General features: G+C 39.5%; 3 protein-coding genes across 4 annotated transcripts; 1 reads left to right on the top strand and 2 right to left on the bottom strand.

The window, feature by feature from the left end:
- Positions 1-62,220: 62,220 nt before the first annotated feature.
- On the bottom strand, positions 62,221-72,622 carry apbb1 (amyloid beta (A4) precursor protein-binding, family B, member 1 (Fe65)). Of its 2 annotated transcripts, none has more exons than XM_063492839.1 (14): positions 72,472-72,622; positions 71,233-71,883; positions 70,465-70,670; positions 70,320-70,379; positions 69,435-69,514; positions 69,293-69,359; positions 68,891-69,037; positions 68,465-68,592; positions 66,296-66,410; positions 66,084-66,168; positions 65,919-65,999; positions 65,689-65,804; positions 64,836-65,012; positions 62,221-64,668 (listed from the first exon to the last, which is right to left on the bottom strand). In XM_063492839.1, exons 2-14 carry the CDS (start codon positions 71,861-71,863, stop codon positions 64,513-64,515), a joined length of 2,049 nt encoding a protein of 682 aa, XP_063348909.1. In that variant the 5' UTR covers positions 71,864-71,883; positions 72,472-72,622; the 3' UTR covers positions 62,221-64,512. The 2 variants fall into 2 exon arrangements, with proteins under 2 accessions (XP_063348909.1, XP_063348910.1); XM_063492840.1 differs by having other exon boundaries at positions 71,233-71,880.
- A 1,813-nt stretch (positions 72,623-74,435) lies between these two features.
- On the bottom strand, positions 74,436-90,027 carry LOC134641524 (integrin-linked protein kinase). The gene is made up of 13 exons (XM_063493992.1): positions 89,922-90,027; positions 88,689-88,953; positions 81,067-81,232; positions 79,225-79,320; positions 79,039-79,135; positions 78,853-78,936; positions 78,541-78,626; positions 78,339-78,448; positions 77,988-78,115; positions 77,660-77,781; positions 77,479-77,578; positions 75,982-76,112; positions 74,436-75,862 (listed from the first exon to the last, which is right to left on the bottom strand). Exons 2-13 carry the CDS (start codon positions 88,775-88,777, stop codon positions 75,713-75,715), a joined length of 1,359 nt encoding a protein of 452 aa, XP_063350062.1. The 5' UTR covers positions 88,778-88,953; positions 89,922-90,027; the 3' UTR covers positions 74,436-75,712.
- Positions 90,028-91,602: 1,575 nt separating this feature from the next.
- On the top strand, positions 91,603-97,567 carry rrp8 (ribosomal RNA processing 8). The gene is made up of 8 exons (XM_063493323.1): positions 91,603-91,769; positions 91,888-92,005; positions 92,137-92,392; positions 93,851-94,661; positions 96,384-96,513; positions 96,601-96,707; positions 96,792-96,888; positions 97,228-97,567. The coding sequence occupies exons 2-8, from the start codon at positions 91,901-91,903 to the stop codon at positions 97,339-97,341; spliced, it is 1,620 nt and encodes a 539-aa protein (XP_063349393.1). The 5' UTR covers positions 91,603-91,769; positions 91,888-91,900; the 3' UTR covers positions 97,342-97,567.
- The last annotated feature ends 46,612 nt before the right edge of the window (positions 97,568-144,179 follow it).

Genomic DNA, 144,179 nt, shown 5'->3' with positions numbered 1-144,179 from the left:
AAGTTGTCATATATTATTTGCACAAACGTGGGGGATGAAATTGCAGTTTGATTAACAATTTCAGTGAGTTACTGTCAGCTTTTGGATTAGACTTTAATAGTTGAAGTTAGAATAAGTAAAGATATAAGAGTAATTGTGATTCAAGCATTTAGACAGACTAATTTTCATAACTGAAAAGCCATCCATTTTCTTCTGCTTTTCCAATTCAGGGTCAAGGGGAAGCCTATCCCAGCTGGTATAGGGCAAGAGGGTATAACCAATTAGCCTAATTAGGTGCATGTCTTTGGATTGTGGGAGGAAGCAGGAATACCCACACAGACACAGAAAAATGGCCCCACCCAGATTTTGGATTCAAACCCAGGAACTTTTTTGCTGTGATGCTAACCACCACACCACCATGCTGTCCTTAACTGAGGATTTGTATCAAAAAACAAACCCTTGAATCATTCAGTGTGAGCATACATATTTATATAACTTGTGTACAATTATTGCCAGTGGTATATAAGGGCTGAGATGTGAGGGTGTGATCTGACAGATTGACCTTTGTCAGAAAAGTGGCAGCTGCCACTCTGTCTAACCGTCATCAACAGCCTGACCTTCACCATATGTCAGCTGCTTTACCAACAGTCCACTGTTTCCAGGTCTTTTCATTTTAAGGTGTGCCCTCAAAAATGTAAGAATACATGCAAATTTCAGTTTTGTTTCCCATTTCTGTGACTTTTTAAAAAACTACAAATCCCTGTAAAACGTGATTGCTTTGTTTTCGTCCCTTTTCGGGTCCAGTGTTCTTGGAGATGCCGGTGAATTGTCAGTTGGCCTAATTAAAGCGATTTCATGGTTCCCACACTTTGGGGGATTTTAATCTGAAATGCTCCAGCGTGCTTATGCAAACGTTCAAAATTAAAAGCATATCCCTTAAAATTAGCTTCATTCTATTTCTCTCCCCCAAGTTTGAAAGCCTTGCCTTAGGTAAACTGATGGGCCACCCTCTAGTGGAGCTGAACGTTAGCATTTATTCTTCATAATCACATTCAGTTAAAACCTAATTGGCAGAGGCAAGGAGGCATAAATTGAAGGACAACAAAAGCTACAACAAATATAAATTAAACCAATGCTGCCTAAATTGGTTGGCGGTATCAGAAACACATTTAAAAGAAGAAAGTACAGAAAACGCGTTTAAAATCAGCAATAAACAACTAGGCAAAGAGAAAATACTCTCTAATGTGTCCCTCCTTTAAGTTATGTGGAATAGTATACTATATGCCAAGATGAGAAGCAGCTCCCATGAAGCATTGCACTTCAGGCTCCTTTCCTCCCATCGCAATTAGAGAGAAGCACATCAGTTAACCTGCATACATATTCATGTCCCATCATGAGGCAGATCCATGACTGGGTGCAGCTCTGCAGTCAGAGCTTCTCCATTGGAGAGCAGCGGGGCCTCACACCCTGCAGCCAACAGCCAAACTGAAGAGAAACAGAGTGTAGGAGGTGCTTGAGGCTAAGACTCATTTAAGACATCCCAGCCGTCTGACGGATGTCACCCCTCTCTCCATCCAACACCACTAAGGCCCTTTTTAATGAAACCGGACTGCTTGCTCTGCTCAGCAAGCCCTTTGATATTGTCCACGGGAGCCTTATACAATAGCTTGATGTTAATTGTGACTAATAAATCCAGCCTACCTCCTTCTCCTCCTCCTCCTCCTACTAGATCAGCCATCTCACACCCAGTGCCTGGACTGCCTTGGATTTCTGCCAGGGAACAGAGACGCAGCAGTGTAATGAAAAAGCGCAGTGGCGGGCACACACACACACTGACACATTCATGTTAATTATTTGTTTAATAAATATGCAATAACTACAACTCCTGGGGCAATAACAGCTCAGTGCTGCATGTCTCCACAAGGAAGTGGGATTCAGTGATGCATTCCATGAAACTTCTGCAGCAGTTATAGTCTCACATTGACTGGATGGTCACATTTTTACAGACTCTTTTTCTATATTGTTCTGTGGGCTAGCCTAATCCTGATTATCCCCAAATAGCACTGGAGACAAGTCACACACCCCCGCTCCTCAAATAGCTTCATTTTTTTATCGCCAAAGACTTTAATCATCCACCACAGCTCAGATCAAGGATTTTACAAGGGTGATTATGAAAGTTAGTGAGCAAAAGCAAACCAGAGATGACAGAGATAAACTTTATCCATGATCCTCTATTACAGGCGTACAAGACTATTGAGCTCATTTTCTGTTCTGTTGGAGGATGACACTGCAACTCATGTACAAACACAAGTGAATGACTTTGTGGAACAATGTGACACTATCCATTATTACAGTTGTTCTTCAGTGTTTGTAGTTTAAATGTAGAATGTGCACAAGTATTGCTGGATCGTTGGGTACTGATATTGGCTAATGCAAGCGATTTAAATGGACACGAATTTGGAAGCCGCACAACACGGCCAGTAAAAGTCATTGCATTGTGCTGTGCACAGGCATCGAAAAGCATATGACGGCTCTAGGATGTATCCAGATATTCATGTCAATCTCTTCCTACACTTTCAGCGGTCATGGGTGTAGAAACGGATAAGGATGTTGAGTAGCTCATTCCTTGAATAAGTACTTAGAGAGTTTGGGTTTTTTTCCCCTTAATAAATAGGAGGCGATAGTTACTTCCTCCTGATTTCTCCAGAAATTACTGAAACACTTTCTTACCACTTCCTAAAAATACAAAAAAGTGTGTGTGCTTGTGTGATGTTTCCTTGCCCTTTTTTGTGTCCCTGGTGTATTGGTATTGCAAAGAAATTTCTAGTTACCAAGATTTAGGCATCAAAGGCATAGTTGTAAGTAGCAGGAGTACATGTATCTTTCAGTTAAATAAAATGCTTTGTCACAGCTATTATATTTTTCCAAAGCCTTCTGTAGGAACAAAAGTCTTTCAGGTATCACCCCGTGGTGAATGCAGGTTTAAAGCATATCTACCTTGGCTTTACTTTTCAGACCAGGAAGCTACATCCATCTTTTATACCGTCTTCTCCAAAACTCACCAAAGAACAGTTGCTCTTATTATGCCATTTCAGAGTCAGCTTGGAGAATGCATTCATAGCCAGCAGTTGGTGCGTAGTGTTCTCACAACAAACTGTAGGGCATTCTGCATCTGCAGGGAGACTTAACCCTCTGATCACAGAATTTATATAACTCTAATCCAAGCCGATTTTGTCATAGATGCAGACAGTGCAGTAGTGATGTACAAGCCCTGAAACTAATAAAGACTTTTTTGAATTGATGTATTTTCACATTTTAAATACCATGATAATTTGTTTTTTCATTATGCTCATTTAAGCACAAATTAAAAATTAATTCAATACCTGCTTGCTGTAAATGGTTCACAGGTAAAAGCTACTCCACTGGTTTATTTTGGATTTGGTCCCGACTCCAAGACTCACTATGAAGAACTAAGCAGATGAGACATTATGCAAACTAAATCATTTCAAGTGTACAGAAACCTTAACCTCGCCGCATACTACAGGCTCACTGAGGTTGTGGAGGCTCACTCCTCCTTCTGCTCACAAGTTCATGAGCAGATAGAAAGGTTGCGCCTTTCAAATGTCAATACTGCATCTGAATTCGGTTTCTTGACTCACAGGTCACATACTAATACACTGCAACACAGCTCTGAGCATGTTTGAAATACACTCTGTATAGACTCCACCATCTAACTTCTTTTTTTCCACAATCCCTGAATTATATTCAGCCTCACAGTCCCCCATGTTCAAATGGGAACCCTGTGGGTTTGTATTTTCTGCTGTCAGACGCCGCCTAAGGTGACTGTTTGCCCTCTGTCTTAGAAGATCCTACACCATAAACCTTCATCCAGTTCTTTGTCACAGCATGATCGAAGACAATATTTGGGATCTCTCACTCATTCTTCTCTCGATTGTATTTTTTTTTTTCTTTTGGCTGTCCACCTCTGTCCAATAACTCCCTATTTTTTGTGAAGTTCAAACAACCTGAGACTGAGTGCCTGGAGCGCTGAGTCATCTGGAGTCAGGCCAGAGAGAAGCTGAAAGACAGAGAGAAAGGCGGAGGAGACTGAAAGGCAGAGAGATAAAGATTCAGAGAGGTAGTCAGATGAGAAAAAGAGAGATTTCTGGTCCATTCCTGTTCAGATGAGTGACTGGGTCTGAACCAACTCATTTCCGTCTTTGTCTGTTACAGTTTTGCAGTGCCTCCTAGTGCAGAAAAAGAAAAAAGTTAGTTACAACAACTTCAAAAAGAAGTTAAGCTTGTGTTTAACTTAGTATACAGCCTGTAACACTACAGCTAATCATGAGATTTGCTGTGTATTAAGCTTCGTGGGAATGGTCTGAGTATTGGTCTTTCCTTTTTTTCAGAGTAGTCTCAAAGCACATTACCTGTGTTCAGGCTTTAATTCAATACAACAGTCTTGCTATAACAACATCTACTATATGTCTACAAGCTCTTCCATTTTTATTTTTGCACGTGTTTAAATTCAGTCAGGTTATTGTCGCTCAGCTCATAGCTAAAGGTGGCATTTACTGGACTGCATTACAGCTGGAGGCCAATAAATTTCCAATATAATATAATGTGAAATAATATAACATAATAGCTCAGTCAAAAGAATCAACAGGCATATAAAAGTGGTACAACAGCTGATCGCATGGCAAACTCTTTTGGTTATATAGCTTTATAAGTAAACTCTGATGGGCCATGTATACACTCGCATGTATGCATTTGTCAGTTAGATTGAATGGATTAATTACTTTGTGTCTGAGTAATCACTCCATAAATTGTTCCTTTAACCCTGGCACCGAATGAGTCGAGTTTTCAGATTCTCAGATCGTCTGAGCAACACAAGAAACAGCAAGATTATATGAAAGAGATACCAACAACCTGTGAGAAAAAAAAGAAACAAGAGTTTTTGCGAGACCCCCAAATATTTTCCTCATACATGCTGTGACAGAAAGCTGCATGAGGGTCAGCAGTGAAGCAGCTTCTAAGGCAGAGGGTGAACAGAAACTCACAGCAACCTTGGGCAGCATCTGACACAAGAAAACACAAACCACAGGACATCTGTTTGAAGCTGGAGGAAAGTCAGGACAAATACCAATCTCCAAGAAACCAAGAACTGGAGCTCATTATTTTGGACTGTGTTTGGTTTCGCTGTGGGAAGAGTTGCAATCTGAGCTCAAATTTTAGAGGAAATGTCAGTATATTACCAGGTGTCACACTGATTAGGTGGAACTGTCAGCTAATTTTGAAACATCACAAAGTTAGTGGTTTTGAAAGGCATTTATAGTCTAATTATCTTCTCTATTTATTTCCCTTCCCTGTCACCAGTACAAAAGAAAAATATCTGAGTTTAGATATAGTATTATTAGATTTCTCTAAAATGTTTAGAAATGCAAACTAGACCAAAATGGATCCAAAGAAAGCCTTTACACTGGCAATTTGGCTAAAACAGAAGGCTGCATTTCGAGAGCCTTTGCTTCTGCAAGCCTTTCTAAAAATCTTTCTTTAAGGAAATAATATGAAAATCAAATTTTACTGGAATTTTTCCTGCTAATAACAACTTACTGTTAGAAAGATTTTGTTTCAAATTGGTAGAGTTTATCCATCCACAATCTCTACTCTGCCTGCAGTGGCAGTGCTAGGCTCTTCAGCTTTTGCCTGGGCTTAATTGCTGATTGCCTACACCCGATCAGGTGCAGATAAAGGCATGCCTGAAATGAGCTTGGAGGGGAGACACCTCTTCTCTTCAGACCTTTTCGCGCTTGGCTGTCATTAGCTGAGATTATAAAGTAATTTCAAATAAAAATAACATTTCACTTTGTGGTGCAGTCTCTGAGTCGTGACAATATACTGTATAAAAAAAGATGACTGTAGTGACTATGACATCACCCATTTGATTCTGGAAGCTGCATCAACAATCAGGCTTGCCAGTGCAACTGCTCGGTGCAGTTCACTCACTAATAGACATGCCTACTAATTACTGCTAAGTAATAGGAGAAACGAAATAAAGTTGGAGCACACAATTCTTGGATGGCCATATTATTTTTCAGATACTTCCATTAGAAATGCCCCAAATACAGCACAAATGCAAATAAGAAGTCCAGTACAACGACTCACTAAGTAGTGTCTCCAAGTATAATCAGCCGCAGCCTATACCTTTGGTCTAAAATTCGAATGGTTAAGTTATAAAAACCAAAAAAAACAAACAAAAATAATCAAGCCCTGTATTTGTTTTGAAGGCTGAACTGAGCTACAGAGGCCAAAACGCTACAAGGCTCCAAATATGAGAAATTCATTGCTGAAATTGGATATGTTAACATGGGAGTCTGTGGGGATCAACCCAGTTTTGGAGCAAGCTTCAAGTTGCCATTGGAGAAACTGCAGTTTTTGGCACTTCCATGTTTGCTTTGGAGCCCTGGAGGTTGCCACTTGTGCAATCTGTGGTTATATCTGCTCCTAACAAAGTCTCCATGTTGGTATTTTCACAGACATGCATATTTATCAGGCAAGTAGATGGTTGGAATTGTGGAACCGTCGGCTAATTTTGAATCTGACAAAGTCAGTGGCTTTAAAAAGCATTTATTTTTGTTAATTATCTGTCATTAGTAAAAAAAAGTAAAACACATAGACGAGGTTCGATATTATATTTCTATAAAAAGCTTACAAAAGCAATACTGTAACAAAAGGACATTAGTCATTGTGTGCAAGATGCATAAAAGACCAAGTCTATTCATTTAGTACATTGAGTTATTTAATTAACATTGTGATTGTCTATTATTGTAAATACAATTTGCAGGGGACGAACAAAAACAACGTATCCTCCATAAAAATTAGCACTGCATAATTTTAATTAAGGCGCAGCAATTATTTCATTTGTTTGACTGGCAGACTCTCATTAAACAGCACTTAGGACCAACCATTTCATCTGCAAGGCAAGAATACTTCTCTCTGTCTTTCCGTCCCTCCCCACACACAGCAGTTCTGGTTCTCTCTCATTCCCGTAAGTGATCACAGCATGCAGTCATTCACTGACACGAGGCACAGAGCCAGTCTCACTGACAAACTGCACCGCAACCTTTTACCTCTGTATGTAATTAGGACTCTGGACATGCAACACATTCACTTAGCCTAATTAAAGAATGACAAAGACATATTGTACCACTTTTCAGCGGACATCTCGTTAGCTACCAGTATATTCGAAGATATTTTCCCACTGATATTATAAAGCGAGTTCAAGTGTAAAAGTAGCTGTTTTTCTTTGCTCCATTGTTACATTCCTCAGACTTGTAGCGTCAGCTAATCCTCCTCAGTGTCTCAGACGCTGTCAGCACAAGAATGAACTAGGAGGCATTTCTGTCTGCTCCAAAAGCTGGATTACAGAAACAAGAAGATTACCCGTCCAACAACTTGAACAAGCAAAAAAGCAAAAAACAAAAAAAAACAAAGCTATCACAATGCTTCACAGTGTGTAGTGATTAACTCTATTCTCTGCTCGCATGTATTAATATAGTCTTGTGGCTGACAAGCTCAAAGAATCCCTGCGGTGCAAATTAAATGTAACGCTAGGAATGCTGTTGCGGTTTGCTTCCCTAAAAACCTCTGGACAATCATTTGTTTTTCATCTGCTTTTACCATCTCTGAATCATTGAGCGGTGTTAAACAAACAGGGTGGCGGTGGCGGCAAAGGATTGAACACACGGAGGTTGCTCTCCTGTCTGGATGAAGTCCTCCTAAGTGGTGAGAATGATCAGCTGCTGTTTTTTATTCCTCCAGCCACTCATAAATCCAATAATTACATTATGGTTCTTGAGGGAAGAGAAAAGTTTTCCCATTAACTAGTGCTCATTAACCCACTTCCAAAATGTACAAATGACTAACTTGAGGGAGTTGCGCAGTAATTTCCTTATCACATATTCAAATGCAATATTCACCAAAATCTTGATTCACATGCAGAACACGTGATCCTGCTCACCGTGAGCAGTAAGTGATCATTTTGTTATCAATATTTTATGATGTACATTAATTAACCTTGAACTGTCTGCAAACGGCAGACAAACACTCCCCAGTGACTGTGTCAGAAAAGCAAAGCCAAGTCCAACATACACTATCCTGCTGTGACTGACAGCATTTTAAGAGCTGCTTTTGAGAGAGAGATCCTTTTATTCTGCAGAAAAGCCAAACATCACTCACTTAAAGATGTGTGCAGTCTGTAATCCAGGCTTCAGAGGCTCTTACCAAACCACTGGCAGTGATTTGCAGTCAGGCTCAAAGATCTGTCATGTAATAATAATGATTAGTGCTCGGTGGCAGTATTTGTTTGCTTTCTATGTTATGATTTTGTTCACAGGATATGGCTTTTAGGCTATCTTTCTAAGTAAAAGCTTGTGCATATTGAAAAACCCAATATTAAAATGGGATCTGGATGTAAATTCCTGAGGCAAACAGGGTTGCGTTACTTAATCATTCATCCTCTTCATCTGAAAGACATTCCTAAGGAAGGCTAGAGGGTATGAGGTGGATGACGTGGTCGCTTGTAGGTATAACTCCTCAATTTCAAAGATAAATATCAAGCCGGGACAAAGCCCCCGTCTCTGCCCTACCATCACAGGACTGTCAGAAATGACAGAAGGAATACTTTGGTCCTGTATGACATGAGACGAGGACAGGACAGGTGGGTATCTCTGATCACATCACACTGCTGATTACTGAGGAAGGCAGAGGGATAAGAGCAAAGCCAAGGGTCCTATTGATCACACAGATGCATTATGGGATGGTAAGAGCAAACAGGGACAGTAAAGTGCCTTTATCTGACATTAAATGTGTGCAGGACAGCCTTGTCATATGCACTGCCTGAAGGCTGCACCAGGGAAACCACAATGACTCAAGTCTCACCAAAGATAAAATACTGTCATGTTCAATCAGCGTTAAATCAGTCTTCTGATTTTATTTCAGCATTAATTTCCTAGCATAATAAAAACACTGACCTTCCTCTCATTTCAGTAAAATATACAACTGAAAAGTACAATTTAAGATCAAGATCTTTCCCACATCTGTTGGCAAATAGTCAACTGGAATCAGATGCTGGCTCACTAGCTTGAGAGATCTGGCTAGCGTTTTGGTGTTGCCTGTTTTGTCTTTCCTGAAATAACTACAACCTGTTGACTGGTTCAGAACTTTTGCAAGCCACAAATATTAGATCAGTAAATAGGACTTGGATCATCATCTCACTTGTGCCAGGATGAATGTCTGCATTATCACTCTTAATGGGTCAATATTTTTTTATTAGTCCTTTATTTATCCAGGCAAAAGATGTCATTGAGATTAAAAATCTCATTTCCAAGAGAGACCTGGCAATAATCCTCTTCTGGAGGTTAAGAACAAGGTGCCCATCACTGTCAAACCAAATATGCATTATCTAACATTACTTTTTGTATTTTAACATTATTTTAGTATTTTTGGTTAAGCTAACCAAGTTAAAACAAAAATAAAAGGCAGTGTAAAAAGGCCGTGTTTTTCCCTCTACGTCTGGATGGTTTGGCAACCTTTAATATCTAAGAGCCATTTCTGAGCAATCTTTGGGCCTCAAAAACTTTATTATAATCAAGGTGGCGCAATACTTAAATCTATAACCATATATAACTATTCAGTGCAATAGCTGTGAACTATTCATGATTATCTGGTACTTTTCATTACAATGATACCATCCTTCTGTTCTTGTGCATGTATGAAATCAGAGAACTACAACACTGCCCAAAAGCCATCCTACCAAGTAAATGGTAGGATGACTGTGGGAAGCAAATATACATTGCAAGATGCTGATAACAAATGTTATTTCTCCTCTTAGCATTAGTGGTAATAGTGCCATGACAAAGTTTTTGCCTCCTTCTTGATTTTTTTGTTTTTTGACTCATAGATGGATTTCTTGGTGTTTTGGATTTTTGTCCATGTGTAAATGACCTTCACTCAGTGAACTGATGGCCAGACATTTTTGCTACTTTTTCATATAATGCCAAGTAGATTTAGATAACTTGAGTAAATTTAAGGGCTATCTTTAATTTAATATTAGACATAATTATCTTATGTCTAATATACAGCTTTTCTCATTACCAACCCTGAGTGACGACTCCACCGTTTTCCAGCTGAAAACCATGGCTTCAGATTTGGAGATTCTCATTCTCATTCTTCACACTCAGCTGCAAACCACCCAGGTGCAAGCTGGAGGTCACCACCTTATGAAGCCAAGAGAACCACAACATTTGCTAAAACCAGAAATGAGATCCTGAGACCATTCACATCCACCACTTAACTGTGCCTGCAAATTTTGGCCATAAAAATTATCAACAAAGTAAATGACAACAGGTAAAACTGGGGAACCAAAACCCACCATGAATGACTTATTGCTGGTAATGTGAACTCAGCTCTCTACAGTTGTATAGAAACCAGAAACAATGTAGAACGCAGTCTGACTCACGCTGTGCTCATGGCATACTGGCTGTGACAAGAGGAGAAGATAGTTGCTACCTTGTCTGTTTTTTGGGACCAAAGCTAACGCCTTTATCAAGTAAATTTTCCAGCTGAATGTTGGACAGTCGCTGCTTGGATTAGGCTTACAATGTAGCAGTATTTCTCCTCTTCATGCGTGAAGTGACCAGGACATGCCCAGCTTTTTCAGGTAGATGTAGATACCATAACTTCCAGTCTGGGAAGTTCCCCATCCAGATGATGAACACACCTATGGAGTATTACTTCTTTAAAATAGCTGAGGCTGATACTGTATTAGGATAATTAGGTAGTGCTTTATAATTTCACAATCCATGGTGAACATCAACTGAATTAATAGTTTTGGAATTAAATGCTTTCAACTGGTGGTCCCCTGAAACATGAAATATTTGTATTTTTAAAAATAACTAGTCAAAGCTAAAAGTAAACTAAACAATAATGAGACACCAATAAGAGGTAATTGACTAAAATTGTTCTAAACAATTAGAATTTTTTCTCACTGAAGAAAAAAAACTGGCAGATATGAAAAAAATAAATAAATCTCTGGGATTTAATCAGACCCCAGTGAGTAGGGTGAAGGTTAAAGGAACATTTTTGAAGTGGTTGAAAAAAACACAATTATCATGTACTCTGCTGAAAATCATGTGAGAAAGTGTGGATGGAAAAAAAAAATTAACTTTGAAAGTAGGATACTATCAAACCCACCTATGCTTAGGCAAATTAATCAAAACTGACTTGATAATAAATAGAACAAAGAAGCCTAATAGCTTAAAAAAAACTGCTCCAGGTCAGCAGAATTCACAGGGAAACCAAACAAATCTGTCCACAAACTCTTAAATTCTCTATTTTCCATCTTAACATTTGTTTTTTGAAGGACTGGGAATCCATAGCAAGGGGAATTGAGACTAGTCATTTACATATTTTTTAAGTTCAGTGAACAGGTTACACTTTTTTACAATTAATACAAATTTACATAGAAAAATACAGAATCAATAAAAATGCAAAAACAATTAAAACCACTACCTTTTTCCATATTTAAATTTATGTTTATTTGTTTATTTTTTTCTCAGAGCCACAAGGAAACCAAAGTTGATGGACAAAAGAACAATATGCAACTCCAGAATGTGGGTTTGAGACCCACGATTTAGGTAGTAAATGTGCTTTGTTTAATTTTTAGGGAATGATCCTGTTAGACTGCATTAGAGTGCCGTACAATTGGCTAAACAGGTATAGTTATTAAACAGAATTTCTTCCGTTTGTTAGTACAGAACTTCATCTGTTTGCCATTACAGTATATTACAGTCGAGGTTTCTTTAATGATGTAAGGTATGTTGAGAAGTAGCCCCATACCTTGGAGACACAGTTGTCCTAATTAATCTTCAGGGCACATTTTTGTCAAAATTTACTTTTTCGATTGTTTGTATATTTATTTTATTCAGAAGAGCAAACATAAAATGCTTTCGAGTCGAGCTTTAACCTCTTCGGACTTTAAAGGTGTGTCTTTGTCTACAAAGTAACTACAGTTCTGTCAGTTTGCGAGTGTTTTTTATTCCTCCTCCACATTCTATCAGATCATTTTGAAACTTAAAAAAATATGCAGTTGCGTCATCTCAAAATAATATAATGCATCAAGTCAGATGTGAATAATGACTCTGTATTTTTTATGATCTCTAAAGCAAAAAACAAACAACAAAAGCACCCCAACAGCTTGATTTATGTGGTCACAAAACTCCAGTTTCAGTGAATCAGCAAAGATCTGGAGAGAAGAACCGAGTGGCTACTTTTTAGTACATCCGACTGAACAACTACCCAGCATTCTGGCTAAACAAACTTGGGGAAAATAGCTTTGTGTTGCCTTCTGTATAATCAGCCATCAATTCCACACTTGTATCTAAGATTAAGTTGACAGAGGAAAAAAAAACATTTGGCTAATTTTTTGTTTTTTTAGATTCTGTCAGATGATTTGTAAGTATAAAAAAGAAATATTGCTGCTTCTTCTCAATATGAGGACCTAATGCATCAAGTAAGATGTAGTGAAAAGGAAAGCAGAAACAGAACAAAAAAGCACCCCGATAGCTTGATTAATGTGGTCACAAAACTTTAGTTTCAGAGTCAGCTTCAGTCTGGGGAGAAAAACAATGTAATTTTTGGGGTGCAGAAAAAAATAATAAAACACCAGCTAAGGGAAGTGATATTTGTTAAAGCCCTGAACCCTTTCCAACAGAACTGGATTCATGTGACCTTTTCTAGTCAGGGAATGGTTTACCAGTCATTCCCACGGATTAAGCACAAAATCATTAAAATGGCCGTGCTAGCAGGCAGACCGGACACATCAGAATGAGAGCCAAATGTTATAGCACCTTATGGAGTGTGAAAGGTTAACTGGGAAAGGAGAGCAGACATAGAGGAACTCAAGCCTGAAAGCAAAGGACTGGGAAATGTATTCAGTGTTATCACACTTCTATTATTACATTTTTTTAGACTTAAATTGTGACGCTAATGTGTGTTCCACATTAGTGATTCAAACAGTATAGAACAGCCTCCAGATTCGACTTTGCTTATTACTTATACCTTTATGTTGATTAATCATAATTATTTAGAAGCACATAAACACATTTCCATTTCACAGGCATAACATCCCACTAAATCTTCTGCCATCTTCACCTGACTCCTCCGCAGACGTGTGGTCTTGAATTGCATTCAGAATGTGAAGAAGACAGGGACCGGGTCCAGATGGTGGCTCCATTAGTCAGAGCAGACGAACCACCCTGCCAATGCAAATGCCTGTGTCCAATAATTGATATGGATGATTGTAAACTCCATTTGCAAGGATAAGAATTAGGAATTCTCCTAATTGTCAGTAAAAGATGCAAACTGGCTCCACATCAGTTTGAGCATTGCCCTTTTGGAGATCCAAAAGACCCACTTAACTGAAGAAAGTGTACTGATGTGGACAGCACACAGCATCACTATTTTTCAAATAGAATGACTGACAAAGAGCACAAACCTCAGCTGTATCCTAGTGTTAAGCAGAGATCTTCGATTAGAGCAGAAAAATCATTAACCCTCCACTTATCTACTGCAGAAATATTTCACAGAAAGATGTGCGAGTGCAATGAAAAAGGTCCAAAGCATATTGAGTACAACTTTTTATTGCTGAGTTGGAGCTGAGTGACCGTATACATATATGTTATAAGATATTGCTCCATTATGATGCTTGTGCAGGCATTATAGTGAAATTCATAAACAGGCACACTTAGCCCACTGTATACAAATACATAAACTTCTTAACAGACCAAATTTAAGCTGATGACTCATGCAACTACAACCAAAAGGGCTCTCACTATGTGCAGTTAGTATTTTAAAGATGACATTTCGTGGTTCCACACTGTGGTGGCGGTGGTGGGGGTTCGAACCTTCTGGTCGCCTGGGGACTTTCTGGATTTTGTTTTGGCCTCCTATGTCTGCTTGGGTTTCCTTCCACAGTATAAAACATACATTTTAGGTCAACTGGTGATTCTAACTCTTGCAAGCGTAAATGGTTGTCTGATTGTGCTGTGATAGGTGTGCCACGCCTCTCCCCAAATATTACCTGGAATACGCTTTCATATAAAAGAGGACATTTGGCACATTATTTGACTCTTCTGCCGAGCAAAATGGATCAGTTCATCGTCTACTCCAGTCAGAATCATTATCAGAAAAATGGCCAAGCAGAAAAAAAATATTATCTTTGGTTATAGCCTATTTTACCGCTCAGTACACTGTGTGCAGCTGTACATTAGAGGTCTGAAACTTCTGATACATTTATTAAATTATTCACTGTGTTCATGTCTGACATTTCCATAAGATTAAAAAGGAGTGTTGTTGTAACACTTGTTTGTGTAATCACGTTACATGTGTTAGTAATGCAGTTATGTAACACATTACTGCAGTAAATTCAGAAATCACATTATAGTAATCTATGATGTTACTCGGACTACAAAGGTTCGCTAATCATCTGCTCTACAGTCAGCTAATTTCGGGTTGTGTGCGCAGAAGAAGAAAATAGTGGAGCAGTCGGCAAGTTTAGAAGATAGGCAATATGGACATGACTTTTATTGCAAGAAAGGACAAGAACATGATGGTAAACTACAAACTACATTCAGGACAGAAACAGCTGCATTATACTGTTAACACAACAGCAGCTCTTTGCAGACTGCACAGACGGCATGCTAACACAAAGCTAGCAAAGTGCTGAGTGTAATGCTGCATGATGAGCCAGAGACTGTTCTTCAACCGATATAGTGATGGGCCTGTAGCTTTGTATCTTCCATTTCTACCTGTGCTTCATCCTAAAGTAGAATCACTGTGACGTTTACATGTAAGTCTCCTTGGACCATTTTTCAGCTGCTTTGTGTTGTTGTCATGCTCTGACTGGTCTCCACAGGTGACCACTCAGAGCAGGATGACTGTGATGATAAATTCATTTCAGAAATTTTTACATTGCCACTTTTACATCGCCAATACATGTCAATTTTAGTAACACATACAGTTTACATAGTTTTAATTTTACAGCCCAGCTTCATTTGGTGATGTCATCAAAGTATTAGTTGATAAGGCGCATATATCAAAAGTTTTCTGACACTCAATGGACACTTTGATAATTTGAGCTTTGTGGCATGGTGTCCCAGAAAATGGGGACACTGTCATAAAGGGATGCATATATTAGCAACAATACTCAGGCAGGCTGTGGATTTAAAGTATGCTTAGCTGGTATTGGTATACTTTTAGAATAATCAGAATCAGAAGTAAATTTTCAGCTGCTGTAAACAGCTCTGTTTTTTTGTTCAAACACCAATTCTCTGCTAAAAAAGTACAGTCTGATTATGTGCATAAAACACATCACATGACTAACAAATCAGCTTTTGATCTTCTCATAACACATATGGTCATTGGCTATCAATGTGAAGCTTCAGCATAAGGTCCAAAATATAATTTTCATTCCTAACATGCAGCCTGAAGATTGCTCATCACACTTGGATGCAAAAACCAGCCAGACACAATTATGCAGGCTTAGTGATGGTATTCAAAACATAATTTAAAATCAATGTTTAATACATCTGCCAAATACACTGATGAAATACTTAGCTTATTTATTCTTCTTCCTCTGACAGATGCTTGCCAGCTTTAACCGGCCATCTTCATATGTACTGCACATTTTTATGCAAAGTTTTCAACCTTTGGTATGCCAGTTTATATTCTACTGTTTGTGGTATGCTCCATCTGTTTACAATTATTGCTGTATTGGATCTGTGATGGTTTGTTGTCTTTTGTTTGTTAAATTGTCAGTTATTTCCCTTCATGCCTTCAGCTGATTGTTTGCATAATCATCTCTTTGCTGGTTGTAATTGATGGATGAATGAATTGAGCAGCTGTAAATTAGATTCACATACACATTTTCAGTGAGCTGTATGTAAGATTTCATAAATAGCATCACAAATTGGGCCTAAAAGATAAAACACTCTGGAAATTCTGAAATCGATCAAGACATTTTCATGCTTGTTGGAATAAGCTAGTTTAAACTTTTGCTTTTTCCCAAAGTTTTTAATCTTGGGTCAAATGGTTGTTTTATGAAGCATAAAAATAAGCCGTTTATTCAAGCTAAATGAGTTGCTTTTCCATAAGTTCTTATCATTTGGCATGTTTGTGGCTCCGTTAGCAGTGAAAATCCAGTGATCCTGCATATTGCTGATGTATTGAGGACAAGGGGCTATTAATCCTAACTGAACCTGTCGAGATAAAGCAGAGCTCTGGGGGATTGTGCAGTTTGCTCCTAAAACTAGAAATTTATTGTTATAGCAATGACTGCTCCCCATGAATCTATCTCCACATTACTTTGAAAGCCAGTTTATGCAGTTGTGCCAACTTTGCAGTCAGTGCACTAAAAGCTAGGACAGTAAAAATACATTTTATCTCCTTAAGTCTCTGAGCAAATATTGAATGCCAAGATAACATTGTCTCCAAAGGTCAGATTCATGATGAGAGATTGTGACACATACATTATGAAGGTCTTTAGTACAATTTGGGGATAAATCACTGCAGTAGCACATGGGGGAATTAGGACAACAATATTTAATCATTATTGATAAGAATCTATCTGCAGTAGTATGAAGAACTGAAAATATTACAGCAAAACACCAAACCCCATTGGATACCATCACCCCATTCAAACAGCTGAAACTAATTTATGTAAAATCAACTTTGTTTGAAAAAAATTTTGTGTACCTCTTCTGAATGACAGCTCTAGTGTTCACCGATAGTTGACACTTTTAGATTGTATTATAATAATTATAACAATAACATACATATAAAATTAATTTTAAAAGTCTTGTGAGGACTGGGCTGATATGTTGGCTGCAAAGAGTGTTTGTGAGTCATCTTACTGCTATGTTTTGTGTAGACAAGACACTGCTGCATCATAAGTTGCAATAATGTAACTGAGAGGAAGTAAGGGATTCACTTATATTATTTGGGAGTACTGGTCTTACCTTTGCAATATTTCTCATCTGCACAAAGCAATACTGGACATGCTGGTGGAAACCGATGTCGAAAATAATGTCCTGGTTTCTACAAGGACTGCTTTTGTCATGATTCACTGTGTGGCAGGTGTACAAACTTGGATGCCAAAATGCAGGGAAACAGAACATATAAACTGGGAACTAGGAAACTAACTTGGAAATGGAAACCTAATAGATTAAAGACTAAGAAACTACAAAATTTCCAGGAGGAACCCACCCGAGGGATTAATAAAGTTTTATCTAAATTACACTTACACAGGCGCACGGGGGGGAAAAAAAAAACACAGCAGAGTGACGGTACAACACGTCATAGGGCATTGAAAACACAGGCCTTAAATACACACTAGAATAATCAGGGAATGGGAGACAGGAGGGAAACACAGCTGGGAGAACTCAAACTTAACGAGACAAGGGAAGCAAAACTAGACACACTGACATGAGACACAGACTTTCAAAGTAACACAGGAAACACGGGAGGCACAGACCTGACACTAAACTAAACCTACACTAACACGAGGGTAACAATAATAATAATAATAATAATAATAATAATAATAATAATAAATAGAACAGCACAACTAAGGAATCGGAACCTAAACCATAATACAGAATAATACAAAAACACAAGAAACAGAAGATGCTGGGTCAAAATGACCCAGAACCATGACAGCTTTGCCTCAATTGTCCAAGGTGGGGAAGGATGCTATTACAAATATGATTAGGACCAATAAAAATGACCTAATTTTTTTTTTTTATGATTCATTTGTTAAAAACTAGACGTAATCCAGTCCCTAATGGCAGTAAAGGACGAAAGCGGGAAATCTAGATTTTTGTGTTTTTCTGGAATAAACAAGATCTAAAACTGCCAATTGTTGACATAACAATGGTAAGACCCCTTTGCATAATAAGGGATTACATCTAGAACCCAACCAACATATCAGCATGGCTAATATATTGGCCAGTATTTGCAGATATATCTATATCGGGATTTATAATGGCCGATAACAGAATTTAAAAAGTAAAGAAGAGATGGAAGAAACACCCATTTACTTGCGACAGTAATTACATGGTCAAGTGGCAATAGATAGCTAAACAAAAAGGTCCAAAGACTGAGCCCTTTGAGACCCCACATATCATAAGGGCAGGTCATGAGGTAAAATTGTGCACAGGGACTATGCTCTAATAAGTAGGATGAGAACCATCTGAGTGCCTGTCTGCTAAGGCCAGCTTCATTTCTAAGTCTTTTGAGGAGAATGGTATGGCAGTAAAATAATCAGAATAGGCTCTCATTAAAATGTAGCCATACATATGTAGCCAATAGCCATAACTAAAGAAGTTTCTTTACTAATTTTTTATTCTACAGCCAGACTGAAATGTATCAAAGGTTGTTGGTTCACCTCTAAAAAGCTGCCTACTGACCACTCCTTCAACAATTAGTTTTTTAGTTTTGAAGTAGTTATGAAGTTTTGTTTTGTCTGAATGTGACTGGTTCAAACAAAACAGAACCTCAAACGTTTAAAATAGTCTTTGACATGGTCAGATAAAACAGACTCCTTTAAAATTCTAATGATCTATGAGGTTAAATGAATAGAACGCTGGTTTACATAAATTTATAATATCTAAATGGGACACAGTGTAATGGGGTAAATGCATCTAACTGCCTGGTGAAGCGAGAGATAGAAATGAACAAATGGTAAGTGGTACTGTATATATTTGAAATCTTCAAATATATACAGTACCACAACATCATACCCCAAAGGTAAAACTGCTTCTTTTCTATAGTTACTGTATTTGGTACAGATAAATCTGGGTTAAGGAATCCTGTAGAGATCTAAAGCCCTGTATCTCATAAACAACCAGTGTCATAATATGCAGAGTGCAGACCCATAGGCAGACTTCTGAAATCAAGTTCTTGAACAGAAAACAAATTATTCATGAGGTGGTCCAGGTATGCCAAGAGCTAACAAATGGAGATAAAGAAAATCTGGACTATAAACTAAAGATTCTAATCAATGAAACTCGAGGAGCAAAACTAAATAAATCATATAGAATAAACAGGAATGGAAAAAAAACCCCTCAAAATTCTGGGTTTAATTCCACTGGATCAGTGGAAGCATTTAATGCATTTAATGCAGAGGGGGGGGGGGGGGAAGTCTGACTGCATTTTAACAGTAAGAGAGATCACAAGAGTTTAATTTAAGAGATAACTAGTATTGATACCTTGAAGTGACTGTTGCGCAAAGTGTTAGAGATTCCCTGGAAACACTCAGAGATTTTAACTGATGAAGGAGACGGCAAGCCATTACCTTTTAACCCAACAAGTTAAGGCAAGATTACCTCCCCCATCAACTTCAAGTGAGACTGTCCAGGCTCCACATTTTACTACTTGACTGACAGCACGAGCTGAAGCCGACTGGACACTAACCTTTCTGACTGTTAGCTAAACCCACTATAACCACACATCCTTTCAGGAACAAGTGTCACAACTGAGCAACCATTTTGAAATGCCTCCAAGCACTTATTTTGAAGTATTGTCAGTATTAAACCTTAATTTTAATGCTCTCTGTGGCATATAAACTGCATGTATAGAATCACCAGTCAAATAAAAATGACTTTAAAAGTCTGCAGACTTTGCTCAAAAATAAGGAAAAGGTTTTTAAAAGCTTTTCCCCCTGGAAGTTGTACTTCTACCACAATCTTTAATGTTGAAGAATTGTCCCATAGATTTCAATTCAAGATTTTCTGAGTGCAATTTCTATCTTATAATGGGTCTACAGCAACGAAGGAGGGAAGCTGAAGCTATTACGCTCATTTCCAGCTCCATATTTCTATTCTTAGAGTCTGCTAAAGTAGCTTTGCATGTTTGCATAATTCACATTTAATATGAGTTTGTTTCTCAGCAGGGTTAACACAGAGAAAGATACTCAGATACCTACATTCAATTTAGAATAACCAATTAGCTGTATATGCATGCAGACTGTGGGAAGGCACGGATGCACTCAAAGAAAACCAATGCAGGTAAGTACATGCAAACTCCACACAGAAGGGTCCAGCTGGGAGCCATGTTGGAAACCAGACACGACCATCATCCCTGAAAGATGATGAGTTAATTAAAAATGGACAAAGAAGAGAACTGGACCCACAGTCTCAGTTAAAGGTTCACTATTTGTTTTTCTCTGTTAAACTGCTAAGAAAAAGCCAATAAAATATAGCACCTTTTCTCAGAGTTCACATCTTGTGTCAGTGTTAAACCACCTGAACATGAATTCAGGAGTCTGGTCCTGGAAAAGGATTAATCCAATTTGCCCTTTTCAAGACAGTAGCGAGCAATCCTGCAGCATGACCCCAGCTTACAAAAAGATCCCCATATGTTTGTTAGCGTGGATACCAGGGCACATGTATTAGATCCTCTTCCTGCTGTAAACATTCAGTGTTGTGCAACATGTAGTATGCCATGATGTAGGTTGACTTTGCTATTTATACTGGAACGCAGATTCAGTCTGGTGTAATATAATAATACAATTTTGTTTACATGATTATCTTTCAAACTTTTTCTTGATTCTTAAACCTATTTACGATCAGTGTGGTGAATTATTTTGTACCTCTGAGGCTGATCCTTCTTTGTACTGCACATCTCTGTCTGAATCCGTGCTCCTTGTCCCCGATACCTCTCACAGTCAATGACTCCATCAAAGGACTGACAAAATCCAGACAGGCCCCTCTCCATCACTCGCTGCTCCAATGAAATGAGCTCTGGATCTGTTTGTTCAAGGCGAAGGGGCCTCATGGGCTCTGATGGGACACAACAGTCAGCCTGTCCCCAGGAACAAATGGCTCACAACACACCTCATTTTCTTGTCTTTTTTAGTGTTATTGAGATTTCTTACACAGAAGGCAGCTATCAGTCATTGTCGATGCTGCACACATTTTCTTTAGACATGTCAGTATCACAGTCCAAAGTAGTTGTCAGTCCAGTGATTCTCAGTATTTTAATGATAAGTGAAGAGTGTCCTCGGAGGGAAAGCAATGCAAGTTGTCTTCAAGGGATCCCAAAAACAGCATGTTTACAATCAACTGACATAGTGCTGACGTCATGAAAGTAGAACTGTTAGACAAAAGACTGCTGTGTTCACATTTTTTACTGTCATCACCTTTTGGATTTTATAGTATTGACCACTATTTTTCCATAAATTTTACGGAGTTAGAATGTTTCTAATTTTGCAATGGAATAAATGAGCGTCACTCATAGTGACAAAACCATGCAGCCATAACGTGACTTCCCTCAGCTTTATGGAGCTTTTTAGCAGCTTCCAGCTCACAGTTCTACCTTTCCAACCCAAAGCTTTGATGTTTTAATGCACTTTCATTTTTCTTTTCTGCATTGTTTTCAGCAACAAACTGGTATCGTGTGTCACTAACATAACAATTTTCAGACACTTTTTATTTGTGGCAGTTCAGTCTGTTTTCCCCACTAACACTTTGACTTCAGGAATTGACATGGAACCACTGACCTTCTGATTAGTAGGTGACCTGCTCTGCTTCCTGAACCACAGCTGCCCTATTTTATGCCATGTAAGGGCAGCATAGCCTTGACCCCGACCCCAGCACAAAACATGCCTGAAGCAACTCCCTATAAACATGCAGTGCAGTGGTGTTCATGACGTTAAAGTCACGTAAAGCCCTCAGGAGTTGAAAAAAACAAAAAAGGCAAGCAAAAACTAGATTTACCTTCATGATGTGGACACCAGCAGTACTTCAAATGAATATTAATGAATCTCCATATCAACTGAGTGTGTAATTAAGCATATATTTTCTAATTAGTTACTAAATTATTAAGGCTGTTGTTGTGTTGCATTAGTAGCTCAATTTTTATTTACTGCAAGTATTTTCAGGTCCATCCTTAAAATAATATCACCTTTATGTTTCCATTATCAAACTGTTTTGGTGCTCATGCCTAACAATCCTTAACCTTAATCATAGCAACAATTTGTAATCATTTCTGAAGACCAATCATGACATCCTACCATTAGAGGTATCAGTTCAGCAAACTTTTGTAGGACTTGCTGGACTTCTGGTAAATGTCACCGAACTAAATGGGCACTCTCCTTCATTTAGAAGAGCTTATCATTTGTCCAATGCCATCATGTTTTCATCTTCTTATTGCAAAGATGTACGCTTACATAAGTTATTGATGCTCTCCAAATAAATGCCGAAGAGCCTTCAGTCTCAGCATGTCATCCTCCTACTGTGAGCTCTCAAACATCTATACACCAACTCAGTAAAGATTTTTCCCTGGTCTGAACCACTTACATTATTCTGTTTGTTTGGCATATTGTGTGCATGGTTGAGCAGTCAGCCTGAAAAAAAGGGGAAAAGAAAGAAAAAACAGCTCCTGCTGTGGTCCAGATAATGGATTATCAACATTTCCCCAGAAAGACAGTTATTTCTCACTCGAACAGAATTACCTATAGAGACTCCAATTTGTGGAAGAGGCTGCAACAAAACAAAGTGACTTCAAAAATACTGATAGTGTATTTACCTGCGCGCCGCCGTTTCTCTTGCATTTCATTTCTCTTGGTGAAAATGTAAAATCCACTAATGTTTACTTACCCAATTACAATAGCCACAACTCCAAGCAATCACACTTAAACTGGAAAGTGTGATGCTAATTGCCATTTAAAAGGCTCCCTTTACCTGCTAAATTGCTCGATTGCTTATATTCTCTTTAACAAGATTGGTACTTTGGAGAAGGAGAAATGACTTGACCAGAGATGCTGTTGAAAGAGAAAAGGGCACAATTAGTTTCCCAATCAATTTGCAAATAAGGGGGGAAAAGAGAGATCGATACTCTGATTATGCGGACGTCATATGCTTACACTGAGATCAAAGCACCAGTGACCTTAGCAGAAGCAAATGGAGATGCATCTATACGTGATCCATAACGTAAATGTGGAGAGGAGAGGTAGATGGTGAGCAGACACATATATAAAGGGATACATTACAGAACGACATGTAAATGGAGACGTGTTATCTTCACCCAAGAGCCTTTGAAATGATGTTGGCTTTTATTATCTCATTTGTAATCAATAATGTGAAAATTCTCTGTGGAAGTACTTAGAGGTGTCCTTCGGGAGTTTCTGTGTTTGAAAAGCAAACAGGGAAAAAAAGAGTAGTCAGGTTTTATCTGAACGGCTCTGAGCTAATAGCAGCATCAGAGGAGGCTGGGCAGCTGAAAACGCAAGTGAACCTGAAATATATTTTCTGCACCATCAGATTGGATTCAGACTATTAGTGAAAGTTACACAAGTCAAACATTTACACTTAGAGTCGCAAAAAAAGAGTAACCGGTCAAAGGCAGAAATAGACATTAAATGATTTGAGTTTAAAGTGCCAGTTTACCCCAAAGTCAAGTATGTTTTTCTTCTCCACTGTGGAGCTATATATATATCCAAGTGGACTGATCTGGTGTTAATTGTCGAATTGAAAAAACTCGGCAGCTATGTCTTTTTTTCTACAAATCGTGGCCCTGTTACTGGAAAAATAAAAAAATAAAAATCTACAATCTTTGCTGTGAGCAGGAACTATTTTCTTTCAGCCAAACTGCTTCTACCATCCAAAGGAAGCATGCATTAAGGTTTACATCCTGTTACACTGTCACAAGCACAAGCCTGTTGTCACAGTTAGATGCACACTTGCTTTTCTACAGTGATACGGTCGGCAAGTGGAGTTTGAGTGGAGTATTGTTTTCCATGCTTTGAGTACTACAAGTTGGGTATATTTAGTTCCATTATATTCAAGACATGGTAGACGCTTGTTCAGCTGATATCCCCAAAGTTTGGAAACAAAAACAACCTAGACTGATAGATAACACAACGGGCTAAAGGAAGACAATGTAAATTTCATTTTGGAGTGAAGAAACTTCTGGTCTGTTTTTGAGGTCAAAAGCCTGAGACGGAGCCCAAAGATTTCGTGCTTTTAAAATGCTAAGCAAGTAAACACATAACATGCACAAAAAAATGTGAAAACTGAGTGAAAACTAGTTTTAATCAATCAGAGCATTCTGAATGCACCATTTAAAATCAAGCGACTTTTATTGGTATGAATCCTGTTCTGTGTCTGAATGGAAGACATTGTTCTGTACCTTAACAGAGAATAAGAAGCAGCAGACAGATAAGTAAGCGAGATGAAAGAACAGTGCACCTGGTCGGTCCACGCTCAAACATCTTTGATCCGGTGAGGCAAACATCAAAGACTCTGTTGGGGGCTTTGTGTGGAGTCCAGCCTATGAAGCATTCACCACTTTAAGTGCCAACCTAGCGTAAAGTGCAACTCAACGAGACGAGAGGCTTAAGAATGATTTTTCACTGTCTGAAATTACAACAATTGTGCAATCTCCAAAGCAAAAGTAGGCCTGATGTGATCAATCCACAGATAATAGGAGTGAAATTTCAGTGCAATCACTGTCAGAGGAAACATTTGTAGGAACATAAAAAAAGCATCAAGGGTGTATGATGGGTTTACAGTTTGCTGAAGCCCTGTATAAACTAAAAATGGACTGTTAGATAAGAATGCACGCATAGACATTTTCTCACACTGTAAATAAGCTCCAGCTTTTATCAGCTTTTATTGTTTATGGCTAAATGAGTAACATTCAGAGGAAAGGCTCATCCAGTATCTATTATAATAATGAGTCTCTTATCTACTTCCTCAGTACTTTTTGTGCACTTGAGCAAAGAGAACCCTCTATGTTCTAATACCAAAACAAACCACTTGAAAACTAGTTGAAAATTTAGCAAGTTAACGTAATATTAATTAAACATATATTAAGCGATATTCCTTAATATGGCAGTATGGTCAGGTTAGAACTATTTTCACAATATGTTTCACTACTTATTACTAAATTATTTGATATATTTTGGAAAACACATTAATGGAACAAAACCTTTTTTCTCCAGAAAGGAGTCTGGACCCTTCGAGCCATGTCTCTGTGTTTAAAGCCCTCCATAAGGACTTTATCAGCATTCACATATTTGAGTGGCAAAATACTGGACAAGACAAAAAGTTTTACTGCTGGGCAATGTTAGTCAACTTGCTGGGCTACAGCTGTGTTGGGTAATGGGACTGAAAGAGACTATCAACCGGTACGAGATAGCAAAGCTTTTAGGTTTTTCCAGTGGCTGATTCAAACAAAGAGCAAGGTGCCACATGATAAGGAGCATCTTTTCAATTACTACTCAGTGCTGGAGAGAGCAACAACATGCCAGAGCTAAGGGTTTCAGATAAGTCTCAAAAGACAGGTTCAAAATAGCTTGTGTTGAGTAGATGGGTGCCAATTCAAAAAATGAACAGATATAAGCACCGATCGCCTTGGACACCAAACAGCTCTCACAAAAGGGTTTAATTAGTTGTGTATTGTTTTGATTAAAAAGTGCCTGAGGAAATTTTTAATGAAAGTGGGACCTGCTATCGCATATTTTAGTATTCACATAGGAGGGCAGGAAAACAGCTAAAACTATATAAAAGCAGGCATATATTAAAAAGATACATGATATGAAATGGGGAGATGAGGAAGAAAAGAAAGTTTCCAAATGCAGTCCTGTGAAAAATTAATCCTGCTTCCAGCGGGATTAAGAGGGTAAGCAGAAGCTAGGTGCTGATAATTGGATGTATTTGAGTAATTGATCAACAGGTGTGAGCACTTGTATAAAAGCAGAAGTTTTTGACAGCTCGCTGGTCAGACAACCCGACTGAAATGCTGGACAGGGCCTTAAGAGAGCTGTGCATAAACAAATAACCACAAACATCAATGAACTGAAGCAATGTTGTAAAGATGAGTGGGCCAATGTTCCTCCACCATAATATAAGAGACTGATAAAATCATACAGACAAAGATTACTTCTAGCAGTTATTGCTGCTAAAAATGCTTCTATAAGCTACTTAATCATGGTGCACGCTTAGATTTTCACAGGACAGCACAAAGTCCTCTGAAAACCTTCAGTTTCACGTCGCTGTTTGAAATGTATGAAGCTGCAGGCAGGTGTAGTCAGGCTGTTGCTAGGTGTAAGCGCTTCCAATTAATTGTAGATTAATATGCTTTTATAATATGCTTCTTTTTTGTCTCACATGTTCAACTTTGGACTAATCATGAAGAGGTGAAGGAATAAAACTTTCTCTTTAATATAATATAATAATAACAGCATATTTTTTAAGCTGAAGAAAGACCGTGCAGCTTCACTTGCGAATCTCCTCAAGTCTGATTAAGACAGCTGTTAGAAAAAAACAAACAAAAAAATAAACCTTGAGAACTTTGATGGAAGAATAAAAATATAAACCGATTAGAATAAAAATTCACATCAGTACAAACCATGAAATAACTTGCCAGGAACAGCAGTGATACAACAAGCAGGTAAATGTCCAGGGCAAGAAAAATGTTCGTGTGCTCTTTAAAACTATGAAACAAGCCTCAGCCTGACGAGGTGAATAAGCAATACCTTGTTTACTTTCCCCTCTAATTCCCTCCACAGAGGGAACCTTTTAATAACAATATGTAAAAAACAAAGCTGGAGAAAAACTGTGCAACTTTTTTCAGGTGCCAATCTCATCAAGCCTGATTAAGACCAGAAAAAAAGCACAAAAACCTTGAGAACTTTGATGAAAACATAAGGGTATACATGCATCAGTACAAACCATGAAATAACCCATCAGGAGCAGCAGGTAACGCAGAGGGCAAGAAAAATGTCAGTCTGAAATGTCGACTCTTTAAAACTATAAAACAGGACATGCGTTAAAAAATGACTGGCTCTGTTTCCCAGTGCAGTTTATTTCAGAGAAACAGATGTACCTGTAGCAGCTTGAGCCTTTTTATTGTGCAGTGAGCAGCTGCCCATATGAGAGACAGATGTAGTTTATCAAAAAAAACATGGTGAATCAGAACAGACTGGAAAGATGTTTTAGCAGAGATGTTCATATTTTTTAAGCTAATTTTTCTAAGTTTAACATTCACGTCTGCAAATTTGTTATCCTAAAATTAAATCCATACAAATAGATGAGAATAGAGCCGTTTTCTTGTGCATTTTCCAACAACTGCATCTATTTACGGCATTATCGTGACCACTGAGCAGATAATGAGGTACCTGAAGTTTATCTCACTTGTTCTTTTTTAATTTACTCACATGGTTTTGTTCAATTTGTTTGTAATTTTTCATTGTTTTCCCACCACTGTGATTTAATTAGCTGTAGGATAACAATAGGCTGGTTTATTCGGGGCATGGCTGGTATACTAGCAGTGTTGGGGGAGAAGTTTGACTAGATGTAATTAAAGTAGTAAATATGCATTGAATTCTACATTACTCTCGTAGCTGTTCAACGAAATTCAAATTTAAATTGTGTTAATATTTTAGTAATTTTTTTTTTGTCTTGTTGACCCTGGAAGCATTGTTAATTAGTGTTACACATGCAATTACTGCCTACAAGAAAGGAAAACACGCTTTCGCTTTTAATCAGATTGATTCAGCTAATTATAAAGACAGATTCATATTGTATGTACATAGTGCAAATGAGAAACCATGTCCTTAAGTGGTGAAGATAGAGATCCTATTCAGGCATATTGTATAAAAGTACAATCAATACTGTGGTCCTAAAACTGCAAGACATTGATCGGACAAAGGCACAGAAGGCCTTTTTTTTACTTAGTAGTCTGACAAGAGTTGAAACAATCCTCTTTTTTTAAAATAAATGAATAAATAAATCTGATCTAATCCGCAGACTAGAAATTAGTGCTTTAAATATACAATTCCCCACAATATTAGAATTCCACACTGCCCTATATAATAATTTCAGCACTCTGTGGATCCAAGGAAGTGTAGTGCTTTGTGCCTGAAGCTGTTCGGATGAGCAGCCTGGGGAAGCTATAGGGATGCACCCAATAAAGGTTAGACTTTTTCTGCCAATAGAAAAATACCAGTAATGTTTCTGTCTCCTGATTGGATGATATGCTTAGTAGCATACAATAGCTTACACAATTGTTTTCTTGCTTTGCATAGCTATGAAATGAACAGAGACAATTGTACCTCACAAAATTAGTTTGGTAATTGTGATTTTGTGGCAGCAGAGTGGAGAAAGAGGCGTAAGGGACAGACTTTATTATGAGTTCATCCTGTGAGTTGAACAGAATAAACCACAGTAAAATAGGATGCTTTTACATCTTTGTCTATTCGCCTTATTTTATTTATTTATTTTTTATTATGGATTATGTACAAAAAGCAAGCATTATTTCAAAGAAAGGAGGAACTATCATGTGTGGCAAGAACCCAGCCATTGTTATTCTACATTCACAATGTCTGTCAGCCTCTGTCCTACTCCACATATTTTTTGACTAGCTATGGACTCCTAAAATTTCTCTTGTGACCACTTTTGTCAGGTCATTTATATTCAGCACCTAACATCAAGGGCTCATGGGATAAGGTGTTCTTTAAAGGCCACTGTGAATTGAATGAAAGGATGGATTTTCAGCTATCAGTGATCATAAATGTCTCTTTCACTTTTGCTTTATGAACCTTTGCTTACAATCAAAGTGTTAATCTTAGATTAGAAGTTATGAGCCATTTTCTGAATAAGCCCATATACAGTGCTCTGCAAAAGTCTTCAGCCATCTGTAATTTATGTTTTGCTTTTGAAGAGCCAGACTTTCTCTTAATGCTCAAGCGGTGCTGAGCAATAGTTATCAAGGCTTTCCGAAGGTCCTTCATAGTTTTTCTTTGGACTTCTTTTGTTTACTCATTATTGGTCCAGTCCTTGCTCCTGACCTTTTTTGTAACCACTTAACACTGAATCATTCAAGCATAAAAAAACAGTGTTGTGTCTATGTATAACAGACATTTTAGAAAAAAAATTTTTTTAAACTTTTAAAATGTAGCCACTTGTGTCTTTGTTACTAGCATCCAACCACCATTTGGAAAGAATCTGATTGGCACAGCTTCATTTTTTAAGCAGGACACTGATCCCAAACTCCCTGCCAAAGCGTCAGTCATGGATTGGCCTCCCCCAGAGCCTGGACCTTAATATTACTGAAGAAGTGTGGGATCATCATGACAGAGAATGGAACGACAGGAAACCAAAGCCTAAAGAACTAAATAGGCGTGGCTCAAATCTTTTGTACAGTACTACTGATAATCAGTGTATCAATGGTAAATAATTTGTGATGTCGAAATTTAGTGATACTTGGAAAACCTGGATAATAACAAAACAAAAAATATGTTATTTTTTTGAGAGTCTATTCCTGTTGGGAAAACAGCAACACAAAGCGTTTTGTTTTTGTTTTTTTAATCTACTGTTTGTTTTTTTGGGCAGATAGTATTTTCTTTCCACATAGACAAATCCCCAGGTCAGATTAGTAATCCATCCCATCAGTGATGTAAATCAGAGGTGGGCGGACAGTCGGCTTATTGTTCCTCCTGAGGATGCACCACTGATGGGCTGCTTATTGAGCTGCAAAGTAAAAAGGGCTGACGACTGTCTCCAGTATAATTGGACAAATGCATCAATTACATCAATAGCAAATTACAACATTCGTAATTGATCCCTGGACAACTCCAGTATAGATCACTGGACTGCTCGATAGCTATACCACGATATTCATGTTGCACTGAGCATATTCAGGAACTAATTAAATCTCAGAGGAGTGGATCGATGTTTGAAGAAGCATGGGAGAAATATTGATTGTACAACAGAGATCACTTATACCAGTGATTTAAAGTGCATGACAAGTTACAAAGGATTTCTTATGATTCATTTGTTATAAGATTTTAAATTATGATTTTTAGATAGATATCTTTTTTCAAGTATTGAGAAGTTCATGCGCAATTGACTTTGGCCCATTTGCTGTCTCACTTGCTTTTACAGCTCACACATATTGTGAAAACAAATTTTCTCTTGAATGAATATAAAATATATCCTGTAGACCATCTATTGCATCCTTATTGTACAACCTGCATTAACTACAAGATTGCATTTAGATAGTGAGCTGGTGCTAAGCACAGTACTCAGGCATTTCAAGAGTCTTCACAGCACTTGCAAAACGAAGGTGACTATCAGCATGAGATTTCACTTGATGAATCAATACCCCAGACAGCAGGATAAATGCTAATGTCTGGATGCAAGGACACGGTATTACTGTCTGAAATGCTCAGTAGTTATGAGGGTGTGTGTGAAGCTCTGGTTCCACTTCCTTTTATCATAATAAAAGTGTTTTTTGTTGCATCTAAAGAAGGACTTTAGATGCAACTCATCTTACTCATCTTACTGCAGCGTATACAGTACAGCAAGCTATTCATACTTGAAAAACAATACCCAATATTAGGCTTTACTGTAAAATGCATTTTGTTAACCAGAAAAACTAAATCAACTGATTTATTTTTCCCCCAAGAAAGGCAGAAAGCAGTAAAGAAGACAATAAACCAAATGTTCTTCAGGATGGCTGAGAAGCAAATTTTAAAAAATCGTAATGCCCTAATTTGCTGCCATTGTCAGCAACGGTTTTTAAATAACTGACAAAAATGCAAGATAATCTAAAATATGTGGAATCTGTTTGTATACTGTTTACAAAAAGCAAATGGGAACACATTAGTGCAGCTCACAGAAATTAAATAAATTCTGTTTGTATTTTTCTTTGATTAATATTTAAGTTTATCCATCAATCCATCAATCTTGTAAAATAATTGGCAAATGAATGTATTTTAGTTGTGTTAATTGGTATTTGTTATTGGGTTGTTTTTCTCCATCATGACTAATTTAGTTATGTGAGTCTGAATAACTGAATACAAGATGAAATTAAATGGCCTAATAAAAGGATAATTTAAAGGCATTTTCACCCAAAGAACTACTGCTCACTAGATATTTTTTTGTTTCATTCTCTGGAAACCCTAGAGAGTAGGACTGGGCGATATGACCCAAAATTCATATCTCGATATTCTTTAGCTGGATGGCGATATACGATATATATATCGATATTTTTTAAAGCCATAAAGTAAGAACAAAAAGAGAGCTGTGTCCCAAATCTCACATAGGCACTTTTATTAACATACAGCGTAGATGTACAAGAAAAAATTACTCAGAAATAAATTATCAGCATTTATTAAATAATAGTGCTCCATAAATAAAATAAAACAATGTTGTTTTTGTGCATAACAAAAAGCTCACAATTGTGCAGTCAAAATGTAAACTAACAGACGCTGAGTATAATAACAAAGACAGATTTCGCAGCTGCTCTGTTCCCAAGTTCTACTGCGTGACTGACAACCTGGAGTTTGAAATCCTCTTTGTAACCATGTCTCTTAAAAGGGTGCCATTTGTGGTCCTTATACGCACACAGTACGGTAATGTTACGTTGAAGCAGAGCACGTATCACTCCGCGAGGCTCCTCGGTAGCCGTAATGCTCCAACAATCCATCAAGCAGTGCAGCTTCTTAGCTTACCAAAGTCGTACCAAAACCTTTTTTGAAAGGTTTCTGAGCGCTGTGTACCACATAAAATCGGTTCGCGTTCAGTAAGCACAACCAGAATACATACATAAAGGCACACTGTCGATTTTTGAGAAAATGAAAGGATTTTAGGTGTCAACGCGTTGACGCCGTCCAGCCCCACGCACGGGCGATCCGCGGTAACTCGTTAACAGAGATTTGCCCCGTTAATGCAGTTATGGCGTTAAAGTCACGCTGACAGCACTAAAATAGTAATCTCCAAATGTTTTCTTTTTACCGACCAGCTCCTCTTTGATAGCTGCCGTGTCCGTCCTGTCGCTGCCTGCAGGTGAAGCGATGGGGGAGGGGGAGTTGTGTTCAGTGAAGGAGAGAGGCAAGGCAGAGTAACGCAGCGTAGAGACAAAAGTGAACGAAAGAGAGGCAAACTTGCGGCTCCACCAGTATAATTATAACGTAACATAGACTATATCGATATAAACGATATTGTCACATCTCATATCTCCTATAAAAATATATCGATATATTTAAAAACTCGATATATCGCCCAGCCCTACTAGAGAGGGATGTACAGGGAAATCAAAGCAGATCATTACAATGAGAGGTGGTTTCAAGCAGATTCTGAAATGCTCTGCTAATGCTAATCTGGCACCAACAACATTGTTCTGCTCAAAGTCACTTAGACTGCCTTTCTTCCCCATTCTGATGCTCAGGTTAAACTTCAGCAGGTGGTCCTAACCATGTCTACGTGGATTGAGTTGCTGCCATGTGAGTGTCTGACTAGATATTTTCATTAATGAGCAGTTGAGCAGGTTTACACGTGTCCAGTGAGCATATATTTTATATCAGAATGGTTACAGGTTTAGATAACAAATGAAGTGTCAGCTAAATGGTCATAATCACTTTGTTTAGTAATCATAACAATAAAAAAATGTGAAAATGTGTTATACTCGTATATTGCTTTGCAAGTGGGTACTGCCAAATATCTTATAGTGAATCAATCAGTTTTACATTATGTTAACAGTAAGCTTCCAGTTGGCAATGCAGTTCCAACAAAACATTTATGTGAATTATGTGATTTCTAAAAAGAGAGAGCAGCGTCTGCCAGTTTAACATTTCTCACATAACTTTTTATTTATATTTTTATAGATTAGCTCATGTGTAGAATAAATAGAGAAAATACATTTTCAACTTTTATTTTGTCTTATAAGACTCACTTGTCTAATACTGTCATTTATGTTTTATTAGATAAATAGAATAACTCGTGAGTAATATATATAAAGCATCAACTATCAAAGAAAATGGGAACAATTTGTAGTTGGCTCTATTTCTTTTCTTTATAAGCATACAAATATGGGCTAGTCAAAAAGTCTCATTCTATTACCACATATTAAACAAATAGTTTGCCTTTTCCGAGAGTGGGTGGGTGTGTGCATGGGTGTGTGTGTGTGGTGGTGGTGGTGGTGGTGTGGGGGGTCATGATAGTTCATCTCGCATAGAAAAAGGTTAAAATGCATTTGCAGCTGAAATATTGGTTGTGTCATTTAAAACTGGCCTTCTCTTCCATTCTCCTCTCTGTCGATGACCTTTTTCTACTGTCCATGTCTCAGCGCCAGAGAAGAGAGAGAATTTTGGCCACACTCCATCTCTTCCCAAATGAGGCCAACTGAGGAAGTGAATCACTGTTTTTCCCCTAGTCATAGGAAACAGCTGTCATGCCGTCGTCTGGGCTGCTTTAATGCCAGAGCCGACTGGGAGAGTCAGCAGGGAGGAGAGAGCTCCCACTCCATATCCGCTCACACTAAACCCATCACCTGAGTGAATTCAACTTGCCATGCCTCCCAGCTACACTCAAAGCACAGGGATATAAACAAAGAACCAGCTATGCTACAGCAGAGTAGCTCTCTGGCACTGCTGCAGTATTTCAGAGTACTGGTTCTAATTAACTTAGCATCACTTTTATACGTCCTTGGATGATTTTAAATGTCATTCAAGCAAATGTTGAAGGTTATGGTTGCAGGTGAATGATCTGATATGATTAAATGCTGCCAGTCAAGCTATTCATATAAATGCAAAGACAGGAGGGGCGGATGATATTGAAGTAATATCAGGGAGGGAATGAAATGCTTCAAAATAAAAAATGAGAAGTTGAAAGGGGAGGTTTCCATACAAACCTTTAGCATGTGTTTCATTAGCAGAACGCGACCTTATCTCCCAGGACCAAACCTTATCTCTCACAGATACCACCAGCATGCATAATAGGAGTAGGCCCTTTGTGCCAAATGCTGTGGGGCAGAGCCCACATCGCTCTCTTGGTACAGACTTACCCTCCTTTTTCTCTTTCAAGCCACAGCTGTACACACATGCATACAGACACTCAGGGATGCAGAAAAGCACACACAGAAATACACTCACCTCCCCTGTGTTCATCGCCTTCTTCATGTTGCTTCCCCCCACCCAGAAGCTGCCTTTGTATGAGTCAGGAGGTGATGTCCAAGATTATAACCGGACTCCTGCACCAGAGACGCAATGAGGTTTTATTTTACTAGGAAGCAATAACAGATAACAGCCAAATCTCTCTGTCACTCATGAAAATGTATGCATGTACCCAACCTGCTTTGATAGTTTTGATTAGAAGAAAAGGAGCGTGCACGTGCGTGCATATACATGTCCCTGAGCTCAGTCTCTGTATGTACAGTATGTGTGTGAGCGCACATGTGTATGTGTGCAGAATTCACGATGAGCATCTGTGCACAGCTCAGAGACGAGTGCAGGCTACCTGCTCCATATTCATGTGTTTCCCCATATGTGACCCAGCTCTGTAAACAAAGAATATTAAACACGGATACTCAGAGGCAGCCTAATGAACACATACACATATTACTCACAGTGTAATGAATCGATAGAACTTCCTCTTTCATCAAATATTTATTGTAGTAATATTCCTGAGCCCTTCAACCTGAAACAACAGTGCTGTTTGGAGTTTAACAGCAGACCTTTGTGGCCTCAGAGCTAGGCTAAAAACAGCAACTTGTTACAAGAAAAATATAAATCCTCACCTTAATTAAATCCATCACTCATCCCCAGCCAGATGGTCAAATCACTACAAAAGTAACACTTAGACAAAGTACCTTTTAACATTTGTTATAAAGATTTTTCCAATATTATTTAAATATAGATACTGTAGATTTCGCCTATAAAACCTGCTTCCCATAATGGATAAAATAGAGTGTCATCATCTCCAAATCGCCTGTGACAACAGCATACAGTGTCAGTAATCTTTAGAGCATGTTTAAAGAGTCACCTTCTGACTTCTGTGTACTGGAGTCGAGGACATCAGCAGAGCATGACGGCATTGTGGGATAACCACTGCTGCAAAGGCTGTGAAGTAATAGAAAAGCGTGTTGGCCCCCTGAGACACTCGGTCTCTTTTTCTGGCGCTGAAGCAAACCAGCTGACAGGTTCTTATAGCTGACTGAAAACCTCTTGAAACTCTGAAACCTGAAACACCTTGGAAAAAAAAAAATGACAGATCACAGCTGTGTCAGACTCCACGCCTCTCATCACCCATCTGCTGGAACAGGTTTTTCAAAGCTCTCCACTCAGATTTGGTTCCTCAATGCAAAGTCCACCAAACATATTCTATTTCATTTATTTGAGCCTTAATTGTATAAATCACTTCTGAAAAGCTAGACTTGACCATCTATGAGCTCCTACCCTCATCTTATTTTTTAGTAATTACGCTTCTATTAATTAATTAAACATTTTTGCACGTAAACAAAGTGCAGTGGTGCCCACTTGTTTTGTCTCAGCAGGAGGACAAATAGCTATTGGGCTCCCTCTATTGGCCTTTATGCGTCCTTTTTATGCATCCATCTACATTCTGTCCAGCTGCAGGTTCAGAGGCAATACATGTTTGAGCTCCCTGTAAGGAAACACTGGGAAGTTGTTTTCATATCTGTATCTCACATATATGTGGCCTAACCTACACATTACTACTCTATTACTTAATTTAAAATTTAATCCCTGAAATTTAAAGTGAGTTTAAAAAAAAGTGGTAGTCATGGTTTCCTAGAGCTCTACATAAACAATAAAATACCCAAATGTATTAATTATACAGTCATACTGAAACAAACACACAAAAAAACGGACAAATGAAAATCGGGCTAAAAAGCTGTCACTTTACAAGCGTCGGTTAAACTGCTTATATGATTTATATACCTCAAAGCCATGCAAGGTGTGACCTTGTCAGTCTTATAAACTAATGTTTGGTTGACTGGAGCAGCTCTTTGCACTGGCCTGAAAACATGCACTGCATTTGGCTGATTATTATTGCTTGAGCAACCACCTGCACTGACCACAGCGTCTGAGTCTAATTAGATAACACTATATTCCCCACAATGTCCCAAGCCATTATTGTTGCAAAGGAGCCAACTTCTGAAACCAACTCTCATTGTAATGAATTATTCATTGACTAAAGCAGCAAAGCCCCAATCATCCATCAACATCAGGGGAAAATACATAAACAAAATCACTCACATAAAGTCAGCTTTAAGTCTTAGTTTGGGCATTTAGTGTGTAGCCACAGGATATTTATTATTCCAGCTTCGAAGAGGTTGTGAAGCAACTGATATGGATTTAGCCAATTTACCTGGGGCTCGAGTAACTTAATTTATTTTCTGGACAAGTGCAGGAATCGTAACAAAGTGGCAGCATTGAATGGGGCTTTTATTGGATGTCACTTATAAAATCTGTCAAGGCAGAAAGATTGTGCAATTGCTGCATCAGCAGAATCTAACTTTCTAAGTAGGAAAGTGAAGGAGAGGTTCACCTAATAATAACACTGTATGAAACTATTCTTGTGCTGCATGTCCAGCCTACGGAAGCCATGAGAGAGACACATGATTATTTTTCTCATTCTCTGTCTTTGACCCCAGATACATCCCCATGAAGCAAAAAGTGAAGCAAAAGTGTGGCAGTCTCCACTCTCTCAAGCTGTCACTTCACATAAGGTTATTTGTGTTCCCCAAAGACCCAAAGGAAAAATTCAAGCAGCTCCTTTGCAAGTTGATACAAAATCTATGGAGTCCAGATTATGAGTAGACTGGACATCAAGCTGAGTATTTGATATTTATGACTGGTTATGTGGTCATTCTCAATCCAGGACTGGAATATCTTTTTTCTCTCTATCGCTCAAGTACAAGCAATGCCTGCATGAGTGAACTGATCCTTTGTGCCTACATATGCAGAGCAGGCTATCTGACTGCTCTGTCAATAGCAGACTCGCTGCACTGAAGGTGTCACTAACATTTCAGATAGGACATGTGTTACCCCTCGACATCCGTCCTCTGCAATATTTATTAAAAATTATGAGAAAGGAGGCAAGAAATAAATTGCTGTCTGAAAGGTTACATTTAGCATGAGGAGCTAGACAGAGAAAGACATGCAGACTGCAAACTCTGAAAATGGATATGACACATTTGTAACCAAATAAGAAAATAATAATATCCATACCGGTGCACAAGCTTTCATGCTTTCTCGCAGTATATATATCTCATATATTTGCAAAGGATTTACGAGAGCAGTGTACTGATCATTGTAAGCCAACATTTTCAAGGTGTGAACTTTTTTTAAATTAGAAAATGCAACATTTTTTTTCCATGTGGTAATGAAGACACATCTTATTTTAAAAAACAAAAAATCAGTTTATCATTGTATATGTCAAATATTGCATATGTATAAAATGCCAAAAACAACTTGTAAAAATGTCATATTAAAACACATATGCCTGAATTATCTTATTATGCATCAGAGATAGTGTTAGCTGTGAGTTAATTATTTTACTATACTCTGAGCACTGAGCAAAGCTCCTTGGGAACCTTTTGCTCAACTAGCCTCATTTATAAGCAGCTCAAACCTGGCTCATTTATCTGCTGAAATTATTCAATGGTGCATGCCTCATTAATACAAAAAAAGGAGGAAAAAAAGCAGCACACCACTCAACAATCTTTCCAGCACTACTGTTCTGTGTATTATCCTGCCAAGCAGTTCATTTTATTACCAATGGTAGCAATGTCTGGTCTAGTTGCCGCCATTTGGTCTATATGCTGCTACGTGTTTACTTGTTTACAGGTTGTATGATCAATAAGAACAAAATGCTCACCAAAAACAAAAAAGGAAATTATGTGCAGCCTTATAGCTGCACTAGACAGAAATCAATGACAGGAGTAAAACAAAAATGTGCAGTGTTCCTCCTGCAGCTCTCTTCTTTCCAATCCATGCACACACCTAAAAATAGTTCATACTGAGATTTGGTTTCACGCAAGATTTCAAACTGCTCGCCCAGGTTACTTACAAATCGCACCAGATCTCTTACTTCCTGAATGAACCTCTTTACTCCAAATTGGGCATTTAAATATCATTTCAATTTTCGACAAAGATGGCACACGTAAACATAAAATACAGCTTCTAAATGAAAATCTTTATGATTATGGAGAAAACAACTTCAAACCTACATGCGTCTGCATGAAAAAGTGATTGCCCCCTAAACCTAACTGGTTGGGCCACCCTTAGAAGCAACAACTGCAATCAAGCATTTGTGATAACTGGTAATGAGTATTTATAGCAGTATTTTTACAGCCCACTCATCTTTGCAGAACTGCTGTAATTTGGCCACACTGGAGGGTTTTTTAGGTCATGCCACAGCATCTCAATTGGATTGATGGGAGTACTTTGACTGGGACACTCCAAAGTCTTCATTTTGTTTTTCTTAAACCATTTGGAGGTGGACTTGCTGATGTTGTGGATTATTGGCCTGCAGCAGAACCCAAGTGCGCTTCAGTTTGAGGTCATGAACAGATTCCTTCAGGATGTTTTGGTAGACAGCAGAATTCCTGTTTCCATTTACCACAGCAAGTCTTCAAGGTCCTGAGGCAGCAAAACAGCCCCAGATCATCACAGTACCACCACCATATTTTACTGTTGGTGTGATTTTCCTTTTCTGAAATGCTGTGTTACTTTTACACCAGATGTAATGGGACACACACCTTTCAAAGAGTTCAACTTTTGTCTTGTTAGTCCAGAGTATTTTCCCAGTAAATCTTCGGGATTGTCAAGATGTTTTCTGGCAAAACTGAGACGAACATTTGAGTTCCCTTTGGTCAGCAGTGGTTTATGTCTTGGAAGTCTGCCTTGCAGGCCATTTTTGCCCAGTCTCTTTCTCATGGTAGAGTCATGAACACTGACCTTCCCTGAGGCACGTGGGGCCTTTTTTAAATTCTTTGGCTGTTGTTCTGGGGTCTTTTGTGATCTCTTGGATGAGTCATCACTGGGTTCTTGAGGTAATTTTGGTCCGCCAGCCTCGCCTGGTAAAGTTCACCATTGTTCAATGTTTTCAACATTTGTGAATAATACCTCTCAGTTTGGTTCACTGGAGTCCCACAGCTTTAGAAATGGTTCTATAACCTTTTCTAGACTGAGACACTTACTTTGTTTCTCATTTGTTACTGAATTTCCTTAGAACGCAGCATGTCTGGCTTTTGAGAATCTTTTGGTCTACTCCACTTTGTCAGTTAGGTCCTGTTTACGTGATTTCTTGATTGAGACCAGGTTTGCCATTAATCAGGCCTGGGTGTGGCTAGAGAAATTAAACTCAGCTTTCCAAAGGTGTGATACAACCAGAGATGGGCAGTAACGCGAGTAAAGTAAGGGATTACTATTGCAAAAAAGGTAATTAGATTACTGTTACTTTCCCGTAAGCACGCTGCGTTACTGCGTTACTAAAACCCTGATTTTTTTTTGCGAGAGTGTCTCATGACAATGACGTAAGTGAGTGCGACGTTCGTGGCAACAGCTGTGTGCAGATCAAAAATGGATAATAACGAGTACGGGAGAGAGTATGGCCGTGCAGCGTTTAACCCTGGAGAACCCATGGGGTCAGAGCGGACCCCATGGGTTCTCCAGGGTTAAAGCGTGGAAGTACTGACCTTACTTTGAGTTTGATTCCGTAAAAAGTGACAAAAACATTAGCGTCCGCTGTTCACTGCGTGGGAAGAAAACATCTTTTTACAGCGAAAAACCCCTAAACGTCCGAGCAAGCACCAAATACGCTGCCGCTGGAATGTGAAATTCACAGAGAAACTGCCGTATCCTTCCACTGACCGCTGCGGGACACCTGCACCAGGGCAAACCTCCGCCTGCCCCACTCCTGCTATACAGGCGAAAATAGAGCAACAGGACCGCTGAGTCTTTGATTCTATTTATTTTCTGCTCTGTTTTACGTGCATCTATTTGAAAGAGTGAGTGTAAACACAAAAAACTATTTTATTTTATATGCTGGAATGTGCAGAAAATAGGTTTAAATGTTAAACAAATTTCTTCCAGTCACAGAATGTTGCATATAATTTAATGTTTACTTGCATAAAGTTAAAAGATTAAAAATAATAAAACAAGTTTTAAAAAGAGACTTTTTCATTTGATTACATTTTATATGATGGATTATGCAGAAAAAGTAGAATTGGGCTGAAAGATCTATTGCTTTATTACTTATTTAGGGGATAAATCATGTTTTTAAAAGTAACTAAGTAACTAAATACTTTTGAAAATAAGTAATCAGTAAAGTAACGGGATTACTTTTTTCGGGAAGTAATCAGTAATTAGTTACTGATTACTTTTTTCAAGTAACTTGACCAACACTGGATACAACACAGTTAATTTATGTTACAACGTGGGTGGGGCAATCACTTTTTCACATGTGGCCATGTAAGTTTGGATTTTTTTCCCCCTTAATAATAAACACCTGTATTTAAAAACTGCATTTTGTGTTTACTTGTGTTATCTTTGTCTAATACTAAAATTTGCTTGATTATCTCAAACATTTAAGTGTGACACAAATACAAAAAAATAGGAAATCAAGAAGGGGACAACACCGTATCTTAGCCACTCTTAGCTTGACACTTAGCATGACTACTGCTGCCCAAGAAGTTAGCTAGCTAAACAGTATTGATTCAGCTTACTTCCATGTCACCCCATAATATTAGCAAATTTATATCTATCTATAAACAGATTAAAAGGGACTGCTATACCACCTTGTGTTACACAGTGACAAGCAAGGGAATCTTAACTTTTACGTTACGCAGCCAAATATTAGATTCAACTTTCAAGACTGTTTATTGTCATCTTTATTGACATCGCTATTTTATTATTTACACGCTGTGTGTATGCATATGTAATGTATATACCTAAGGGTTGGAGTTGTATGGAACTGAACTGTAGAAAAATGCACTTTACATGAGTTAATTACATATAAACAAAATTATAAAATGTACATAAGGAGGTATGTCCCGAGGGATAGGATGTGAAATTGGTCAGAAGAACAGCCACTGCTTGATTGACCACTGTCAGACTAAACCTTTTAGGTAACAAAATCCTCTCTTTTACTATTCGTAATGCACTTCTAACAAACATCTCAGTGCTTTACTTCTATGTAAAAGGTATGATGTCAGAGTTCCTTGTGAAGAAAGTATTTTGAATTCAGGTTTGAATTTTATTTTATTTTTTTCAAAGTTGAAATTTTACACTATTTTTAGAACAGCTGACAAGTGCACTGGTTCCCCAGCCATCATTGTAAAAAAAAAAGTGTTATATGTAAGAAGCATAGCAAAGGTAGAAAGCTTTCGACTTCTTAGAACTGCTTGGGTTTATGCATAATCTATAATACTCACCTGATCGTGCCTGAAAAGACCTGTGATCGGCCAAAGTCTCCCATTACGGATTAGATTTTATCCACCTAAAAGAAGGTGCAGGAGTCTAGTTCACTCTCAGACCACTTAAATTATAATATGCTAAAAGGTCATTATATATTTTGTGTGTTTCCTACCCCAGCTTTAGGTCTATAAAGTGATAAAATAACTCATCTAATTTAGTCTGAATGCCAGGAAGAATGCCAGGATAGAATAGACAACTGTGTCCAACTTATCGGTCTGACCTTTCCTGCCAGGATGAGGAGTGCCTTTTAAAAGAAATGGAGAGGCAGGAGCTGATGGAGCAATGTCTTTAATGAGGTATGCTGGGGCTGTTGTCTCACCATTTAATTAGACAATTATGCACCCTCCTACGGAAGAGGGAGCATTCAGGGTCACAGGGGAGGGGTAGGCGATGCCACAATGCCACCCTGTCACATACAAAAGTAAGGAGGCTAAATCACAGGTTAGTCCCTCTGGGGCAAGCACAGACCCTGCTCCCCTTTTGGGAGCCATTATAGGCGCATCCTATTTAAATTCATTCCAACTGTCTTCGTCAGTATTCATTCTGTTTTTGATTAGGCAGGTAATTACCATTCCACGAAGACACTGTCACCAGCGTCAACATTGCTACAGTCTGATGGTATTAAAGGACCTTTCATCAAGATTTTAACTCTACAGCAGTCATTAATGACAAGAAACCTGTACCTTAAAGGACGACCGCTCAGCCATTTCCAAAGAAAGATTTTTGCAAGTAGGATATTTGTAGCTGCTGTGAGCTTTCATTCCACCAGTGCCTCATTTTGCACCAGAGAATTATAATTACAGATTCACTACCATCTGGTCTCCATGCTTGTCACTGCCCATTCTTCACCATTGCCAAAGCAGGCTCCAGTTTTCATCCATGGTGAATTGCTTTAACCTCATGTGTGTTGTCCCAGTGGATGTGTCAGTACACCACACGCTCAGGCGCACAAAACCAAAAGTGCATGGTAGGTTTAAGACACACAAGTGAGGTTAAGGTTTAGGTGGCAGAGATCCACATCTAGAGGCCATAACTCACACAGATGAATGGTTGGAAATTTCTGCTGCTGATGAGACAAAATTCATTTTGGTGATGTATGGAGTGCTTTTTGGAGCGATATTATTTGAACATAAGTCAGCAAAACTGAAAGCAGCACGGGTTCGTTCATTTCTTTGTTCTCTACAGACAAGGTGAGAGCAGAGATCAGGTGATCATCGGTATGCCGCAGCTGCATTACAACAGTGATATACTGAAAGGAGGGGTTTCACATCTTTTGAAATTAAAGCAAAAAGAAAGAAAAACATATTTTTTCAGCTGCTGTGAAGTGCAGGTGAAGTTTAGCCTATAAAAAGCTTGACTCTGTCCACATTTTAAAAATACTCCTACTGGTACTTCTAAATCCCACTGAATTGTTTGTTTAATTTGAAGAAAAACAAAACTCTTTACATGGAGTTATGTTCTACACCATTTCTTGGCCAAGAGCAGCAACTCCCTGAAGCCTCAATAAGGGCTGTTTGAACAAACCTTAGCTTGATATTTTTCCATTTCCAGTCTGTCTGCTAAGCTTACCATTTGCTGGCTGCAGCTTTGTACTCAGCACACAGATGTGAGTGTAAATCTATTTTCATTCAGGTCTCATATGTGCATGTCTTACTAAAAACTTTTACTCTGAGGACTTCATAGCAGTTTGAAACTAATTATACTGCATGCCATCACTTTGATAACTACAAAGATAGCATTACAGAGATAAAAATCACAGGAAGAGAGTTTAGAGTCATTATGCACATAAGTGCAAAGTCAATGTGGGAATCTGTTGCATCTTCATGTACTTTCTTGCATGTGTAGTTTCACAGCTGCAGCTTCCCAGCTGACCATAAATCATCATCAACCTCCAATTGTCTCTGCACATATATTCATAAGAGATTCAGCAAATGAGCAGCATTTCCCAGGAAAGTGGTCACCCTGCAGAGAGCCTGACTGAACATCATTTCTCACTGCTACGAGTGTAGTTAGAGAATAACAGAGGAAGGAAAAAAACACACACACAATATCCCAGCATGAAAAGCACTCACTCTGCGATGACTGGAAGCTGCTCTTTAAGACAATATATCCATCATTACCACTGGTTCAGCCTCAAGAAGACTGATGTATAATCTCACTGCGGCCTATCCACAAGTGAGCAGCGACTGCCTGCACGGCTAGGCTCTTTTGAGTTAAAACATATGCTACTGTAGGGAATTTGCTCTATGTGCCACAGCATGAGCCAACTCGCACTGTAGACACATATTTAGATAGAAACAGTGCTGTTGGTGTCAGCTAAAGTATTATTGGTGGCAAAATATACGAGACTGCAAATCAGTGCACCCACACACCAGCCTTCCATTTCCATTACTACAACAGCAAACAGTGATCAATAATAATCAAATCAGGAAAATGCTTTAACTGTAAAAGGTGGTGATTAATTTTGAAGGTGGTTCTTGCCAATTGTTCCTTTTGCACTTTAGAGAACTTCTTGTAGAAGAATAAATATTTTGTCTAGAGGCAGTAATATTGTTTTATGCTTAACCTTCTAATGTTTGCTAAAAATTTTAACTCATGGTGTAATTAACACAATTCTAAAAGGCAGACTTCAACCATATAGGTGAAACCTCAGCTGAAAGAATAATACAATCTCTTAAGTCTGAAGAAGAGAAGCTTTTAATGTCCCTTAATCCTTCACCTGTTGTGAGGACTGAATGCAGCATTCATGTGTGTATACATATACCATTACCTTTAATTAAACATTGAAATAAATGTATTTTATTCTGATGTTATTGATTTTTGGGGTTTCTCTGTATTATTGTAGGTTCTTTACGGAACAATATAAAGAGCCGTGAGGCAACTGAGGCAATGTTTGTTGTGAAAATATCTTAAATTCACTTCACTGCAAATAACACCAATTTCTGATGCAAATCCCCAGATGGGAAAATGAAACTCAGGGGAAGCAACCAGGTGTGAGGGTTGTAAACAGGTACAATAGACACTCGGGAGGGGGGGGTGTCTCCCTTTCTATACAGGAAGAGAAAAAAATTCCAATCAACACCAAACCACTCTTCCATGACAGCATCCCCTGGGATTTGGTCACTATTAAGCTCCCAAAGGATAGAAACTGACTGTAGACATGAAAACCTCCTATTAGATGTTGTTTTTATGGCACGTTTTTGTTATATGTCTTTTCCCTTGTATTATTATTGTATTATTTATGTTCAAGTGAATTACTTTGCTGCATTTTTGTCGTTATTTTCTAACATGAATTTAAAATTGGAACAGCAAAGTGAAGTGGAAGTTCAGAAGGTGAAACATCATTTCCCATCAGGTTTGGCTGTGTTATAAAAGGCTCTTCTGGTGACAGATTTGCAATAATTCAAACAAGATTCAGCTTGAGTGTGATAACACATTATGGCAACGTCTTCCACAGTTTTTATATGTTCACCATGGGGTGCATATGTGTTCCAGGACAGACTGCACCAAATGACACAGTTATTTGTCATCCATAAAATGACAGAATGCACTAGCTTCACATTTCAACCTGTTATCAACAGGTGTGAACCTTGGCATTTGACTAGAATTTTAAATAGAGTTATGTGGGTGTTGATCATCACCCAGTGTAAAGTTTAACATGCCAAGGGCTTTGTGGGGGATAGAAAATGTTCAATTTTTTGGATGAGCTTTAAAGGAGCTATTTCTTCAAAAAAAAAAAAAAGAAGAAGAACGAGAAGAAGAGTGCAGGGCCATTTAATATGTGCACCCACTCTGTAAACACAGTTCAACGGTTTCCTCTATAAACACCCAGTTCTATGTCAGTTAAAACAAGGGGGGTGGGGGGGTACAACAGAGCCAAGTTTTTTCCCAGGTTGGCATTGGTGTCAGTTCAATAGGTCTATATATAGTCTACTCTTAGACAGCACAGTGCTGGATTTCCTCTGACGTACAACGCAAAGATTCATGTCCCACAGGCTTTGTGTTGGATATTTCCTGTAATTTTATCATTTGCTATGTTATTCAGAGCATTTATATGAGATACACACGTACCATTCACCTGCAGTTCATTCTGCTGCAGGATAAAACTAAATATTATGGATCCCAATGTGCTCGAATTAATCATGAATAAAAGCAGGAGTCCACTGGATGGCTGTGCAGAAATTAATAATCAATATTCAAGCCAAACCTTTTGTTGCAAGCAAAATGTGGCACTCATGAATATCAATAAAAGGCAGACATGATAAAAACACTAATTTGTTTATCTCTCAGTGGTGCACTGCAATAAAAAGGCCTTTCATAATAATTCATGAGGGGTTTTGTGTAATCCATTTTGAGCAAAACACCATATGCCTATGTGTGCACACATTTGGAGGGCAGGAAGGCCTGCGTTTCTGTGTCAGACTCGATGGATTTGAGTCAATTTCTTCTCTGCTCACGGCTCAAGGTCACGGTTCTCTGTGACTCTGCACGGCCTCGCGATTCTTGCTGCACACTGTGTTCTCACTGAAGGCCGTGCTGTCTCAGCTTTCTGTCCCACAATCTGCAAATGCTGCCCTTGCCCTCCCGACCTCCCAGAGCTCAACCTGTCAACCCACACACCCTCATAACCCGTGCACCGTGGAGGGAGCTGAGATGGAGAAGATAAAAAAAATGGAAGAAAAGCAGAGAAAGATTACGAAAAAAGAGAGACAGAGGCAGGGAATGGGCTGTGGAGCAAAAGATAGAAAACAATTTCGAGCGGTAAGAATAGAAAAAGCCAAAGTGCTCAAGATCAAAAGGCCTCTTCCTCTAATTTGCACCATATTCATCACCTCAGAGGGCAGACACTCTCATATCGCTTTCCATTCACTTCCTCACCCTTGGCTGCAGGTCAGAGAAAAAGGCAATTTCCCCCCAGCCTGTGTACAAGCTTCTCCATTCCTCATGGATAAACTCGACTTTTGAAATGCGTAATAGTGAGGGCATTCATCACCAAGCCAGGTCTCCCTCGTCCTCCACCTCCTCCTCCTTCTCCTCTGCAGGAAAAGCTGGAAGAAGCAGACATGTCTGATTAATAACTTTCTCCTTGTGCAGTTAAAGACGGCTCGGCAGGGCCGCTGTCAGTCAAGAGGGGCAGTGTTGGGCGTACTGCCCACCTAATTCGCTTACTGAGCACTGGGCAGCATGCCCGCCTACTGAAGACGCAGAGCAGACTGTCCCAGGCTGTCAGACTTTTATCTGGAAGATCCACCATGCTGGGCCTGCCAATGAAGACACCGGGAGTCTGTTACAAATCCACTCTGAACACTCCCACACATCTTCAGCTGGGAAAGAGAAGAAATTAGGGCAAATAAAAGTCAACAGAGCCAGGCAATACAGGCCTGGGTTTTCAAACAGATGTCTGTGCATAAGGACACAGTAACATTTATGAAGGAAAATTGCCATGAGGTGAGCGCTGTTTCACTTTATTTTCCTGTTAATAAAAGAAAATATGCTGTTAAAATTACTCAGTAGCATTCCTGTCAAAGTGGCAAAAAAAGCAAAACATAGACATGTATGTGTGAACATGCATGCAGCCATTCTTCTCCCCTATTGCATCAAATTTCCATCTCTTGCTCACATGCCATACTCCTCCCTTAAACATCACTTCCACTTCAGAGAGGCAGAAGAGTGAGAGAGAGCTGGAAGTAGATGGATGATGATTATTCAGACACACTCTCTTCTCTTTCACCTCTCTCCATTGATCCCATCCCATCAGAGAGGCTATAAATATTAATAAGTAGGCTTTGTTTTAGCAACCTGTGTGAAGATCAGAGCACAGAACAATAGAAGTATCTGGACATGTTTTTTTTTTCTTTCTTTTTTTTTTTCAGACAGGCAGTCAACCTGCAGAGAGTCCATGGGGGAGGGGAGCCTGAGGGGAGCCCAGCCCAGCGCCTCAGGCTCAGTGTGTTCATGTCAAGGTCGGCTCAAGGGGAGCTGATAATGTGGAAGACCGGAATCCTCTTCAAAATTAGCCTTTACACAGGCTGATCCAAACATGCCAACAAAACACGTGTAATAGATACAAAACATTTATGGAGAGTAGTTTTGTCAGATTTGTAAGTATTTTTCAGAAAACTACAAAAGCATTTCTAACACTGACAAAGAGGTTTTATTTTTTCCTGCACAGGAGAAAAGCCAAAGACAGAAAGACAGAAAAAATACCTGCCGTGGATTTAGACTCTTTTTTTTTCTAAATCTGTTTAACATATTATTATTTGTTTTGGGTTTTTTTTTTTTTGGCTTCTTGTTTTTGTAATCAAATACAAAATATATTTTGGTTTATCAAAGGGTCAGAAAACAGAAATATTTACAGAATTTCTTTAAAAAGATAACACAACTTGTAGCATTTGCAACAATCTTTAGTTTAATCTTTAGTATGTAAAAGTCCCCCGACTCACACCCTCTAAACCAGCAGCCCCCAAGCCCCCGCCACGGACCGGTACTGGTCCGTGAGTCGTTTGGTACCAGGCCACGAGAGTTGAGGCTGGGGTGTGAAATCTATAGTTTTCAGGTTTTTTATCGTTAACTCGGTTTCCCTGGGTCTTTTCCCGTGTTGTAGTTGTGTGTCTTATTTTGAAAGAAATATTTGTGTGTTACCATAGCAACCAGAGAGCATTAAGGGGCAGAGAGGAGGATGTTATTCTCAATGTTGTTGGCGCATTTCAGGAGGACACTGCTAATAAAGTTAAACAATTACACAGTGCATTCGCATTTATTATTAGATTTACAAAATACGACAGTTTTTGTCTTGGTCGTATCATTTTATTTTGCTGTATTTATCCACGACACCTTAAAGGCCGGTCCGTGAAAATATTGTATGACATTAGACCGCTCCGTGGTGCAAAAAAGGTTGGGGACTGTTGCTCTAAACCACAAAGTCACCTTGAATAAGCAATAAGCAAAAAATAAAACAAATACTTTTTTAAAATGTACAATTGTAGTATGTGATATTGTTCCATGGAACAATGTTTTTACTCTAATGCCTGCCCCGATAAGGCTATACCCAGCAGCTGTTTAGTTTAGCTTAGCTTAGCTTAGCATAAAGACTAGAAACAGATAGCCTGCATGTGTCTGATACTTGCACCTCTAAAGTACACTTAATAATGTGTTGCAGATTATTTGCTTAACTTGTCCAAAATCAGAACAAAACACCAGTTCTCCATTTCATATGAAACTAGTACTTTATGTATTAGACTTTTCTTGAGCCCAAACAGTTGCTGTGCAGCCAACAGTGGCTGTAAGGCAAAGAAATACACTGTGTCTGCATGATATTCTATATGTGTACGACTGTCTGACATATTTTTGTGTGAATGAACAGTGTTGTGTAGACCAAAAGCTGTAAAAAAAAGATGGACAGTCACTGTAACCTCACCCAGTTTTTTTTACTCTGCATTTTGACGTGTCAGCACAAGCATCAGCATCGAGATCCTGACTTTGAATCCATCGGACAGCTGGGAGGGCCTTTCTGTGAGGAGTTTGCATGTTCTCCCCATGCGTACACAGCTCCTCTTTGGGTGCTCTCGTTTGCTAAGTTAACTGGTTATTCTAAATTGGCCATAGGTGTAAATGTGAGTGTGAAATGTTGTCTGTCTCTCTGTGTTGGCCCTGCAATAGACTGGCCACCTGTCCAGGGTATACACTGCCTCTTTCCCTATGACAGCTAGGACCCTGAATTGGATAAGTGCAACAAAATCAATGGCTGGATGAATGTTAGCATTTTAAGCCAGAAGTTACCTCATACGGATAAAAAGGTAGAGTGCTATGGATACAACATGCAGACCTGTATATTGGCTAATTAATGCCAAGTCGCATTTTAATGAACCAATAGGATTTGTTTCAGCACAAACTCCTATACCACACAGCAGGCTATAATATTAGTCATGCACTCCATTAAGCAGTGGATGAGCAGTGTTGGGGAGTAACGGAATACATGTACGCCGTTACGTATTTAAAATACAAAATATAAGTAACTGTATTCCGTTAGTTACCGTTTAAAAAGGTGGTATTTAGAATACAGTTACTTTGCTAAAATAAAGGGATTACACGGCGTTCTTTTCCTGTTTCATATGTTAGGCTCTCTATTTTTGGTAATTCCACGCCGGTGGAAACCCAAACAAAACACGCATTAAGAGGCTCAAATGCCTGTGTCTCAACCTCGCGTCTCATAATGACGTGAAGAAATATTTTTTAAAATGATTTAATATGAAGGCAATAGGCAGAGTGTTACAGGCATAGCCCTAAAGAATGTAGCCTCATGGGCAGTGTAGTCCGTGCTGCAGGGAGAATGGACTGCCATACACGTTATGTGTCTGTGAGCGAGGGAGGGAGAAAAAGGAGAAAAGTACGAGTTGTCACCGAGCAGAAACAGGAGCTGGAAGCATGTAAATATAATAATAACCACTGCAGCCAAGAAGAGTGCCTGACGAGCCCAGTTGTAAGTAACCTATTAAGACTCGACTGTACACTGTGTTCGTGTTTTCCTCCGAAACAATAAGTTCCGCTGGAGCAGCCTTTCAACGCCTCTCTCTGTCTCTCGCTACCAAAGTTGACCCAGACAACAAAGTAAAGCTAGTTTTCGGCTACGAGCCCGACACGGAACCCGACGTATTAGCCAGAGGTCCCTTTACTACAGTTCGGAGCCGCGGACCTGTTTTATATACGCGCAGAATAGTTTTCTATACGCGATCGCTGCAAAAAAGTGCAGCCTTACCTAATGTCCACCCTACTGTTACTCATTTTATATTAAGATTTAAAAATCTAGTTGGTATTGGTATGGCGAGTAGCCTTCAGTAATAGTAATAAATCACACAGCAATAGTACATTCATGTAGCTGTAAAAAGCATGATAATATATTAAGTATATATTTTATTTATTTTATATTATTATTTTTCTTATTTTTTAACATGTTCAATGTATCATTTTTTGCATGTCAAGTGTACAGCACTTTGTGTTCAGCTGGGGGCTGATCTGAAAGTGCTATTTAAATAAATTGCTTGCTTGCTTGCTAAGTAATCCAAAGTATTCAGAATACGTTGCTCTCATTGAGTAACATAATGGAATACGTTACAAAATACATTTTGGGGCATGTATTCTGTAATCTGTAGTGGAATACATTTTAAAAGTAACCTTCCCAACACTGTGGATGAGGTCTATCAGACTCCAGCTCCAGCTCCTTATGTACAGACACCTGTCAGTTACCCTCACTCAATTATTCAGGCGGATGATCTATTAAAAAAATTTTCCCCACACAGAATTATTATGGGGGGGGAGGAATATTCACAAAGGCAAAAGCCAGGACTCACTGAAAACCTAAGAAAAAGGAAAGGCATCGGAAAAGTTGTAGATTGCCATGGAAACCCGATCTAATTTCAGATAAACTAATTAATGTCCAATTTTAAAAACAAATGTCAATTAAATTAAGGACATCCACTGAAAGATATAAATTAAAGATTTATATACATTACATCTAACTTGACGTACAGCAATGTCTAATATGTGCATCATTACTGCATTGCATTGTGAGATATTTATGAAGCTATAGTGTTGAGTTCTTACATAATCTTGTATTTTCTCAGACATTTTTAACACTTTTGTTTTGTGGTTTTAAAAAAAAAAATACACTGAATGATGCTTTGCAGTGCTGGAAGCCAGATTTTATTCCTGTTTACCAGTGTCAGACTGTTTATGCTGTTTAACAGCTACTAAAAGAGTTTAGTAGCATTGTCACTTCACTGATTCATTTATTTATCTGGAACATTTAACTTGGTGGGTGTTTTTTATTATGTGATTTCTGCATTCATATGAGTCCATTTTATTTTCCTTCCTAATAGCGACCCAGATAAACACCACTAATAATAATTAAAATATGTGAACAAATATATTTCATTGTGAATAAATCTGAAGTGAAACATTATTGCTAGCTGTAAGTGAAAAAATATGATTTTATTTGGAATGGGAGAAGTGACCCTTTAAACCAATTAAAGAGAAAACATAAAGAGGTTAAATATAAGCCTAGTTGGGTCTGACCCTCCCTCCTCCATGGCATCATTTAGTGTCTTAAAACAGTATGTGTTTGTGTTTTATGTGACCTCCATTTTCTCATCCTGACCTCGCTAAGCTTGCAAGCGTGTGAGGTCAGGGTGCCCCTCCACTTGGTTAAACGTTTTAATGTTGTACCTGACATCTTTGTGTTTACAAACTAGTGTCATCCCTCTCACGGGGAAGACAGTGATGGAGGACCTAGCCAGCTAAGGTTAGAAAAAAAAAATCCTAAAAATGAAGCCGAGACAGTGGCTTGACCCAGAACAAAGAGAGAGGGAGAAAGGAGGAGGCAGACTAGATCCCTCTAGTTAATGGGAGCGCATGATTTACAGCAGATGTTGGCCAACTCCTGTTCAATCTAGAAACAATACGTGTGACATGGGGTTCATTTCTAGATGGGAAACGAATCGATGACACAGAATGGCGCGGACTTTATGACAACCTGGGTTGGCCAGGCTGTGGGGGTGTGACAGATGCAAGTCATCCAAAACGATTCAAGGCACGCATGTGACACCTGGAAGAAAAGTGAAGCAGAAGGCTGCGTTCGATACAGCCACAATCTGTCTCTCGTGGATTACCATTAGACTGAAGTATAGGAATTCACAACCTGGAATTCCCGCTTTTTGTTTTTTTTCTTTAACCATACTAAAAAATGGAAAAATTTCCTGGAAAATTTAAATATAATCCACTGAGTCTTTAAAAAAAACACATAGGGTCATTTAGAATAGGAGTAATCAAATGACATCTAGCTGTGGTCATGTCCAGTTAACACGAAAACATAACCAGACAGCAATGCCAAAAATCAAACATCATATTTTGTGTTTGCTAACATAATTTGAGATACACAGAAGAATAAAAGAAATCAGGAGGGGAAACAGCACTTTATATCAACACATCAATACAGTTTTGGTTTACGTTGCACAAGCTCAAATACTATATACCATTCATAGCCAATGACTGTAGGTGTGGTGAATGGCTATGGATAATTAATGGATCTTGATCATCCTGCACCACTTATTGGATAAGCAGCTGAAAACTTTCTCTAACAAATTGTTTAGTTTTGCTTCCATAAGCACAGACATAGAGAGTCTTTTCCACTTCATATCATAATTGCTGCATTAATTTTAGATTCCTTATTGATTTATTGAATTACTTTTTCATGTTTATGACTGCTGTAACACAGGGATTTCCCAGCATTTGGAGTCAGAATCATCCGAATCAGAATACTTTAATAATCCCTAAGGAAATTATGTATGTATGAATACTTCTGCTGCTGATGATGATGATTTTTGCTGTTTTTTATGCTTCCAGCTGATGACAGGCATGACCAGAGATATTGTGTGTTCAGGACATAACTTGGCACAAATGTTCACTTTGGCCCAAGAATGAGCTGAATGAATGAAATAATTATGACAAAAGATTAGATTATAAGAATAAAGGTGCAAATTAGAAAAGGTTCACATTATTTTTCTTTTTGATACAACAGAATAACTATATAGCTTTGACATTAAACCATCAGATCCTCTGTGACTTGAATGTGAAGTAAAACTGAAGGCGAGTTAATACTCTTTAAATGGGGTTGTGTGTTTTTGTGCAGCAGTGTCTTCTGGGGAGTTTTTTTCTGTGTTTCAAAGCTGCTTATCAGTTGCAACAGCTGACGAAAGATTGCATTAGTCCTAATTCTTGGCCTTTTCTTAGGTGGGATCAATTTCAATTCGAAGGCTCCCCAGTAAATGCTGCTTTAAAACCTTCTTCTTCTTTTTAAAGTCTATTCACCGGTTGCTATAGGGAACCCAATGAAGGTCAAAAATCTGACTTTGTAGGGATCAGAAAAGGCTAAACCATCACTGGAATAAATTCATAATTGTAGAGACCCTTCTTTCACTTATGCAAGCTTTTAAATCACAAAGAGAGTGGTTGACCTGAAAGTTAGAAAAGGGAAAAGAAAAAAGGAGTCCTGTGGTTTGATGAATTCAGCCTCTTATATTGAACAAAGTTTGTTTTTAATGTATTAAATCATCGGCATACCTCATATAATGAAAGACGATTAATTCACATCTTAGAAATGAAATGCACTGCTGTGATTTTATACTATATTAAAAAAAACAAAGATGTGCAACACAATAGCAGGAGGAAATAATCAAGGCTCATTAGAGCCTGCCATGTTTTAAGAGAGGAGGAAACTGAAGGCTTAAATCAACAGATGAAATTAAAAACAGTGGGGCGTTCTGTTGACGGTGAACCTGCCCAATTGTTTGAGAAATTTTGTGGCATGTACCCTGCAGGGCAGCGACATCTTGGCAACAAAAGTTTGATTTTAGAGGAGCACAGGTCTCGGGGAATCACCAGCCAGCAGACAAAGAAAGAAATCAGGAGCGCCATGTTGTCATCTATTGTTCGAGTGACAACAGGAGCCCAGGCCAAAAGGAGACTGGCTATGCAGCGGGGTATCTTGACCGGTCTGACAGTATGAGCGTTTTTCCTCTGCTATCTCTTAAAGCCTTATTGAGAGAATCAGCAAGGTGTTTGCTTGCATTTCATTTGTTGCGAGTCGCTTGAGAGTCTCCAGTCTGACCAGTAAGCAGGTTTCTCTGCAGCCAGCTTTGCGATGTTGTCGCCTGCCTGCGACAGTGCAGAGCCAAACGTTACCCGTGTCACGCTCCGATAGCTCAATTTAAATGGAAATTGGATGAACTGCTTGGAAGTGATCCAGCCATCCAGAACAATTAACCCATATTACCGGCAGGCCTTGAAGGAGTAATTTGACTTTGAATGAGAATGGTGAGGATGGCCTGTGGTTTTTAACACAACTGCAAAAAAAATAGCCCACAGAAAAGATGACGTTGTCAGCTTTTGGTAACGAAACCAGTGTTTATGTCAAACATAAATCCTATTTGGGCATTTAAAGTGATGCCGCAATACATTGTTCAATCTTCATTTTCACTCCTCACTCCTGAGAGTTCACATCCTTAGCTGCTGAAGCCACTAAGACTGTGTTGTATTAAAGCTGCAATTAAATGTTATTCAGCACTAGAAGCTCACCAGCTAACAGAGCTCTCAATGACTAGACATTCTCTATACTAGATGTATTAGTTGATCTCCTCTATATACTAAAAAAATGTAAGTAGCTGGACACTATAGCCTTTAGAAAAAGATGGATACTTTTAATTGAGAGTATTTTGTTCTATGATGAAATAAAAATTGAGTGTTATTAAATTATTGTTGGCTCTTTCAAAGAATTAACTAAGATTTATATAGCTTGCTACCGTATGTGTAAGCATTACATGTGCATCTACCTTTAAAAAGTCAAGCAATCAGAAAATCAGTAAATATATTTAAACATGGAACATCCAATCAGTACTTTTAGATGCATAGATTGAGAGAGAAGGTTAATACATAGAGGCTAGAGACCGCCATACCCTAATCCTACCTCGTCTAGTTGAGAGACTTTAGAAATTGCAGAAGTGTCACCCTTACTTTATTGGGGTGGCAGCAGATAACTAAGAGGTTGCCATCTTACAACCTGGCCAAATAAAACTCAAACTGTCTGTGAGACGAGATACCACTAGGAGCAAGCAAGAAAAGATGATTTTTATGGTCTGAGTGGACCCGACCTTTCAACTCTACTAGGAGGAGAAAATAGAGTTGCTCTTAGAAGAAGAAAAAATCTTTCTCCACAAATAATGCTGAACATAAAAACTAAAGCACATCTCCTGCTTTATCTCTTTTATCTTGTCACACTTAGAAAGAAAACATTCATTTTCAATCTGCTAAATTTGGTCCTGCATGACCTTTTCCTTTTTTTTTCTCTCTCTTTCTTTTTTTTGAGCTCATTACATTGCATATTTATAAAGCGTGGTCAGATTGCTTCCAGATTACAAAAAAAAACACAATTTGAAATGTGAGCACAACCATCTGCAGACTGGAAACTAATGTAACATTAGCAACATGTCATTTGTGTAGGCTGACTTTCAGACCATTTGGCATTGATTGGATAATAGCTGTCACGCTAACGCTGTAATTACAGCTAGTGTGGTGAAATTCTCTGATTTAAGAGTAAACGCACCGCCACAGTAAACAGAAGACTTGGCTGGGGGAATAATTTTCACACAAAGCACATCTCTGTTTTATAGACAAGTATTTAAAAGTAGAGAGTTACTTTGCCCCCCAGTGGTGCTCACTAAAAGAAGTTGGGGGGGAAGCAAATGGAGGAGAGAAGAATGGTTAAAGCGGCTGAAATCATGGTACTTTGTATGCAAGGAAGCGTGCTGGACTTTTGAGTCAGTCAGGTAATGGGTGAAATTGTGTCTGCTGCACAGCTTATAAATCGCAGTGCTGGCAGTATTTATCTATGTCTCAGACAATCCTGCTGGGAGATGGGAACGGTGAAATGAGAATCAACAGCCTACTTCTCCTCCCCTCAGCTCCCGTCAGGTCATTTCACCCCCACAACCCTCTTCTTGAAAGCAACGTGTGAAGAGAAACTGATAAATATAAAGCAAGCTGGGAGTCGCCTGCATCTGCCCTCTGCCTTTTCACCACAATTCCTCAGGTCATTTTAATGTATTTTGTCCACTTCTGCAGGGAACCTGACTAAACCGGCTCTCTTACCTAAAATTCCTTGTAAAGTATTAACGTTAGGCCATCATGTCTGGCCTAACGTTGCATTTTCCCTCAAACTTTTCATATTTCATCTCCCAAATCAGAGTGTTTTACACTTAGACGATACCCACTCTGCTTTGTAATAAAACACACATCTGGGCTATTTCTAGCTTCCCATCCAAAACAATTGCCCTTTGGCTTTGTCTCTAATAGTCACACACAGTTAGAGAAAGATGCAATGAAAAGGACAGACATGGGCATGAGAAAAAGGGTGGAGGGAGAGGAGAGGACAGGAACACAGGGAGGCAACAATAACACGCAATTTCAGGCCTTGTTGTAATTCCTCTCTCATCTCGGTCCCAAGTGACGAGCAGCGAAGCCGCCCAGGATTCCAATCATTCCTGTTGTCAGATTGGTACCCCAAGTGAGACTGAGTTGATTGCTTGAACAAATTTGCAAAGTAACAATGCAATTTGATGTCTTTGGAGGGTTTTAGGCGTCAGATTTGTGGCATCAGTGGAGAGAGTCGCGGCAGACCACGCTGGAAAGTTGTTGCCTTCTCAGAGAAAATTGTCGGCAACTAAATTTATCTCACTGTTCATGATTACACCCATAAGGCATCGAGCTGTTTGATATCTGTGTTTGTGTGGTCTGTGTGGGTTTTTCTGTTGCTAAAGTTTTTTGAGAAATATCCACATTTGCTTTATTAAGACTAGAAGACCGGATGAATACGATGCTTTAACTCTCTTTTGTACAGCGAACACAAAGCTGAGCGGAGTCAGCAGCAGCAGCAAGCTTGGCTGTATCAAAGGGGAACAAAACTCACCTGCCTGAACCTTTAATGTTTCATTTATACTTGTGTGTTAAGCTTGACTGTGGCAGTTATGTGTTCAGCCTCTGTGCACCTCCTCACAAATGTAATACTTGTGTGAAGGCTGAAAAAATGTCTCTTATCTTCTCTTTAATACAAAACTTGAAAAGCCATTTGCACTGCAAACTTTCTGCAGAGTGCAACCCCTGCAGTGAATGGAAGAACGGAAATGTGCCAGCTGCAAGGAGAAGTTTTGTATTCGGTAAAGCGATAAGGGAGGCCATCCAATTGGATCTTTATAGTACGCATGAGATCGGTTCAAAAACTAAAGAGATGACATTTCAACATAATGTTTGTTTTTGTACTTTAGTGTTTTATGTATCAAAGCACGTATTATTTGGTGAGATTTATGGGGTGGAAGCTTTGGTTTGTGAGTCGTTTTGGCCTCTTTTAGCCCTCTCAGTTCTTGGAAACCAGGTGTCAAGAGCAAAGGCTGTCAATTCATGGTTAGTATGTCATGCTTTATCATCTATTTAACTCTAAATAAAGCCATCATTTAGCAAATTAATATTGTGCTGTTAACTAAGTCTTGGAACTAGCTATTGAGACCACAAACACATAAGGAAATTAGTTATTGAGGGCATAAATCAAGTGAACAGCAGAGTAATTTTTTCATAGACATCTGGACTCTGGACCTCTTTTGTTCCAGAGAAGTTGCCCCCTGCTGGTCAGTAGAGAAAATGCAGGTTTAACACACTTCCACAATGGCTGTGTGATCATAGGCATTTTTCAAAAATTAAAAAAAGGACCACACTAGTTCCTCCCGCTCATTTCTGGTCATTATGCTAAGCTCAACCAATCAGCTGCTCACTGTAGCTTCAAACAGTATTTATGAGAAATCTGATATAAGATCAATATTGATTTTCTCATTTAATTCTTATTAAGGAAGCAAATAATCGGGAAATGAGGAAGCATTCAAACCATTGTGTCCTCTAACACATCAGGGATGTTTCATCCTTATGTATAATGAGACATGTCATTTTCCACTATCTTCGATCAATGGGCGTCACAGCCTGAGGAACCCCAATCATAGACAATATGAATATGAATTGGTTGCTGTTACAGATCATTACAGATTCCACCGACATGTTAGTGCACCAAATATAAAGACCGTTCATTTCCAGTGTGACAGTCACCATTCTTCATGGCAATTACTCTTTTATGAAGTTTGACATATTTTAATAGATATGACAGATTGGATGGACCAAGGTGTGCCAGAAAAGTATATTTGTCTTGGAATGAAATGATTTGTCAGTGAGATCTTGGTGAAAGATTTAAAGGCAATTTCATGTATGTAGTCCTTGCAAATGAAGAAACCGATGGAAAGATCAGCCAAATATTTGCTTATGAAAAATCGCATGACAGATATAAAACTAAACAAAGATCTGTATGTCAAAAAGAAATGGGGTTGCTAAACTATATAGCTTCAACTCTTTAGATCTCAAGAGTGTAATAAACTCACGTTCCAGTATTTCCAGCATCAAAAAGTTCCTCTTAAGTCTTAAATCAAAAGTTACATTTCCCATTTAAAAATCATATTAATCTGATAGTCTGGGCTTTTACATAGACATGTTTCCTGCTGGGTTTTTAACTAGCAACCAGTATTACGTTAGACATTTTTAGTGTCTGTGTACAACTTAGAAACTGCAGCAGAATCTTACTGAAATATATAATGAAGTTATTTTATATTTATATACTTAGTTGTCTGTTAAGTGACAACCAGACTCAGATTAATACATCGATATCAGTCATTTGTTAGCTCTCAGACTTTTTGTTTATGATCGTCCATAATTTTGACCTTATTGCTTAAACTGTTTATTCTGACTCTGTCTCGTGTTCAGGAGCAAAAACATCTACTTTTACTCATGTAGGCTTTGAAGGTGACATTTGTCAATCTCAGAAACAAGGTACATTTTGAGCCCTACTCGTTGGCTTAGTCCAGGTTAACATTGTCATGCAACATGTGCTGCACAGCCAGTAAAGGCAGTGGTTCCTGTTAGATTGCTGTGTAGTGAACTGTTACTGAGCGACCGCTGAGCTGCTGGAATCGCTGTGGGACCACTGGAAAAACGATTATCCAGACACCAATGGGCGCCTGGCTGCTCCCACTGGCAAAGCAATCACTGTGTTATTTGGTAGAGAATGAATTACTGAACATTTTGAGATTTGATGCTTAATCCCCAAATGAATGGCTATTAAAGTGCTGCACTACTGTTTGTGTGTTGCACCTTTTTTGTCTGTCATTTATTCTCCCCAACCTGCCATTCTGTGGTTTTTTTTAATCTTATATTATATGGATTTTATAGGTACAAGCAGGAACTGTTTGTTATAACAGTCCCTACAGTGGTGGCATCAAAGGATTGTCGTCTCCTTGGCTTTGTTCTTTGTAGTTGATCCAACTCTGTGCCTTTACTCATCTCCTGTGGCCATGTTTGATTTGCTGTAGCCTTGACCAAGGCTCGGTACTCAGCAGTGTCACCCCTGATTACCAAGAAGCACAGATCTCTACAGAGCCCTGCAGAGGGCAAAAAAAAAAAAGCATCAGAGATCGCAATGGGTAATCATGGTTAAAAAATAAAAAATAAAAAGAAAGGGCTGCAAAGGATATGAGAATCTTTGTACAAAGAGGTGTACTCTAGCAATATGAATGAGTTGGAAAGGCTGTGCCCTGCAGGGATTTCTATCATCTCTCTCAGAACTTGATACCAGGTTGAAGACGAAGCTTGCACCAGCGCCTTTTATCTAGCCTGAGATTGGTGATTAGATTGAGGAGCCCGGCAGAGGAGACGCAAGTCCTCTCCTCCACACCAAGAGGAAAAGCAATGTTCCACAAGACTACACATTCATTACTCAAAATAAATCTCCATTAAACAAATGCCACAAGCATAATTAGGCTATAGGAATAATTATAATTGTGATTAGTTTCTCCATGGGCCGACCTATGTAAATTGTGATTGACACTCTGCAAATAGGGAATGCATAAATCTGGCATTGGAGATACACAGACACATATGGCAGCAGAATACTGAGGAGACAAAGGGATTGAGGGCATGGGTGGCTGTAAACATGCCTCCGCTGCACATTCACAATCCAAGCTTTACAAGGCTACACAACCAGTGTGTGTTTTGTATAAGAATTAAACCCTCAAAGAAAGGATTACATGCACCCGGCTGCAAAGGCATCGTACCACAGCAGTCCAGCAACAAATCCAGCCATTATAAGGGCGATAATCTTTACATTTTTTTTAAAGCTGTAGGCCTCTATTGAAATAAACACTCCATTTGAAATGATACAAAACAACACCACCACAATGTACAGCCCCATATAGCAGTGGCATAATATTCAGATTGTATGCCTGTGTGTGTGTGTGTGTGTGTGTGTGTGTGTGTGTGTGTGTGTGTGTGTGTGTGTGTGTGTGTGTGTGTGTGTGTGTGTGTGTGTGTGTTTTTTGTCCTTTTTTTTTTTTTTTTTTTTTTTTTTAGGTAAAGCAGGGAAAATAATTAGTTTGGTGGAAGTAAATTTGACATATGATGCAGAATAAGTCATTTTGTGTCTATTAGAAAAACAACCTAAGATTAAATTATGAGCTAATTATGGCATACAGTATGTAAGGCATAACAGTGTCCTATCATTTAATAACAAAGGGACGACTTAATTAAAATGGCGAGATTCAAAACAGACTTGAACTGTGTCTCAGTTCCATAGTGAGACATCAAAGGAAGGAATTTGTGTATAACACAAGAAATCAAAAAATTAAAGGGGAAGTCTGCCACTAAAATAAAAAGACATGGATTTTTTTGGGAACAGCACTCCCCTATGGCAGTAGTCTCTCCCAGCAGGACAAGATGCCCCCAAAAATGCTCAAACTCAAAGTATGAACCCCAAAGTCTGGCCTTCAAGTTTACCAAACCCAGTCAGATCCAGTGAGAGGCTAAGAGTAAGTTTGTCAGCTAGTAAACATAAACATTTTACAAAAAAAAAAATAATACACATATGCAAACTACACTGTTCAAAGATTTAGCATTGATCACAAAAATAACCTTAATTCAATTAAATACCTTAATTATGCACCATTTCCCCAACTTCTGATGAGCTTAAACAGAAGCTTAAGTTTGTTTTTCATGGTCTGAAGCAAAAGTCTCTGTAGACTTGAGTATTTCTATTTCTAGTACAATAAACGTTAAAGACATAAACTGTAATTCCACTGCTGCTCTGTCTGGTAATTATCTTTGTTTCCCCCTTGGGATGCGACCATACATTTGCACATTTTGTTTCAAGTTGACCTTTGTAAACTGGAGCCAATCAAAATTTAAGACAAAGCAGTGTCGAAACCCAAACCAAAAGATCTGTTTCCAACATTCTGGTTCTAGACAACATTAGGTACCCCCAGAGGTCCCACCATCACAAAGTGTCCCCAAGCACTAGGCAGATGGTTCTACTGCTGAAATGCTGATTGTTTCTTTGTGACTGTAACTAATTAAATTTTATTTAACAAATTCAGTATAAAACTATTACCTTTATAAAGCCAGGATCTGCTGCAGCAAGAGTTTAGAAAGATGGTTCTAGTCCACATACACACTGACCATACCGTCTCTCAGTCAATAAAAGCAGCCATCGTTTTTGTTTTTACAGACACGTTTAATACCTGATGCAATAGGACAGAGGATGCCTGTAAACTTTGATATGCTTAATCTCCACAAACAGCAGTCAATCAGTCACATAGCACAGAGTCCCCGTCTAGCTCTTCAAAAGGAAATGATTACAGCCTGGGCCTTGATCCGTCCAAACTGCTGCAGGATCCCGCTGGCGGAGCAGCCCAGATATTTGTGTGGAGATAGCAGAGCCTATTATTACCAGGCTGCGGTTGCTGCTGAGGTTCCACTTTATGCGTACCTTTGATCTCCAAAGATATCTTTTAGGGAAACAATACCCAGCCCAACCCATCCTTTTGAACTCACCAGGTGGGGGCAGCAGTGCTGATATCAACTGAACAGGTGACTGGTGGAGGGAGAAGGTGGTGTCTAGTGTTTTGTATCTTATCTGCTAATACACTGTGTGACTGCTCTGTCAATACATATGGTAACACTAGTGTCAGCAGCTTTATTATATATTCAAAAAAGGGCCACCCAGCTTGCACTTGGTTCTTTACATTTTAATGGACCAGCTAACAATAGCAGATAAAGCCACTGATAGAGAAAGAAAAACATCCAATGCTTCTACAACCACAAGGAGACATTTTCAGTCTATAGGATCTAGTCCTGCCCTTTGGAAACCAATTTCCCCAGAGACACTTGGCTTCACACAACCAGAAAAATGACATTAAAAGACCACAAGATAATCAGTTATGATATGTTCACATTTATTGTGCAGTGACTTTTATATACATACATTTTATACACCTAATTTACATGAACAGAAATAAATTAATCTGCTAATGTTCTTTAACTCATCTGGCTTTAGTGTTGCCATTGACTGGACACAGCAATCGTTGAAGGAGAAAAAGCACAATAATTCCAAGTGACACATGAGTGACAAGGCAGTAATATGAGTCAATGTAGTCTAAGTTTCAGTAGTGTTATATTTTTTACGCACATAAAAGAAGCAGTTGGTAAGAGTTTTAGTGTTGTGAGTTTGAACGAATGAAGAGGCCAGCGTGGAGCTTTGCTTCCACAACTGGATGGAGACAAATGAACAGATGTTAAAAAACTTGTTTAAACGACACTGTCACACTTGTCTGAAGCACCACTGTCCTGGTCCTCTGATTTTAGCTTTTAACTATATCAAAGTATTATTTAAGAGACTAAGTCAGAAAACTAATAACGTCAGTCGTTAGCTTAAATCATTTTTTAAAATGGCTTTATCTTAGAGAAAAGATGTGCATTATTTTGCACCAATGCATTTAAGGGGGTTTAATGTTCCATAAAATATATTTATCTTTTATATATTAATGAATTAAAGACATTTCAGACACAATTTTAATTCTGGATTCCTTTTACATTATTATGTGTTGTCATTTACTTGTGGCGATGCATTTGATGTGAAACAGATTTTTTAGACAACATGGTCAAACAGACGCCCCCTAGTGTCCAAAACATCTCACAAACTGCATCTTTAACATTAGATGACTATTACTATTGTGCTACATACAGTATTGTTCACTGACAGACACAAAGATAAAATACAACTCGGCTTAGTAGTGTGTTCTTTATAAAAACTAAATCTAAACGAGCTAATGTGAAAATCGTCTTAAATGTGTACACTGTAGTGTGTGAAAACGATAAAAAATACATTAACTGGAGTGGCCAGGTACCCACACACATTAAAGTCTGGCCTAGGAAAAGAATAAAAATGTAAACCACTTAGAGATCATCTCTAGGTTTCCCTGTGACAAACTAAATACAGACATCAACTTGCTCTCAACTTTTCAGTGTTGAAGAACCTGACAGGAAGTCTAACTTTCTACTGCTAGCTTATGATAAACACTGACACTACCTAGAGTGACATGCCTATGTAACACGAAACAACACATCAGCTCCAGCCTCCTCTTTTACCATACAGAAACACAGAAAGAATTTACAGGATACACCGATGGCTCTTAAGCACTACAATGCTGCAAGCAGCAAAAACTCTAAGCTATCAAAACATGCAGCCTGTGGTGAGTTTCTACAGTACTATTCAGAAGTTGTTGGTGGTAAATGTCTTTGAGAAAACCCAGAGTTTGTAGATTTTTTTTATTACTATTATATCTATCATAATATAATGATTTTAAACATGGCTCTGTTGTTCCATTAGCCTCACTCAAAATCTTTTCAGACTCTCTAAAATAAAGTGAACAAATAATCGCATGGCAACCGCACTGGAACATCTGATTATTGCACACTAGCACTGAACTTGCAAATGTTCATGCAGAATGAATGAGAAACACACTCCACTCAAATCAGTGTTTGCTCACTATGTGACAGATGACCGTAGAGTTCTTTGGAAGACTGAAAATACATTGTTTGAGTCGGGGAGGGGGGTACATGACTACGTGGCACATCACCGAGACATCTAAAACTCTTTTGTTACAACCTAAGGTGAGAGATGCTGTGATGTTTTAGAAAATCAGTTTGGGGAACTGACACCAACCGACCACGAGTGGTTTACAGTACGGTCTTAAAACAGTAGAAAAGGAGGAGTGCCGGAGATGATAATTGCACTGAGGGGTACGAGGGGACGAGAGCATATGTGTGAGGGAATTTATCAACCTCTTTTTCAAGCAAAATCTAGCATTGCATTTAAAATATAATACATCCATATTCAACATTCATGGCATTGTTTCTGTTAAAACACAAAAATATTAAAGACTCACAGGAGGAGTCCCGGCAAAGACAACATTTGATGCCAGGGGCTCATCTGTTTGGAGATGAGAGTTTAAAATTCTTGTATAAAGTAAAAGCCGAAAAAAAATATAAATAAATGCAATCTTTTCAGACACACATTTTCCCCACAAACTACTCTGCACACTGTAGACTAAGTGACGAGACAAGTCGTAAGGCAGAAGGATGAAGAGAAGGACAAGTGAGAGTGAAACGGGGGCTGTTGTGATGGGTCCTGTGTTTAAAGGACAGTGTATCATCTGCACTCGAGCTCACGGGGACTGAGATCCTGACCTGTAGCTCTTGAAGCTGCCGAGCAGACTCTGCACGCCTTTCTTGACGCGGCGAGCCACAGAGTCGGCGGGAGGCGTGGGCAGGCAGGAGGCGAGGCTGGGCGGACGTGCATCCAAACATTTCTGGTAGCGAAGCTTGAAAGAGAACAAAACCACAAACATGGATGTCTAAGGTGACAAAGACAAGACTCAACACTGGATTCCACAACTGTACCAAATTATCTTTCCACTTAAGGACAAACAGGAACTCTTATCTAGTTTAGTATCATGGTGACTCATGGTGAGTGTTTTATGTGACTCACCATGCAGGCAGCCTGCACCGCCTCACTCAGACTGGCCGCATTGGGTTCACACCAAAACATGTGACAGGTGAACTCGCGGGGACCTTCCGCCATGATGAATGCAAAGGTGTGGACGTCCTTCCCCACACCCATGAAAGACAGGAAACGCACCCTGCACTCTGACAGCACCTCCTCATCCTAGAGTTTAAAAAAAATAAAAAATAAAAAGGTTGTCCAGTCAAAAAAAATTGTTTGAAATGTGGAAATCTTCTGCAGCCCACCCTAACCCTCAGACACAACTCTGATCATCACACGAGGAAAATGAAGTACTTTTTAAGTTCTTTTCAACTAACAGCAATATACAAGATGAGTTCAGGAAAACAAATAGGTCAGAAAACAAAGTATAACACTTGGTATGTGGCTTTGCTTCATCTGTTCAGTTTCTCCTTACAATCTAAATATTTCAGGGTAATTTTAAAGTAAATCGCAAAATCCTAGTCATAGAAAAATCATTTGATTTGCAAAGCAATTCCAAAAGAAAAACCTTTAAGTTTATCCTCTAGGATGGTTAATGCAAGTAATATATATCAGAGTCCAGACTATGAGAATCACTGCTATTTCTCACAAAACTTTAAAAAAAAATTAAAAAGTGGACAAAAGCAAAAAGGACTCTTCTTACAAATATCTCTTGTGTGTGTACCTTAAGGCCCCAAAATTATTCTAAGTAAAAAGTAGGGGTTATCACTGATGATGACTTCATCGCACATTTTAAACATACTGATGACAACTCAGAAAAGGATAAATGAAGATGACAATCAGTCACTGACTTTAATTCCCCATACTGTTCTGTCATGTTCAGACTGTTTTCCAATACCTGTCGTGAAAGTATTGTGAGGGTGGCTGGTGCAACATTCACAGAGACAGGAGTCCAGTCATTTTTATCTCTGCCATTCATTGCTGTCTCTAGTGCTTCATTGACTATGTCCATACCTGAAAAGAACACACACAGAATATATGATCAGCACATCACAAACACTGTCAGCATGACAAAGTACAATAGAAGTATTTAGCACAGCAGTTACACACTTTAGGGCGTTTTCTTACCAACGGGTTTAGCCACAGGCTGATTGCCCAGGTAATAAACATGGAAGCGCTGGAAGAGTTCATTTTTTGGAGCTGGAAACTCTGTTAAGAAGTGAGGAAACATTATGCAACTTGTTCCTATGCTTTCAGAAATTAGGACATTCAAAGAGTCTAACTTTGCTTTACCTTCAACAGGGATGACCACAGGCTTGCCGGGGTCAGAGTTGAGCCTGCTCACCCCTGGCTTGGAGGCCTTTCTCTCCATCATTATCTGAAGTTAAATCAGGTAAAGAAACTGTGTGAATTTTAATTTAAAAAAAAAACAAAAAAAAAAAACACTACCTCAATATCAGCTGAGACTCTTTGAATTCATAATGACAAATCTAATAAGGGCTAACCTTTGAACACATCTCATGTAAGCTGGTGGCAATGTTCTTGGCGGGCGAGTCGCAGCGGAAAACGTGACACTTCAGAACTTGGGTCAGGTTGTCTCGTGCGACATAAGCAAAATCCCTGCAAGAGAAAGATTATATACACATACCGAGTGGCTTATTAAATCTGCAGTTTTTAAAAATACGGTTTTAAAAATACAAGCTTACGTGAACATAAATCACAGACAGACATAGGGCTGGGCCATATCATACCGTTCACGGTAATACCGGTATAATGTTGGGCAACAATAAGAAAATGAAATATCATGATAGAATATGGGTAAAACGCGCATGCGCAGTGCCTTTGTTTTCATACGCACATGGCAGAAAAAGCATGGCAGCGACGGAGAATGGGAAGGGCGAAAGCGGCTCGTTGAATGAAACGGATGAATCAGAATTGGTTTGTAAAAATGTTGCGACTTCAGTGGTGTGGAACTGGTTTAGCTTTCGTCCGTCAGATACACAACAAAGCACTATTTTTGTAGAGTATGCTTGCAGGCCGTCGTTATTACCGTATTTTTTTGGAAAATAAGGCACACTTAAAATCAATCCTTTGATTTTTCTGAAAATCGACAGTGCCCCTTATAATCCCGTGTGATTATGTATAAATTCTGGTTGTGTTTACTGACCTCGAAACGATTTTATGTGGTACACAGCGCTCGAAAATCTGTCAAATGTTTTAGTACGACTTTGCTAAGCTTCGAAGCTGCACCGCTTGATGGATTGTCGGAGCATTACGGCTATCGTAGGCAGGAGCCTCGCGGAGTGATACGTACTGTGCTTCAACATAATATTACCGTATTGTGTGTGTATAACCTCTTTTTAACTTTAGTGGATATTATACATGGTTATGCTCAGGATATGTCGACCAATTTCCACTGGAAATGCCTTTTGGTTAAACTGTCAGCAAGGAATTTGCATTTGCACTGTTAAATTTTTATACAACTTTAATGCACATAAAAAACAGCTGCTTGTTTAAGTGAAAATACATTGATGGGGTTTGTTTTTTTTTTTTTTTGCACTAATAAGGTTGTGGAGTTGTAAAGTATTTTGTCTAGTGTCAATTATATCGTCAGTTATATCGTTATCGCAAATTTTCAAATGTATATCATGATAAATATTTTTGGTCATATCGCCCTGCTCTAGACAGACACACACGAAAATAACAACAAAATGGCACACAACAAGAATTATATACAGTTTTTAGAATAGTAATCATTAATGGATACCTTTCCCTGCTCATGATTGAAAATGCAGCATGAAAGAAAAGAAAAGAAAGAAATACACAATTGTTAAGAAATCAGAGACAGGAGGCAATGTTATTAAAAATCCAGCAGAGGGCAGCAGCATGCTGCAAAATAAAGACTAACACAGCCACCATGCCAGACCTCAGAACTGCAGTACATCATTTTAAATCACTGAGTAAGGACTCAACACAAAAACAGCAAAAAAAAAATTCAAATATGGAAAACAAAGCAGCTTATTCAGTCAGAAGTTATGAAGAATATTAGGCAACTCGACTAAACTAAATTTCACTCAATGCAAGAATTCATCACAGCTAACTTCAGTTAATCTTAAACAGAGTAGGATTTCCACTCCATTTAAACATTTGGCATCCATCGAGTTATCAAGATTGTGATATGTAAGATATGATCTGCCCCCCTCCATTTATAAAGTGGTGTTAAATTTACTTAAGCTTAAAATACATTGTGCTTGTCACTATTCAAAGTAACTCAAAAATTGGGAAATGCAACAACAACAAAAATAAAAAAATAAATAAAAAAAATCCAATCACTTTTACATGCCCTCCAAAGGTAGATTTTAACCTAGGAAAAAGCCTGGAGATATATTTAATTTTAAATTTAAATAGCCTCATTAGAAACATGCTGTCACTGAGCACCTCAAACAAATTACAAATGCGAGCTACATTTTAATAGAAAGAAGAAAAAAATCCATGTCCAATTTAAAAATAAAAAATTATACGAGCTTAAAGTTAAAAATTAAATTTTTTAAGTACCATAAAAAACAGCAGAGCCAATGACATTACATTTGTTTTCAAAACTCACTGAAGAAGGCAGTTAAATACATTTTATAGTTCTGCCATTTTCAATTTGGCCTTGTGCTGTGGACACTGACCTGCCGTTGTCTCTGCCGACACCCCAGACACGGATGCTGCCAATCGGCTGAGCATGAAGCAGAGTCTGGCCCAGCGGGTCGATCAACTTCATGGTGTCATTCTCCAGGACCATTAGCATGTCTTTACCCTGTCACAACACACGTTTCAGTTTGAGTAGTCAGACTAAGCACACATTTCTACAAAATGTTATTGTTACCCACGGTACTTCAAGTATTTCTCTTAAATTCAAAACACTATTTTAGAAATGGAAATGGAGCGTTATCAATCATTTTCAATCAAATCATCAAAGACGAATTATGGCTGGAACCAACCACTAAATGAAACATGTTTCTGCCCTTCACATTCAAAGAAGTTCTTATTAAAAAGAGCATTACATAAAATGTCATGAACAGATCTGTGTGCGTGTGTCATTACAACCATCTTACCTCTCCCCAGATCCCAGCGGTGTCATGAAGGTTGTGTTTGTGATAAGAGAGCTGCCTGATGCAGTTGTTGACAGCGACACTACTCTTGCCAGGTGCCATGTCCTCCTCAGACATCTCAACCCAGCCCAGAGAGCGCACTGCGAAACACTGACAGTACAAATGTGCTGCATGTTAGTATAAACTAGGACACAGAAAAACTCTTTCATGTGCAGAAAACTATTAATCTTTGGTAGGTAGGTAAATAAATAGATAAATAATCAACGCCCCTACACATTTCATATGTCCTAGATCTCTGAGACCCATTCCAATGCCAGTTTTCTTTGACAGCATTTCTAAAATGAAAACTGAGACCCAACTACTCTGAACATATTGAAAAAATCTCAAATTAAGCAGATGATTTACCTTAGTTTCTAAGTCTGTGCAGAGTGGAGCAAGCTTCTCTTCATCCTCAGACTGGGAGCAATTATAACTACAATGACAGAAAATAAAGTTAAACATCTGCAAAATTAACACTTACTAATTACAAAGTTTTAACACCACATACTTCAGGTTGATAGATGCATAGCGTAAAGTTGCTCCTTCAAACTCCTTCAGACTTTGATCAGATGCAACTTCTCCCTCCTCCTAAAGACAAACATTTATGTGCAGATGGAGCCATTTTATCACAGAGCACATGTGCATGTAAGGTATGTAAATTCTGTCATATTGTCCAAAATACTGTAAGGCTTAGGGTTGTTCCGGGTGACTAACTTACTAGTCTTAAATGGGAGAATGCAAAAACTTTTAACTAGTGAGCTAGTCTTAAAGTTTAGAAAATAAAAATCAAGTTATAATTCATTCTAATGTCTGTTTGTATTTAGGGTGTTTTTAATCCATGAATCATATTCTTTAATAGTCAGATCTTATTTTAAATGTCGCTGAAATGTGTGGCATAACACTGCACACCCTCTCTGTGAGAGGCCTGCTGCTACCTAATGTGATTGTTTACACCTGAGTTTACCAAGTGTCTTGGCAACCTGCTGCTTGATTGTTAGATACTGTGTTGTTATTTTTTTATTGATTATTGCACTGTAGAGGCTGGTGAGAAACAACATTTTGTTTCAGCCTGTGTATTTCTGCAAATACCATTCGAAATTACAATAAACTATCTTGAATCTAGGAACTATCTAGGTTTGTTTGCAGATTCTGAATAACATTAAATGTGCTAACCAACAGCTTTCATTCTTCAGGGATGTAACCATCCCACCTAGCAAATGTAGTTAGGCATTGATTTAGTTGAGTACTACATACAACTATCCTTGTTCTAGGTCAAAGTACCGCAGAACATCTGTCTTACTTTCCACCTTATAGATTCATAAACTGAAAGATTTGTCTAACTAAGCGATGACTTCAAAGAGGTACGCTGAATAAAACTCTAGCCATGATTTACCTTCCACAGTTCCCCTTCACCAGCACCTTCATCAGTGCTGGACAATTGAGCCCAAGATTCCTGGAAAAATGTGACAAGACTTACCATTAGCAACAGTTTGACTTGTCAGTGCCTCTGTCAAATTAGGATGCTGGTTAGACCTCACCTCAGGCTCCTCGCAGGGTGTAGTTTCCAGGGACATCGTGGAGGACATCATGGAGTCCCCAACTTTACCCAGGGGTGAAGGAGGCTCCCACTGGGTGGTGCCTGTGGGAATGTGCCAGTAGTACGTGCCCGATGTATCTCGCACCCTCATCCATCCTGAGGGCAGGTCTGTGTCCGTCTCAAAAGCGCTGGAATCCCAGAAAGACTCTGAAGGGCGGGAAGTAGGAGACCAAGGTTACTATAGGTAACTTCATCTCAACTAAATGCATGGAAATGCATACTAATTATCTAATTAACAAAGTAAAAATAACATTTTACTTTTTTTGATTTGGTCAACACAACCAGCCTTTGGAAGCTTTGGTGAAGATGTAATAGCTGTTCTGCTTTCTAAATTTTGCCCCTGAGAAAAACACCCCCCTTAATATTGCAGTATTTTTAAAAAAAAAAAAAAAAAAAAAAAAGAAAGGCTAAAACTAATAATAACTAAAAGTAATGAGTTCTTTAAGTAATAAAGTATAGCATCTGACAATCAAACTGGAATTTAAATAGAGAGATGATAATTCACTATTTCCAGGAGTCTATCTTCTTTACCGATATGTTTAGCAGCCAAATCATCCTGTGTTGCTTCTATTTTGACCGTTTTGGCTTTTGTGGTTAGCTGCAGTATGATGCTAATAAACAGAATGCATTCTTCAGATTTTTTAATATCTGCACAAGCTACAACATATAAAGTTGTCTAAACACCTTGTGTGTTTTGTTTAGTTTTTACCTCTGTTGCCATTTGGAGAGCTGTCAGCTGTGTTGTCCTGAGACAGAGCAGGCCAGTTGGATTCTTCATCACTTGGTGTCCCGTTCATGTTGGAAAAGAGCAGGCAAGCGTTCCTCCCCACTCTCTGAGACTCCACATTACTCTCTTCTTCTGCCAGTTTCTCTCCTCTGGTGCCACCTGATGTTTCTTCATCGTCTTCCAATTTACTTTCTTTTTCTTTATCATCCTCTTCTCTCTCTTTATCTTTCTCTTCTGTGGACTCCAGGGTGTCAATGAGAAGCGGCTCATTAAGGATGTTCTTTGACTCCTCCTGACTGAGACCAGGGGTCATTGCTATTTTGGGAGACTTTGTCTGCTCCTCGTTACCCTGTTGATCTTCCTGAGTGGTGTTCTGGTGAGGGAAGTCTTCCTTGTTCCCATTCTGATTGATATTGCAGTTGTGGTCTTGGTCCTGCTGGTTCTCCGCTACTTTCCGCAGCTGGTTTTGGCCTTCCTTGACCCACTTGGCATTGTTGCCGGTGGACTCCTGGTCGCACCAGTGGCTGCCGTCATTCAGCTTGTTCTTTAGCTCTTCGTCTTGCTTCTGTTTATTCACAACATATGTCATATCTTCATCATCATGACCACCCATGGTAACTGTCCATGTAGCTGCTATGATAGAGACGGGGGAAAAATACATTAGCATTGCTTTTAGCATACTAGTTAGCAGTGATTTTAGCAAAGATTCTCATCAAGGTTTCTCAAATATAGAACGACCACTTGATACAAATACATTCAAATATTTCACAGTGGCCGTTAAATGTTAAATTATCAGCGAAGTAATAATGTTTAAATATGAAGGATGAAGTCCGTTTCTTGTTCGTGTATTCCGGGTTGGTCATTTTACTGGCAACTTTCACTGTTTGGTTTCTGACGAATACAAAACGCACTTCAGCAGCTTCACCTTCCATTTGCCAACACGACCTTTTTCTTTTTAGATAAACGGGCGCTGTAAAGAGCCTGTATCAACCTGGGTCATTATTTAGGTTCACTCACATGATTGTTTAATAAAACCTAGGTAAATATCGTGGTTTTACTTGTTAGATACCATCGCCGCAGTTGGAAATAACGGGCACCGTCCGCCATCACCGACATCTTTGCTAGGCTAATGTTAGCTTCTCGGTTAGCTAGCTAACATTTCCAAACTGCAGAAGCAAAGTGACTGCAGCAGCACTGTTTTTATTAAAAATTTTGACTCACCAGCTCACCAAACTCCTTTGTCGTCGAAATGCGCTAAAATGTGTAGCGTAACTACATATTTCCACAGATCGTGAGGGCTCTCGCTCGGTTTCTAGGTGGTGTTATCTGTCTGTGGGCTCGGCTAGTGATGGAGGGCGAACCTGCGTCACGGATTAACGTCACGGCCAGAGCCCACTGCTGCCACTCAGGCACAGAGCAGGAGGCAGACCTAATGAAGGAAAACCGGTCCTTCACACTGTTTTTGGAAATACTGATTAGCAGCTCCCGGTCTAACCAAGAAAGAAACCATAACAAGTAAAATAAGAAAAGAAGGCATGCAAAATAATCACAGGGAGATGAAGATGACATCAAAAAGAAGCAAAAGGTGGCCAAAAACAGGCTCAAATTGAATTTAACAACCACAGAGAGATGCAAAAGTGACCACAAAACACCTGAAATTAATAAAATGACCAACATTAGACGCAATAAAAGAATCAATAAAAAGCTGCAAAATCGCACCACAAGGAGACAGAAGGGTTACAAAAAGGTGCAAAAATACAAAAAAAAAGAAGTGATTTATTTATTTTTTTTTTGCATCTGGGTGTGTTGATCCTTGGGGCCTTTTACATTTTTGTTGTCTCTGCATTATATGGGTTGATCCCAAATGCGTTAAATGTTCATATTCATATTGGCAGACCACTTTTTAATAAGCCCAGCTTTTATCTATATTAACGTCCTTGGCCAAAAAAGTACTAATGCAACACTGTAAAATACTTTGCTGAATAGTAGCAGTAGTAAAAGCTTGAAACATATATTTAAAAAAAAAGTCAGTTGTATTTAGGTGCCTCAACTCCACTTATATCATTGAAACTAATAATGTACTGCTACATGTCACTGGACACGTTTGGAAGAAAAACTCCCCTTAAATGAAGAAAGTACTGAAAACATTTCTCAGTGATTTTGGTCCATACTGACATGACACTGACACACACTTGTTGCAGGTTTGTCAGTTGCACATCCATGATGCAAATCTGGTTCCACCACATTCAAAAGGTGCTCATTTCCACTGACATCTGGTGACTGTGGAGGCCATTTTGAGAACTCATTGTTGCATTCAAGAAACCAGTTTGAGCTTTTGTGACATGACGTGCTATCCTGCTAGATGCACTGCGGTGATAAAGGGATGAACATGGTCAGTAACAAGACTCAGGTAGGCTGTGGTGTAGGTAGTAATTGGCCTGAATATTGCAGCAGAAATCAAGACTCATCAGAACTGTTATTGTCTAATTTTGGTTAGCCCAAACCCTCCGTTGCTTGTTCTTAGCTGACAGTAGTGGCACCAGATATGATCTTCTGCTGCTTTAGCCCATCTGCTTCAAGGTTTGCTGTGCAATCAGAAACCCTCTTCTGCACATCTTGGTTGCAGTGAGTGGTTATTTCAGTTACTACTGCCTTCCTATCAGCTCCAAGCCATTGTCGTCTGACCTCTGCCATCAACAAGGCATACTTGCCCAGAGAACTGCTGCTCTTTTTTTTCAGACCATGCACAACTACACCAAATTCAAAGCAACTTAAATCATTTTTCTCCTGCATTCTGATGCTCAGATTTATCTAAGCAGGCTCTCTTCACCATGTTCATATGCCTAAATGCACTGGATGATAGCAGATATATGCATTAGCAAGCAGTTAAACAGGTGTACCTGGAGAGTAAACCCTTAACTCTATTATTGTCTCATACTACTCAATGATGTTTTACATTTCTGATCAAATTTGTATGTCAATACTGACTGAGATAATGAGACTCAATACTACAGAAAGCTCAGAATGCCCTGTTCCTCATAAGATAAATGTTACGTTTAAATGTCAATACCCTGAAACTTATGTCGCCTCTCTTGAAGAGATCTATTTGCAATCTTTACACATTTTCCACAACAATCCTGTCAAGTCCAGTTCCCTCCAGAAAATGCACACATTCAAGTTGTCCATATGTTTTATTTTTTAATATACTTATATATATAAATACATACATTTGCATATGTCATTCTTGATTTTGGCTTCAGCACAAACAAGCAAGCTGGTGGAGGCACAGAAAAGACTGAAGTAAAACAAACAAAAAAACCTTGAGTGGGATATAAAGCAAGAAGTAATCCAGTGGATCAAATAACAAATGAGAGAACACAAACACATGTTACGTCAAACCCTTGATGACATCCAAGAAACTGGGTGAAGTGTCGCTGACAACACCTAATTTTGACTGCATCTATCTTATGCTTTAATAAATTACATAATAGGGTGCAGTTTCATGTTGGTTCACAAAGAAATGATGTCAGCATTGAGCCCAAACACTTTCATACATGATGACACAAGCTGACTGACGTTTTTGTTCAACAGTAGAGCAAACAGGATTCAAATAATGTATCAGGGAAAAAAAATAATTACTGAAAGATTAAGCAAATAAGTAATGCCAATTACATTAACACAATTACCAAGAATTCCATTCTGGGTGAATTTTTCCCAAAAACACCAAACAGAAAAGCTTTTATGGCCAGTTTTAAATCATTGGGAGGTTGCACAGGATATAGTCGGTCCACGAAAAGGCCAAGCTCATCGTTACCACTATGCAGCCCAGCTAAAAGGCACAATGCTGCTTCTTGTACGTGCGCTCAAGGGCACTGCTCATTCATATTGTTTTATTATCTAATACATTTAAATGTTCAGCTTCAAACATTTGATGATATTAATACAACAAACATATATTCCCACAAGCTTTGGGTTAATATGTTATCCGTTTGTTATGGACCATCACTGCAAAAGGAGCAGTCACCTTAGAGAAAGGCTTTTTAATACAGCGAGGATCAGCATGGCAGGCCCACCACTGAAGGAATTCAACAGAATGTCATGCTGACCTCCACGGGTTATTCTGTCACTTGAGATTGTACTCAGTTCAATATGATTGCAGTTTATACAGTGAACAGTAAATACTATGCTTCTGCAGACAGTGTCAGCAGATCAGTAACAAAAACTGTAATAAAACTTAGATATCACTTTAACAGAAGAGGAAAAAACAGAATATAAAAAGGAGTGATTTCTGCTGAATTCATCTCACAAGCAGAAGGTACAGTGGTATTGAATACAGCGGTAGAGGGTGAGAATGAGACTTTAAGGCAATATTGGTAAGCACCACACCAACATCTCAGAGTCAAATCTGGGTTAAGATATCCTGTTGTTCATCGGTTAGGTAAAGAAGGTCAGAAGAGGTTTTTCACTTGTCCTGCATTTTTTCCAGAATTGGCACAATCATGTCAAATTTAGGCCTCTTTGCTGGATCTTCGTTCATGCATATCTTCATGAGCTTGCAAATGTGGGGAGAGATGCCAGGGGGGATAGTGGGCCTCAACCCCTCCAAAGAAACCTATAACCCAGAACATACAGACACATTAAATCCATTAAACTAACAGGTAATGATTGTGAGGTCTGTCTGCAAGCTGCTGATATCCAGTTGTTAATCTAATAAGCAACAGTGCTGCTAACCTTCATGCCTATCTCCATGTTGGACAGGTCAGCAAACGGCACTTCTCTGGTTACCAACTCCCACAGCAGGATAGCAAAGCTCCACATGTCTGCTGACCGGCGGTTGATCTCTTCTGGCTTCTTCTGAAGGGCTGAGCCAAGAAAAATAAAGAAGGTTATAGAGTAACGTAACAACATGCCACATCCTCAGACTACTGTGGAGAAATGAAAAGTTATTGCAACCAGTGAGGCTGTTCCTTCCTTAGGATGTGCCCAATTTGATAACATCGTGAATAGCTTATCAAAATCACCACCTTGTATCACATGCGGTGTATTGTGAACGAATCTGCAGAACTCAGGTACAAAATATAGTAGTCAATGGTCTACTAATCTGCAGCAAGTAACGTCCAAAAAATACTGCATTAGAAAAAATATGGAGGCAATTTCTGTTTCCACTCTTGCAAACTAGTGTCTGCCTGCAAACAGCAGCAGAGAAGCAGAAATATATAGTATACAGTATAAAGTGGGGAGTCCTAAGGAATGTATTTTACACGACAGTTCAGTATTTATCTTTAAAAAAAAAAAAAAAGCTTGAACAACATGGAGCTCTGTGGGCTTTTTGCCTGTGATCTAGCATCTTATAGTATATGTTGCTATGGAAACCAAATCTTGTAGATGAAGAGAAACTGAAGACATTTGAGCAGCTGATTTCACAAAGGAAGGTAACAGGTTACAGATACAAAGCGCAGCACAAACCTAATGTCAGCTTAAATACATTTACTTCAACAACAGTGTGTTGTGCCATCTGTTTATTCCTATTGTAAGGTTAGTGCATGTACATCAGCTTGGACTCCAGGCTTGAGTAAAGTCTAACTAAACTCATGCCTCTGTAAGTGGCCATGTTTCTATGAAGATTGAACAGCCTGTTTAAAACCAATTACCAACCAGCCATTAAACCAAATTCCATAATCCTTTAGAAATGACTGAAATATAAATATCACCATGTTGCAAAAGCAGTAGATATAATATTACAATTCTTCTACAATATGATACATTACATATAAGCAAACTTGCTAATATAAGGAAAATTTGAAGCAGTAGTATATTTCTATTATTACATATTACAAAAAAATCCTGAATATAAGGCATATTATTAAAATTTGTTACCATGCCAACTCTGTGTATTTGTGTTTTAAACACAAGAAACACTCTCTTGCATATCACAGCATACATACATGTTGTTTCTATGTAACTGGTGTTGATAAATCCCCTGTATCCCATCCCCCACACGCTGTTTCTGTTTGCTTCTCCGTTGCAAATGTTCCCTGGTTATTTTCACATTTTGTAATCAGTTTATGTTTCCAGCTAACTTTGATTTCAATCTATCTCCTGGGGAAATCAGCTGCAAATTACATTTGGCTCAGAGACAGTCTAGAGTTTCCTGCATCCATCATTCAAGTGCAAGCTTGTGTGGCTTCAACTGTCACTTTGGATCTGTGCTGTATGACTGATGCCTACCCTCAGGGGCTACCCATGCTGGCGAGTACATCCTGCCAGGACACTGGAAGGAAAATTTGACGTCTGCCATGCTGATCCTTGCCGTCATGTCCTCGTCTATCTGTGAAAACGGAAAACAAAGTTGACTTCGATGCCTCCAAAAACTGTACCACACATCTCTTATTTGTAGTTTTCTTCTTACCATTACACTCTTGCTGTTGAGGTAATGACGAGGGATCATGGGTTCAAGTGTGTGTAGGAACGCCATTCCATTAGCAATGTCAAGGGCAAACTTGACCGCCTGTGTCTGGTCCACCACAAAATCTGACAGCATGATGAAGAACAAGTAATAACAGGTTTAAGCCATGTCTTTCACTACATTACTGGATGACAGTGAAATTGCTACTGTAGAAAAAGTGATGACAACTTAATGACCAAAACAAATACTTAAGTCCAATAAATCACAAATCCCTACAAATCACCCAAACTGGTGAGAAGTATGGACCTGTGACCAGAGTAGAGGTACTCACTGGTGCCTTCATGCAGCACGTTGTAGAGGGAGCCATAAGGCATCCAGTGTGTGATGATGATGGGGTGAGGGGCGGGAGGAGACTGACATGCTCCCAACATGGGTAGGACATTCGGATGGGAAAATATCCTGGGATTCAGCCCAAGAGGGAAGGACAGGGGAGACAGACAGACAGACAGACAAAAACAGGCAAATCCACAAAGGATTTGACATAAAAAGTGTGAGATGCACCTCCCCACGAAATAAAATTATACACAGAATTTGGCTCAAGACAGTGCAAACAGACAAATGAGTGACTGCGAAGGCAAAAAACGAAAGAGCCTGTATAGAAAAGTCAGGATTATATAAGAACCTGAGTTTGGGATACTCCTCATTGAAGTCTCTGCCTTTCCTAGTGGTCCAGTCACGAACTTTTAGCAGTTTAATGGCAATTTCATTTCCCTGCCAGCGCCCTTGCCACAGCTACAAAAGAGAAACAAAAAAAGTGAATCTTTAATTCATCATTAGCAGTTCTGCATTAACATCGGGCACAATGAAATAAAAGAAGAAATTACCTCTCCAGACTGGTTCTCGTTTACTTTAAGGGCTAGAGAAAGCTGTCTGTAGTCAATGCCTGCCTGTTTGTTCAAAGTTCCATTGCCTAAAAACACAAAACAGAGACATAACTCAAGACGCAAGTTAAAACTCAGACAAAAAGCCCATTATTTATATGAAATCTGAAAAATCTGTGGAAATTTCAAAAGCCACATTAAGATTAATCAGGAGAGTAGCACAGAACATTTTTCCATTTCATGCAGCACTCTGTACAAATCTGTGGGTGGAAAGTAGTCAGCTAAGAAATTGGTTTATGGGTTGCTGGGACTCACGGGGACGGGTTCTGGTGGTGCCTTTCCAGAAACTGTCCTTGAAGGGAATTTTAGTCAAGTTCTGTCCCATTTTCTCAGCCTTTTCTGTATTGATAGTAAAATGAGAAAGTCAGTACAGAGCAACAAAGCTGAAAGATGTATGACTGACGCTGACATTTTTTTAAAAAACCAAACAGTCTGGTATACCTCTGAGGAGTTCACGGAGGTGAGGTTTCCCTTTGTCCAACGGAGTTTCCCCATACTTGTTACAGATGCTCACTAGAGCTCCATTAGTCACAAGGTCCTGAGAAAAAACAAATGTTATCAACACTTTAAAAAAATACTTTAAGACACATAGGTTTTAGCTTCATCGCCACCAGGGGGCACACTAACCTCAGCTACTTGGTCTTGTCCCCAGAAGCAAGCATAATGCAGTGGTGTGTTCCCGTGTTCATTGACGGCATTGGTGTCTGCTTTGCACTGGATCAGCTAAAAGAAGGAAAAACAACGGATTACATGCAGAGAAAGGCTGGTCAGATCTTGTTTAGGCTGTACACAGAGATGATCCTAACGCTGCCAAGAAAAATCATGCACGGTTGTTTTGCCTGTAGACACATACCAGAGGTATTGAGACGTGTCTAATATTAAACTCAGTAGCTGCTTTACAGCCATTTTAAAATCGACATCGTGGAGCAGAAGCCCCACATTACATCAACTGTGTACAGGATAATACAAAATACCCTTCTTTCTTTTATGGACAAACATTCAACACCTTACAGCAAATACACTTACTGCCACAATGTGTTTGCTGCACTTTGAAAACCCAGCTTTGTTTCGTATAAAGAAAAACACTGCAGGTTTAATATGCTGCATTGAAGCGTGTGAAGTCCCTGCCATTTGCTTTGCAGCTCCAATTTTGTCTGTGCCTTTATATGTAGCAGTATGCACATTTTATAATCATGCTTCAGCTTTGTCTGTTACAAAAGGTGCAAGTACAAGAACAGACAAGACATGTTTCAGCTGTTCAGATGATATCATTTCAGCTTTCACAATATCCTGTGCTAATGAACCAAACTTCCAGAGAGAGCATCATTTTGAAACTTGCATATTAAGATCTTGCATTTGCTCACTCTCACTGCTCCATCTCCAACCGATAACATGACTAGTTTGTAAAGAAAACCATTTTGATCCCCACTGCTAATTTCTAATTAACAACTGCAGGGATTATATTTTTGTGTTGTTTTATATATAATCAGCTCATACAGAGCACAAGGCTTAAAGTTAGGTGCGTGACTGCTTTGCTAAACAGATGTGCAGACACAGACAACTGTATCCAGAAGTTATCTGCTAGGCTTCACTTCTGCAAACTCTAGTCTGGTCCTCTTGACCATGTTTGTATTGCTGATACATAATGAGCCTGAAGTTTGTGCTGACTACAGTTCTAGTATTTAATAATCTGTTAATTACCACTATTAAACAGACCTATAGACAGTATTAAACACAGATATTAAACACAGATATTGCTTTTGAGTCAGAAAAAGAAAGCCAATGCCTTAAACCTGTATTCTATGTGAAAGCCGCCAGATGGCTTATGATCCTATAGAAGTCTGTGGGAAAATGGCTTTCTGTCTTCACCTCTGCAAACATTTTCCTGCTACGTTTATGGTCTCGGTCACTCAGTTTGGGCCATACTGAATTAAAAAAAAAAAAAAATGAGTCTAATTCGGAAATCTCAGTCATATTATGTTTCAACATAGAGGATTATCTGTGGTATAAAACTGCACGCTCAATGGCAAATGACTTGTCACTCATGATTCATTAACCAATTAGCATGTAGTTTCAGTAGAGTCAGGTCCGCCCAGCCTCATCATATCTGTTTTTTGCAACCAAAACAGCAACAACAGAAACAGTCAGCTCATGGCTTCAAAACAGGAAGCCAGAAACCAATGGGTGATGAGGGCACAACAGTTGCATCCATCTTTTATACTGCCTATTGTTACGTCCATTCAATCTATGAATGCAGCTTGCTCACCAAGCACTACTATCACTCCATACATAAAGAAAGCAGCAGTCGCCAGAAAGCCAAGGGTGAGTCCATAAACTAATGGGTGATGTCTGTCTTTTATACACAATCCATGACATGTTTATGATACATTTTATGTTATAGTCACAGTGGAATTCATCCAAGAGACTCTAAACAGAGTTACTGTGCTCCAGTGTTTACAAGAACTCTACCTTTCCCACAATGTCGCGATGTCCATGGCTGGCAGCCAGGTGCAGGGGTGTGTCGTCTCCCCGGTTCATGACATTAATGCGCGCTCCTCGCATGATGAGCATGTCCACCACGTTGGAGCGACCCTCTCTGCAAGCCCAGTGGAGAGGGCTGAAGCCATGGTCATCTCTACAGGGGCAGAAGCAATACAAGCTGAGCACGTGTTTTTATACAAAAACCTGCTTAGTATAACCTGAGGGACAAAACATCAGCAATTTTCCACACAAACACCTCTGTGGTATAATTGGACGAAGACAAATGGTAAAAACTACAGCTGTTTTGGGAAATGGGTTTTTGGTTTGACAAGGAAACTTCATAAAAAAAGAAAAACCCAGATCCTCAATGTAAAGATATACATGTTAAGTGAGATTACCAGTGCCCCAGTTCATGCTTAATTACCAGTGCAATGAGAAAACTGAGCTAAAAAAATCTATTAAAATACATTTACACAACTGATCCTACCTATGATAGAGCTATTTAAGTATACCTTACAGTGAAATGAGGCAAAACATTAGTAACAACTGTTGCTTTAATGTAGATAACACAGCTCCAAAGCAATGCTATGAATGAGTTCCATGAAAAAAATTGAATGATTAATCCTTCACAAAGGCAGAATTTACTGCAAAATTACTTATTATATTTGTTCCCAATAATCTGTTATGCCAGTGATGTGAAGCTGAGTTATGTACGCATGATAAGTTTATTCATTTTTACAGTCATTTTCTGCCTCTGTAAAAAAGGAAGCTCAGGCGACTCAGTGACAAAAGCTAATAAGCCTCTGGCACTCATCATTCCTGTCTCGGTGACAGCAGCAACGCCACATGTCGCACAGTGGCCTCGATTATATGACAGACACACTGATGGAGTGTCTTCACTGTGAAACACAGAAACACAGAGATTAAGACACAGGAAGAGTGCAGTGACAGAGTCGATCATGAAAAAGACTGGACAAAAAAAACCAGCAGCGCTGCAGTCCTTAAAAGGCTCAGTGAGACCTTCAGCAGTGAGTATGACTCTGTCTCATCACTCCACTCACTTCTACCAGATCATCTGGACTACTATGATGGATTTTACTTTCCATGAGCACAGTGCTCTTTGTAATATCTTTTTCACTTCTTCCGAAATTATAAGTAGACAGACAGCATAATAATAAGATCTGAGAACTGAGGGAGTATTATGATTCTGCAGGAATTTGAACCGTCTGCCCCGGCACTCAATTCACGGGCTTGTATTCACACAAAACAGCATCAAGAGTCCCACAGAGACCCTCAGTCCCACAACACACATCTAACTGTGAGACCTGCTGTGGATCAACTCAGAGAGCAATTTCCTCTCAGACCAAAAGGCCAAATCCTGAAAACTAATTAGCTTCAGTTTATGAGAGAAAAACTACCCACACACTCTTCTAATCTGATTAGCTTTCAGTGCCAAGCAAGTCTGTTTGGGGGAGGAAGTGGAGCATCAAGGTTCATATACATCTTCTTTAAAATCAAGAAATTACAAAATAAGCAAAATTGTGCTCTGTATGGGCTTAAATGTTCTGTTTAACAACAGCTGCCATGGTAAATGGCCTGCATTTGTATAGCGCTTTACTTAGTCCCTAAGGACCCCAAAGCTCTTCACACTACATTCAGTCATTCACCCATTCACACACACATTCACACACTGGTGATGGCAAGCTACATTGTAGCCACAGCTACCATGGATGGATTAGCTTTTAAACATATTACTCCTCATCTGTTCTGAGAATTTTACATATGAATTCTCTTACAAATCAAAAGCTTCTCCAATTAGGGGTGGGCGGTATAAACGGTATACGGTAGAAACGATATAAATTTGGCCAACGGTAGAGATTTTGACTATACCGCTCTACCGCGATAGCGCATGTTGATGGTGTCATCATCAAGCTGCGCCTGTTTTGGTCGAAAGCATTGCAGCCGCTGCAAACAACATCATCTGCAAATTATGCTGGGCGACAGTAATAGCAAAGAGACTAAGCACTTTTGGAATATGGGGAAAGCCAAAACCTGCGCTTCCTCCACTTCCCTACCATTGATTCATTAATGCTGAATTCTCTCGCAGCTGCTCTATTCCCATGTTGTTGCAGTATATTAATGACTAACCTCGTATTGTGGATGGATTATCTCAGTTGTTCTCCTGACTGAAGTTTGGTCCGTTTACAGCATCCTGCCATGCGATTGCATTTGTCCCTAACCACCAGAAACCCTCACGTTAACTTTCATCGAGTGGAAAGTTAGCGTTCATCCTCCAGCTTCACTGTGCTAATGTTATGCTAACGTAGCTGTTTTGCTAGCGATCACGTAGCACATCATTATATACCAGCTAGTCCAACTTCAGTAACCCTACAAACGTCACTGCTGTTTAGTTTTCTGTCTTCCTTTATGCTGGAAGTGATAGCAGAGATGTACGTTTGAATTTTTTCAGACATCTCTCAGTCAGAACATGCTATATCATGTTTAGATGGAAAATAGCGAGCTAACTTCCTGCTAACTTCTAACTCTGTTAAATTTAACCAATTCTGTTTTCACGGATGCCTGGATGTTAAACTTAATTGTTACACCTGGTAAAGCAGCAACTCTGATCATTTTATTAAAGATAAAAGAATTTAGACAGTTTTTAACTCTCAGTGATGCTGTAGTGTTCGTTTGACTTTGGGACCTGAAGCGGACGGAGTTTAAGACCCAGATTACTCCGCAAGGCTCCTGACTACGGCAGCCGTAATGCTCCGGCAATACCAATGGGCAATACATCAAGCGGTGTGGCTTCGTAGCTTACCAAAGTCGCACTAAAACATTTTTTAACAGATTTCTGTGCACCGTGTACCACATAAAATCTGTTCGAGGTCAGTAAGCACAACCAGAATTCATACATAAAGCACACTGTAGATTTTTGAGAAAATTAAAGGATTTTAAGTGTGCCTTATAGTTTGTAAAATACGTTATACAGAAGAAAAGAATATATCGTGATATATATCGTTACCGCACATGCTTCAAATTATACCGTGATATGGATTTTAGGCCATATCGCCCAGCCCTATCTCCAATGATACAATGTGCTGCTTTCGTCAGTTTTATGTCACTGAATAACTTTGAGTTGTGGCTTGAAATAACAACAATAATAATAATTCCTTATAGCCTTTGACAGTGTGATTTTCTTTTAGATTTTCCTGAGTTGATGCACAACTTGTTCAAATATGACTTGTGCAAAACATTTTACCAAAATAAAGATTTTAGATGAAGTTATTTCCTTTTATTTTTCAAGATATAATATCTTGAAAAATCTAAGTTCAGTTAACTCATTTTTTATTAAAATATTTATATAAAACAATTTTATTCTAAAAAAAAGGACACAATAATAGCTCAGATCCACATATAAATGCTGAAAATGTACTGTGGTTACATCAAGTAAGCCTCAACACTCTGGTCTCCGTGTGTATTTTTGTTCCAGGATGGATTTTCCCTTTAAGCTACCTTCATCCCACAAACCCATGAGGACTTGAGTGCCAGGGTTTTCTCTTGCTCGCTTCCTCCTCACTGACTGCGGTAATTTATTTCAGGCACTTTCACCTGCCAGCAGAACTCATCCTGGCAGACTGAAGAGCCAGAGGAAGCGTCTCTGTCTGCACCCTGTATGTCTCTGCACTGACATCCCCACCGGCTCATATAACAAGCCTCGGCTAAAGAAAAACAAATCCACTGAAATATCTAAAAAGCAGTTACGGGAATAGTAAATTAGTGTTTTTACTCTTGAAAAACTCATTTTTCTAGTATTCATTTTATTCATTCAAACATCTAATGACAAGAGGGACCATTCTAAAATTAAAAGTACATAAACTACAGTAGAACTACCACTACCACAGCCAAATCACAGTGTATTTCTACCTAATACTTGATGTTCTGATAGATGGGAAATTTTATCTCTTAGTGTTACAATTAACCTGACCATGTTAAATCCCTTTTGCAGTAGCTGCATACAAAAATAACAACCTGATACTAGCTACACTAAACAGCTAATCCGGGACTACAGCTACATATTTTTATTCAAATGTGCGGAGCATTTTCCAGTGTATTGTTTAACATATCATACAATGTTTTCTCTACCATTAAAAGTTAGAGAGGGGAATTTAAAAGAAAAATATTATTTATTGTTTCTTTACTCAATTAATTTGTGTTTGTTTTACTTCAGTTCAGACACATGGAGCAGAGCACAGGAGACACGGTGAAAGTAAAGATCACATTACTTGAGTTAAAGCTTCTCTTCACTGCAGAATTGATCTTTAAATCCTCCTTCTCATGCACAAAGTCCTGAATAAGCAAGCTCCATCACATCTTAAAGACCTCAGTCTCACATTGACCCAACAGAGCACTTTGCCCTCAGACTGCAGGCTGCAGGTTTCCAGCCTTCAGCTATGAGGCTGCTCTCCTGTGGAACCAGCTTCCAGTTTGGGTTCAGGAGACAGACATCATCTCTACTTTTAAAATTAAACTAAAAACTTTCTGTTTTGATAAAGCTTACAGTTAGGGCTGGATCAGGTGCCTCTGAACACTCCCTTAATTATACTGCTATATGCTTGGGCTGCTGGAGGACGTTCCATGATGCACAGAGCGTTTTTTCTCCACACTCCTATTTTCCCTCCTGTTGAACTGACATACAGCTGTTTACTGTAATTAACTTCTTTCCATTCACTCCCACAGTCTGTTTTGTTCTTGTATTTCTATGCTCCTTTTTTCTTTTCGTCTTCCTGTTAACTTAACAACCAGTTGCAGCAGATGGCAGCCCCTCTTTTTTTTTTTTTAGATGGAAATAATAATAATAGTAATTATTACTATTATAATAACCCAATAACATCAGACCTGAATCAAACCTGATGATCTCAGTCAATGATCAGCACTGCTTGTTCTGAATCCATTACTACCCATTTGAACAAGAATTTAGACCACTGTGTTTCCAATTACCCACCATCAATCAACCACAGCAATCATACTGGTCAAAGGAGCTCTATGTTAGAGGTAAAAGATGCTTGGACATGGTACAGATACCTTACTAGGAGTCAAACCAAAGAGCAAAACTAAATATTATTATAGTATTATCAATTAATCTGTCAACGGTCTGACTTCAAGCTTTCCCAGAAGTTGAAGACACTATGGATTTTCAATTCATTACAGAATAGGGAGAAAACATACATGTGAAAAAGTCTTTGCCCCGTTCCTGATTTCCTAGTGTTTTGCATATTTGTCATGCTTACATATTTCAGATTATCAAAAAAAATAATATTAGACACAGATAACCCAATTAAATACAAAATGCAGTTTTCAAATGATGATTTCATTGATTAAGGGAGAAAAGTTAATCAAACCTACCTGGTTCTGTGTGAAAAAGTAATTTCCCCTCTTGTTAAATCTTGAATTAACTGTATTTAACCCCTTTTTTTTGGAGAGCTGAGCTTAAAAAGGTGGTTCTGAAAAGACGAGGAGGTCAAATTTCCTCCACAGTACTGTGAAAGACTCATTACCAGTTATCACAAAGTTATCGCAGTTGTTGATGCTAAGGCTGGCCCAACCAGTTATTAGGTTTACAGGCAATTTACTTTTTCACACAAGGCCATGTAGCTCTTTAATAATAAACACCTGATTTTTGTGTTAATAATAATGATCCACCAACCAGTAAAATGGTACTGTAAAAAATACTCAGAGACAACATCAGACCAGAGTAATAACCACATTACAAATATTTAGAATATGTTTTAAACTTTGCAATTAGAGTCTTCTAAACTTGGCGGAAGCAGCAAGGGGAAATGAGTGGAGCTATCTAACACCACAGGGAGACATACAGGAAACATATCAGTAGAGAAGGGGGAAGGTGATGTGGGCTGCTATGGCTTAACTGTGCATTCCTCTTCTGAAAAATTCACTATACAGCCCCACATACACAAAGATTTTCTGTCTGTCTTTTTAGCCCTGCCCACTATAATAGTCTCCTCCCCCTAGCCCTCAGTTCTGGTAGGTGGTAAAAGCTTCCCTTGAGGCCCATGTGTTGCTCCTTGTAAGGAGATTCTGCATTCCACTACTACTGTTCATGTGGGAGTTACATCAGTGTAAACACATCGTCATTGTAGAGCATAGAAAATATCTCAGGGAGGGTTCTGTCAGGCAAGAGCACAGTGAGTTTACTAAAACACAGAAAAGGAAGGCCTAGAGGCTCTGTAGTGTCTTATACACTGGAGGACACACATCAGCCAGAAAAGGGAACTAGACGTGTAATCAACTAATGGGCGAGTCGCATGCATGAATCCACACTGGCTCAATGCAATCAGACAGACTCACAAGAAGTGGAAAAAACAAAGCAAACAGGAAGCCAAAGAAAATGAAAAAAATATAACTTTCTGAATAAAGTGTATGTATAGACAGACATAAAAATCTTTTTTGCATCTATTTTTAGAATACAGCTATATTTTCAAGTTATGATGTATATCCACAAGTTCCTCTTTTATATTTAGAGCAAACAGGTCCCAAATAAGAAAAAAAAGATGCTGACCAAATAGCAATTTTAACAACATTAAAATATTTCTTGAAACATCCATGTGCCTCTGAAGTTACCAAAACAGTTATCTTTTCTGTCAGTTAACAAATGTTTTCTTGGTTAGAACCATGAAACGCTCATGTCAAAAAAAGAGGACGACCACTAATCCAAAAAAAGCTCTTTCGTTTTCATAGTACTAGCAACATAATGAAAGCTTGACAACTATGTCATTTGCAAATGAATAACTGTCATTTAAAAAAAAAACACTACCACAAGTCCACTAAAACAGGGAGAAATGGAGAAGGAAAGAGAACAGCTACCACTTACACAAGGAACATAATTAAATTGACTCATTTATTATTTTTTTGTTTGCTTTGAACACAAACACCGGTAGTCTAAATCTTAAACAGAGCTCTTTAAAAAGACAAGATTTGTGGGTGGCCATCCAGACTGGACTGCCAAGTTTTTCCCAATGTAGCCAGCTTAAGATAAAAACAGCAGCTCAGGACTCTTAATCTGGAACTATTAGACAGAAAATGCTGTGTACTAAATGTGTCATGTCAGAAGTAAAGTAGCCTACAATATTTTCTGCATCCAAATCTAAAACCAAGTTGTATCCAGAGCATGCAGAGCCTGATTTTAATTGCTGTGACTAACTATACCATCACAGCATGCTTCCTGTCCAACATCATGCTTTTGATTTACTGTGCTGGCATTCTAAACATAAACATGCGCCCACAAGGAAATGGGTTCAACGGCAGTCCACAATCTCACGGGGGATTGAAAAGGCGGGCTTTCAGACTGCACCAGAGAAGAACTTTAAGAATAAAACATTTTAAATAAAACACAAGATCACATCTGACATTTTGATCCACGCTATCTGGAATCACAAATTCATGTTTTAGCAAGTCACAAGCAAACAGGCACAGCTGCTTGGGGATATAAATTAAATTCTTAATTAGGATTCCAGTGTCCAACTTTCATTTGAAATAATATGGACAGAAGTGACTGATAAATTCTGGCTATGAAAAAAACTGCAGCTCACCCTTGATTGAGATCATTCTCTGTGTTGTCCAGCCATAAACGAACTGCCACTGCATTGCCTTCCCGGCACTGAGTGAATATATCATCCATTTTGGCTGGTGTATTGTTTTTCTTCTAGGACGCACCCGTGGGAGCAGATGCAGAACTAAACTGGGACAGACAAGAGTTGCAACCCGATGGGTTCAGGCACGTCCTGGCCAGCATCAGTCCCTCATTTGGGACAGTATGGACCACAATCGGAGAGGCTTAGCAGCACCCACACGACCCTAAAGAAATTGATTTAAAAAAAAAAATTGGTCACTCAGTTAAAATTATTCTTTAAAAAAAACAAAAAAACAAAAAACAAACAAACTGCTGTACAAACCTAAAAAGGAGAAAGCCTACAGACAAGACAACCTAGTGTTGAGTAATCTCCAACTGAGTAATACAGGGTGGGTATGCCGTTTACAACACAGTGACTCACAAAATGTAGCTGTATGAAAAAATAGCCCTGGACACCATGGACACCAGAATAGATAAATATAATCATCCAGAGTCAAACTGAAGTCTGTACTCCTTTAATACACAGGCAACAGACTAATATATTATATTGATTATACTAATATATTGATAATAAATCAATCACTTCATGGCCCTATCAAGTTTACAGTCTGGATTTGCTGCTCTTCTTTGTAGAAAGAAATTGGTTGATTTTTTTATTATCTTCGTATTGGTTTGCAGAGCTAATTGATTATGAAACTGGTATTAGCCAATAAGTGGGACGGTATAATATGATAATACAATATTATTATTATTATTATTATTTCAGTATGGTCACAACCTCAGTTTCACGCGCCATTGATCCACGCAGTTTACCATTTACACTCCCAACAATGTTGTCACTGCCTGACTAGCTGCTTTGCTATCCGGCTAACACAGTGAGGGGAAAGCTCACTTAAGTCAGCCGCCTAGTTCTTCTACTCCTGGCAGCACCACCGACTGCTTTTACTCCACCATATGGAAGATATATACCTCGGTTAGCTCCTCACTATAAACTTGCATCTTCTACGTCGTGAAATAAAATGCAATTGGGTGTGTGCTAACAAGCTAACTATCTATCCTGCCGCGGGGGCTGTCCGTGTTTCTCTCATTTAACGGTGACCGACTGAGGATTTCACTCGAACCATCACTGAATAGTTTAAACAGGTCAAATTTTAAAAAATAAACAAATTTACCTCCATGCCTTTAAACTTACCTGATATATTAGCTTGTTGCGGTGTATTGTAGCTGTACAGAGGAAAAGTTACAAGCCTCGCTGTGTTACCTTCAGCATTCAGAGCGCCGTGCGTCCACACCCGTACGTACGTGGAGGAAGAAGAGAGAGAGAGAGCCGCCTATAGGTTGCAAGGAGAATTGCAACGACTTAAAATTCACCCCCTAAGGTCATGATTTTTTTTTCTTGAAATAATTACATTTTATGTGTACAAAAATCTAAAATACGAAGCTCAGATCAGGATTACAATAAATGCCACCATGTGGACTACATGTAGTCCATAACATGTTGCTCTGAGACCTAATGTTACACACTACAGACTCAGGCAACTGATGTCAGACCTCCAACTAGAGCATATATTGAATTCAAATCAAATTCAAATTCAAATTTTATTTGTCACACACTTAAGGGAGCGGAAGCGCTTCCCAGACCTCAACAGTGGGAAGAGTCCAATGGTGGGATGGGAAAGGTCCATCATAATCTTCCTGGCTTTAGTCTTGCACCGCTTGGTTTAGATGAACAGCAGGTCAGGAAGCTCTGATCGAATGATGCATTCGGCCGAGCGCACCACTCTTTGCAGATCTTGTCTGTCCTGCTTGGTGCTGTTACCAAACCAGGTGCAGTTTCCCTTCAGGACGCTCTCGATGGTGCAGGAATAAAATTTCTTGAGCACCCTCAGTGGCAGATGGAAGCCTCTAAGCCTTCTGAGGAAGAAGAGACACTGTCGGGCTTTCTTAACCAGGGTCCTAATGTGGCAGGACCATGACAGGTCCTGAGTGATGTGGACACCCAGGTACCGGAAACTGTCCACTCTCTCCACTGGCGTGCCATTGATGACCAAGGCCTCATAATTCCTCACCTGCTTTGTAGTGAAGTCCACGATCAGCTCCTTAGTCTTGCTGACATTTAGGAGGAGGTTGTTCTCCTGGCACCAGGTCTCCAGGTTCCTAATCTCCTCCAGGTAGGCCTTCTTGAAGGACACACACACACACACACACACACACACACACACACACACACACACACACACACACACACACACAACGATTTGTGTGTGTGTGTGTCCGTTTTGAACCTTGTAAAGGATCTGAGTTTTACAGAGGGTCAGTCTAAATAGTCACATCTTCCTTCTGAAGTGACATAGGGCTTTCTACTTATTTCATTTAAAAACAAATAAATGAACAATGTAACGGAAGGAGCTTTCCTAGTGGGTCTCCTTAAGCGGTAAACATGTAAATAAAACTGTCTGTCGTTTGTAGTGTGTGCAGATTAAGTTTAAATTCTCCATTCTTCTGTCTCTAATCATAAACACAAAGACATGTTACAGACACATTTTGTCCGTCTGTTTATTGTTGTCAAGATTGGATCTTAAAAATATATATAATATCCTAGCAAAAACACTGTTAATTTTGATTATTCAGAGACATGTTTGGTGAGAGAAATCTTTGTAAAACTATATTTTCTTGAAAATCATTGGAGCCACTGAAGAGTTGCATTTTTATTTTAATTATTTTTAAGTTGTTTTTAATAATACAGCTTAAAATCCTTAAAATTAAGAGAAGCTGAATGTTTAGCCACGTCATCGCGGAAAACGCCATTTCCCAGATATCTCCGGTGTGGTTACGTCAGTTATGTGCGCCCGTAACTCTGTTTTGCTCCCTTAGACGCGCATGACACCAAACCAACGTGGCTTTTGCTTGAGAATAACTTTTTTTTTTTAGGTATTACGTGTAGTTACACGTTCATTAGATAAAAACGATTCATGCAAACAGCGGGAAGAGTTCCTCTGACACGTAAATCAACTCGTTTTGCTGCCTGAGAAACAAACTCGTGAGTAGCTCAGACATCATATAGGACTATAGGTTAGCTCTCTGATAGCAAAGACGTGCGCTCGAAAGAGTTTTTCATCTCCAGTAGCGGTTTACAAAGGTGTGCGTTTTTCTAACAGGACACACAGAAACATGTTTAATGAGGATGAAGACTGGAATGATGAAGAAGAGGGTCAAGTCTTGAGTAAACCTGCCCTCAGTAACACCAAGAAGACAAGCAGTGGCATCAATGTGAAGGTACGTGTTTCTTTTGCGCTTACGGAAAACTTAGCTCTTTATTCTCGCAAAGCATTACTATGTTTCTACTTATTGTAGTCTCTACTCGTTTTAAAAATATATTATTCAACCTGCTGTGATCCTCTGATCAGCCCAAGGTTGTGGGTAAAAGCAGCCTGATGCGGACACTGAAGACTCTGGGGTCAGTACCAGAGTGGAAGAGCGACAACCATAAACAGGACAGTGATGAAGACTCCGAAGAAGCTCCATCAAACATTAGGACAAAGAAGAAGAGAAGAAAAAAGAGAAAACTTGCAGAAAAAACAGAGGAGCAGCAAGAGAACACAGACCAGATCTTAAAGGAGGAGAAACCTGCACCAAAAAAGAGGAAGAAAAACAATAAAGCTGGTGAGTAATTAGCTGGTTATAAGTTTAGAAATCTGACACAGTGGTTTGCCACATTAGAGTTTTTAACCTGGCATCTGTAATTGGAGTGTTTGGATGTACAGTATTGTGCAAAGTCTTGAGTCACATCTCATTTCTTTGTATTTTTTTTAAGAAAATTAGAAATTAGTTCATCTATTTAGGGGTCACACCAGCAGGCCATTTGTTTCCATCTCACCCTGTCCCTAGCATCTTCCTCTGTCAACCAACCCTCTGCATGTCCTCTTTCACTATGTTCATGAATCCTCTCTGAGTTCTTCCTCTTTTTCTCCTGCCTGGGAGTTCCAGCTTCAGCATCATTTGTCCAATATGTCCAGCATCCCTCCTCTGCACATGTTCAAACCATCTCAGCCTTGCCTTGCCTCTCTAACCCTGTCTCTAAACTGCTCAGCATACTCATATCTAATCCTGTCTAACTTTGTCACTCCCAGTGAAAATCTTAGCATCTTCAACTCTGCCACATCCAGGTATGCCTCTTATGTTTTTGTCTTAAAACTCTACATCACAGCAGGTCTCACTACCACCTTATAAATTTTCCCTTTCATGTTTCAGGCTGTCCTTCTGTCACTCGTCTCTACCCAGCCTGCACTCTCTGCTAATTATCTGTTGTTTTTGATGATCTTGCCCTGGTCCACCTTCATGACCTCTATTTCTTGCATCTTCACTGTTACACATGTCCCCCTCTCATTCACACACATGTATTCCGTCCTCCACCTCTCCAGGCTCTCTTCCACACACTCTCACTACAGATCAGTGTTATCTGAAAACATCATTGTCCATGAGAATCCTGCCTAAACTCATCTTTCACCACTGGAAACAAAAAGGGAGTCAGATGTAATCCAATCAACACATTAAACCTATCTGTGCCTCTTACCGCACACCTCACCACAGTCTTGGTGTCCTCATTCATGTCCTGGACATCTTCACATACTTCTGTCCATACTATATGCTTTCTCTAGAGCCAAATAGACACAGTGCAACAACTTCTGACCTTCTCAGTGCTTCTCCATTGTGGTGCAAAAATACCATTTTACGTCTGTCAACCTGTGTTATCTTTGGCATTTTTTGTAGATTCAATCCAATAAATGGGGATAAATTATGCTCTTGCAACAGGCTGCAAGTAACAATTCAAAATTAGTTGTGTTAGATGTCTTTCTTTGCCCTGAAAATGGTCAGGTGGAAGGATAGAAATGAGCGAAGAAGCAGCCAATGTCCAAAGAAAAACTTAAGACTTAAGTCTTTCAGAAAGCCTGGAGAACTATTGCTCAAGATCACTACATCATTGCAAAAGTCTGGCTCCTTGGAAGAAAAACTTAAAGAAATTAGGGGTCACTGAAGACTTTTGCATAGTACATAGTACCAACCTCAATCTTTCCTGAGTGTAAAATATTGACTAAACTGTTTTTTGTTTTCTTCCAAAAGGATCTTCAAAGGCAAATGGCACATCTTCAGGGGAGGAGAAGAATAAAGAAATGACTGAATTGTTGGTGAATGTAAACAATCCACAGAACACAGAAAAGATCAGCAGAAAACAGTGGAAAAACAAAATGAAGAACAAGAGGAAATGTAAAAATAAATACCGCCAGAAACAGCCTGAGGAGGAAGTAAATAAAGTAAAGTCTGTGGGTAAACATGAACTAAAGGAAGTAGTTAAACCTGATTCACACAGCAACGGCAACACTGGCAAAAACAAACAAAAAAAGAAGAAGAAAAATCAGAAACACCCTGAGGAGGCGAGTAATGAGAAAGAAACAAAGTGTGTCCCAGTTCAGAAATGTGTGCCTGAATCTTCTGCTGATGGATCAGAACAGAAAACATGTGAACCTGCAGTGGAGATTAAAGTTAATCAGCAGCTGTTCCCCATGAAAAGACTGAAACCTGAGCAGAGCAAAGCTCAGAGTCTGAAAAGACAGAAGCTGCAGAGGATGCTGCACAGCCAGGAGACAGAGCACCACGAGACTCCTGCAGAGCAGGAAGATAAGCCAGCAGAGTCAGAGGAAGAGGTGAAACAAGACCGCTCTGCCTCCCTCAGGTCCCGGATGGAGCAGCGGTTGGAGGCCGCTCGTTTCCGCTACATTAACGAAGTTTTGTACAGCACGTCCAGCGGCGAGGCGAAGCGTATGTTCAAGCAGGACCCACAGGCTTTCTGGATCTACCACAAAGGTTACACGGCTCAGGTTCAGAGGTGGCCCGCCAATCCATTGGACGCCATCGTCTCTTATATTCAGAAAAAGTGAGAAACCTTCAATTTTCTGTGATGTTAATGCATGAAATAGAATTTTGTCCACAACCAAGGAATCTTCATGATTACAAATTTATAAAATTGTGCCAAATTTTTCAAATGTGTATCCCTATAGCTGGCATACACATTTACACCAGTAACACAAACAAGCACATTGTGTTCTTTACACCCTCCCTTTTAACCTTTGGGCCAGTAGAAGCTGTGATATGATTGTGAAACAATCAGGTAATATAGCCATGAAGTATAAACACTGAAATGTTTTAGAATACAAGTAGTTCCAAAGAGCACAGCTGGGAATATCCATTTATTTAAACTGCTTTAGCATTAATTGAATTGGGGGTTGGAGCACAGACCACTTACAGTGCTCTCTGGTCAAGAAAGTGTGAGAACGCCTGATAATGGCTTTGCTATAACAATCCTTGGGCAGCGTTTCAAATAGAAACAATTAACCTGATGATAACAAAGCCCACCTCTTTAAGACAAGTTCATGTGATGAAAAGGTCCCTTGGAGGCAAGGAAAAACTCCAGAAAGCTATGAACAGGACCTCTGAGCACAAAAGGTTTAAAATTAAATCTTAAATGTCTGCACTGCAGTGTGTTGTCAGACCGAATAAGTTGGTGTGTCAAAAAATTCACTGTGCACTGATGGAATTGTGCTTGAAGATCTTTTCATCACAGGATGATCTTTAAAGTGGGTCTTAGTTGCCCATTTCCACCTCCATACTTTAACTTGGACTTTACTAGAGTTGCTTTGCCTGATTCACCCTTCAAAATAATACTTTTGCTTTTAGCCCCTCTGTTCATCACCTGTCCAAACAAACTATTTTATCTCATTTCCCTTTAAACCAACCTTCTTCTGAATTGCAAACCATCTTAAGCACAAGGACTGGACAACAAGGCTGCTATTTTCACCGAGCTGTGTGCCACCTCACATCACCATGTTAAGGATATCCTGCCTGAAACTGAGTATTTAGTGAAGAGATTACATACAGTGACCTCACCATGGGAAACTTTGTTTAATGAACATTTTAAACAAGCCCAATGTGACATTGTGCATATATAAAAAAGAGAATAGGGAGAGGTTTCTGTCATTATTAGGCATCATATTCACACTAATGGAAATCCTCAGTTGGGTTCCTGTCTGCATGGAGCATGCAGTAGGGTTGGGACACCCACTGGCTCACCATAAATTCACCTGCAACAGAGATAATATCTGCTTCATTTGCTTCAAACATTTGTGTTTTCACATGCACCTGTGTTTGGTAATGTCTGGAAAAAGTTCAATGTTTGCAGTGCATGTGTAAAACTGCTTAAGACAGGAGATTCTTAATCACCTCAGCTCAACATCTGAACGATTCATCATATTTTGAGCAGAAAGTATGGTGTGCTGAGTACACTGTTACTTTCAGACTTTTCCCAAAACATTTCCAGACCATCTCTGTTCATCTCAAGAGTAAGAAGGAATTCTTCATGTAGAACTCCGGATGCTGACATCATGTATCTGCTGTAAACGGTAAACAGAAGACATTACTCTGCTGCACACTCCCGACAGCGAGGACTCACGCAGCTGATAATTTTGCTCTGTGGGTGTTTAATCGATGCCTCGTTTTGCTGCTGTGAGAAGATTGCCTCGTTAACATCAGCGGTTTGTCAGAAGACAATCAACAGTTCTGACTAAAAGAAACACATCTACTGTATGCTTTTTTTTTGCAGACCTTCCTCTCTCGTGGTTGCCGACTTTGGTTGTGGTGACTGTAAAATAGCGCGCAGCGTGAAGAACAAAGTTCATAGCTTTGACCTGGCAGCCACCTGTGAGCTGGTTACGGTCTGTGACATGGCCCACGTGAGTGTCTTTCTGCAAAATAGCCACACAATTGCACTGCGATTGTCGTAAAATGAAACTAAAATGAAACACCCCGTGTCTGTGCAGGTGCCTCTTAATGACGCCTCTGTTGACCTCGCTGTGTTTTGCCTGTCCCTCATGGGGACCAATCTGGCGGACTTTTTAGCAGAGGCCAATCGAGTGCTAAAAAAGAGGTGTGACAGGGATTCTGCATATGCATGTGTTTAATGTCGTGCACACACTGTGTTTCTCATTGTTTTTTGGCACCTTTGTTGCAGAGGAGTCCTTAAAATAGCAGAAGTGGCAAGCAGATTCGACAACGTGCGAAACTTCATCACTGCACTGTCAAGTCTTGGATTCAAGATGGTGTCGAAGGTGAGAAAAAAGGGTGATGCTTGTGACCATGTTTACAGGAAAACAAGTACTTCTTCCTCCTTAAAAAAATTAAAGCATGTCACAGTTATAAGATGAAGGTCTGAATTAAACATGTAAAATATATAATATTTACTGTGTTCAGGTGTATTTTCTTTCTTTTGTCGTTGTCCCTTTTAAGAGCCTGTACCTGAAAAATGCTTAATAAATTTGTCACAAGTCGATCAATGTCGTCTAAACAACTGAGTCTGAAGAACACTTGTACCACGTGATGAGTAATAGCTTAAACATTCATGTTTGTCTGCTAGAATTACCGTTATTTTGTCTTTTTCTTCCTTTCAGGACACAGAAAATAGTCATTTCTACTCCTTTGAATTTGTGAAGACGGGAAAGGCTCCAGAAAATCTGAAGAAAGTTGGACTGCAGTTGAAGCCTTGTGTTTACAAGAAGAGATGAAGATGTAATAGGAATTCATAAACTTCTCTGTGCATCAGTACATAACTGGACAATGCTTCATGGGGTCACAGTTAATATACACTTAAATGTATCATATTTTTTGGTATATTTTTGATTATTCCTTTTGCATTTTGTTATAGATACATGATTTTTTTTTTCATGTAACAGAGAGGTCTATTAGTCATTAGACAGTTTTCTAAGAGAACTCTGTAAGTGCTACAATTGCTGTGGGAAAACCTTTAAAAGTCTTTAAAAATATAAACTTTTAAAAATAATTGTGTGTGATGTCTGTGATCCTTCAGACCCAGCATTTCATTCCCTAACCCTATTACAATTACTTTATATGAACAAACAATTAACTCCATAATTATTTTCCACAAGAGGGCATAACAGTGCTGCAGAGAAGCTGCAGTTCAGTCTATTTACATCTGAATCACACATAGTACAGAAATGTATTTATAGCTTCACTCCTTTTGTCATAGCAGATGGTCCTGACTAATTAAGCACTGCAAAGACACTAGAAGGACTTTTTTCATGTTGGAGCAGTGTGACAGTCAGTATGTGGGACTGTTTGCTGTGCTTGTAATAAGTTTGTTAAAAATGTAAGAAGTTAAAGATGAAAGTTATTTGGAATCACTTTATTGACAGATCAAAAAATATACATCTGAAAAGAAACTGTAATAATGAAAAATTCAAGTAAGATTTTTTTTTTTTTTTTAAAGTGCAAATTTTATGCATTTGAATAAAAAAGCCAGTAAGTGCCCCAAACTGCAGTTCCTAAGTGCTGTTGAAGCTAGCTTCAAAAGTGAGTGACTCATGTTGAAATATTTACAGGATGGTGAAAAAAAAACAAAACAGTTTTGATTTCTACAGATGCTTTTCCCTTTCATAACAACTCAAGGGTGGATACATTTTGAATTTAATTTTTCTATTTAATCATTTTAAATAAGTCATCCATCTTATTACCTTGCGTGGGTCGGCACACATAGTTGTAACCTGTTTCGTAACAGAACTGGACTTTTTGTGCTGTCTAGTATTATGGCCTGATAAGTGATAAAAAAAAAAGAAGATACTATTAGTTGCCCCCTTGTTCTCAAGGTGTTGCCACAGCAGGCAGCGCTGCGTGGTTTGATATCGCAGATTTTTTCAAAGCACCTGCCCTTTCCCTATAGGGATTCGTGTCTCCTGCAGGAATCTAGTATTATGGCCTAATGAGTATTTTATTAGTCTGTGACTTACTGCTAATTACCAGATATATTACAATTTATGAATATGAATAGTTTGTTAGCACTCCACCCTCTAGTACAAATATGTGAGGTCATGGCTCAAAAAGCTATTGTGGTTACACGAACACAGAGGCTTCAGAATGTGAAGTCTAGTATCAATGGGTGACTACGTACATCCTTTATACAGTCTTTAGTTTAAACAGTAAAGTCATCAATGCTAATCTGCTCAAAATCTCACATTATTCAGGATATATACACAGTTTTTTACTTCAATGCTACAGAAAAACAAAACACTTGAATAAAGAGTGCTACAGTTCCACTAAGATGCCACACCTAGTTTGTGCACAACTGGATGTGGTTTAAAAAGCCCTGCAAAGCATTGTTGTCTTCACACTGTACTCTTGATGTCAATGACTATGGAGTAATTGACCATAGGAGTGCTCTCTTTGCTGTCTTTTTCTGTTACTGCTGGCTTTTTCACCTCAGGGGAGCCGGGGTCCTGCATGAGGGATGTCAAGGCTGAGAGATACTCCTCCTGAATTATACGGAGACAGATAGAGATACGGAGGAAAAGAGTTGTTGAATTTAATTTTGGATTTGAGACACTTAGCAAAGCTGCAGAAAATCATCAGATTTAAATGTACCTTGTGCTCTTTCCTGCTGTTTCTTTGGCTATAAAACAAAAAAACAGAGGTTGATGGTGAATTATCTCAGTCTGGTATGTCAACCTGACTGTGGCAAACAGGAACAAACTAGACAAGATTGTCAGAACAGCTGGAAAAATCTCATTAGATAAGCTGTATCACACTGCTGCCTCAGTCTATTGCTGACTAAGAACGGCCTTTTTAATCAGGTTTTGATCAAATGGCCCCATGACAACATTATAGGATGCATTTTGTGCCAAATGCAATTAGTATAGTGAATAATAAGATGCTGTGATGTGATTTCTGTAGTTTTGCTGATGTTTTATGTATGTATATGAATGAATGACTCTTGATGACTATCAGTATTTTTTTTTTAATATAAATTGATTTGTGACTTGGTGAACCAAAGACAATTATTCAGTTCAATTTAAATAAACCTGTTTTAAATTATTTTTGAGAGATTTCACCACTAGATGGCACTGTGACATAACTGGCCACACTGAGTCAATTCAAATAAGCAAGCTGCAGAGGTGAATGCATTATATGTGACGGGAATATCAATGAATACGAGTGGTGACCCAAGCCTTCATCATTGATCTCTGGTGTCAAAAGCAGACGCTCACTTTGTACACTGCGACCTCAGTGACACAAACCCAGTGATGTCCTGCTGCTGACAAAAAAATGTCCCCATGCAGCACTGGAGATGAGGGAAAGAGGAGTGGGGGGTTGACATTAGTCCCAAAATAACTTTCCTCTGTGGGGAGTCATGTTTTCTTGTTGTTCACTGGGTGCCTGACCTTCCCAAATTAACTTGACAGGACCCTCCCACTGGAGCATGGGATAACGCGCCTAGACTCCGTCAGCCAATGGCACCTTCACCAAATGTTCCAGTCAGAGTGACAGGCGTATTGAAATAACCTGTAAACCACTCTTGTGCAGCTCTATTCACAGCGGGGCTTGATCTGATCCTGACAGACATTCTTGTGAGAAGTTAGATTTGGCAGTGAATGTGGAAATGTGGAAGCTTCTGGAGGCAGAAACCATTAACAGTTCTAGGACTGTGAAAGATATCCCACATCAGTACTAAAAGATGTGACTCTTTCTCCAACAGCAACAGGATTAAGAGATGAATTTGTGGATTTTTTTTCACTGGTGAATGGCAACTTGAATTTTATTATACTAATAACTTCCGAACATGTGGACTTTCTGCACATTTCACCTTCTCTTTTGCAAAGTGTCGGTGATGATAATTGGCCAGCGAACAGCAGTCTGCTGCACAAATTGCCAGAAGTAACACCGCTAAAAGCCAGAACAGGAAACTGGAAAATAAATCTGTTTTTCTGACTGCCTAACAGCCTCTACCTGTCTGCAAGCAGGGCTGTGGTGGCAGAGGCACCTGTCTGCTTCAGCCACATTACTTCCTGTTTGTGAATAACAGCTTGGTACTGGGGTTTTGGTTAGTTGGGTTAACGATCCACACATCCTGTTTGTCTAGTACTCTGTGCCATCGGCAACATTGCCCTCATTTGCCCGTCAGCGCATCACCTGCCGAGTTGCTGTTTGTCACCTGTGGAAGCACTTAACTCACCAGCACACACAGAGGATGATGACAGAGATAAGAACGAGGGCTAATGCTGAAGAGATGCAAATCATGGATGTGAGAGCTGCAACACAAAGCACACAAAGAAACTGATATCAGCCAAACATCTCAGAAAACCTCACAGTGAAACTGGTTACGCACGTAAGCATGCCGATATTATCAGGATCTCTCTGTTGTGTCATGTTCCTCTGAGTGCAAAAGCCCATCATGGCAGACACGTACCGAGCTGTTCAAGCCTAGTTGTGACTTCCACCTGAAAGCTGACTGTAGCAGTGTGGTGACAGAAGGATGCCCAGCAGGTGTACAGGCCTTTGTTCAGCTCTGCAAGCTCTGACTGGAAGATCATCGCAGATCCCTCCGTTTGCACAAATGAGCCATCACTCCTGAAATACGAGGGATTTAAGTTTCTCTTTAAGTGACATTTTTGGGGAAATATAGCCATGTGCTGTATTGCTGAGGGTTAAATAAAACTCTAATCACTCTAATGTCTGTACAGTAAATAGGAGGCTGTAGATAACTGGCTTAACTTTGCTTACAGAGTGAAAGCAGGGAAAGAGCTAAGCTGGCTCTGCACCACTATCCCTAAAGCTCACTTTAACACTTAACATTGTGCCAAAACCCCCCAAAACAAAACCAAAAGTGTAAAAGTTTCCATTATAGACATTACGTGCCAGATCAGTTCTTAGCTGGTAAAATCATCTTAGCTGACAGACTGAAAACAGGTGGAAAGTTGGTCAAGAAATCTCTGCACATTACTCTGCATTACAAAAGTTGTTCACATGTGGTTACAAAAAAGTCAACAAAAAAATGTACAAATGGACAGAACCAGGGTAATTATTTGCCTTTATTTAAACGGTAAAATACCCCCTAATAAATCGTGCTCTATGACAATGTGTTGCTTCTTCTACTTCCTCTACTACTGTGGGAACACTCAATTTTGTGTGTTCACAGGAACTTCCTGATCATGATTAGGTGGTAGATAACAGATATACCTCCTGCCAGTTGAGACTATAATTGGACAGGCTACTGTTTTTTTGACAACAGTAGGAAAGTTAATGCACCTGGTACTAAAGGTACTGTTTTTAACTGAGCCTAGTTGTTTGCCTGCTCCCAGATAAAGCAAAGTTAAACTATCTCCTTGCAGTCTTTGGCTATTGCATTAAGCTCTTTATGTAAAAAACTCCACTGATATTTTCAGAGAGCTACTTCTTAATTGTGAGAGCACAGATTTTTGTGCAGTGCACTATGTTCAACTTCCTCATTGTGAACAGGTGGTTTGAAACACAGGATACAGCACCTCTTACAGCTGAGCTCGTACTCTGGCACGTTGCCTTCAATTTCGAGCAGTATTTTCTGGTTGTGATGATTCTTGTCGAGGGACAGTCTGTATACAACATGTTGATCGCTGTAGCGGCTTTGCAGAGGAGTCGTGAAGTTCAGGACTCTCAGAGAAGAGATATCTGGCAAAAAAACAGTAGAAATATTTAAGATGAACTTTGTGCGTTAGTGTTCAATCGAGTATTGTTTCTGTTGCTCTTACAGTATCTGGGCATATGAACAGTCCTTCTCTGTGTGACCCCTGGTTCAAAATGGTACACACAAGTCAGGTTTTGCCCCTCATGATGGTCCAGAGGAAACTCATAAGTCACCCTGACATTCATTGAGTTTCTTTCATATTCTGAGTGCACGGAGGTTTGCCTTTCATTTTTTTCAGGAAGGTCCCATGCAAGGTTTGTCTCAAAACACTCCCCTGTGCACTCGCACACTGCCAGCCAGAGATGAGAGTCTTGTTGTCTCACCACAGATGCACTCAGCAGGGGGGGTTCTGAAAAAGAGAAGGGGGGTATCAGGAAGGGGATGAACAACCGCGTGAGGTTGTCTGTGTCATAGAAGGAAATATTTCTAAGAAATGACTAGCGTACTGTGCACAGGGATGTTTATTGTTCTTTCCTCTTCTGCCTCCAGACTCGGATGCTTTACTATGCAAGTCAAATTCTGACCGGCATAGAGAGAGGACAGGAAGTGCACAGAGCTGCGAGCGAATACCAGACCATCAGCCTGCTGTTTGGTCTCCAACAGGCTATCGATGCTGTTGTTGGTGTTCCTTACGTGCCAGGTTATAACTGCTGCCGGAGGGGCGCTGTCCACAGAGCATTGCACCTTTGTGTACTTCAGACCTTGTCTCCACTCAGTGCTGATGTTGACGGTGATGTTAGGGTGAGCTGTGCAGGAAAGAAGTTAAACAACAGGATATGGAGGGCTTCCACTTGATGCACAAAAATTAAATCTACGGCCACATATATCCGCTACTGATAAGAAATTAGGGTTGGATGGTTGATTTGTTGAACATACCACAAAGAGGGAGTGTTATGCTTCTGTTCTCTGGTTTTTCAAATGCTGGGTGATTTATCACACACTCTGCAGTGAGCTCCCAAGGCAAGCAGGGAGGGAGGAGTACAAACCCCCTGACAGAGTGGCTTCCATTATGAGAAGTGGAGTTGAACCAAAAGTCTTCAGACACACCCTCTGGTAGAAGCCAGGACATGTTGGCTGCAGGAACAGCATCATCTGCTGAGCACTCAATCACTCTGCGTCCATCTTCAGTCCGCAAATCAACTCGTATTGTAGGAGGAACTGACGGGAAATGTATAGAGAGAAGAGTTCACATCAATATTTCATAGTCAGATGATATAGAAGGTCAAAGCAGAGTTTCACCTACCTTGTTGTATAGGTTTAACAGTGACATTGAACTGCAGCACTGCTGTAAGGTGCTGATAAGAGAAGATGCATTCATAAAGACCAGCGTGTTGAAGATCCACAGGGCCCTGGAGTCTAAGGCTCTTGTCCACCAGCTTCACACACTCAGGCAAGGGGCCATCATCTCTGGAGGGCAAATATGCAAAATATGCAGGAATTCAGAAATGTTTTCATTTGTCCTAATATAAGAATACAAAAGGAAAACAAAGCTTGAATAAATAAACATTTGAATCAGAAAATGTATCTAAATATGGTTCCTGCTGACAGTCACTTGTGGTTTTTGTGCCACCAAATGTGCCACCACTGAAACTACCTACATATCCTGTGGAGGATGTGTATATTCTTCCACTGTATATATACATGAAAAAAAGTGTGACTGAAGCTTGTTTTTATTTCTGTAAAAGCATATTATTTTTGCATGTACTGTTCATTTTTGCTCCTTTTCTTTTGGTTATGTGCTTAGTTTCCCAAATATCTGAACCAGCCCATCCAGCACCAACAAGTGTTTCTTTGCAGGTTACTCGACCATGACCTAAATTCACTGAGTTGCTGATTAGATATTTGCACTGATTCACAGTTGAACAACTGCACCTAATAAGGTAAAATTGGGAAAACAAACACAGTACCAGCACTTACTGATGAATGTACTTCTTATTTTGTCATTAATGGGCAATTTCCCATTGATACTTTTTAATAGGTAATTTTTATCTGTCTTTCACAATCATATTTGTGCATGATAATGGAGTGGACTACTACTTTGTATCAGATTCTCAACCTTAACCTTCCCTAACATGATGAATTTCATCATCATGCCAGCTCATAACACAGTCTGTCTGTTACAATTAGCATTTTTAGAGTTCGAACACAAGTCTCCACGATATATGAAATTGATGGAGTAGCCCTTTGACACCAAATATTTCCTACTTTTTGCAGATAACATTGTAGCGTGGCACATTCCCTTCGACCTCAAGTCTGATAACAGCTTCTGTCTCCTCTTCCTGCAGCTCCACATCTTCAAAGTCATTGCTGTTCGCTTCCAAGTCTGAGTACAACTGACCTGGAGCCAAATCTGTAGATTTAAAAAAAACAAAACAAACTCTGTTCCTCTGTTACCTCTTGAGCATTAGCAGTTTATTCAACACTGATTGTACTCACAGAAAACTGGCAGTGTTAGGGCTTGTGACTCCTTTTGTGTAAATTTTGGATGGTCAAACACACAAGTGATGTTGTGACCCCCGTATTCTGTTACGGGGAGGCGGACTGAGACTCTCTGTATGTCTGAGTCTGTGTCGTTCTCTCTCGCCAGCTCTTCAGCCGTGTTCAAAGCCAAAGAGATGTCAGTGTCAGGTCTCCCTCCAGATGAAATGCAAGAGACCACCCAGAAATCATTTCCGTCTTCTTGCTGTACCATCTCCGCTTTAATAGTCACATTTGGCCTTGCTGCAGAGCAGGAAGAAGGGCGAGAAGAGTTATTTTTCACAAGCTCTAATGTTTTTTCCAGCAAATTAAAAAGTCAGATAGCAAGTAGAGGCTCAGGGTGTTTTGGTTAAATAGGAAGCTGGGGCCGGATGAGCTGAATGTTAGCTAAACACACGCCATGAGGAGCTTCTGCTTGGGTTTGGAGAGTGCTGACTTAGGCTTATCACCTGTCCCATCTGTTGGCTGAGCTGCAGCTGAGAGCAGATGTCTGGCCCAGCTGCTACCCAACCAAAGCTGAGAGAACCGCAGGCTTTAATACGAGGAATCAGCATAGATCAGAGTCTATTATCAAATACGTAAAAGTTTTGGTGTTACGCAACAGTCAAATGCCTCTAATGAGCAAGTGGGTTAACACCTCATAATAAATCGGGTGCTGGGCAGGGGTGTGCACACATTTGGAGTGAGTTAATGCTCTTTGGCTTTAAAAAAATTCCATCTGTTAACACATAAAGTTATGTCTGCATTTAACCACTGCAGTTTGAAAATGACCTAAGCTGCTGTGCTTCAGTGAAGTGGAAATGTATTATGGACAAATGAACTGGGTGGTGTGGCTTACGTTAATAGGACTGTTACTAGGTCTGCCACTGAAAGAGCAGTAAGAGGCTGTAATGCTGTACATATTAGTATGATTGTATGAAGAGAGCATTTAAAGCTTTATTACCAAACATATACAGTGGTGTGAAAAAGTGTTTGGCCCCTGATTCCCGATCGCCTATTTTTTGTATGTTTTTCACACTTCAATTTCAGATCATCAAACAAAAATAACACAAGTAAACACAAAAAGCAGTTTCTAAACGAAGGTTTTTATTATTAAGGGGAAAAACAATCCAGACCTACATGTCCATGTGTGAAAAAGTGATTACCCCCTAAACCTAAACCTAACTGATTGGGCCACACTTAACAGTAACAATTAAGATCAAGCATTTGTGATAACTGGAAATGAGTCTTTTACAGCCCTGTGGAGGAAATTTGACCCTCCCATCTTTGCAAAATTGTTCTAATTCAGCCACGTTGGAGGGTTTTCAAGCATGAACCGCCTTTTTAAGATCATGCCAAGGCATCTCAATTGGATTCAGGTCAGGACTTTGACTAGGCCACTCCAAAGTCTTCATTTTGTTTTTCTTAAGATCTTCAGAGGTGGACTTCCTCGTGTGTTTTGAATCATTGTCCTGCTGCAGAACCCAAGTGCACTTCAGCTTGAAGTCACAAGCAGATGGCCGGACATTCTGTGGTAAATGAATGTGGTCATTTACCACAGCAAGTTCCAGATTCTGACGCAGCAAAACAGCCCCAGACCATCACACCACCACACCACCACCATATTTTACTGACTGTTTTCTTGTGTTTTCACTTTAAATTTGTGTGATTCATTTTTGAATTTGCATCTTGGGTGAGCGAAATTCATGGATTACATGGCGTTTTAAATAGCCAGCAGGGGCGACTCCTATAGAAGCAAAAATATGCTGAGCGACATACAGCTTCATTTAGACTTCTGTGTTCATATGCAGTAATCAGAAACTCCTTTTATCTCTACACCACAACCTCCCGTGTAATTCAAGTTGTTGTGACGGAGTTCTGGTAATGGGATAAGTTATAAAGTATGACGTAGTTATGACGTAGTAATGAAGTTATGACGTAGATCTGATTTGGGTGTAAAAGTCAGGCAAAAATGGCCCACAGCTCCCCTGCTCTATGGCCGCATGAAAATCTGTCATTTTAAGTCTTATTGAATAAAAATTAAATGTATTTAGCTTTTTTCTTTCTATGTTAGCCTTTGAAGTGGAAACAGCAGGTTTAGGTTGCTAAGAGTCTGTCATGTCTCTGATCAGTGTGATCACCACCATCATTGTAAACAGATGGATGGCAGATCATCGGATTCAGCAGCTGCTCCTACACTACACATGAAGACAGTCCAAGTACTAAGGGTATTTATTAGCTGGGAAGAGAGCAAGGAGCTAAGATTTATTAAGTTAGCAACAACATGTACATGACACGGTGAAAATTTTCATCCTGAGTGAAAGAAAACTTTTATAGTATGAGAAATCTTTCTTGCTTTGGTCCAATACCAGTAGAGCTAAATGACCTGGGTGTAGTTAACGATCCGACGTCCTGCCTTTGCCTGTGAATACTGACAGTGTGAGGGGTCTCGTCATGGTAACCATGCTTTCATGACAGTCAGTACAAAGTTGCTGAGGTATAATGTTTGTTTGCTTTGCGGTTGCTCATTATCATTACTGACTTTACCAGTAAATAACAGTGTCAATGAGGGTTGTGCTAAAGAGTGAGTCTTTGCAGGTGCACTAAATTACAGTGTGGATGGTTTTATATTGATGTTTGCTGTATTAATCTGACTTTCCTGTGAGCTCGGGTTTTCAGTATGTGTGTTTAGCCTATATTTTCATCTGAAATGTTTTTTTATTATTATTATGCTTTCATAGACCAAGATTATATTTTATGTATATATCTATATCTATCTATCTATCTATCTATCTATCTATCTATCTATCTATCTATCTATCTATCTATATTTATATATATATTTTTTAGGTCTTTAACTTACAATCATGGAAAACTAACTTCATTTTATCAGCTCTGTAATAACTCAGAGTGCTGCTCTGCTCGTATTGGTCATCCGCACTGCACCCTCTACATGCAACATGTTCCTGCAGCTCTGCAGTGCTGTGGATAAAACAGAAAGGTGCTGCCCTAAAAAAATACAACAGAAAAAAACCCATATCATGACCCAAATGCTAAAATGCTCAGTGGACCTGGGAAGAACTGCAGAGTCAGGTAAAGTACGGACTCGTTACTTTGACCCCCCCGTCCTGCGCTTTTTATATCAAGATGTTGCTTATAGCAGCTTTAACGATTTGATGAAATCTATGAAACAAAATATCCTGGGACGTAACTGGGATGCTGGATTTTTAGCTTTAATGTTGTGCAGTCGGATTTTCACCAGGTCAACAGGTGCAGGTGTGCATCTTTTGACCTGCTAGACTTGAGCCATTAAACTGCACACTGCACCATATTACAGTACTGTTATTAATTAGTTACTCGGTCGTTGCTTCATTTTTGCTTCCATATACTCAGCTTCAATGGAAGAGCGCATTCCCACATGAATGCATAGCACTGTGCAATGTGATTTATGGTCTGTCACTGTGCATGTGGAGCAGAGTGAGAAGGAACAGGCTGCGTAAAAACTCAGCAGGAGAAAGTTATTGTGTTGCAAGATGCTGAGTCATGATGCATGATTGCAAACGTCTGAGTGGTAATGCAACACAATATGTCACCACCTAGCAACAGGGACATAAAAATACAACAACTCTGATGCTCTTACTGTAGGTTTCCACCCTAACTGTGGTGACCGCGGGCTGTGGGAGGGTCTGGTGTTCAACCACACAGGTCACGTTGTCCTCGTCCTGCAAGTGGGTGGGAAAGCGGAGGATGCTGCTGACGGTGAAGGTGTCATTTGACGGAAGGGTGTTATTCACAACCTCGATGAAGGGGAAATCTGAAGGAGGATGCCCATTCACCAACCAGCTGATCTGGGGCTCAGGCCTGCCATTGATGGCAGAGCATGACACAGACTGATAGTGAGTCCCATTTATGGTCTCTGCATTCAGAGTGATGTTGATTTCTGGTTGAACTGTGAACAAATTGAAAAATAAACACGTTGAGTGACATAGGCATGTCTCAGGATCATAATGCATCTGTTTAATTAAAATCTGGTGGTGCATCAGTTAACACCTTTTAAGTTTAGAAATGTTTGTGGCAACTTCACCGGGCTTATTTGTTCTCACAGAGGTGAGTCGATTATAGAAAAGAAATCATATGTTACTGACATAGCTTACCTACTACAGTGACGATTACAGTGCCAGTGTGAGTATCTTCAAGTGATTCAAACTCACAGGTGTATTCTCCTTCTACTTCCACACTGGTCACCCTAATCTGAATTGTGAGGTTGGTGAGAGAAACTGGGAGTGAAAAGTTATCTCTTTGAAATGGTCTCCCATTCATAAATCCTGCCAGTCGCTTTTTTTTTTTTGAACTGATCTGTTGTTTCCACTCGCTGCTGTCAACGGGATCGTCACCCAGATAGATACAGCTCAGATACATGTCCTCTCCCAGGACTGCTGTGATGCTCTCAAAAGGCTCTTCACTCAAACCTAATGAGAGATCAGAAGTTCAACTCAGAGATCTTGAAACTGAAAACAGTGAGAAAGCAGAAATGCCTTGAGGGGGAATGGGTTTGATGAGATGACTGAGTACAGGGTGATAGATGTTACTTGTTGTGTTGACTCAGCCTATTGTCTGTCGCTAGTTAAGTAAAACTGTGATCGAAGAGTTAGACTAAATGGGTCAGTAGTGATGAACTCCTCAGTCATTTCTCAATTAAAAAAACACATAAAATCATATAAAAATTAGGCTAAAACAGACAAACAAACTATATTTAATTTGTTACAAGTAAAAGTAACTGAAAAGAAAACTGGATGAAAATGGAAAGTTTGAAACAGAGGAGGCAGACTGCGTCGACAACAAGCAAGCTTCCATTTTTTAATCCACAAAGTAACACAATCCAACAAGAAAATCCAAAAATACAAGGAGTGAGGAAACAGGAGAACACGAAGGGTTTCAGAGGGCAACACACAGGGAAGCATACACAGGGAATGTGACAATGATGAAGACGGGACTATTTATACACCGAGGGCTGACTGCAGGATGAAAAACAGGATGAGAACGAGACACAGGTAAAAGTAATTAACACAGGTGAAGACAGTCAGAGACGGGAAGTGAAACTAATACATCACATGAAAGATAACCAGACCTCAAAGGAAGTAGCCAAAAGAGAAAGAATAACAGGGAGGAGAAGCCTCGCAGGCACAGAAAGATGACAGAGGAAAGTATAAGTCACCCATAAAATAAACACAGAAATCAAAGACTCATTTGTAATAATATCACCAGAAGTAAAGCTCACAGTCTAGAATAATAAAGAAATTAAAACAGTATTCCCAGCATTCAACAGACCCTAAACTGAAACCCCAAACCCTAGGATCATAATATTTTTAAAATAAAAGATCAATAAAATATTAAGCGAATTAATTGTCTTCACTTTATAAAATTCTGGTAAATTATTTGTGTTTACAGAGAAAAAGCAAAAGACAAGAGGTTAACTTGCACACAATGACAGTAATAAATAAATGCAGCCTTGTCTCCTGCCTGTGTATCTGATGGAGGACTCCATTATGTTAATGAAATGAAAACCATCCAAAATAAGATCCACACCCAGACAGGGTCCTCTGCACTGTTTAGAAATCAGCCACAGTTAGGGCATTTCACAGGAGAGGGCATCTAATATAGGCTGGCAGGTTTTAGCACTCTCAGAGAGGACAGTGTGCAGACTTTAATGCATACCAAGTCCCCTTCTCTCTCTGCTTCCTCCCCAGACTTCATCAAAGTGCACTTAAGGACACAGCTTGCTCTACCAGTCAGCTGGAGCCAAGAACCTCTATTCAGCTTAAGGTACATGATGAGTAAAATGACGACAGCTTACTGCTGCACTACTTCATTGAAAACCTCTTAATATGCAGCCGGCTGCTGCAGTCTAAACTGTTTGCATCAAGCACTGTTAATGCTGTTGGTCTTACTATACATCACAGCAAATGGAAACAATGTGGAGAGGCTCCAGAGCCTTTTAAGAGGAAGAGAAAGCAAGAAAGAGAAATAAATATGCTATATCAGTTCAATTATGCCTGGTGGGCTCGTAATTCATTTGCCCTTGCAGGTTAGTGCCAAAATAAATGTCAGCCAAGAATGGAAAAGGCACACCTTAAGGATACAAACTAAGTAATAACTGTGAAAGAAAAATCACACATTCTTCTACTGCATCATATTTCCTGAGTCCCAGGGGCTTCTTTTTCTCACCAGACAGCAACAATGCACCAGTGGCACAAAGCACACCTTCCTCTGCAGACTAGGGATGTGGTAAACAAATAAAGACTTTCGACTTTAGAAAATGAAGCTCTTTCACACGTTTAAACTTTCATCTCCAGCTGGAAGTCTCGGTGACTCTGCAGAATGAAGGATTGCACCAAATCAAAGGGAAGAATCTTTAAATAAGTACAGCCAGGAGAGGGTTTTCCCCACATCTTAAAGACCTCATATATTAGTTTTAAAAGCCTGTAAAAAATGTGATTCCTGATAATGAGCTGCCTGCCAGGTTGACATTACAAACATACAATCAGGAATGTGCTGCAGAAAAATGTATTATTTAGAACTTTGTGATGCATCCAGTGTGTAGTTTTAATGCTCATTTGTAATTATAGTTGGACTAATCAGTAAGGAAAGCCAGTAGCACTGCTGGGTATAAATGCCTCACGTTAAACAAGAGCTTAAGGTCCAGTAAAATGAGCATATAAACAGCTGACTTGCAACAGATGGATTGTAACTGCAGACTTACCCAGAATTTCCAAAGAATGAGCAACATGTAAGAGAAGACCCAAAATCAACAGCCATGAGCATCCCATGGTGGTGTCATTGACTGAAGCAGAACTGTATGGACCAGCTGTATGCAGGGCACAGGGTATTTAAAGGGTGTGTGTGTTATGTGGTTTATGGTTTATGGCACACACCCTCTACAGCTGATATTCAGTTGTGTGAGCTTTGCTGCCACTTGCACACCTACAGACTGTACATGCGCACACACACACTTAAAAGCAACTTCTTCAGTTTGCAACAGTAGGTGTTCTCTTGTGTGTTTTGCATATGTCTTACAGTTCTGGTTTTGTCAGCATCGCTATACAGGATGCGTCTGTTCAGTTACTCAGCCACCTCATATAGCACAGTATCTTGGGAAGTGGTAAAGCTATGCATCCCATCCCGCCTGGGGCCTGCAGAGACTGCCTGTCTGCGAAACAGCTCGCTATCATTCATGCCCTGCAGTTTGTGAAATCCCTCACTTCTGGTCATTGTTTCGTGGCATAATGCTCCTCTAATTCACTTTGACTCTGTGTGTTTTATGTTTTTTCTTTCACAAAGACTTTTTCTCAGCATAATTTATCACTCTACGAGGAAAAATGCAACAAAAAAACCAATTGTGGTAGAGAACAGTGAATCTTGCAGAGGCTCAGCAGTGCACAGCTTGTCAGAGGTTGCCATCTTTCTCTAAAGTTGATTCGCTTTGGCACTGACTCATGTGGACCACAGGAGGAAGACAGTGAATGAAATGACCTAACCGAAAAATTTCTGTCAACACATTTTTTTTTTTGATCGTGTGGTTTGTAACGGCTGTTTTTGAATTATCCGGTATGAAACTGCCAGCCATAGTGAGAACTTTTGTAGGCTGTGAAACTGGCTTTACAACAAAGAAAATGGTAGATATCTCATCCTCTTTCGCTCTCTACCTCACATACTCACACACCCATACAGAGTAGTGTTTCCATTACTTCACAGGACTTTACATTTCCTGAAGACTCCACCATAACTACTACTTGTCTAACCTGACCCTTACTCTGACCTTAAATCAAGTCCCCACCCTAAAATTGACATATTTACATTATGTAGAGAAGCTTTTAACCCCAAAAGGGAGGCAGCTCCCTGAACTATAACAGTGTAAACAGATTTATGGCAGAATGAGTTAAGCTGGTTTTATGGTCCTGACTTTGTGTCTTTTTATGTAGCTCTCAGGCTCCTCAGAGAGAAAAAATATTGGAAATTAACCAACAGCAAAGTTATGGAGATGAACTTCCTTGCAGTTCTATAAAGATCCCTTCATGTTACCTCTTAGCTCTTAGTATTATTCTAGCTCATAGTGTCTCTTAGTATTTAGTTTTGACTCCCGTCTCTGTTTGCATTGGAGTCCATTTTCCTGATTCAGCCTTTGGCCATGACAATGAGAAACCCCTTCACAACTGCCAACCAAGTGAACAACACTTTCCAGGATGTAGGCGTATCAATATCAGTGTCTAAAGAAGGGGTTTATTGCAAGGTGCAAGCCACACATAAGCCTCAATAATAAAGAGGCTAGATTGGACTTGAATGGCTTGGGAATGCCATTCACAGTAGTGTCAGTAGTGACACTACTGTTTATTGCCTGGCAGAGCATTAAAAATGAGGAAACCCAGCATCTGGTGATGTCCTTGAGTTCAAGGCTCATGGGCTTTCAACAAGGTATGAGAAATTAACATTTTATTTTCAGTTATTTATTTTGTCCAATTACTTCAGATCCCCTGAAATGAAGGGATTGTGTTAAAAAATTCTTTAGTTCCTCACACTTTCTTTTTGTTCAACCCGCCCAATTAAAGCTGAAAATCTGCACTTCAACTGCATCTGAATTGTTTTATTTAAAATTCAGATGCAGATTTTTTTCACTTAATACAAGATATTTTAGCTTGAAATAAGTGAAAAAAAAAATCTGCCAATGGAACAAGTGAAAATTTTCTAGTTTCTCTCTAGTTTCAAGATTCACTGTCTTGAAACAAGTTCATACATCTTACTGAAATGTCGCTCTGTAGCTGATTGTGTCTTATTTTAAGTGTAATGAGCTGGAGAGGAAATGGCGTGTCACAAATTTAGAAGATCATCATTTATCCTGGAGAAATAGTTTGCTGATTTATAAGAAAGCCCTCCGCAAAGCCAGAACATCTTACTATTCGTCACTGATTGAAGAAAATAAGAACAACCCAAGGTTTCTCTTCAGCACTGTAGCCAGGTTGACAAAAAGTCAGAGCTCTTTTGAGTCAACCATCCCTTTAACACTAACTAGTAATGACTTCATGAACTTCTTCAGAAATAAAATTCTTATCATTAGAGAAAAAATTACCAATAATCATCCCACAGATGTAATATCGTCTACAGCTACTCTTAGTACTATTGATGTTAAGTTAGACTCTTTTTCTCCAATTGATCTTTCTGAGTTAACTTCAATAATTACTTCCTCCAAACCATCAACGTGTCTTTTAGACCCCATTCCTACAAAACTGCTCAAAGAAGTCCTGCCATTAATTAATTCTTCGATCTTAAATATGATCAACCTATCTCTAATAATCGGCTATGTCCCACAGGCCTTCAAGGTGGCTGTAGTTAAACCTTTACTCAAAAAGCCATCTCTAGACCCAGCTGTCTTAGCTAATTATAGGCCAATCGCCAACCTTCCTTTCATATCAAAAATTCTTGAAAGAGTAGTTGTCAAACAGCTAACAGATCATCTGCAGAGGAATGGCTTATTTGAAGAGTTTCAGTCAGGTTTCAGAGCTCATCACAGCACAGAAACAGCTTTAGTGAAGGTTACAAATGATCTTCTTATGGCCTCTGACAGTGGACTCATCTCTGTGCTTGTCCTGCTAGACCTTAGTGCTGCGTTCGATACTGTTGACCATAATATTCTATTAGAGCGATTAGAACACGCTGTAGGTATTACAGGTACTGCGCTGCAGTGGTTTGTATCATATCTATCTAATAGACTCCAATTTGTACATGTAAATGGAGAGTCCTCTTCACACACTAAGGTCAATTATGGTGTTCCTCAGGGTTCAGTCCTATGACCAATTCTGTTTACATTATACATGCTTCCCTTAGGCAGTATCATTAGAAGACATAGCATAAATTTTCACTGCTATGCAGATGATACGCAGCTCTATCTATCCATGAAGCCAGGTAACACACACCAATTAGTTAAACTGCAGGAATGTCTTAAAGACATAAAGACCTGGATGGCCGCTAACTTTCTGCTTCTTAATTTAGATAAAACTGAGGTTATTGTACTCGGCCCTGAAAATCTTAGAATTATGGTATCTAACCAGATTCTTACTCTGGATGGCATTACCTTGGCCTCCAGTAATGCTGTGAGGAACCTTGGAGTCATTTTTGACCAGGATATGTCCTTCAATGCACATATTAAACAAATATGTAAGACTGCTTTCTTTCATTTGCGCAACATCTCTAAAATTAGAAATATGCTGTCTCAGAGTGATGCTGAAAAACTAGTTCATGCATTTATTACTTCCAGGCTGGGCTACTGTAATTCATTATTATCAGGAAGTCCTAAAACCTCCCTGAAAAGCCTTCAGTTAATCCAAAATGCTGCAGCAAGAGTACTTACAGGGACTAGAAAGAGAGAGCATATTTCTCCTGTATTGGCTTCCCTTCATTGGCTTCCTGTTAAATCCAGAATTGAATTCAAAATCCTGCTCCTCACATACAAGGTCTTAAATAATCAGGCCCCATCTTATCTTAATGACCTTGTAGTACCATATCACCCTATTAGAGCACTTTGCTCTTGCACTGCAGGCCTACTTGTTGTTCCTAGAGTATTTAAAAGTAGAATGGGAGGGAGAGCCTTCAGTTTTCAGGCCCCTCTTCTGTGGAACCAGCTTCCAGTTTGGATTCGGGAGACAGACACTATCTCTACTTTTAAGATTAGGCTTAAAACTTTCCTTTTTGCTAAAGCATATAGTTAGGGCTGGACCAGGTGACCCTGAATCCTCCCTTAGTTATGCTGCAATAGACGTAGGCTGCCGGGGATTCCCATGATGCATTGAGTTTTTCCTTCCCAGTCACCTTTCTCACTCACTATGTGTTAATAGACCTCTCTGCATCGAATCATATCTGTTATTAATCTCTGTCTCTCTTCCACAGCATGTCTTCCATCCTGTTTTCCTTCTCTCACCCCAACCGGTCGCAGCAGATGGCCGCCCCTCCCTGAGCCTGGTTCTGCCGGAGGTTTCTTCCTGTTAAAGGGAGTTTTTCCTTCCCACTGTCGCCAAAGTGCTTGCTCATAGGGGGTCATATGATTGTTGGGTTTTTCTCTGTACCTATGAAGCGACTTGAGGCAACTTTTGTTGTGATTTGGCGCTATATAAATAAAATTGAATTGAATTGAACTGAATTGAATTGAATGAGATAATATTGACTAGAAATATGACAAACATACTTAGTAAGATTTTGAGTTTTTGCAGTGAAATTAGAAAAAAAAGTTGTCTCTGTCCAGATATTTATGGACTTAACTGTACATGCGTTTAAATTCTGATGCTTAGTGATAGAATTGCAATCGGATAATCATAAATAGACATAAAAGCAGAACTGTGAACTTGGATAAACAATCCAATAGTCATATGCTAACGTAGTGGTGAATGATGATTGGTTGAAAAAATGCTTGTTATTATTACACTATTTAAAGTGTACTTTATTGATCCGCATGGGGAAATTCCTCTCTGCATTTAACCCATTCACTCAGTGAAGCAGTGGGCAGCCATTGGGCGCCCGGGGAACAGCGTGTAGGGACGGTACCTTGCTCAGGAGTACCTCAGGGTAGCTGTTCAGGGGAATTGAACCCCCGACCTTCTGATCATGGGGCCACCACTCTACCTACTGAGCTATCCCAGCCCCCTACTTCATTATAAGCAGAGAAAAGATACCAGCAGCAAAAAAAAAAAAAAAAAAAAAAAAAAAAAAAAAATTGCTACACCAGTTTTCCTTTTTTTGGACACTGTGTGAGTATGGTGTCAGTATGTAAATACCACATGTAGACACAGAGCATTCATTAGGCTCTGGATATGATAAGTATGCATCACTCTGTGGACTATGCATCTTAAAGTATGATCTAGTATCAAGAAGCTTTGCAAATATGTGGTTGAATATACTGAACCACTGTAGAGGCATAAAGTGAACTTTTGAGGTGGAAAACATCTATTCAAATGCCATTTTATTAAATATTGACATTGTGTGTACTTTGGTTCCAGTTCAAGATCAAATTCACGTGTTTAATCCTTCAAGTGTAACGATCTCATTCACATTTCATGCTAACTGGCAAATTTCAAGCACTGTATCATTTGTTTTTGAATTTCTTTTTAATTATTTTGAACACAGATGAAGGGAAACTGCAATGTGATGTGTAAGATTTACTATCTGTAATCATGCAAACCAGATTATGAACCACACAGACAGATGAGAGAGATTTTGTCAGTGGGATCTAAAGAAGATTACGGCTCTCATTACTTCCAGTTTTGCTCTCTGACTTGATTCTGACTGTGGACGATCATATCTCCGGAAGGTAAAACTCAGTTCAGTCTATCACCAAAATTACATGCAACATTTGGTTTTGAGGACAAACACTGGACACGAAGTTGAGTTTTTCTCTTAATACCTGCTGGAATCACATGGTCATGGATGCAGAGGTAATTTTTTTCCTGCTAATTAAATTACCTGAAGCATTTTTTTCCAGAAAGATGGGAGGAGGTGGAGGGAAGTTTGGAGAAGGAGCCTGGAAACCTTCAGTCTTTTGCGGGTGTGCCCTTTGCTGTCTGCGAGCTAATGCATTTTACTGACAATGAATTGTCAACATTTCACAGACGGGGTATTTATTGATTTCACAGATGTACAGCTGGCATCCTTTTCGAGTGGCTGTCTTTCTCTTTATCACTTTCTTTATGGACACATATGTGGAAATTCAGCTGGATAAAAGGTAGTTGGTAATCAGCCAGTAATAACGTGTGTGCAGTAAAGCATCAGGAAGCCTGCCTGCAAAGGGCTGCGTGGTAACCCACTTAACTCAGTGGAACCTTATCATCAATTTCTGGAGAGGAGGAAAATAACTGATCATCTGCAACGTCTCCTCCTGCTGTTCTTCATTTACAGATGAACTATGACCAGGCCCTCCAGCCCTCCCACACACACAAAGGCACTTGAACAGATTCCAGGCTGACATGCAACTTGATTGATATGCCGCTATCAATCCGAGTTGCATACCAGCATTGGCATTCACGTAAAGGAGAAAATTAAAGTCACTCTATATATACGATAAGCATGCATCATTCTCTGGACTATGCATCTTAAAGTATGATCTAGTATCAAGAAGTTTTGCAAACATGTGGGGCATATACAAATAGAAAGTGAGAGGGGAAAAAAGAGCTCAAGTCAGTCAAATAAAAAAAACAAACCTGCGTTTTGCTTCAGTGAATATCAGCTTTAAATGTAAATAAACATGGCCTATTATTAAAAAAATAGGCTGACATTTTGGGTTACATGCTTACTCATTTCTTTTTCCAAAGAGATAAAGGAGAGATTGCAACAAATTTCTAATAGTAATCTTAGCTTGACACAGACTGGAACCAGAGGTAACAAAGGCAGCCTACCAGCACTAAACCTCACTAATTGTGTCTTATGCATCCTGACTTTTAGTCCATACAGAAAGAGAATTGTTTGCCGGTAACTAGAACAAGATTAGCCAGATTGCATGTAACACCTTATTAATGCAATGTCTCACTCTTGGCTAGATCAGATATGCATACTTCTCTATTCCCATCACATTTTTGGCTGCCTTGTTTGCTGAACACAAAATAGTGACACACCCTAATCAGCATCAGCATTAAAACCACCTGCCAAATACTGTTTGTGCCAACAAAACAGCACTGAGCCATTAGAGCATGGACATACACACCAAGACCTTGGCATGGATCTTTGGGGTCCTGTGGGTTTCAGGGCCAGTTTTGAAGGAGGGGTTTTGAAGGCCAGTTTAAAGCTTGACTAATAGTTCCTCAAGTTGGTCCTGAGCTGCTTTTGTTGTGTGACAGGGTGCTGGAGAAGGCCATTGGCACTGAGGAGTGTTGTTATTGTTCATTTCACTTGTAAATGGTTTTAATTTTGTGGATCAGTGAATAACTGCAAATCTTATTTAATTTATTTGATTTAGTTATTGTCAAAAATATTTTCAACAAGATGTAGCAAGATAATGTATGGGTCAGGGCAGGTCTGGTAGTTGGGGTCCTCAGGTTAAGAGGAATCATCTAACTCCAGCAGCCAAGCAGGTAAGCAAAGAAAGGGCTTCAGGGGAAAAGGGTGTTTTAGCAATGTCAATAAAGAATAAGAGTAGGAGTGGTCAGGAGTCAGGACTGGGGGCCATGGCTGGTAGACTACCTGTAAGGAAGAAGGACAACAAATGCTAGACAGGAAACAAACAGCTAGAATGAGTCTGACAGACTACAGCACACCGGGTACGATGACTGCGACGAGTGAAGGTTGGGGTCAAAGCTTTAAACTGCAGGTGAGTGGAAATGGAAGCAGGTGCACTGGCTGAGGAAGCGCGGGAAACCTCTGCAAACCACGCCCCCAGGAAGAACGTCATGCATACTCGCATTCACGAGAGAGTGAGAGAGAAAGAAAGAGATACTACTGTCAGTATCACAAGTTGTTCGAATGCTGCCGGGTTGGTGTACAGTGGAAACAGTTTTGCTAAGAGTAGCAACGGTGAACAAAAGCATGCAATGTAGACAATCCATAGAGCATGGAGACCTGCAGATTTTACTAATAAATATCCACTATATCATGAATATCAAATATCAAAATTGTTAGTGGTTTTATCATCTAAATGTACCTAACATAAAAACAGTGATAATGCATAATATCCCCTTCTATAAAATTAAACTAGTCCCATGATGTTCATTTTCTCTACTGAATTATACTACAGATGTTTGTGCTACATAGTCCACCTTAAATCACATTATAACATCTATCTAAATATGTAAGTTTTCTCTAAAAGAAGTTCAATACACATTTTATATTATGACTTTCATGATGTGAGGATTTATTACAAGAGTGTAAGTTCCTCATAAACCCTCATGGGATTAGGGGGTTGTTTCACGTGCATTCTGTTACAGCAGTGCGTCATATTTTCTCAAGTCGCAATTTTTGTTTTCATGCATTTTCATGCATTCTAATTCATGGGTTTCAGTCATCGCTCACACTGAATCTAAAGGGCAGCTTGCACGAGTTTGATGGGGGTACATGGTGCACTCCACTGTTGAGGAGGTGCTGACCACAAAAGCAACTGTGCACTTGTAACCACGAAAAGATAAACACATTTGAAGCAGAACAGAAGCCAACATTGTAACGGCACCTTCAAAGGTCTGCTAAACACTAAACATAAAATTCTTCTTAAAGCATATATCAGGGCACTCATGACTTAAATTCATTCACATAACTTCCTGACCTTGTTGTGAGTAGCACATAATGGTTGCTGACGCGTTTTATCAGCTCCTATAAAACAGCACACATTGACAATGAATCATAGGCATCTCAGGGATGTTTATGACTTGTTGTCTGACAACCTTCTAAAGTCACTTTAATGCTTTGTAAATCCATCACTCAGCAGCATGACATTATACACTGACTACACACGGACACGCTGGCTTCAGGCACTTTGTTGTGTGCTTGCAGCGTAAGATGACTCATTCTGAGACACTGATTTTGGTAGAATCATTTCTAAATCTGAAAGGTCATTAAATATAAACAGACGGTACTTATCACAGAGTAGAAAGTTTTGTGCAGGTGCATGCTTGTAGAGTTGAAAACTTTCAAATGCTTGAAACATCCTCTGCCATTTCTTTGTTCCTTTTCCTCTTTGACTCATAACGTCTCTGATCAATCTATTCTTCTTTGATGCCCAAGAGTGTTTTAACGGTTGAGGGGAGCTGGTTGCTGAGTGCTTAATGGTTATTTAGTTCGTGGAAATTACTCAAACAGTGATGCGGGCTGTTCTAAAGATGATGCATCTTAATGTTCAGGTCATGAACCATTTATGCACTTCAAGAGTTGAGGCTGGACAGTTGAGTGCTTTATGGTTATTTAGTTGATGGAAATTACTCAAACACACTCAAGTAGAGTGAGGAGGCATATCTGGTCATTACAGTAAGTAGTGGAAGTGGGGAAAGAGGGTTAGTGATAAATGATGTGCTTAGGAAGTATAGCTTTTTGTTTTCTGGAAAAAACAAACAAACACAAGAGTAACCAGAGTGTTCTGCCAGCTGAACCCAAAGCTTTTGGTGGCTTGTGTGTAGATGGGAGGATTGTTCTAGTTCCAGGGGTGAAAAAGTGAGCTGCTGGCTGAGCATCAAGTGAGAATGTAAGCGAAATGGACAGCAGATGGTTCTGGTTCATGCACCGGTTGTTTGGGATGTGCTGAGCATGACTGGGCCGGTGCACCCCTTCAGACCTGGCACCGGTCCTGGCTTTCCCCGCCACAGCACCAGCAGGCTGAGTCTGTGCTAATGCAACCTACAATACTCCCATTAGAGGAGGAGGTGAGTTACAAGGTGCATCTAGAGAGACTATGAATTTTGGGCCTAAAAAAAGCAATCGCAAAGTCCCCCCCCCCCAAAAAAAAAAAAAAAAAAATCAATCTGAGTGGCCGTATTTTTATCTTGTTACAAATCACACAACTGTAGCTGCTGCTGTTGTTGTTGTTGTTGTTTTTGTTGAGGCTAAGAAATTATTGTTATAGAACCCGAAGGACACACCTCAGTAACCACTTCCCTTAGCCGCCCTGTGAAGAGGTCAGTCACTGGTCGCTTTGCAGGGTTTGTACATATTTAAAACCAAATTCAAGAAGTTTGATCTGACGTTCATATGACTCAGCAGCTATAAATTGACATCATTAGCTATATGCAAATAATCGCAAACACAAGGAACCATGATGCATGTACTGATTGTAACACTGATAATAGGTTTTGACAGAATGTGATGTGAAAAACTGAATCACTACAGAGCGCCAAAGCATGCTTATGAAACTGAAGTCAGTTCTCTATTTTATTTCAAAACCTGAGCGTCAGCGTCACATTCTGGTCCCAGAAACATACCACCCAACCACAACAGTGTTGGTTCAAATCTCACAGGAAACCTTTGTAACATTCGATCCCCTCTCTCCTCTTGTGTCTTCTTTCTGCTTCTCTGCTGTATGTGTTTGAATAATGTTTCCTAAATACAGTCAAATATCAACAGCAGGTGAAATCGTTATGTGCAATGTGAAACTGCTCACTCATATTAACAACTACAAATAGATTTTTCACAGACTAAGCTGTTCCAGTTGTCACTGTGCAAGATTTAGGTGTTTTTCTGCCCATTGGTTTGTTTTTTTGTGATACAAAGTGTCACAGTTTTCCTTGTCTCTCAGTTTTTTGGCATTGTTTTTTTTAGCAGCTGCATGCAGATGTTTTCAGCTCTCTGCTCAGCATCAAGCAACAGACAGACACGATTAACAAGGAGGTGGTGAACATACTGTAGCATTTAGAGTCAAATAGCTCCTTTGGGAGTTTAGAGGATGAAAACAGAGCTGGAAGGAGAGTAAAGATGGGACACATGTCTACAGATGAATGTAAATCTGCAGATTCATGTCATTAGTGATGGTGAAAATGAAGCTTTCTGAAGCGCTCAATCACTATGGAGCAATTGCATTTTTTCTGTCCTCCACATGGATTCATTCATGCCATTTGGGCTGCACAGGGTTCTTTCTTTTTCTTTCTTTCTTTTTTACACTTGAAAATTAGCCAGATGCTCTGTGCCGTTCCTGTGTCTGACTTCCTGCCCTGATCATCTGCTGTGAAGCCTGCCTGACTGATGCACTTTCATTAAAAACAGGCACATTCTTCAGCAGTGAGTTGCTTCTGGGTGGCTTACCTGGTGGAATCACAACTAATGTCATGAGTGAGCGCTATAAACTCCAGTTCCTGGTGACATCTGCTGGTCACATTCTCAAGCAGGCCCCTCATCATGTGACCACCATACTCCAAAACCTCCACAGTTGTATTTCAATTCAATTCAGTTTTATTTATATAGCACCAAATCATAACGACAGTTGCCTCAAGGTGCTTTACATTGTAAAATAAAGAAACTACAGTAATACAAACAAAACAGAAAACCCCAACAATCATATGACCCCATTTGAGGAAGCACTTTGGCGTCAGTGGGAAGGAAAAACTCCCTTTTAACAGGAACAAATCTCTGGCAGAAAGACATAAACTGTGAAACCTATCCAGAGTGTACCCACTTGATGACAGCTCCCCCACCCTGACCCTGAATGTATAAGCAGCTAAGAAAATGAATGAATTGATGGGTTGGTAACTTGCTCTGTTATTATGTCTGGCTTCGTGACATCTAGGTTGGATTATTGCAACTCCCTTTACTTTGGTCTTAACTCTACTCTTCTTCATAGACTGCAAATTGTTCAGAATGCTCCCGCTCGTCTCCTTACTGGTAGTGGGCGGCGTGTCTCTATCACCCCTGTCCTTGCCGACCTGCATTGGCTTCCCGTTAAGTATCGCATTCAATTCAAAATCCTGCTGCTCACCTTCCGAATTATTAACAATATAGCTCCAAGCTACCTCATTGAGCTACTTAGATTATACACCCCTACTAGAGCACTAAGATCATCTTCTCAGTCACTTTTGGTATAGCCGAGATCCCGGCGGAAGACTAGAGGTGACCGAGCGTTTGCCTTGGCTGCACCCGATCTATGGAATAACCTAACCGCTATCCGCGAGTCTGATTCCACTCAATCCTTCAATTCTACCAGTTAATGATTGTTTATTAGTTAGTTTAATGCTTATTTCTATCTTCGGTCTATTCTTAACTACTTTTAATCATTTTTAAAATTTTTGACTGTTTTATCCTTTACACATATTGTTCTTTTATGCTTTTATATGCATTTCTTTTGCTTCTGTGTTTTTAATGCCATTTAACATGCTAGCATGTTGGTACTTTGCCATAGCCTTCATCCTCCCTGTTACCTCATCTTACCCTCTTGTATGTTAAGCACTTTGGTACACCACTGGTTTTTAAACGTTCTATATAAATAAAGTTTGTTGTTGTTGTTTACAATAAATGACACATGAACTATAAAACTTCAGATTTGTTGGCCCTCATAGACTGTATATAAAGATGGACGTACCCACAGTTGTCATGATCCTGGTGAGTGCAGGGTTTTTCCCATGGTTCCACCTCTGGGTGGAGTCGCCGCATTCCAACGTGCAGTCCACACCTGTTGGCAATTAAGACCAGCGCTCACAACTACTCTTCGCCAGATCTTCAGCTAACCTCTGTTAGTGTAGGCCGCCACAGCTCTAGTGATTTTGTTCACAGTGATTATCTCTGCTCACCCTGTGCTTTCTCTGCTTGCAGTGATCCACCCGGTCTCCACGCTCAAACGCTGACAATACTAGCTTTCATTTGGACGATGGTCTTCTCAGCAGCTCTTTCAGTCACAGCTCATGCTCACTTCTCTCCCCTGCCTGCCTCCCTGCCTCAGCTCCTGAATACCTTGGATCATCCTCATCTGGCTTTATCGCTGTCTCACTTGGACCACTTACCCCTTCCATGCCAGTCCTTCACCTGCAACAAGTAAGAGAGTTCATGTCCACGTTTTGGTCTTACCTGAACTGCACCAGAACACCTTCTGAACTTTATCTCCTCGTGTTAAAGGGACTCTGAGGCGTGGGGCAAAGTCCCACGCCTCAGAGTTCATGTTAATATTGTTTCCTAGTGTTTCATGTGTATTGCACAGCTCACGTTTGCTACATTACTTCATAGAATTTCACGTACATGTCACAGTTGTCTTTCTCAGTTTGTAAATAAAGCTTTGTTTTCACGTTAACCAGTGCCTCCATCTGTATCTGCAGTTGAGTCTGTTTACCTGGTTTGGCCTTTGGCCGCGACAACAGTGACTTCACCCACTGCCTAAGACTTCTTTAAGAGACGAGTGGAGTCGCCCTCTGCTGGCTAGTTGTCTTTGTCCCACTGCAAATCATAACTTTATTTACATATAGCGGCAGTACATATAAGTTTTTATACAATTATACAATTATTTCTTTTTAAAAATGTGCTTACTACACTTTAACAGTTTCCATATACTGTTTTGTGTTAAATCAAACACAAATTTCCTGTTGAATTTATGTGTTTGTGACAAAGTAAAGCACGCTCTTTTATGGAAGATGAAATATTGCCTATTGCAGTGTGAGGATGCCTTCTGCAGGAGGTAATAAATGAGTTAAAGATGTTGCTTTCGTTGACAGCAAGCTCTTAATTAAAGCAGTATGGGATAATGAGAGTTCACCTCCATTCAGGCATGCTCTGCACTAAACTCAGCTGACACAACAGAAAATTCACATGCAACCTTAGACCTAGGGGACAAATTACTCTGGCACCGGCCAGGCAGGGACTGTGCAGGAAGGCGAGCAGCAAATCAATAGAGTTTTATAGACCTGAATCACATCTAAGTGTTCCTCCTTAGCTCTGTTACTTTCATTCATCTTTCTGTCTTAGCCTGTTCAGTAGAGGAGTGAAATGACAAATTTTCAGACTGTTGTGATGGATATTATTATGTTTTTTACTCTCTGTTAGTTGATGTGATGTTCTTACTATTACACCTGTCTTTATGCTTGATACGAAGCCACTTCACGTTTCTCTGCAGAGTTTCACGTTACAGACAAAAAGTCATTGGTGGAAAGTTTATGTGAGAAGTCTGTTTAAAATTTTGGCTGAACAAAACTAATGGCTGCCACCTGTAGGTAGAATTGATAACTTATGATTTCTGGTAAAAAGCACTCAACATAGTAGCAGGAAGCTTGCATACAATATCTAAAATGTTGCAAAACATCAGAAATGAAAAATAAGTCTAAACCCAGTCCCAAGATCATTTGTATAGAACATTGCTAGCATATCTGAGAATGGCTTTAAGATGTACAAGGACATGGTGGCATGATATTTTTCATCATTTACTGTTTTTCTATACTGTACAATATTTATTTAAGGTAATACACTACACACCTGTAGATGCCATAACAATTAATTACAATTAAATATTTGACTTAACATGATGTGCAGAAATCTGAACACTGAGTAAAGCTAATTTCCTTTTCCTTTTCCACAGATGAGTTTCTAGAATTATGTTCTGATCCTTCTCAAGACAAATTGTATATAAAGTGTAATATTATTATAATTATTATATGTCATCAGCTCAGTGAGTTTAGGCACGTCATGGTCAAGATGACCTGCCGAGGTTCAAATCAAGCATCAGAATGGTAAAGAAAGATGATTTAAGCGACTTTAAACATGGAATGGCTGTTAGTGCCAGACAGACTGGTATTTCAGAAATGATGATTTAGTGGAATTTTCACATCAGAACAAATTCTCTGGGGTTTACAAAGAATGGTCTGAAAACAAGGAAATATCCAGTGAGTGGGATGAAAATATCTTGTTGATGCCAGAGGTCGGAGTAGAATGACCAGAGTGCTGCAGTCTGATAGGAAGGCAAAAATAACTCAAATTCAATTTTATTCAGTGCAGTTTTATTATATATTTATATATAGCACTAAACTGGAACAACAGTCACTTCACTTCACTCATTACAACCAAGGTATGAGGATGCAATACATCGAACCTTGAACCAGATCAGCCACTCCTGTCACCAAAGGCTCACCAAAGTTGGACAATGAATGACAGGAATATAATTTCCTGGTCCAGCAACTCAATATCTGCTGGAACATTTGGCTGGTATGGTCAGAATTTGGTTTAAACAACATGAAACCATGGATCCATCCTGCCTTGTATCAATGTTTTCAACTATCAGCTATCTCAAGCTAGAGTCTTGAACATGACATTGACTTGATTGCACTCAAATGTCTGCCCCAGTCACCATATTTGAATAGAGATCCTGTGGGTAAATGGTAAATTTATAGCACTTTACTAGTCCCTAAGGACCCCAAAGCACTTTACACATTCAGTCATCCACCCATTCACACACTGGTGATGGCAAGCTACATTGTAGCCACAGCTGCCCTGGGGCGCACTGACAGAGACGAGGCTGCCGGACACTGGCGCCACCGGGCCCTCTGACCACCACCAGTAGGCAACGGGTGAAGTGTCTTGCCCAAGGACACAACGACCAAGACTGTCGGAGCCGGGGCTCAAACCGGCAACCTTCTGATTACAAGACAAACTGCCAACTCTTGAGCCACGATCGCTCGGGTATGGTTTAATGGGAGATTTACACATTGGCTGGCTACAGATGTCCAGATCTGCAAAAAAATGTTTGATGCTATTATGTGTATATGAACAAACTTTGAGGAATGTTTCGAGCACCTTGTTGAGTCTAGGCCATGAAACATTAGGGCAGCTCTGATCCAGTTCTGACCTGGTCCTAGCAAAGTGGACCTAGTAATTTGCCTGGGGACTGTAAACATGCCTTCCAGCAGCAACAAATGACATAATATTGTACCAGTAATCATAGTTCGACTATACTTATTTACAACAAGGGTATTCCTACATATCTCTGCTTCTATCTCTATCATTTTGGTTACATTACCACTGTTAATAAGTATTTATATCTGGTTGTAATGGTAGTTGTAGTTAAGAGTATTTCTTTCATCATTAGCCACTACCTGACAGAGCGCGCATAGCTGTAACACACAATTATACCCTAAAGTATAGTCAACATGATTTTTGCCTCTCTAGAGTTCGCATCATTTCTGTTGTCAGTAAAACTGACCCTAAATCAACAAACAGTGTTGTATGTAGACTTAAAAGCACTTGCTCATGATAAAAGATCCTCTGCTGAGGTGGTTTGCAGTCCATCAGCAAGTGTGAAAAACCATTAACCACACACATAGACGATGCAGACCCTCAAAAATCTCTTTGGCGCCTCTTGTGCACGCAATGAGTCCTCAGGCAGTGCATTCTTGCAGCACACTGTACTGCAGGGCCATCAATGTTCACACGCAATTTAACATAGCGATGACAAAATCTAAAAGAGAATCCAAACCTTTGACCTCTGATGGCTGGAATTACATATCCCAAACCTTATCAGCGGAAACCATTTCAAACAAGACTTTTCAGGAAGGATCTTCATTGTACCCAAGTGATCGCTCTCTATGAAACTGGCTGCAGCTGACCTTCATCTTACCTACACTGACTCAGCATTTCCTGCTTAATGTTAAGTGATTATGCTGCTGATGACGCCCTGTGGGTATAAGAGACATTTGTCAAGAATCAGTCCAGCATTTTCCTAACCACGCAAGCCTCAGAAGTCTGAGGCCATAAATTCCAGCTATCTGGTATCCACAGTAAGCTTCAAATTGTTTCTTTTAACCCTGGAGAACCAATGGGGTCAGATCCGACCCCATTGGTTTTCTAGGGAAACCATGGGGTCAAATTTGACCCCATGGGTTCTCCAGGGTTAATTCAGTGTCATTATATATGTGTACTGTGAAACATTAAGTGTATGTTAAATGGTGAAGCCTTGGTTTAAGACATAAGTCATTATCGTTAATATATATGCCAAACAAGAAATAAAAGGAGTAATAAAAGTCCCATATTCTGATTATTACTGCATCATAAGCTATGGCACCATGTCATAAATTATTAGCAGTATAATGGCAGCCACTAAAACTCCTGCGCTAAATTGTGTTCATGAGTTAAACACTGTCGCTGTGTTGAGTGTAATGCATTACTTTTTAACAGGTTAGCGTCACCAGATTACTTTTTTTGTTAGGCTGTCTAGGTCTCAGTCACACAGGCCTACAGACTGATCAGTGACACCCATCCATCCAGTTACAGGACTAACACAGCGACAAATTATTCACGCTCTCATTCAAGCCTATAGCCAATACTTAGAGTCACTAATTAACCTGTGAAACATGTGAGTAGTTGCTTTGGCCGGTGAGAGGAATCCTAGAAAGAACCCATGCAGACATTACGAGAACATGATAACTCCAAACTCCGGTCTGGCAGTGGATTCAAACCCCAGACCTTCTTACTGTGAGGCAATAGTGCTACCCACTACACCACTGTGTGGGCCCATTTCGAGAATCACTGTCCTAAAAGTTCACGTTCTTTTTAATATGTCTGGTTCACATGTACAGCGAGGAAGTCATTTTTTACAGAGCGGATAAGTGATGCATGTGCTATTTGATACATAAAGTTTGTATTTCAGTATCACGAGGGTGCACTGCATGAAATGGATCTGTTTTAGGGAAACTGAGGTCATCAATAAGTTTCATATTTTCTGTATTGAGTGGCAGCACTCAGTTTAGAGACGGTCTGTCACTGCAGTGCAGGAGTTTTTTTTGGTGTGATGAATGTTTTTCTGCTCATGTACTGAGTTCAGCCTCATATACTCCGTTTCCAGTCATACATCAATAAAAGCCTTATTGCCCCTGTTTGTTCCTGTACTCATTTCTATGCCTCACTGTCACCCTGTTTCTCTCAGTTTGTAACCTTTCCTCAGTGGCATCAGGGCCTGTGAAATGCTGCTGATCTTCAGTGAGGCCCCAAACTGCATTCTCAGGAAGAGATTTGCACTTACCACCCATCGATTATCATCTTTCAATATACGTCATCTTATTATGATTGAGTTTATGGTCCTTGGTAGTGAATATTGGATGACCGGGGAATTTTGCTCTTGGTTTCTTTGTTTGTTGCTGTAATTTTTGGTCTGTCAAACATTTTGTTTCCAAAAGAAATATATTAACAAATACCAAACTGATTAGCACAAACTTTGGTAAATTCATGACTCCCAGAGGATGATTCATGATTCAGGCGTCGCCCTTTCTCCTCAGACTTTGCTCGGGCATCACTAGAAGGGTAGCATGTTCTTACTGGCTTGGAATTGAGATTGAAATATTTATGCATTACTATTGAAAACCAACACATTTCAAAAAAATGTACATCTTACTTTGAAGGCAAATAAGTAGTTGGTAGTGTTGGGTGTAATTCATTCCTGGGTTAAGTTTTTAATGAGTTTCTGCATTTAATTTAATAATCAAATTGCTGTTGTAGTTTCCTAAGAATTCCTGAAGATTCTTCAGTTATCTGGATGACAGCCAGATATAAAGACAAAAAACATCAGCTGTGCCTTTTAATCATCTGATTTTGGTTTTCGTCTATGGAGGAGGAAAATGGCGGAGGGATTTATATCTTTTGAGGAGTGGAAATATGAAAATTACTTGTATTTTTATTGAACAAAAGGACAAGAACACCATGGTAAAGTGCAACAAGGACATAAACAGGTATATTATATGCTAACACAACTTCAGCTCTTTGAAAACATCTGCACAAACTTGCTAACACAGAACAAGAACCAGAGAACCCAGAGTGGTGGCAAAAACAAGTTCCAGCCCAGCAGCCAGAGCCTGATCTTCAACAAGTAAAAAGCAGTTATGGGGACTCAAGCTATTAGCACTGTAGGATCTAGTTCTACCTGCACGGTACTGTTGCTACAGAAGAATCAATGTCACCATATAGCTGAAGTCTCTTTGGGGTGGTTTTCAACTTTGAACACAAAACCAACAACCAACAGCAAACTTAAAAACACTGAGGATTTAGCAGTTGAGTGAGTTTGTAGTCACTGTGAGTGTTTTGTTGTCGCTCAATAATTTATTGATCATAGCACAAGCCTTATGCTTTGAATGGTCATACATTTTATTCACATTATGGCATCTCTAAAGTTGAAGAACTGGAAAGAATATCACATAATCTAATTAATTATTAATTTTCTTTTCTTTTTTTCTCAAGCTGTTTCTCTTTTCTACAAAGATGGCATGCAGGGCAGTGGCAGAAAATCCAATAACTTGTTTGTTTTGAAAATTCTAGCAAAACCAGCTGTGAGATAATGCCTCAACACAGAGACCCACTTTTTGCACAAAGCTGCAGCTTCTCTGCCAACCCAAACACAGCTTGACCACACTGCAGTGACCTCTGTCCTTGCTGGTGTCTTGGTTTGGTTTGAGATACACTCCCTCATTATAACACACACGACCTATATATGATTACTGTCTCTCTATCTCCTGGCAAATAGCTTTTTTTGTAATGACATGTAACCTTTAGAGGAAAAAGGAGATCTAAACTTGTATTTGGGGATTTACATTCCACTTAATAATATCGAGGGGGGAGGGCTGGGACATTTTTTTGACTAAAGCTGGTCTGACTGGAGCCAGACGCAGAGGCCAGACAGTTTTATTGCGCTGTGGGATTACTGGCTGAAATGAAAGTGTATCATCACGGCTGCTGACGAGCCAATTCATGACCTCCAAAGGTAACAAAGCCCGGGGAGATTTTTACACAAGAACATACACCTACATCAGCCAAAAGAAGAATGCCCTGTGACATTTGTTCTGATACCACCACAGGAGACACCCGGATGTTCAGCTAATTAGGGAAGGAAAGAGTCCCGACTGTGCTGTGATGGGGAGTTCAAGTCAGGTGAGATTTTATTTACATTCCTACTTAATGAAACAAATAAAATTGCTACTAATAATTTGAGAAATACAAATACTGAAAATACCAAATTACACACTAATTCTCTTGAGAAACATTATGTGTTTAACAAGAGCAACATGGCCATTAGGCAGTTAGCACACAAAATTAGCTTGTAGTATTCACAAGTAAGCATAAAACAGGACCTGGGAACCATGACTAAGAGAAGCTTAAAGGTAAACATTGGGAGACAGCATTTGAATGCATCATTTAAACTCCTGAGATGTGGAAGGAAATGCTCAATATACAGAAAGCAGAGAAAAGTAGCAGAACAGTGAAAGTCTTTGAGCTTTGCACACTTTGACGTGATAGATTTGAATGCATTCATGTGTAAGTACCATTCAAATTGCTCAGTTTAGAGGTATTTTTAATCTGGTGATTATGGGAATTTTCATGCATCACATGACAATAATAATATAACAGCTCATATCACGTTTTAACTTTAAGAAAAATGTAGTGAAGTGGTACCACAAGCTCTAATAAATGCAGTTACACTTCACTAGTCATCTCCACATCTAGTAATTGGGTAAATTAACAGTCTCTGCACGCAAAATGCAACAATGGAGTTTTACTAGAAGTGAACCAAGGGGAACTGGAGAGGAATCATCTGAAGTGATGAGGGGGAAACATTTCACAGTAAGAAGCTTACACTCAGCACCTTCAATATTTTTTGCAGACTGCTAATTGTTCCAGTATTCTTCCATCTATGTTCTAAATCATGGATGCCTATTACACTTAACTATAGCTGCAATTTCCATAGTTTCATGAATAAAATTCTGTTGAGAACATGCTGAAACCTAATCTTTTTTTTTTAAAATAAGGCATCCGTGGATACTGGAGTTTGGGATGTAGCTACATTGATGGAAAGATGTCCAATACAGGCAGCTGAAGCTGACTGGAGCCTGATAGGCCTCATCCACTACCTCTAGTCACTAAACTGAGCTTCTTCACTGTGTGTTTGTGCTGTTGGAGCGTTTTGGAGAATTTGAAATCAATTATCTGACTAATATTATGTTTTGCTGTGTGGTACAGACCATCCCAGAAGTTTGTGATTCAGTTGTGTTGGCTTCTGTGAGACCAACAGGCAGACAGTGAGTACAAATTGTTTTTCTTAAAACAGAAACAGAGATAATATTTGTTATTGTTCATCATCCAACCATATTCACCTCTATGTAGAACAATGTTTTTTTTTTTCTAGATTTGGCTAATTTTTAAAGGATTTAGGCAAACCAGTGACCACCCACAAATTAACATCTCAGTATGTAGAAAGTCTTCTTTGCTGAATCTTCCACTGCTCTTTATAAAAACAGAAAACAGTTGCTATTATAGGACCTTGTTGTAAACCTAAAGTCTGTTTGCTATGCCTGTGTGATTTATTTTATAATATTAAAATATTATTCTGTCCGTTGTGAAGAGCATTAAAGAGATAAAGACACATGTGAACCCTGTCATCCCAGGCAGAACGAACACATGTGTATCCCTGTTCTCATTTGCACTCTTACCAGTGCTTGCAGAGCTTCAGACACAGTATATTTCCAAATAAGTGACCCCACCCACCTCAATCTGAACAAACAGTATTAACACGATTGATCAGCAGGGAGTAACCTGCGATCATTACCGCCAATAAACTCCAGTGTGCATGAAGGTTCATTCTGACAGGAGGATAAAAGGTGGAGAGAAAGTGTAATTTGTTAGAAACACATCTCATCCTGACACCGAGTGGCAAACAGGATCAGGCCTTTTATCTAAAAATCCAAGATTAAGTTTAACCAGCCTTTATTATATCCCCCACCTGCTGATAAAAACAGTGAATATGTTCTGCTCAGGCTTCATTTTTAAATCTTCTCTCCTTCCTCTGAAGCCATGGGGGCAGCAGCCTCTAACTCCTGACCATCGCAGCGTGAGCGGAGCACTGGCCAGTGTTAAGTCTCAGTAATTAAGACTTCATGCTGTTCAACTTTAAAAGCTCCTAAATGGGCCTCCTGCTGCACCCCCCGAACCTCTCTGTTTCAAGTAATTTATCCATTTTGACATGAGTTGTGCTTTGCTTCATTCTCAGGTCTCCTGCTACACACGCTTGTGTTGTGGTTGGAACAAAAGAGTTCTTCTCCTCCTTTTGTCTCTGCTGCTTTGTCATCCCTGGTTCTGTATATGATCATGGTTGTGTTTAATTAAGTCAAAAGTGCCCTAATTTAAAGTAGAGGGGAAGTAAGTCATGTGGTCAATCGGGAAATGATTCTAAGGAGATTCTGATTCTGTACCTCATTCATCTTGTACTGATTTTGGTTGTATGACTGGTGAGTTTTGATCTGCTATACAACCACTGATGTAGTGAACGTCTCTTGATTTTATAACTCAGCTGTAAGAATTGAGGCCCTCAGGTTAACTGGACAGCAGCACAATTTGCTCTGGATTACCACTGGCAATATGTACAGTCATGAAAAAAGCACTCTGTGCTCTTTGTACAGTACTCTAAAAAGTTCTCTGAAAAACTAATTACACGCTATAGCAGCACTAACATGAAGCAATCATCTTCTCTATAACTTTATGAGTTTCACATGTTGTTGTTTTTTAAGAATTTTGGTCCACTCTTCTTTACAACATTGCTTCAATTCACTAAGATTTGTAGTTTATGTAGTTTTTTTAAAGTCTCACTGAAGTATTTCAATCAGGTTGAGATCTGGACCTTAACTGGGTGACTGCAACACCTGGATTCTTTTCTTTTTCAGCCACTGTTTTGTAGATTTGATGGTGTGCCTGGGATCATTGTCCTGTTTAGTGACACAGTTTATGCCAAGCTTTAGCTCTCAGGTTACTTTCCATTTGATTTTAGAATGCTTTGTTATACAGAGGAATTCATGGTCAACTCAGTTACTGCAAAGTTCCAAAACAGTTGTTACAGAAGTTGCGAACAAGGCCAAATCATTAACCCTCTACCACCATGCTTGACAGTTGGCTTGAGATGTTTGTGCTGACGTGCTGGTTCTGTGCATTCTGGCCGAAAATCTTCACTTTGGTCTTATCTGCGCAAAGGACATTGTTCCATAAGTCTTTATTATAGATGTGGTCACGCTCACTGATGATTAATTAATCAAGCATTTGATTAACAGCATCTGACTGCTATTTACTCTCTTAATTCTTGGGGACGCAGTAAGAATGTATTTAGAGTCCAATGAAAACATTCTTTTTCACCATACTAGGATATGCAAGTGGAAAGGAATTTGTGGAGATTTGTTATTATTGCACTTATTTTTGCTTCACACAGTCAAGAATGATGAAAGAAGGAGATAGGCTTCAAAATATGATATTACTGCAGTAAATTACCAAAGCCTCTCAACAAAAGTGAAACTGAATGATAATTTTAAGAAAAAGAGGAAAATATGGACGTGCATAAAATAACATAAGCGGAGCATGGGAGAAATGCATATAGATATGAGCACGCAGCAACGACAGATGTAGTTAAAATATCCAAACCAAAATGACACAACGACATGAGTCATGAAATGACAACGTGACTCAAGTTATAATGATGCTGGCTTCTGCTGCTTTGAATTGTGACTGCTCTGTCTGACCCTGCACTAAATCACAGCTATAATTCAGATATGTTAAAGTCTCGCCGATGTTGTTCTAACAAAAAAAGCATATGTCCTGACTGCAAGCCCAAGTGCTGGTGATACATCATCCAGAGGAACAGCTGAGTGTGACAAGCTCATCTGTCCCAGCCAGGAATCACGTCAGGAAACAGGGAAACAGCTTGACAAAAGACTCAAGGGGAAGACTGGAAAATGAAGACGGCCAACACAAATCAGAGTTAAACAGATAATAAAAGATAAAAGCCAAACTAGCAGACTGATTCAGAATAAGGTGAGCTGGCAGGGGCTTTGAGGTGAAGTTTTATGACCACTGATCTGCTCTGAGAACTTGGAACAAACATCAACAGCCTCTGCTGGTGGTCTGCTGGCTGATAAGCTCTGACACCGAAGCAGCGAACCGGGCAGAAGTCACATGACGAGCGCCGTCACATGCACAAATGCACACAGTCGGTGGTAGCAGAGCGGAGTGTGGACTGCCGGTCCGGCTGTCAGACTGCAGGTCCAGCTGTTCACAGGAAGCGTGCAGCGGGAGCGGTGGGCGTCCGCTCAGTCACATTAGATACTGCTTATTGGGCCTTGTAGAAGTAGCAGACTGACAGACGCAGGCAGGTGAAGGAGACAGAGATTGAACACTAAAAATAACAACAGAGGATCCAGAGAACAACAGAAAGACAGATGGAAATGCAGACAGATAATGATCGATGGTAGTGGAGAGGTCTTTTTTAGGCAGGCCAGCAGCATGGCCCTGAGGATGACGGTGTTTATTGGGTGATCAGGTGATCTTTGGTCAAGACTAAAATAATGGACAGATATTCATTGTGGCTGGAGGATGTATTCCATTGACTTTAGTGACCCTGTGACTATTTCTCTCCCACAATTGTTCTCAGACAAAGAAGTTAAAGCCCCACAAATCCCATTTTCCCTCATTAATCAACAATAATGAAAAATAATCCAAGATCATTTTTAATTTAATAAATTATGAATGAACTATGTGTAACTATATTTTTTTGGAAAGCTGAGTTCAGTTTCACTATCCAGCTTGACCTGATTATTGACTTGTTGAATCAAGAAATGGCTGAAACTGAACCATTTAGACAAAGTGAAGCAGAGTAAAAATGTCAAAAAGCATATCATGTCACAAACTACAGAAACAGCTGAGAAACAAAGTCATTGACATCTATCAGTCTGCAAAGGGTTCCAGCTTTGGAACTCCAGTGAACCACATTATCCAGAAACGGAAAATAACTGGAAATAACAGTGGCAATTCTTGCCAGGAATGGCTTGCCTACCAAAATTATTCCAAGAGCCCATCAACAACTCATTCAGGAGGTCACAAAAGAACCCAGGACAACATCTAAAGAGCCGCAGGCCTCACTTACCTCAGTTAAGGTCAGAGTTCAGGATTGAACAATAAGAAAGAGACTGGAAGAGTTCAAAGGTGAAACCCAATTCTGACCAAAAGAACGCGAAGGCTTGTTTCATATTTGCCAAAAAACCCCCAAAACATCTTGATGATCCCCAAAACTTTTGGGAAAATATTCAGTGGACTGATGGAACAAAAGTTCCGATTTTGGAAGGTTTGCATCCCATCACATCTGGCATAAAAGTAACACTCCATTTCATGAAAAGAATAGTCAACAGTCACAGATTGTGGTGCTAGTGTGGTGGTCTTGGGCTGCTTTGCTGCTTCGGGGCCTGGACAATTCATGGAACCATGAATTCTGCTCAAGCACACTTGGGTTATGCAGCAGGATCCACCTCTGAAACAAAATGAAGGTTTTGGAGTGGCCTAGTTAAAATTCACACTTAAATGCAATTGAGATGATTTGGTATAACCTTAACAGGCCAATCATAGTCAAAAATCCTTCAGAGTGGCTGAATTAAAACAATTATGCAAAGATGAGTGGACCAAAATTCTTACAAACAATAATCACAAACACTTCTTTATAGTTCTTGCTTGCTGCCAAAAGTGGAACAAGCAGCTATTAGGTTTAGTTTAAAAAAAAAAATTCTACATAGGTCCACGGTGTAATGGTTACAACTGCTTGGTAAGCACAAGGTCACTTTATCTTTGTATAAAATTAAAATTTAATTGATGATCTGAAAAACAAGAAATCGGGAAGCGGCAAATACTTTTTCACAGCACTTTAACTATACAATGTTAAATAATGTAATAATATACACTTAAAGCTTCTGTGATAATCATAGATGAAATATGGTGTATTCTGCTCCACAGTGGTTTAATCTACTACCCACAATTCCCTAATTTCTCTACTTTGCAAAGGTGAACCTGATAAAAAAGACGTGTGAGACAGTGTTCTTTTACTACTTTTTGATAAAATAGATTAATGGTTATAATCACACTGCATTTTGTTAACTCCGTTATCTTGTGATTGAATGTTGTGCCTCAGTGCCATATTCCTGAAGGGAAGGCACCTCTCCTAATACATGTATATGGAGGAAGGAGGTCTGTGCATGGTATCTGGTTGAACTTTCATGCAGTTTTAAAGTGGTTTTGTTCTATATTTATTTCTGATAGAATGTGGTTATTTTCCATGGGCTGTCCCACCCCCACGGGCCAGTTTTTAGGCTCCCTGTGCAACCCCATTTAAAAAATCCTGGAAATGCCCGCAGTTCTTGTGGTTCACCAAGCAGCAGCAAGGCCTCAAACATGCTCAACTCAAATATGCAAATGGAAACGACAATGTCTGGCCCAGCTGGTGTAAACATGCAACCCCAGTGAACAAACAAAAAAGTGCCCTTTAAATGCACTGTTGGAGGTCCTCAATCTCAGTCTTAGAGGAGGCCATATAGACTAGTTAAAGATATGCAGAGTGTTTCCATGACCACACTAGTTAACAATCACAGCGACCTTGGGTGATTGTGTGCTTACTGTACTGAAGAAAAAAAAGGCAGAAAACACAATGTTCGACCAGAGGAAGAGAGCAAATTCTCATCTGAATTAAGAGGGTCACCCTTCATTTTTTTTGTTTCATGTTACTTAAACTGCGGCTCGGACTTGTTTGGCATTGAATTTTTTTGGGTGGCACACATCAGAATGTGCAGCTTTCTGAGTGCAGCTCAAATCACTGTGTACTTAAACTGACCCATCTGTGGAGTTTCAAAGTTCTCACAGTGAAATATCTCAGCATCTCCAAAATGGCTATTCATAGTTCCCGGATGACGTATTCTAATAACTTTTGGGATCCTCTGACTTGTCCTCCAGCGTCACCAGCAGTTTGACATTTTTGCGTTTTATTGAACTATCCTGACAGTTACTGGACAGATGCCCTAAAATGATAAAACAAGCAGTTTCTCCAGGCACCTCATATATCTTTCACAAATAAATATGCAGGTGCAGTCGACTCCTAACGGCATTTCAGTCTGCTCCGAATGTGTGTTGTTGTTACCTTTTATATACCCTACGGTGACTTCCCAGGGACCACTGCATTGTTTTGGAGGGATTAAAATTCACTGAAGATTATATCTGCTTCAGCACTGCAGAACAATGGAGGGGGATGTGGGGGTCTCTCTGTCACCGCCCAGTAACATGGCTGCCCACCCATTCTGATCAGAGGTTGTGGCATACCCGGAGCCCAATTAGAAGCTGGTTTATATAAAAACCACACAGGTAACTGTCTGCTCCTTTCACCCTGACATGAGTGCTTTTATGTCTTTAAAGGTGGCTGCAGTGATAGCCGTTCTCCTCGACAAATGATCTGATGGATGTTTTCTCACTGCTACACTCCCCCAACCTGTATGTTTATACTATATTTAATGGACTCCTGAGAAAACCACTCTGTCTTCCCCATTTAATTTTATATTGTACAACACGATATGCTGCTCTCAGTACTTTTCCTTAAAGTGTCTCTGGAAAACTTTCTGAGTCAGCAGAGAGAAACGCAGCCTCACAGCAGCAAGCTTTTCCATGGCAGCAGAGCGGGCTGGGAACCGCACACGGGATCTGATCTGTGAATGGCCCTCAGTGCAATCCAGAGTAACAATGCGGCTCATCGATGAAAACCTTCATTGTCTTTGCTCTCAGTCTCTGAGGAGTCACTGCACAAAGGGGGTTTTGTCACAGTGCCCAGCCTCTCTCCTTTGTCGGAAGTACACCCATTTATACAGCAAACAAGTCAAATCTACTGCTTAAAGGTGATGCAGCAGGGTTTCTAAATATACCCGGCTTCAGATAAGAACCCCTTGTCTCCTGGAAGCTTTTGTATAGGCAAAATTTGTATACTCTTTTCTTTCTACACTGCAGTAGAAAGTGGATAATGAAGACGGTTTCCATTGCGGCAGTCATGTCGGTGATATACGGCATCATTTAAATTCTCTATGGTAACAATGAAAACCTACATTTATGGCATGTAAATCACCAAAAGGCAGAGTGAAACAGTAGCCCTCTTAGCAGACAGCACCACTTTTTCCAACCATACGGTGAAGGAAAACTTAAGGACAGAATGGAGTTTTTTGTCATTTGTTTATGGACAATAGACTTTCTCAAGTTAATGACTAGTTGTGTAAAGAGTTACTTCACCAACTTCCTTACTCCCTAATTTGTTGTGGGATCCTCTAAAAATAAATATCAAGAATAAAAAACCAAAATGTGGCCTGAAATTTGTGTCATAATCTAAACAAAAACCAATCTGTGGGCAGGGTCCTTTCAGTAGTTGTATCACATCATCTTTCTCAGGACATTTGATCTCCCCAGATGAACTTTAAATGTTTTCTGAGGTCTTTAAGGACCAAAGTTGATCACTTTTGAGCATTTTGGGACAGCAGAAAATAGATTATCACATTTTACATTTACACATTCAGCTTATGTAAATCAAAATGACTCATTTGGATTCACATTTGTTGTCATTTTGAGAGTCAAAATGTTTTTTGGCTCTTTAGAGTGAATCCTGTTTAAAGCTGCCCTTCCTTAAATGGCTACTTGAGTTGGACTCCAAAATCACCCATGCTGTGTTAAAATGCCCAACTTTACAGCATCTGTTTACACTAAAAGTTGCTCAAAGGGTTGTTATTTTGGTTTCTGTGTTTCGTTTTTTAAACCTGAATCACAATGAATTTTGCGGTTTGCTACCAGAGCTAGCTGGTTAACACTAGTTCTAGGTGGTCATAGCTCAGTTCAGCTGTCTAGCCTGAAAAAACAAGATTGCAATGACCAGTGGGGTGACGCCAGTGTGGCTACATTTATTCTTTTATATATAGCCTATGAGTCAAATATTTAACTACACCCTCTAAATGACCAGTGGATGGATGCTTGCCTTGAGATACCATATGCTTCATCTCAGCAATGCCTGGCATCAGGTTCCTGGTCAAAACTCAACTACAAACAGACAGATGTTGATGTTGTTTCCATGCAGAACAAAGGTCTAGTCTCTTACAAAGTGAGAAGTATTGCTCTAATCAAATTACTGAAATGAATTAAAAAAAAATGCGTCTGTGTTTGTTTTTGTTTAAACAACTAATATGGTTAGCACATGGTTGCAAACAGACGGCCTCACAGCGTCTTCGCCACGTAAACAGACTTTGATTACTTGAGCCAACACTTTGAAACCGTTTACATTTATGCACCTCTAGACTCCTCTCTCATTTGTTTGCATTATGAACTTAATCTGTCACACTTCACTGCTTTAGACTTGTGCTGTGAATCTTTGTAGAACCTACAATGTAACCTGCATAAGCAGCCGATGTCACTGCTGACATTTATTGTGCATTGTCTGCTAATTACCTTATGGTCATGCCCTATGTTCTATTTGCAATGCCAGCAGATGGAAACAAATAAAATGCTGGGACTTTTCTAAAGGCTCTCCTTGGCCCCCCGTCATTGTTGTGGTCAGTTTTTATATTTCTACCTTAAATTTTTCCACTTCTTTGTACATTCCCTCAGATCCATTGGGATATTTTCAGCAATCTCCCTCCAGGGATTTGCTGACGTTTGTGATCCCTTATATTGATGCTATGATTATTACTCCTTATAGTAATAATGATTGAGAGATGATGATTGTTATTTTCTTACTGCTAAATTCAAAAACAGTGGAAAAAAGTAGCCAGACATGCACGGGAGTAATCGACTGTACTCGTTAGGCCAATCATATTTCCAGGCTGTGTTGATACAATGTGTAGTTAAATTTCTGGGGAGGTCCAAGTCAGATGGCGTATGTTACATCATAGGGTTTCTGATAGGATGGAGTTACCACGGAGGTATGGTCTAGATTTCCCGCTAAAGCACAGTCACCAGCATCGCCTCTCTGTCCCCAGTGTCAACATCACCAGGAAAAGGACCGGGTGAGCCTTTTTTTCTCTTCACATTCTTGACATTTGAACACATGTAATTTATTTTATTTTATCATAGCTGATTAAGAAGTAGCTGAAAACAATTCTTTAACACAAACTTTCTCTTGCTAGGAAGTGTAAGAAGGACACTGAAGAACAAACATTGGTTCGGTCATTACTGAACCATGACTAGACATGGAGAAAAAAAATTGCCAGCAACAGAGCAGGCACAAACAATCCTATGAGAGCTTTAAAATGAGCCAAAACAGTAAAGATTTTTGGTGGAAAACCAAAACAAAGAGCTGAACCACAGTGTTAAGGTCAATAAACCTGAGAGGAGCTGCAGAGGCGGATTCATTGAAGCATGTAACACCTTTTACACACAAGCTGCCAATGATCCACTGTTGAAATCTGAACATCTGCATTTCCATGTCATCTTATGTACTGGGAAACAACTACAGCAAAATCAAGGTTCAATATCAAAACATTAAGTAAAATGTGAACACTAAAGAAAAACAAGTGTAGCTGTTTATGTCAAACACGTTTTTTTTTCCTGTTCCTGGTATTTGCCGTTACAGTTGGCCCCTGCCCCGAAGCCTCACACGCTTCACACCGAGACGGGGCCGGTGAGACCGCGGGCCATGTGACAACATTTTTGTTGTAACTGCTCCACACTCTCCCACCCTCTGCAGTAGTTCATTATTTCCAAAGCCATGCGTTCAAACAATTTGTCTGTTCAGCTCAGTCAGCTGTGGCCTTTGATGTGAGCTCCCCGGGGCTGCGGTCGTGTTCATTAGCTAAAACCTCTGTTTTCGAAGAAGAAAAATAGGGTCACAGAACTAAATACACGTGGCTACCTCTCACTTCAACGAAATGCACAACATAAAGTTAATGCTGTTACTAACAAAGAGGGAGAAAACTTGACTTGTTGAAGTCTGATGGAGAATCCCCATTTTGATGTTAACTTCTTTGGGTGGGGTCTGTAAGGAATGCTGAAGGAACCCGCTGTGGTTTACGAGGTAACAAAACTAAACACATTTGCTGACTGATTCATTATGTGTGAAAAAATGCCCCTTGCAGCCATCTGCCAAAAACTTAAGAAAGGAAAAACAAGAAGTAACCCAAGCCCACCAACACGGCGTTATTTACCCACCCTGCCTGCACAAACATGCAGATGGTAGCAGTGATGGATTAGGCTGGGGTTATCCCAGTCAGGCAACACTGTGATAATAGAGTGAGTGCTTTTGGTACTGGCAGACGTGGACCCTGAGGTGATGAAAGTGAAGTCCAAGAAGGGAGTTTTCTTTCCATGCCACAAAGGATTAAGTATCTGGTTTCTCCTTCTCCGCTTAATCTGGACCAGAGGGAGCGATTGTCACTTTGCTAAACAACACATATTGATAGTGAGCGGCACTCCCAAAGCCAGGTTAACACTGGAGATTAAACACAGGCACTTAGAGTAGGAGGGCCTGGATTAGGGATGCCATTGTAAATTCCTTTGTAAATGTTTTCAGGGCATAATTTCAGTGTGAGAAGTTCACAGTATTTAAAGAGAAACAACTTATTCTTTGAGGACTGATGGGTGACAGGGGGGAGTTGTGGGTGGTCAGTAGCCCTGCATTTGGTGCGGGTGTGACAAAAACGCAGCGGCATCGCTCTCTTCTCTCTGTGAACCAGTGATGAAGAGGGTGGTGAGTTGAACAGGATGGAGAACCTTGTGAGATGGGTCAGTTAGTAACTACACAGGTGTGGATAGTGGAAGAGGAGGAAGGTGACAGAGATTAATGGTTTCTGGCTTCAATGACCTCTTCACTTCATGTGTGGAAGAATTCCATCCATCCATCCATCCATCCATCGGACACAAGTCTGTAATGTCCCCCAATCAGCAATAACCACTGACAGATGATCTGCATAACACTGACCAGAAAATTTTGGGTCTTGGCAACTCCTTCAGATTAAACTTTGGCATGTACCACATACCTAAACATTGCTGAAGACAAGCACACACCCCTAACAAAGGTCCCCAATGCCAATGGTTTTCCCCAGCAGGACAATGTGCTGCACCGCACTGCATACGTGGTTAGTAATGGGCTCAAGGAAAACCACAAAGAGCCCAAGATGGAAATTGACTAACCCCCATTGACCCTAATCTGACTGGAATCAATGACATTCACCGCCACAATTTGGCTATATTTAAAATCATATCTGCACTGGGACTAGAGAATTAAACAAGTTAAATCACATACAAAAAAATATTCTCTCTCTAATAGAGGGAAGCTGAAAATGAAACTAGCTGTTCTTTGGGGCTAGTGTTAGGATTGTGGACCTTTAAACCTGAACACAACTATTGTTTTTCAAATCTTGTTTCCAAGATTAAGAATTAACTTTCCACCACAAGTGAAACATTACACAAAGAAACATGAAGACTTGTCAACACTGACTGAGACACTTTCTTCAACAAAACTGACCCCTGACTTTACATGTAATAAGCGTGTGTGGAGATAAATTACAATAATATTTGTTTGTAATTTTGCCTCTGTACACCACCACGATGGATTTTAAATCAAATAATAATAATAACGAACAATCACATTGCATTACAACTTACACTATAGGAGGACAGCAACGTCCCTGGTACTAGAAATAAACTGCTGGTTGCCTGATAATTGCACGTAGTATTTTTGCTGTCAACAACAGAATGTAAGTAGTTGCAGCAATCAACATCCAACAGTCTCAGTCTCTCAGCAACCACTTGCAATTGCAAGGTTGCACCAGTTGTCTGTTAGGACCTGTTTCCAAACAGCTCCAGTCTGACTCACTGGTTGCAATCACTCTCAGACAGACTGATTGCAAAGGTTTGTACACAGTTGCTGTTTAATTTATAAGCACAGGGATATTTCAATCAATCAGTCAGTCCGAATCTAAGAAGTGAATGTGAATTTCTGTGTCTGTAGCCAGCAGCAGATTTACGAATTTCCGATTCATCACAAACAGATTGCATGGAATTGACCGCTTAACCTCAACTGACTGCAAGTGGTCGCAGACCTCGTCCCTATTCTTAAAGCAGCTATTTCAAAGGCAATGAGATCACAAGCTCATTGGACTCGTACTTTCATCAGATCAGAATTAATTGGACAGTTTATTGACATGTAGTTACATGATCAGGTGAACACTGTTGCTGCTT

Source organism: Pelmatolapia mariae, linkage group LG14 (genome assembly GCF_036321145.2).
Source record: "Pelmatolapia mariae isolate MD_Pm_ZW linkage group LG14, Pm_UMD_F_2, whole genome shotgun sequence".
Lineage (NCBI taxonomy): Eukaryota > Metazoa > Chordata > Actinopteri > Cichliformes > Cichlidae > Pelmatolapia > Pelmatolapia mariae.
The sequence above is the reverse complement of the archived record's forward strand: the minus strand, read 5'-3'. Positions and strand labels throughout refer to the sequence as shown.

What these genes read in the sequence shown, in the direction of transcription:
- rrp8 (XM_063493323.1), top strand. Translation starts at nt 91,901, where the DNA reads ATGTTTAATGAGGATGAAGACTGGAATGATGAAGAAGAGGGTCAAGTC. An exon ending in GCAGTGGCATCAATGTGAAG is followed by an intron (nt 92,006 to 92,136) that starts GTACGTGTTTCT and finishes TCCTCTGATCAG; the next exon opens with CCCAAGGTTGTGGGTAAAAG. An exon ending in GATTCAAGATGGTGTCGAAG is followed by an intron (nt 96,889 to 97,227) that starts GTGAGAAAAAAG and finishes TCTTCCTTTCAG; the next exon opens with GACACAGAAAATAGTCATTT.
- LOC134641524 (XM_063493992.1), bottom strand. Translation starts at nt 88,777, where the DNA reads ATGGATGATATATTCACTCAGTGCCGGGAAGGCAATGCAGTGGCAGTT. An exon ending in GAGAATGATCTCAATCAAGG is followed by an intron (nt 81,233 to 88,688) that starts GTGAGCTGCAGT and finishes CTGCCCCTGTAG; the next exon opens with AGATGACCATGGCTTCAGCC. An exon ending in CCTCCGTGAACTCCTCAGAG is followed by an intron (nt 78,937 to 79,038) that starts GTATACCAGACT and finishes CTATCAATACAG; the next exon opens with AAAAGGCTGAGAAAATGGGA.
- apbb1 (XM_063492839.1), bottom strand. Translation starts at nt 71,863, where the DNA reads ATGGGTGGTCATGATGATGAAGATATGACATATGTTGTGAATAAACAG. An exon ending in CACCCTGCGAGGAGCCTGAG is followed by an intron (nt 70,380 to 70,464) that starts GTGAGGTCTAAC and finishes ACATTTTTCCAG; the next exon opens with GAATCTTGGGCTCAATTGTC. An exon ending in CGGTGCAGGCTGCCTGCATG is followed by an intron (nt 64,669 to 64,835) that starts GTGAGTCACATA and finishes TTCTCTTTCAAG; the next exon opens with CTTCGCTACCAGAAATGTTT.